A 144,179-nucleotide genomic window follows, 5' to 3' on the forward strand; every position below is an offset into this window, starting at 1 on the left:
TCTCTTCAATGCTGTGTCTGGAATATTTATAAAAATGAAAATTCATTAAAAAAATGTTACATTACTTTTCAGACTGATAATGCATTGGTTTGAAAAAAAAAAAAATCTCACACACACACACACACTCACACAGGTAGTGAAGACTGGTATCATTACAACTTGGTCTCGAACGCCAGAATATAGCATAAAAAAAAATGATAGTCTCAGAGGTAAAACAGATAAATTATCCCAGTTATGCATTTTTGTTTGAAACCATGTAAAGCAGGTGGAAAAGAAAAGTAAAAATCTAAAATCCTAATCCATACATACGGTTGCTATTTCTGAAAAATCCTGCTTTTTTGAGCTGTATCATCTGACCAAATTTATACACCGTAATCACTCACTTTATGTTCTTAATTTCTGTGGCGAACTCTAGTTATACACAATAAAATCCTCTGTCTGACTGATTTCTGACCTGCTGCTGAATCCCGCTGAAGCAGCGATGTCGTACACGTGCCTGCTTCTGAGACGTTTTTATTCTTAAGAAAAACAACAAAAAAAAAAAAAAGAACAGACGCCACAGGGTCCTGCCATCTAAGTTCCCTTTCAGATTTGTTTTCTGTCAATATGATTTAGGTGAAAAAGACACCTTACTTGTATTTCATGGAAAGTGAAGTGGCAACACCCTGCAGGCTGCGGAGACACTAAGTACACAGTGCTAATCCCTTGACCCTTCTTTCCCCAAGAGAGGACAGGATTTCATAACTATTTAATATCTGTAGGCACTGTTGGTTGTGCTCAGACAAGATTTCCGTGAAGGCATGTGAGGCACGTTTTTTTTTTTTTTCTTGAGCTTATAAAAAAAAAAATGTAGAAACATAATAATTCAATTTTGATTTGAAACTTGACTTTTGGCAAAATGATACCGAGTTAAATCTCTCAACAGATTCAATAAAAACAAATGTTTCCATCGTCTGCCAGCCCTTTGATTAGGGCTGTGGGTAAAGAGTCTGACAACTAATGCCATAAACAGCGACTGTTACCATGGTTTATACTGTTTCTAAAACTGATTTTAACAGTTGCACGGTAATTTACGACGTGTAAGCACTATCACTTAATACTGTTCTTTTTCTTTTTTGTGTTTTTTTTTTTTAACTCTCTCATATGCCGGATTGCTGATTTATGCTGAAAACCAGCTCATAAATTCCCCGCAGACAAAAGATTGCATTCAAAAGTGTGCGGCCCCTTCGATACTCACAGTGCGCTGCTTGAACATGCATACTAACTGTTACTAAATGTATCCCATTTGAACTAATAAAATCAGATGCGGAAATGCAATGAAATCCAAGTAAAATATAATTTGGGCAAACCATTCAGTGGGAGTGTGGTAATGAAGGTGATGAAAGTGTCTGAAAGAAACTATGCCAAAAGCAAATCCATTCACTCGGTCTTTAAAATTTCAACAGCTTCAATTTTCATTTCCAACATGAGCATACTTCTGAATAAAAAGAATGCGGGTGAACTTTTTTTTCTCCCTTTGTGAATGTGAGAGAGTCTTGTCTGCAGGTTTAAACAAAGGGGGAAATCTGTCTTCCACGATATTCATCATTGATTTTATTTTTTTTGGTCAAATAAGCAATTAAAGGGACTCCCTGTCTGGGAAAACTGATTCGCATAAATATGCTTTGGTGTTTGTCTCATACCTGAATGTGTTGTTAGAATAAGCAGGGGGGATTATTTCTTGAAAAAAGAAAAAAAAAAAAAAATGAATGAATAAAAATTAATAGATGTAAAAAAAAAAATCAAATCGTAAATAAAAATGTAATATAGAACATTTAACCAACCGCCACAGCCATTGTTTTGCTAGTGCAGTGTGTGCTGGGTTGATTATGTATTCAGTTGCTCGTGTTAATTTTCACTCCCACAGCACACAGAAAAACTTTCACTCTGTGCGTCACAGTATATACGGTATTAATGCCACATTAATATCCAGTCCAAGGGGAACAAAGAGACTGATGCTAGTCTACACAGCTTTCCAAGGGACAGAAAGGGAAGAAAGGAGTGGGAAATAACTTGTGAACGTACGAAACTTCCTAAGAACCCGTGGCTGCGTTCCGTCTGCTTCTTTCCGGATGCATTTGACATATTTAGCAGGGCTAAACTGCTGAAAGAGCTCACTGGTGCCTTCAGTTTCCTTTCACAAGCAAGCAAAGGGTCATCGGGAAATGAGCGAAGCCACCCCCTCGAAGAAATGCCACAGGGAGGAAATGCTGAATATTCTTCTGTGAGGTTGTCAACAATCAACTATCTGATGACAAAACACCAGCCACCAGAACGATCCGGCAAGAAGCTGGCAACAACCCACTAGGTCAGTCACCACAGTCAGTCATCTATTGTCATTTTGAAGCTTATTTTGGCTTCAACATGTTTTTTTCACCATAGGGAAAAAGAATGGAACCGAGCTCAGTGCAACCCCATTATGTCACTGCTCCAGACAGCATTGCGACATAAACAGAAACGGCAATGGTGGCCTACGAGTGAAACAGTTTGTATAAAATTGAAAAAAACATAGGATATGTTGAGAGATTTTATATTTTTTAATGGAGCTGGTAGAAATATTGATCAAATAGGAAAACAGAATCTTGGTAACTGCGGATCCCTTTAAAAATACCTCTGAGAAGTGTGTTCAATGAGTGAGAGGGTTTAATAATGCGGGTCTTTGTTGACATAACTTGATGTCCAATGATTATATTACACCTAATCACAAACTTTACTGCCCTGTTAGATCTAAGCTTCTTCAAATCCAGCATCTAAATTATAAATAAATGATGGAATCCCATCAGACCTCCATACCTAAAAAAAAAAAAAAAATTTTTTTTTAAATCTACTTATCTACTCTGCATGTACAATCAGCTTATTCTGTGATTACAAAATTTATTTTTTCTTCTTGTGCCTTCATCAGAAATCACCTGTGTAAAACAGTTTTAGAATTAGATAGGGAATCCCACTTAAGCATGCTCTGGGCGAAATGAGAAAGGGGGAGATGGTTAGAAAAACAATAAGGAGTTAAGAATTTGGATTGGAAAGCCTTTGGTATGTGGGTGAGTGAAGCTAAACTCATGGACAGAAAGTCTCAGGCCGAGAAAGAAAAACACTCGCAACAAGTGTCTCAGTGTGTAAAAGTACAAGATGACCCGGAGGGACCCCTGACATAATGTGAGCCGGCTGAGCAGCCGCTAACTCGCCGCCACCCTCATGACCGACATTGAACAAACTCTGAGATAATGTCAGTCTATCCGCATTTGACAGAACTTAACGGTGGATCAACTGACACCAAACGCCCAACAGCCATGTCATGTATTGACAACCGTTCCACCCAGGACGTGAAAAGCTGCAAAAACACAGATGCCAAATCTGAATCGGAATACTTCCCCAAGGGGGAAATTGTTCTGCCTCAAAGTCAGCTTTATTGTCAATTTCTCCGCGTGTACTGGACATACTGAGGAATCGTTTCTCACAGTCCCACCATGACATGAAATGAACAAAATAATAAGAGTGCAAATTAAACAGTAATGTGCACTATTACATTAGACAGTAAACAAACTAAGGCATAAGGTATAAAGTGCATGCAGATATACTGCTGGTAAGGTGAAAAGAAGATTTTTGTACAGTTTAATGCAAAAGGTCATTAAGTTATACCATCATGGTACAATAACAGCATGATGGTTTTCTCCAGGGCACCGATGATCCTTCCAACGGTGTTCACAATGCGCTCCAGAGCTTTTCTGTTTTAGTCCATGCAGCTCCCGCACCATACAGTGATACAGCCGATCTGGATGCTCTCGGTGCCCTGCTGGAAGGTGTACATGATGGGTGCGTGGGCTTTCACTTGCTTGGGTTTGAGAAGCCGAGTGCTGAAAGAAGTCCTGTATCCGATTAGCACATGGTGGAGTGGGTTGGACTCTGTGTCCCAGACGGCCTTCCCTTTGTGAACCGTTCCCGGCAGCGCACTGATCTTGCGGATCAGCCTGTTCAATCTGTTGGCATCCGCTCTCCACTGCCTGCTGGCCCATCACAACACAGAGGATAACACTGGTGATCACCGATCAAGAACAGTCTGAGCATCGTCCTAAAGATGTTAAAGGACTTCAGCCACCTCAGGAAGTAGAGGCATCTCTGGCCTTGCAGAGTGCTTCATTTTTCTTCACCCAGTCCAGTTTATTGTCGCAGACTTCCCCCAGATACTTGCAGTCATCCACAATATCCACACTGACCCACTAAATGAAAACAGGGGTCACAGGCACTTTGGGCCCCCATTAGGTTAACCACCAGTTCCTTTGTCTTTGCCACATTGAGCCATGAATGATTCAGCCCGCATCATGGGACAAAGTTATCCTCCGCAGCCCTGCACTCAACCTCTATCCAACCACTGCCAAGTCATCAGAAAACTTTGAGATATAACGGTCTTGGTGTAGTAGCTGAAGTTTGTGGTGTATTGGGTGAAGAGAAAGCGAGAAAGGATAGTCCCCTGCTGGACCCCAGTGTTGCTGACCAAGTGCCCATAATAATTTGTCCTTTTCATTCTCTCCAATTACCCCATCATGGATGAACCATGAGCAGTAGTCATGCCAGCACCAACACCAGGGGAGCAGTTAGGGGTTCAGTCTCTTGCTCAACAGCACTTCGACACACTAGGAGGAGCCGGAAATCGAACCAGGAATGTTCAGTTCCAAAGACAATTGGTCTACCTCCAGCGCCATGCTGCCCCCAAATGCCACGCCGCCCCCGGTGTGGTGCTTGTTGTGTAGTCTGTTGGTGAAGTAGACCATAATGTGGTCTGTTGGTCAAGTAGTCAACAATCCAGGACATCAGGGTGCACTGTGACATCTTCTCACCCATTAAAAGCCCATACCATTAATGCCTTTACAGCAAGAATTGAGACCAACTCATTTACAAAGTTGACTCCTCTTCACTTAATGTAAAAGGAAAAAAAGAGTCTGTCCACAGAGCAACTTGAGAACATGAAATTGACCAGCTTCAACAAACTTTTATTGAACAGTAGTAGCTCATCTTTGACCTTATCTTATCTGAGCGTTCCTGTATGAATGACAGTTACTGAAAACTCCACTTTAAGTAAATGGAGAACAGGTCTATTTACGCAATGCTGTAAGAAGACAGCAAACATGTAACCTGGAGCTTGGGAAGATACTTATCCATGGCGGCCAAAAAAAAAAAGAAAAAAAAAAAGATGTTGAGGAAAATGGAAAGAGCTACGATGACCATGTTCCAAGAAGCAGGACATGACATAAAAATGGCCACAGACCAAAAATAGGCCCATGAGGCAAAGGTAGAATGTCAGGCTCCACTATTTAATGTTTCACCTGCAGCCAAGAGGGATATTGAGCCAGAGACTGTCCGAATGACCACACAAGGCTTATCCAATGGACGAGGAGGATCCAGAACACAAATAATGAGACTACAGAGATTCTTACATAACTAAGAAAAAACAAAATAACTCATGCAGAATGAATATATAAGGATATGAAATGAAGAGCTACAAACTACATATATTAAATACATAAAAAGGCATTGAGTTTTATCATTTGGAGAATTATTTACATTAATTATAGAAAACAAGATGAACTCTAGAATCATCTGCTGTTAACACATTTATACACAAATTGCTTTCTGACTTCTGTGCTATCAATTTGCTCATGTGTAAAAATGTTTTATTGTGTCTTATTCTTATTCCATCTTGCCAATACAGCACTTTGATGGGAGACACCTTGTAAATAAATGTATGTGTTATTATGGGGATGTCATTAATTTAACAACCAAAGGAAATCAAATTTATTCGAGAATCCAATTTAACACCACCTGAAGGACACATTTGGTTGTTTGGTGGCATGTAGACCCAATCAGCTGTTTTATGCGTATCAGTTCATCAGCTGTGATTTGTAAAAGACACCATGCTAAATAAAGCACATCCATGCACCCATGTGCACGACACAAATTACATGTCAGTGTGAGATTTACATCGCACGATGCATGTTCTTCACGACCCCTGTATAGAATTTTAGCAGATGCGGGGGGGGGGGGGGGGGGGTTACCGGTTAACAGAAATACATAAATATGCTGTCACAGCTTCTCCCAGGTGAAATATCACCTTCAAGCCTTGTCATAAACTGTCAACTGTTGGATTGGAACATTGGATTTAAAGATCTTCCACCATGTGATTCTCTAAAATCCAAAAAGTGTATTTATGCACTGACTGAAGGTCTATGTCACTATCAAAGGATCCACAAGGGAAAGCAGTGAACCCTGATTACCTCTTTACAGCACCGGAATGCTGTGGTTTGTATTGGTTTTCCTTTTCTCCGTGTTTGTGGATGAGGAAAGTACCTCTTTCGTACTATGCATCTGAAATGAGGATGTGTGAGCTCTCCAAAAAAGCAGCGAACCGTGAATCATCCCACATATCTTTTACTATTGTGGTGCCACTTTGGTATAGAGTGTCACTGTGGACCAACCAGGTCTACAGTGATGTTGTTGAACAGCAGTGGGCATTGCCACAGCGACCTCCCGCCACTATCTCAGAGGTCTTCATGGACTTTCCAGCAAGGACAACCTGTAGGCCGATGGTCTCTTCTGAGCCCAGATCAGCTAAGTGCCCGTGCACGGCTGTGGACCAGCTCAAAGACAGAGATGTGCACGCACTGAGGATACCGAGTTGGATACCGGTGCACTTCAGCTCGCGGATACCGAACATGGAGTCACCCAGCCTTCCACATCCTTAAGGAGAACAGGCAACTTTAGCCCATTCTGTTGAATAAACTTCACAAAAAGAAGATGTAATGCTACAAAAAAAAAAAAAAAAAAATACAGCTTACTGTGTAACAGCCCGGAATTGATAATATCTTGCAGATGCTCCTAAGCAACATTGCTCGCATGTGAATTTGCCAGATGTTTTAACTCTGCTGTTCCTTGTGCCGGTGTCAGAAAACTACCTTTGTGTAGTTCTCTATCTGATGCTTGTTTTCTGCTAATATAGCCACTGTACCGGGTCCATTTTGCAGAAAGCAATAAATAAAGTTCTTGTCAATATCTTGTTGTGGCAACTGAATTTCTTCACAGGAGTTTTGGCATATAAACTGCCAGGGTTGTGGGGATGTTCTGCTGATGGGGGCGTCGATAGGTCCTAACAACACCCCCTTCGACCTAGTTTCTGCTGATCAACTCTTCCATTTGCAGAACAAATCATAACCTAGACCCGCCCACAATCCTGGCAGTTTTATTCGGAAACTCCCCACAGATCATTTGAGCTAAAGAAGCCTTTTGGAAGAGGGGTGAAACGTCCAAGTAAAGAAATTCAAGCCCAGTTGCCACAACTAAGATTGACAAGAATTCATCATGATCTGGAAGATCCAAGAACCTCCACAGACAATAAACAGGAGCCAAGTTGGTCAAATGATTTTGTATAAAAGCCAAATGTTATTACCTTGATTCTTCTATTGCATAATGTTGATACCCTTGGTTGATATTCACTATTGACATGGGCAACAAACATAATAGCTGCAAACTGCGTCACAATATGTCTGGTAGCTATTTTGATTCTAAGAATCTATGCAAGAGGTGTTTTCCAGAATTTTTCCCTGCGCTAGTTTTGTCTCCGCTCAATTCTTGGACCTTTTTTTTCTCTTTGCCCAATAGAATACAGGAACAGAACTAAACAACCACTCTTCATCTTTCGGACCAAATATAAAGGTATCCTTTCAAGTATCCGGTGTTGTGTTGAGTCTGCAAATATAATTCAGTGAGGTAGATCTGTATGTGCTCGTCTGCATGGAATTCATTGAGTTTGGTCAAACAGTGCAGGTTTTAATGAAGCATTTTGGGTTTTAATCACAAAAAAAAAAAGTGAAATTAAAAAAAAAAAAAAAGTTGGCCGAGAACTATTTAAACGTGTACATTAAGTACGTGTAAAGTGGTTGCAGATGTTGGCATTTGGAGTGACGAAGGCCAGAGGTGAGCAGAGCAAGAACTGGTTCTCTATCCAAGGTAAAGTGAGGAAGCAGTTCTCCCTGGGGAAACCGTTCATTTAACACATGCCAAGCTGCCGCTCAAAAGTTTGTATTTATTCTGGATAAGCATGTGGTCATTTGGCAATAATGCAATTGTCTCACTCCACCAGTGTTCTCACAACAGAACACACACACAATGCGGGATTTCCAGTTTGTCACCATCTCTTCACGTCTGCTTAATTGTAGCAGCGGGCGGTATCTGTTATTCCGTCGCGGTCTAATACTCGTGAAATGTGAAACTTGTAAAGCCTCCTTCTTAAAGCAGGGAGAACAGCACTTTGATGTGAGCACCGACTAAACCCCTGCAGCTGGAACTGGATTTGACAGCTTTACAGAGATATATTGGGACTGTTTGACCGAGGTTGGTCTACGGGCTTCTTTGTGAAAGATGCCAGCAGGGCGAGGTGAAAATCAGATATAAATCATAAGTTGCCACACAGAGTGACCTAACTGCTGCTGCCTTTTGATTGCTTCCCATATTGTTTAAATAAGGATGAATTCATATCTGTGCACTCAGTGGAAAAAAAAAAAAAAATGACAGCATTATCAAATACAGCTGAGGATGTGTGGGGGTCAAAAGTTCTTTGATGACATGTGGTACCAGGCCAAAATCAATATCAGAATATAAAATCTTTAAGTTACTGGCATCACAAGGTCATTAGAGTTCATGAGCCAAAGTACTTAATGTGAAACTTTTTCTTGGCATCAGACATTGTTTGAAGGAACAAGCACTGGGAGACTTAAGGTATTATTATGAACTGGAAGTCTGTGGTAAAACATTTAAGGGGAAAAAACTACCCTTTAAAAAAAAAAAAAAAAACGTATGTTATTTTTCTCACCAGCATGTGCACAAAATTATATTGTGTAATATGTAGCAGTCGTGCATGTAAGATTGATTTCACTCAAACAGGATTCAACATAAATCCCCAGCTATAATAAAAAGCACGCTTTTATTGTATTTCCGGATAAATGTCAAAGCCTTTTGTCCTTTTATATGTGAATATTGAGAAGTATATAGTAAGACAGCGGGTTGGCTTATGTGATTTAGTTAATTTATAAAACCTGTCTTGAATTTTATCAATCAAGCATAGGGCCAGAAGCCATGGCCCTTTATTTAATCGAATTTTTCAGATTTTTATGTAATTTCCTGCTGATTACCTGAAATTCCATGCCAATCTGAAGTACATTTGCTGCAAACGGGGATTTTGAAACAATGTTAAAAATGACAATAAAAATTATAAAGAAAAACAGGATGGATTTATTACTTACTATCCATCTTCCTCTTGAGTAAATTACCACCAGATGACTCAGCACCTGTGTGATAAACTATGTTTTAGCTGACACCTTTCCTAAATAGTACCGCATAGATTGTTTGCTAAATTCCATTATGCCAATCTGATAACAGCAATTGCACTTAACTTTTGTTTTTTTTAAATGGAATATACTAAAATAGTTTCCCTCTGAAGTATGTTCAGTTGCCATTGCGCCAACAGGGGGTTACTTTTCAGGCTGGAAAGAAAAATTTTTATGAAAAATTAAAGAAATTCGTCAAGTAAGTAAAAGAAGCAATCCGTTTGTTTATCAAAATTGAGCCAATAGACCAAGAGATGTTTTGCAGGGTTTGTCTCCTTCTAATTGACAAGCCACTCCAATATTTCAGCTGCATCATTTCATACAGATATGGTTCCCTCGGGTTGCCAAACGTCAAAATGGGATAGGAACTGCCAAAATAAAAAAATGCTTGTGTTTGTGCAGCTGCAATAACTCTTGTCTGCCAGAACAACCGAATCAACAGCACTCCTGACAGGAGCAGCGGGGCACTCGCCCTCCGCTTGGGTGTGTTTTGCGCAAGTGAAGGCACAGCACTTTGGTGTTTCACAGATCAACGCAACAATCTGGCCACAGTCTGGTATGAAACTTCATTTTTAACTATTCATTTATTTTCAGCCACAAATAATACTCAGTAGAAGCCTATTAGGCACTTAGCTTCTCTTACCCAGAACAATGAGATCTATATACCTCCCGCAATCAGTGGTAATTTGATATACTCCGAAAAAGGCTAATAGAAACTTTAGTGCACATTGAATCATTACACATGCCTTCAGTAGGCAATCAGTAATGTTTTTGTAAGCCTTCATGATGATAGAGCTGTCCCAGTTTTTCTGGTCTGCCTCTTTTTTCACCATGATTACTGTTCCTTTTCATGACTGCCGTTCAGACCACCCCCGCCTGAATCATTTGCATTTTGTTTTCTCATTTGGTTGGCATTCATTGAGTGTGTGTGTTTCGGACAAAACAATGTCTCAAGGCAATACATCTTCGAGAAGGCATGGTGGATGATGGTGAAGCATTGACCAAGAAAATTCTTGACAGTGAACAAATACTATTAACACAGATGCCGCTCTGTTTATGTATAAGCTTCTGGAGAATATTGCATACGGCATATAGACCAGAGGAATGCAATGAGCATAGCAATGGCAAGACCGCCTGAACCAAGTCAACAGTACATGAATGGGTCAACAGAATGAGATCTTTGGTCTCACTAGAGTAATTCTGTATCTGCATAGAGCCAAAAGACATGAGCAAAGCTATTAAAAGGGAACACAATCCACTGAAAGGAGTGGAAGTGGTTTCCCATATGCTAAATGCAGATTACTTTTTAGTGCTTGACACAAATCAAGATTTTGACAGAAAAGGCTAGATAATGAACACTCAATGCCGCATATCTTAATGCCCCCACAGGGGAGTATAGATTCCTCTGCTTACTATGTGGGATTTCATTGGCACCAGAAGTGTTCCAGTAGGCAATTGTATGGGTCTAGATGGAGTCTGGAATATCATAATTGGTTTTTCCCTTGTTTGAGGAAATCACTGTGAGAGGTTATTGGACAATACTTAAAGCCAAATGTAAAAAAACAACTTGATGTTTTATCAAGAGGAAAATAATACAGAATATGTTGGACTCGCACACGACCATTGAACTAAGACTGAAAGATGAAATAATGTGCACCAACACAGCTCTAATCACCAGAGAGCGAGCTGGAGCTGATGAGGTTCATGGGGACAATCCGATATCTTGCCAAGATTTCTCTCAGGCTGTTTTAAGGAAGACTCCGGAAAGTGAAAGAGTGGAAATGGGAGAACACAAGAGAAGAAGTTGTATGTTGTCCATTGACCAGTGCCTTCATCTTTGAATATCACCTAAGAAGGCATTGGATCCTGCAAGGTAGACTACCTGTCAGATATGGTTAGTTGCTCAAAAGGCGCTGTTTTTTATATTGAAAATGAATTTCACATATCGTTTATCATTCATTTTTCCCCTCAACAACTAATGCCATAGCTTGTTGGTGAGTCTTAAAAACCAGAGATGATCCTACAGCCAAAAAGCCTGCCCATCCCTTTTCTGCGTGACTGTATGCACAGGTAGAAAGGGAATCGATTGCTACCATCTATTGAGGTGACAAATATTATACTAGGTTTATGGGAAAGATACATGTTGAGGGTTACCTCAGGTCACTGTCAAGCATTTTTTGAAAATTATCTCCAAGAGAATGCTGCTTCATCCACTGAAGCAACATCATAACATACATACTGTAGATGCACTAAACTGAGCACACAGAATTAGAAGCAATGTTTCTCAACAAACCCCATTGTTAGACATAAAACTAGAACAGCAGAGGACCCAAAGTCGCTGCTGCTGAATGACATTTCGGTGAGAGGGCAGCCAAATAAGAGAAAAGTTGTACTGAATGAAATTCAACCAGATGTGGCATTTGCAGATGAAATCACATTGACTGATTCTTAATTAAAGTGGCAGAGTGACACGAAATGCTCGGAAAAATCCATGACATTCAATAAGGGATTGTCAAACAAAATCAAAGGAAAATTGAGGCTCACTTCCAATACTCTGATCCACATTACATTTGGTGGTACGTTCAACTCATCTGACCCCTTCCTCCCTAATAGACAACCAGTTCTATTCTTATTTTAACAAGAACAAGACAACCGTTAGACGGTCCAATACTATTTGCTTATGCTCATTTTAACAAGAACAAGACAACCTGTTAGACGGTCCAATACTATTTGCCGTTTGCACTTACCAGTCAAGCACAGAGGGGAGGGTGTAGAAAGGTAGGCATTGTAGAGTGGTTGCAGTGTTCCGGTTGTTCTTGCAGTCTTTGGTCCAGAAGTTGCTGGAGAAGAGTGTCGGCATATTGTTCCTTTGGTGCACGGAGATATGGGGATTAAACTTCACAGTGTCTGAACCAGAGGCCAACTTGGAGACTGCGGTTAGGTCCACTGAGATAGCTTGAAGGATTCACAGGTAAGAGTCTGCTTCTTGCACCAAACAGTTCCCAGAGGAGGGCTCTGCCTGTCAGGTTACAGATGAGACACTGTAGGCTACCTTAGCTTCCTCTGGAGCAAAAGTAGGGCTGCAGTCTTAAAAATGTGGAGCCGGATGTCTGGAGATGATTGCAGAGTTCAGATAGCCATCATAGCATTCTGGGGTTCCCACCTGGATCTCTGAGATCATCCCAGCAGTGATAGAGTAGGAGCCACAGGAGGAGAAGCAGCAACTTTTAGCTGCAACATCTGAAAGCTGCAATGGCCTGGATTTGTGTCTAGAAGTGGCAACCTCCAATCTCTGCTGCTTGCATTGTATGAAGACACTCTCAAGTTGATTTTGTGGAACGACGCTAGGCCTGTGACTGTCTGAATTGTACTCTGAAAAGGTTTGTGTTTTGGGCCACCTCATTTGACTCTGCAGCACATCCAGACAATGGATGGCAGAAACCAAAGGCACAATCAAAATAAGCAAGGAGTTTTTTTTCAGGTGAGCAAATCGCCCAGCCAATTACACTGGCAGGTAGACAAAGCAAGGGAACCAGGGGATTAGAAGGAAGAGACCACTGGATAGTTTCCAGGTTGTTTTTTTTTTTTTTTGTTTGTTTTTTTCGCAAAGTCTTGCATGACAAAGAACAAGCGAGCTGCTGTGTGGGGGGAGGTGTCTTTATGTTGGCCTTGATTGGTGGTGATCAGGTTCAGGTGAGTGAGAGAAGGTGCGCAGCGTGAGCAAGGGCACAAGAGCAGTGGAATAGTAAAGTCCAGGTTAGTGAATGCGTAGACTAGAACAACTTTTGCTCGTCATAAAAATAGTTAATCCCAATCAGCAAGATAGAATGTATGTAAATCTGTATAGAAAATCTATACTGCAAACAACATAATAAGTATTTTGTTTGTATTTATAACTTTTTAGGAATTTAAATCAAGAGCTATACATTGTCATTGAACAATTACAAATAGACATGGCCATCCCTGAGGTAATGGTAGATAAGTAGTTGTTGATGTCATAGTTTCTGTTGTACATTTTCAGTTATTTCTGTTTGTTTGCTTGTTTCAGAATCCTCCTGCACTTGCATGTTCTTCTCTTTTGCCTCCAAAGCCTTTCCAATTTATGCCAGTGGTTCTTAGCCCTGTTGGAGGTACTGAACCCCACCAATTTCATAAGCGCATTCACCGAACCCTTCTTTATTGGAAAAATAAAATTATAATGTTTTCAAATTCAAGACATAGGCATTAGTTTTACTGATGCAGAAAACAAATCATGCATCGACATCACTGTGTTCAAAGGACAAAACCAGCAAAACATGATTTTCACACAAAAACAAAAACATAATAATGAATACTTACTGCAAATCAGTGTGACTTCTGCTGTTGCCTTTGAGAGACCAGTTCAGAACTGCGCGACTTCACCAATGGAACATGATCACCTGCAGCCAGTCACAAATTTTATCATCGGGTGTGTGTCTCGACCTCCATCCAACCCCTGAGACTGACTCACCAAACCCCTGGGGTTCGATAGAATTGGGGTTAAGAACTACTGATAAATGCTAAATTATGGTGTCTTTTTGTGCCCAGTCAACAGGCGAGTTCGGCAAACAATAATGGACTGTTTAGAGCATGAACCCTATTCATGGGTGATATTGTGTACTTCCAGGAAGCAAACTGAAGCATGAGGAAATCTATTACTCTGGCACTGAGCCTCTGACTTAAGAGTATCCTCACAAATTGATTGACATTTTCAAGACTTAATTAAATCCACAGAGTCTGATTGCCTCAACACACACACTCTATATACAGGACTGTCTCAGAAAATTAGAATATTGTGATAAAGTTCTTTATCTTCTGTAATGCAATTAAAAAAACAAAAATTACTTTTCATGATATTCTAATATTTTGAGATAGGAGCTTTGAGTTTTCTTAAGATGTAAACCATAACAAACAATATTAAAATAATAAAAGGCTTGCAATATTTCAGTTGATTTGTAATGAACCCAGAATGTACATTTTGTTTTTGTAATTGCATCACAGAAGATAAAGAACTTTATCACATTATTCCAATTTTCGGAGACATTTCATTATTACATTACATTACATTTGGCAGATGCTTTTATCCAAAGCAACTTACAATAGAGGACATAGGGACTGCAAATAACACTTGCAAATACAAGATGCACAGGAAATATACAGAACAGTAAGCTTGGGTTAGTGAGGTTTTTTTTTTTGTTGTTGTTTTTTTGACAAAGACATACACAAACGTACACACACACAGTACTCACACACACAGTCTTGTACATATATGTGTATATATATATATATATACAGCATATAAATATACTGCTCAAAAAAATAAAGGGAACACTTGAACAACACAATGTAACTCCAAGGCAATCACACTTCTGTGAAATCATAGTGTCCACTCAGGAAGCAACACAGATTGATTTTGACTTGTTTTGAGGACATTACATCAAAGTTGGATCAGCCTGGAGTTTGTTTTTAAACTTTAATTTTGAGTGTGATTCTTATCCAGACCTCCATGGGTTGATACAATTGATTTCCATTGATCGTTTTTGTGTGATTTTGTTGTCAGCACATTCAACTGTGTAAAGAGCAAAGTATTTCATAAGAATATTTCATTCATTTAGATCTAGGATGTGTTTTTTAAGTGTTCCCTTTATTTTTTTGAGCAGTGTATATAGAGTAAACTCGACCTCTTGTCCAGTGACAGCCAAGATCATCTCCGGCCCTCATTTTCTTTTCATTGTACTGTGACATTTTCAGAATCACATGGTGGAAAATGAGTGGGCCCATACATTTGGAGAGCATGTGGAAACTTTGCATTCAGGAAAAACCATCATTTTGCTCAATATTTTCAAAGGGAAACCATGTAGAAATAGGAGGCAGCCAAAGACAAAACACGGCCAAATGCATGCAGATGGGGGATGTTTTTTTGTTTTTCTGATGTTAGTTGAGATAATACAAAAGGAGAATGCTTTGGGGAGCATATGTTTATCTGAGCTACCACTCAGATCTCATATTTTTCATGTAAAAATGTTGAATAATAGTGCCGTTGGGCTTCTTGCGGGTATAGATGTTCCCACTGAAATTCTCTATATCTATTATTACTATTTTCCACGATATGTTCCCAGTTTCTCATATTTGGCATAAATACAAATGCATTTCTGATGCTGTTATGCTGTGTTCCAGAGTGTGCGTGTGTGTTACAATGTTTGAAATTATGATCTATAGTACAATATAATCATTTATCATCTTACACTTCTACCTCCTAAATCTTGCCCCTCACTGTTCGTCAATCGCTCGCATATGTATACAAACACACACACACACACACACACTCACACTCACACATTTACCTATTTAACTGCTGAAACACTCACATGTACACAAGTGCATGATCGTATATGTGCCACATCTTTATCTTCATGCCAACCAAACTGTGTCAAATTAAATCTAGGGTTATAGTTCAATTTGAGTGTGTGTGTGTATGTGCAAGGTAGGTGTGTGTGTGTACTACGGAACCATATTTAATGGTTCATTCATATATCATGGATGTCTATTTGTTCTGTCATTTTAAGTAACACATGTTGTAATTGAGCAAAAAATGATCAATATCATGCATCAACAGATTTAAGGATCATATTAAAGCCTAATAAATTTTGAGTTTTCTGGAGAGAAAAAGAAAGTCAAGGAAAAAGTTGCAAGGAGGGTACTCCATAAGGAAACAGGATAAGAAGGACAACTTAAAATGCAACTATAGTCTTTCTAGTCAATTTTAAATTGGCAAATAACCATCATTCAGTCATTCAGATGTCATAAAGAGACATTCAACCACTCTCCACATTCGCGGACAGATTCATCTCAGCAGCAAGAACTCAATCAAGCTGCCAAAGAATCCAAGGCACCCATGGTGGACTGGTGAGCGCGCACACACACGCACGCACAGAGTCCCATAAACAAGAAGCTCTGCAATGTCGAGCTTCCCGTTAATTATAATTCTAACCGTGACATCCCATCCGTCTCTCCCATGTAGGTGAGCCAACTCATTCTGAACGTCAGCCATACCATGATGACTGTCGGCGAGTTAAGACAAACTTAAAACTGGACGGACGCTGCCTGTGACTTATGATATCGCATTAAGCCCAAATTGCACTGGTGTTTAAATAGTCACACTGTTGCAAAACACCCCCTCGAATAATTTCACCCGTAGGTTTGCATCAAGTCGCCCATCCTGGAATTTAATGATGATGTGAAATGTGAGGGCTTTCTTGAACAAACAACTCAATTAACTTTTTTAAGCTGGACTTTTCAACAGGAGTTAAAGTTGGAACTTGATACCTCCACTGCCATGTGTTAGGTGGGTGAGGGGTTCCCTCCCTACAGGGAGGCCCCGGGCGGTTTCATGAGAAGCTGAGTGAACTGGAGAAAAAAGGATAAATCGTGTCGGGGAGTCTGGGTGTTTGGTTAACGATACAGTTGAGAGATAGAGTCATTTGGGGGTTTTAGTAGTTTTTTTTCCTTCCTGCAGACTGTGAAACTCATAAAAACCACAGGAAAGGTCTATCTTTATTTGTCAAAGAATAATATTAAAGTACCATCGCTCAGTTTTAGTGTCTGTTAAATATTTAACAGTCCGTAAAATCTCATTTCGGATAAGATAATATGACCCTTTTTTTTTTTTTTAATCCCACAGCAGGAAACCTCTAGAAAAGAAGTCCACAATACAGACAACAATTTTTGTTGGAAGTAAATGATAAACAAATAAAAGTGACATTAAAAAGGACCCACCTGTAATTTGGATGTTTTTGTTTTTTTTTAAATCCCCAAAATGTGCTTGATAATAAAGATCAATTTAGAAGGAAGGAAAAATATGATGGCAAACCTAACAAACTTCTCCTTCAAGATAACTCCTTCCCCATTTCTCTTCTTGTCAGTACCATGATAGTACAACTTAAATCCTGCTCCCAAGCTTCGAGCCTTCCTACCTTTCCACCTGGTCTCCTGGACACACAATATATCCACTGTCCTTCTAAGCATCATATCGACCAACTCTACATTTTCCTGTCACAGTCTCGATATTTCAAGTCCTTACTCTCAGTCCCAGACTCTTGCCTTTCCCCTTCTCTCTCTGCTTCCAAACACGACTTCCTCCTGTCCTTCTTGGACCCACAGTAGCCCAATTTCCACTGGTACCCTGTAGGTCAGTGGTACCAATGACGGTCATTGTTATACCGGGCCTTATTCATTTTATTTGTTGTCCCATGTTTTATTACTGCACTGTTGAATATTGTGGACAACATTCATGCTGTGAATTGTATGCTTTATCTTGCGTTGTTTGATGGTGTTTTCTTTTTCTTATCGGTTGTTTTTTCATCTGACCTCCCATGGGACCACAGATGTCACATTTTACTTTTATGGTGCAAAATCACCATGCAGTTGTCCGACGATACGTTCCATGTCAAGGAGGTCTGGCCCAAACTCTCTAAAATGAGGAACAGAAACCCAACGCTCACTGCAATCAAGGGAAAACCACCTTTTACAGATCCCAGCTCAATGTGGGCGGCCTTCTGTCTCGACCGGTTACTGTTAATATGAGTAGCACGGACAGTTACGTCGAAATGGCTGAGATGATACATCTGGATACCTGGCGAGATATTTCAGTTGAGAGACCCCGAGGACTCAGGAGAGGACGTCAGGTAGCCTTTTGGCTAATTCAGGCATATTTGCATCAACGTGTTTATCGACATGCGCTGCCGCTTTTTAAAAAAAAATCACATTCAAATTGGAATTCAAAACAAAGAAGAAGAATTTCAATATAACCCTCACTGAGTAAGAGTTCTCAGAGGCCAATAGGATGGTACGTAGACCTTTTCGATAATTTAGACGATACATTTTGTGATTCTGTTTATTTAGGATTTCACAAGAAGCACCTTATGTGACATAACATTTTTTGTTAACTGTCTGCCTTGACAACTGCAAAAAGAGCAGTGTCCCATCTTTGGATAATGTTAACACAGACGGGAAAGCAAAAAATAACTGTGGACGACATCAATGAGCACTGACTTTTGTTGCTATGATACAGAATATTTGACACAAAGGTAACATTGACTTGAATGAAATTAAGTTAAATACACAGGGAGAGAAGTTATGTTTCTCATTCCGAATTCTGTAAACTTCACCAGACCACTGCTAGTTTTATGGGTAAAATGCAAACAATCAAATTTTTTCAAGCCGTAGTTTCAGCCCTCATGAAAAAATTTGCAGCTTTAAGTCAAAAACATGTTTCCAATCGACCGACGAAGATGGACATGACTCGGGTCGGCGCATCCCGGACTCAGCAGTGAAACTGGAACCCCGTAATTATACCCTCAGGATTTGACTCAAAGCCGTCCTTTCCAGCTCCGACGCAGTTCATATGCTCAGGTCACTACGCTTTCATAAGCATAGTTAATTTACTATGAACTGCATCTTCAGGATAGCTGGAAAGCGGAAGAGAATTTCCTCCGGTGAGTCGTTAATAAATAATGTAACCAGATTTCCATCTAAAGCAGCGCATGGATCAAGCCAGATTATGAATTATCACCCTAAAAAAGAAAACAAAAATTACACATTCCAACATTTACTGAGGAGTGACTAAAGTGGGCTTCACACACCGCACATTGGCAGATATTCAAACTGACTGAGCAAATTCATCACTGTCATTAAATATTCTGCATATTTTTAAAAGGTGTCACCCGGGAGGTGACCGCGAATTGACTTCTTAAATGCGCGTTGAAATGTGATGAAAATGCTCAAACACTACTGGGCCCACTTTGATTTTGATGAAAAACCTCTGGGCATCGTGAGAAAACATCGAACATACAGGTTCTGTTTCCGCCCATTGAGCCAAACATTAAAAGGCCCATCCCTTACATCTGGTTTAGTCCTCAGTCACTGGAGGAGGGGGGGGTAACATAATTTAATGCTGTATCTCTTCGAGGCTTTTAAAATGTTAACGGATCGAACAAATGAACTGAAGATTGTAAACGGATCATTTTTTGGGTCATTACTCTCAAAATATGTACCCATTTTATAGCCACCTCTTCCTCAAAGTAAGGTCTGAGGGGACACACCATTTTCAGCTCAGTGTTGGATGAAATTCTTGAAATTCCCTTGTTTATGCACTACAAATACCTGTTTATTTCTACACATAGTTTCTTAATATATGTATAGTTCATCGAGGTGAAAAGTGGCCCGCAGGCCTGTTCGCTCCTTTGGAGGCATTTCATTCTCCACATTCCTTTGCTGTTTCTTTCTAGGAAGCATCCAGGGTTTATCCTGCTCTCAGGGTCGCAGGGATGCTGGAGCCCATCCCAGCTATCATTAGGCGAGATTGGGTTCACCCTGGATCAGTTGATCACAGGGCCAGAAAGACAAACAACTGTTCACACATCTGGGCATATTTTTCAATTCACCTTTCGGCATGTTTTTCGGCTGTGGCAGGAAACCGGAGAACATGCAAACTCTGCACAGGCCACTTGTGGGAAATGGAACCAGGGGGCCTTCATGTAGTGTAACAGTAGCGCGAACAACTGCACCCCCGTGCCGCCTTCATCGACACAGTGAGAAAAAAAAACTCAGACAACATTAAAACCTTCTCGTCTTCGAGCGATTCAATCACCGTCATGCAATACATTAAACTCGCTCCTGAAATACCTTTGGTGGAAAGTAGTGTCTCGGGTGGGAGCAACGGCACATATGATGGAAAAACTTTAAACAGGTCTATCACCAAATATTGATTCTTTGAATAGCGTATAAATAAAGGCTGCAATTGTGTTTATGCATCGCGGTAACGCAGCTGTTACAGAAATCCCTGCAACATTTAAGGCATCCGGCTTTTAAACTATAATTAATGTGTCAATACCGTCTTATTTGGCACTATTGTCCAACATTCCCATGATTTGGCTCATAAAGTTATCATCATTGTGAGGCATGAGAGCAGTGGCACGCAACCAATGTCTGAGGAGACAGTGAATCAATACCGCGTGCACGCGCCCGTGCACATGCACACACGCTCACGCTCACCCCCACACACACAAACAGATATAAACATTCATACCTATTGGGTGACTCCTATTGTCCCTCCTTCCCTCCCTCTCATTTCTCATGTCTTTTCATGTTGTCTGCTGCTCCATGGCATGTCAGTGGAATTACACGCAGTACTCCCATTTAGTGTTTTTGCCCCGAGGATGACACACTAGTTATTTATCACTCCGACGGAGCCCGGGGCCGTATTTCGTCTGAAAGGAAGAAGTAAGGGGAGGTAATAAAAACAAAGTGGGTTCTAACCATGTGTGAAGAATGCATGTCACTCAGGGTCATGGAGATGTTTACTGAATTCATCTCAACATCCACTTTAAAATGTGACAAAAACACAACAGGGAACGGTGGCATAAAATAGGAAGATGTTTTTCTATATTTGCTTTTTTTTTTGTTGTTATGTAACACGTGTGTGTCTACCTGCTTATAAAAAAAAAAGTGTCAGTTTGCATTTCACAGATTATGTGAACGCACACACAAAATCCAGGAATTGGAAGAGACCTGCTCGCTGCTGCCATCTTTTGGTCATTAAACTCCTTTGTATCCAGTGGAATCCAAATTCCTTTGCTACTCCAAAGATGCCACTGTCAAAGCTGTTGGGCCCCTGGGGTCAACAAAAGATATCTTGAGGAAATACAACCGCATTTTAAAACTTGAACCTTTTTCCTGAGCCAAATGGTGGTGGGGGTGACAGATGACATTGTGGGTCTGACCTTCTGGAACAATCTAGCAAAATAAAACCATATTGATAACTTTTTTTGTTTAATTCAAATATATTCTATTGTATTCAAATTTGTTTCAAGCGATGTTTCGCTCATCTCATCAGGTAATTCTGTGGTTTCTTTTCTCTTTAAATAAAATAATGTCACCGAGGTCATTTTCATGTTGCACTTATTTCTAATGCACACGTTTTCACTTATCGCCCATTTAATACATAAGAGAATCTGTTTTTGCAGATTCAAGCCAGTTTCTTCTATTTTTTTTCCATAACAATCTGTTTTACTTGATTGCACTTGTGGACATCGATGGAAAATATCAATTTGACGGATTCACTGATTTTACAACCAAGCAGCTCCATGCTGACTGGCCAGACAAAGAGAGTATGCGGACTGATATATTCAACTCACGTGAAAATATGCTTTTTCATTTATTTACAACCTCGTTGTAAAGTCTTTTGAGCAGCACAGCAACGCAGCGATTGGCTTCCCCTTCACAGTGAGGAGGTCCCAAGGGGGCCATCTTATTAGGGGTTTGTGTTACCCAGAGTCTCCTGCAGGGTCTCTGGTTTCCTCCCATTGATGTCTGAATGAAAGAGTGCATGTTTGTATGTGTCTAAATGTGGCCCTGTGATGGACTGGCGACCCAGCCTGCAGTTTTCCCAAAACAAAGGTTAAGCGGTATGATTGACGAACGTACGTAAAGACTTTATGTAACCCCACTGTGCAAATTCACAGTGTGTAAATACACAGCGAGGTATTATGTGTTTTGTGCTTGTAAATTTCAGACGGTGGCCTCTCGGGTTTCCAAAACCAACTGCAGCTGCATGAGCCTAAATGTCAAATTAAGCCCTCAGCTCTCGTTGTAGAAATCAGCAGATTAACTGTTATGACCCGAGATGTCATATATGTCTGACAGGCGTTCAGGCATTGGGTTTCTTCTTAGCTTCTGAATTCATGAAAAAAACAATGCTGGAGTAAATGGTCACCATTGGTATGCACATTGGGCTACCCGAGAAATGTGTGGGGTGACTTTCTATAATGGGATTTTTTTTTAATCTTAGTTTTAATTGGTGAATTTAAGAGCTGATTCAGGAACACAAGCCTCTTTCTCCAGGGTTTTCGTCCTCCAAGGATGGTAAATGGTCTCTACTCACATAGCGCTTTAACACTTTAACACTATGTTCACCTGTTCACACACATGGCGCTAACCAGGACATCAAGAGCAACAGTGGCGTTGCATGTCTTGCTCAAGGGTTCTTTGACATGGAGACCGGAGGATACCTCGTGACTGGAGGGACACCTGCTCTACATTTCCTGTATATCTGAATGTCAAGACTAAATATGTCCTACAGAGGGCTTGTGTTTGTTGATAATGTGGAATTTGTAGAAACTGGATTTGTGAATCCAGTGACTGTTGCAGCATCAATTTGTGCCTTTATTTGGCGTCTAAAGGGCATCGGGCTCTATCTCATTTCATTTAATTGCAGATGAGACATATCGGCTTCAATCCATGATTATAAGACTATTCCCATTGTTTTACAATGCAATGCACTTTCAAAGACATCAGTAATTGGAAAGTTTCATATTGATTAAAATTTTCCCCCAATTTTTTGCCACAAATGTAAGTCTTTAGAAACAGATTATCATGAATCCATCATTGCACAAGAAATGGATAAATCCTATTTTTTAACCCTCCTCCTGTGTTAGTTTTAGAGATTCCTGTGTTAGACATTTCCAAACAGGTAAGTGGCGACTCTAGCACAAGACGAAGGTTAAAATGGTAACGCCACCTTACTCACTGTACCTTGCACATGTTGAAAATACGAACATGAATATATGAAGCCTGCGTACTATTTGAATAGCTTAGCACTGAATAGTGGGACTCGGCACAGAATTTTACTGGGTGCTTTGGCCAATATGATTTATTTTTTAACGTTATCCTCACTTACGTTCCTGAAATTCATTGCCAGCGTGTTTGCTCTTTCTTTATTACCTTCAGGTTTGACACCACTGAGGATAAGAATTTCAGCCATTCCATGAACTAAGTGTCAGATATTTTATGGGTGTCTGAGGTCCCGGTTTACCACAGCAATCTTCCCAGATGCTTGTCTGTTTTATATACGCTTGGCCCCAAAACTCATGTGATTCGATATGTGAGATCTCTCACTGTTATCTTTTTTTTAGCTTTTAATAAGATTTCCTGGTTTGGGTTTCAGTTTTTACTCCTCATTCATCTAATACGAATTGATTAGATTGAATTACGTCAACAACAGAAACATTGTCTTTGTACAAGGAGTAGAAATGTATGCAGGAATTTTTTTTTATATTGTATGATTGATACAGCAAACTTTTAAGCTACCAGTTGATGACACATACGGTAGGTGTGATGGTTTAGAGCAGAAGATTGTCCTCCCTCCTCTTGGCTATTAATGATTTTGTTTCCCCCCCCCCCAAAAAAAAGGGTCAAAAACAGTAGGGGATCCAAAGAGATGTAGATTTGGGGGATCGAAGTGTTTTTGTTTGTTCATTATTTTAACAGAATTTCTCATGAAGTGCAACCTTTTGATGGCATTGAACGCAATACAGTATGTAATATAGAAAATGTGCGAAAAGAGAAGTGAAGTGTGGAGTTCAGGGGGTTACAGGAGAAACCCGCAGAGAGTGAAAGAAGTAAGGGAAAGTCCTAACATGGAGGAGCTAAATGAATACAGAGCTGGGGTTCAATCTGACAATGATTCCGGGCCACCGCAGTAATGAGGTGCTTCCTGTGAAACCGATGACTGTTTACTTGACAGTCCAAGCAAAAGCACCAAGCACTGGGCCAAATGGGCCAGAACCCAGGGGTCTAAAATTCTAGGCCCTCAAGCATTCCTTCGACCATAGACTTACAGTTCTTTCAATAAATGTGAGCTTTTACTTTTGCCCAATAAGATATCTATTATTATTATTATTATTATTATTATTATTATCATTATTATTATTATTATTATTATTATTATTATTATTATTATTATTGTTATTATTGCCAACAGAGCTGCACGCCGGAAGAGGGGTTTATGCTGCTACCTCGCAACAAGAAGGTCTCTGGTCCAATTCCGACAAGTGCTGCCTCCTTTTTGCATGTTCCTGGTTTCACCGTATCCCCCCCCCCCACAGTCCAAAAACACAAAGTCGTTTCACTGGAGACTCTAAATCACCCGGAGCAAGTTAATGGTTGTATGTCTCAATACGAGGCCCTGCAATCGAGTGGCCCCAGTCCATGGTTAACCCTGTCTCTCGCCAAGTGACAACTGGGATAGGCTCCAACTACCATGTGAGTGCAGGATAAGTGCTATAGATAATGACTGAGTGTGTCCAACAAATGTTCTGTTTGTTTGTTGATAGTCCCACGCTGCTTCTGAACAAAAGCCTCCAAATCACATTATGATATTTGTGTAACTGAAATCCCCATTCTCATTTGTAGCCACAGGCACTGCGTGATTGGCGGTCCGCCTGAACCTCAACCTCTAAGGCTTAGAGGTTCTTAAACTTGTTGGAGGTACTGAACCCCACCAATTTCATACGCGCATTCATCAAACCTTTCTTTACTGAAAAAATAAAATATGATGATGTTTTCAAATTCAAGACATAGGTATATGTTTACTGGTGCAGAAAATGAACCATGCATCAACATCACTGTGTTCAAAGAACCAAACCAGTAAAACATGATTTTAACACAAAACAAAAACAAAATAATGAATACTCACTGCAAATCGTGGTGACTACTGCTGTCGCCTTTGAAAGACCAAGTCAGAAATGCGCAGCTTCACCTATGGAGCGTGATCACCTGCAGCCAGTGATGGTCAAGCAGGGCGTGTCATGACAAATTATATGAGTCTGGTGTGTGTTTTGACCTCCGCCGAACCCCTGAGACTGACTCACTGAACTCCTAGGGTTCGATCTTAGATTCTTAAGTTAGAGTCTAAGCCAGCGGTCTGGAATCTATGGCTTGCGAGACATATATGGCTCTTCCAGTAAGAGCCGTATAAGAGCCATATATGAATGTGAGTATATGGCTCCCAGACAATTTTGAGTTGGAAAAAAAACAGTTTGGAACTGATAGTAAAATACTCCTGATATTTCTTCACAATACTGTGTCATTTTAAAGTAAACAGAAATTAGTTTTGAAGATAAATTTCACGGGTAACCCGTCGGTCGGGTCGGGAACCAATGGCTTCCGAGCATGTCCGGGTTAATGTAAAGGTGAAGAAATCAATTTTCTCAGATAGCCAACTAGTTTATCCGCTTCAACCCTTGTAACGGAAAAGGTGGCAAAGAGAAAAAAAAGACGATGATTACCCCGCATTCCAGGCTGCGTGGACAGAGGAATTTACATTTGGATCTGCAGCATGACTAATATGCAATGACAAAATTGCATAGATGAAATGGTCAAATGTAAAGCGGCGCTTCGAACATAGATAATTTATTATATGTTAAAAATTCTATATGGCTCTCAATGAAATATATTTAGAATTATTAGGCTTTTATGGCTCTCCCAGTCAAAAAGGTCCAGCAAACCTCACAACAATGTGCATTAGATACGCTCGGTGGCGCTGTGGCCCACAGACTCATTCTCTGGGGAGCGAAGAAGAAGAAAAAACGTACGACGTCACAGACACCGCGCGTTTGGTTCACACAGTGTCGACTGGAACTTCGAAAAGGGCTAGATAATCTGTTTAGTCCAAATAAATCACATAGTCAGCTCATATTAAGTGGTATTAAGTGTTTCGGTCACAAAGCAAAGACCACCGCGTCATTTCCGAGGATTTCTCGTCCTGTATTTGTGCGCTAAACCGAGTTGAACTTAGCAACAAGCTAACCTTGTTGGTAGTTGTGCTTCTATTCATTTGTTTGTACCTTGATGTTTAACAGCAGAAGACCGGGTTTTGTATAAAAAATAGCATATTGACGGTTTGCCGTGTTTCCACATTAGTTAACATTGTCGCCTCTCGAAACAGACAACTTTAGAAGCGAACTCGGTGTTCTCGGAGGAGACTCAACTGCGGGCTTTTGTCGCAGTTAGCTAAGCTGCTGGCGTTGCCCCGGTCCCGAGTGACCCAACATGTTTCGCCCGAAACCAACTCTTAAGGACCGGCAGCATCTTTATAAGTTGATCATCAGCCAGCTGCTTTATGACGGGTACACGAACATCGCCAATAGCCTGATCAATGAAGTCAAACCGCAGAGTGTGGTATCTCCCTCTGAGCAGCTCATGCAGCTCGCCAAGATCGGTATGTATTCTTTTTCCATATCTTTTTTCATATTCTATCCACAGGTGGGAGGGCACTTAAACATACTTCTATCTATCCCGAGTCGTAAACATGCATCTTTCAGGTGTGTGTGTACTTGCATGCATGCAAGGTGAGAGTGATCTGTCACATTCAGTGGTCTAAAAAGTATGGAGTTCTTGTATTCTGGATAAGTGACCAATATTCGCTTTGATAGATCAGCTGCTCTTGAAAATATCAGGAATAAGCAGGGGAAAAAATATCATGACCTATATCATGAGACTTATGACCTAAATGTTTTTATGCAAACACATTTTGCATAATTTATTTTCTTATCTCTGTCAGTCATATATATATGTGTGTGTGTGTGTAATCAGTTTCAGAAATCACATCCACACCCATTCAACAGTTGAGACATAGTTATTTTTTATGCTGCTGTGACATCAATCTTTGTTGACAAATGGAAAACACAACACACCCACACCTCCCCAAACGCAGGCGATTGAACAACAGATCAGTCAAGCCAAACAGAAAAACCTACTGTGCCTGCTGGTGTTGGGGTAGTTGTTGACTTCCCTGTGATCTGTTGTAAAGAATGTCCTTAGTATTATAAATGCTGCTCCTCTCTCCCCCAAAACTGTCTAATTGTATGTCCTTCGTCAGGGATGGAGAATGATGACAGTGCCGTTCAGTATGCTATTGGACGCTCCGACACGGTGGCACCTGGTGTCGCTATAGACCTAGAGTTTGACGCTGATGTCCAGACCATGTCTCCCGAGGCGTCAGAGTACGAGACCTGCTACGTCACATCCCATAAAGGTCCCTGCCGCATTGCTACTTACAGCCGCGATGGCCAGCTGATTGCCACAGGCTCCGCGGACGCTTCTATTAAGATCCTGGACACTGAGCGGATGTTGGCCAAGAGTGCCATGCCCATAGAGGTGAGCACACTGCTCGTACAGGGGGATTGGTGTCCACAGTCCAGGGCTGGTGTTAATCATCTGTTTTTCACGGCCCAGGTGATGATGAATGAGACGGCGCAGCAGAACATGGAGAACCACCCAGTCATCCGAACACTGTATGATCATGTGGACGAGGTCACCTGTCTGGCATTTCATCCCACAGAACAGATTCTGGCCTCAGGCTCCAGGGACTACACCCTCAAACTGTTTGACTACTCCAAGCCCTCTGCCAAGAGAGCCTTCAAATACATACAGGTCAGGTTCTATGCAGAAGAACATCATCTTGCTCTTCAGTGTCAAATATAATCTCAGAAATGTAGTGCTGCTAAACTGTCATACACACTTTTTTTGTCTACCTCCAAGAGGAAAGGCAATGATGTTACTCAACAAAATGGGTTAAATTTATTAACTGTCAGTGGCTAATTATGTCACTCGGTGGTATCGTAATCCATATATCTCCTGGATCCTGGAGAGCCTAACACTGGGTCTTAAGACTTTGTTTTTATTTTGCAAAGACAGGTGTAAAACCATAGCTCACACCAGCTCACATCTAAACACTTGTTTGTAGGTCTTTTAAGTCTCAGTGTGGTCTGGATCTTACATCCGCCCATCATGCAATGTATTCCCAACATGCTGGTACCAGATTTCCTGTGTTCAGTTTTTTTGGAGCTCATCTATTGGTTGTCGATTCAGTCTTTACAGTGACATAATACAGGGACTTGGGGTAATATCAGACATGTTTGATATTGCCGTAAGCCCTGAGGCTAGGCAAAGACCAAGCTACGACTGTGCTAACACCGTAAGTAACCAGTTTACACTTAATGACCCAGATTACAGGAGCACGCTGCAACTCTAGTAAGACTCCCTGCAGCTTAAGATTTCCTCCCAAGTTCCAGATTTAAGTCTGTGACTGGAAGGAAAATAAAATAAATCACAGAGCTGTAATTCAGTCAGGAAAAAGAATAACATGAAAAGTATCAGAGAATATTCGATCATTTTAATAACAGTAGCAGAGTGGTTAATACTATCATCTCACAGCAAGAAAGAAAAAAAAATAAAGCTGGTATTTCTCCAGTTCATCCTTGACCCTGTGAACAGGAACATCATGATAGACAATGAATGAATGGAACAGTATGACAAAAATATTTTTTTTATTTTGTTAAGAGAAAAGTACAGAATCACATGGACTGCTGGTATAGTATTGTCCAGGCTACTATATGTGTATGTTGCAACACTGGAAATAAATGCAAAATGTATTTTCAGATGTTTAAAACTAGGCGAGTACGCCATTCAATATTTAGTCATTCAAATGTATCATCCAAGTAGGTCGGCGGATGGAGAAAACAAGGTCAGCTGTCACACAGACAAATGAAATAAATGGTATTGAGCTCAAAATTGCAAAAATTAAATAATGACTAGAAAGTAAATGCAATTAAAAATACCAATTTAAAAACAAACAAAAAATAATGAGGTAAGAATTTCAATGGGATCGTCACATGGGGCCAAATAAATACAACTGAATAACAAGAATGTCTGAACAGTAAGTAAAAGGATGAAAAGATGAGATGTAGCCAAACACTGGAAAAATGTTATCAATTGTGATAATAATGTAGCCTTCAATGAAAGTCGTCTGTTTGCGGACTTTGAGATGCTGTGCAAACAAGCCCTCAAAATTGTGTTTCTGAATGTCTGAGAAGAAGCGGAAAGGCACAAAATATATCTGACTTCCTTCGTTTTCCCCGCAGGAGGCAGAGATGCTTCGTTCCATCTCCTTCCACCCGTCAGGCGACTTCCTTCTTGTCGGCACACAGCATCCCACCCTGCGACTGTACGATGTCAACACTTTCCAGTGCTTTGTGTCCTGCAACCCCCTGGACCAGCACACTGACACCATCAGCGGCGTCAGCTACAACCCCACAGCCAACAGCTACGTGTCGTGCAGCAAAGACGGCAGCATCAAGCTGTGGGACGGCGTCTCCAACCGCTGCGTCGCCACCTTCGAGAAGGCCCACGATGGCGCCGAGGTCTGCTCCGCCATCTTCTCCAAGAACTCCAAGTACATCTTGTCCAGCGGCAAAGACTCGGTAGTCAAACTATGGGAGATCTCGACGGGCCGGACTCTGGTGAAATACACAGGCAAGCTTCAGACACACTGGAAAGCAAAATGGGCCGTCACCACACACTTGTGCATTTTTTTTTCTGTGCAGTGTATTGTGTTTTCTAGCTGCTTTTTTCAGCCAGGAAAGCAAATTTTTATAAGTAATAATTTATACATTTAATTTTTTTTTCCAGTTATCAGCTCATGGCAAGTTAATTCTGCTCATTTTTACCAAAAAAGCCAATCAAATCAAGCGAGAGGCTGACTTAAGATCCAAACCACTCCCTGATTTGTTGCCAGCTGGCTTGGGTCGATCACGAAACTCTAAGACAGTAGTTTAGCGTTCATGCAAAGGTCCTCATGTTAGCAGATGTCTACTTTAAGATGGTTTTAATGATGATAATCTAGGTTACCGAGATTTTACCATTTAATTCAGGATGTTAAGTACTAAAAACTGATGTTGCATTATACATTTTTTTTCATTCTCTGCTGAGTGCAATATTAACATGGAATTCAATAACAAATGTGATGAAACTTAAATCTGCCCCCCTCGTGGCGGCGTTGAAGCGGTCTGTCCAGCAGATGGCACTGCACTGTAGTGCACAGTCTGGCTTCACGCTCGAGCCGCAACATGCAAAACCACCGGGACTCAGTTTCTTTTTAAAAAAAGAAAAATCTTTCAGTTGATTTTAAAAGGGTCCTGGATATCATTTTCACAGCCCGCTTCACTCGAGTTCTAAAAAGGTAGCCTTGAAGTCGGCACCTCAGTGGACACTTTCAAGGGGCTCCAGTCACTCCTAACCTATATTGTTGTCTTCTCGTCCAAAATGCACCATTTGTCTGCCAGGGGAACTCTGACCCTGTCTGCTTTGGCAGTAAAGAAAGTTGGAATGTCAGTTGCGTGAAACCCCCTCGGAGACACAGGTCAGGATCTGAGGAGTTTGAGTTACCGAGGATGAGAGGGGTCACCCGGGGGTCGTGTCTCTGTTTGTCCATTGTGCTGAAAAGTGAAAATAACACACGTTAGGAAGGGGGTTGTCTCAGGATGTCAGGACCATGAAGGAGCCGTAATTCCTGAATAAACGGCAAAGATCGCCGGACTGGAACCAAGAAGCCAGTATGAGGGAGTTTTACACTTTATTCGACACAAAGAGGTCTCACACATCCACAATTTTTTTCTTATATATGGAAAATCTGCCTTTCCTCAGCCACAGATTGTTGTCTTAGTGTATAAATTTGACTGATTTTGGTTAGATATCACTCAGGCTGGGTTATTAAATTCTCTACGAGGAACTTGGAAAGAATCGCGAGACCACAAAAACAAAACAGCAAAAACCTTTTTTTAATGAATAATTAGAAAATAAGAGCCATTCGCAATTAAAAAAAAAAGAGGTGGGTATGACATGCATCATGGTCAGAGGCTGAACCCGGTCTAGCAGGTTTGGGTGACCAGTAATTTCACATTAGTTTGAAAGTATGACTGTCATTCTAAAAAAAAGTTTTTGCGTGTGTGTTGTAGGCGCGGGACTGAGCGGCCGTCAGATGCACCGCACGCAGGGTGTGTTCAACCACACAGAAGACTACGTGCTGCTGCCGGATGAACGCACCATAAGCCTGTGCTGCTGGGACTCTCGCACCGCCGAGAGGAAGAACCTGCTGTCTCTGGGTCACAACAACATTGTGCGCTGCATCGTCCACTCCCCCACCAACCCGGGCTTCATGACATGCAGCGACGACTTCCGCGCACGCTTTTGGTACCGTCGCACCACCACGGACTGATGCGTCTCTCCCACACACACACACACACACACACACACCCTCCCCCCCTTTGTGGCAATCACCCCAAGATCAGGTGTCTGTACCCTCCCTCGGACCACCTCGCAATTTCGATATCTGAAGCTGATGTTCATTTTCCAGAGTGATGTACTCAAATGTTGGTTGTAACTTATTTCCCCTCAGCTGCTTAGAACCAAACGGGGGTGGAGGGGGAAGTTCACCGTCGGCTCCATTTTTCTATCTTATCCACGTCCAATGATGTATTTCAGATTTTTATTAAACTGTGAAAATGACTGAAAGTCTTTTGTCTTGATGCTATTATGGGGTAAAAAAAAACAAAAAAAAAAAAACAAGGGAACATTTAGATTAAGCAGGAGGTATGGAACCACCTGAGGGGGAAGACACGTTAAACTGCCAGTGTAAAGAAAAGTATGGCTTTTGGTTTGAATAGGAAACAGTAAGATGTCTTTTTTTTCATCCATAAACAAGGAGATGTCTCCCCCATAAAAAAGAGGGGTGGTCCAAATTAGACAAAAGGAAAATGTATATAAAACTTAATTTGAAGCTACCTTTAAAAAAAGCTGGAGTACATAAAATGAGGGATTTTTCAAAACTAGAAAAAATGGGCATATCAGATGAAATGTCTGAGAGATTAAACAAAAAATGACCTAAAATTATTGAGTATTTTCTTAAAAGCTACTGAAAGGTATTCTTTAGAAAATGACATCATGGCCTTGTGCCAGAAAGCTTTGAATTTTTTACTCGTGAAGGAATGTTTGGGGATTTCATGAAGCCTCAGGGCTTCCTCTTTCTGTGAATGATTTTACAAAAACATCCCCAAAAAAACATCTTGTTTTCACCCATGACTGCGGCCCGAAATGTCACCCCCCCTCCACACACACACACACACACACACACACACACACACTCACACCCTACCTGCAGCCCACATCCTGTGTCATCTGCAATAGATCTTGAGAACCCTCCTGACCTCCATCCATCCATTCACTCATTCATTCATTCATTCATTCATTCATTCCTAAACCAGCTGAAAGAAGTGTGTCAGATTTCTAAGAAGAGGAAACAGACGAAACACACTGGTGAACCCATCCTCCACTGGAAATGTAATGTAATAATATGTACTTCTGCTTTGCTGCAGAGACCAAGGAGGGGGCAGAACTGTGTGTGTGTGTGTATGTGAGTGTATGTGTGTGTGGTTGGCTGCTACTTTTGCTGTTGGCCAATGGAGGTGCAGGAACGGGGGAGCAGGATCTCCCCGCCCTGCGTGTGTGAGCCGCCTGCTGACAGATCAGACGGTGTGTTAGAGGCTCAGACGAGGACAAGAGTCTCTCCCTGGCGGTGGGGATGGTCTGCTGAGGCACAGGAAAGTGACGACCTCCCACCGAAGACGACATGGTGAGTCCGAAGCGACGGCGGTGCTCATATATTCCCTCCATGTCAAGAGAACCCGAAGCCTGTATCTTCTGTCGGTCCGGGGGAATGTCTCTCTCTGGACCATCTGCTGATTCTGCTTAAACGCGCAGAGTCAGCGACCACCTCCTCGGACCGCCACTGTGAGGGGGACCTCCGAGGTCAGGGGAGTCTTTTCTAACTAATCCTCACCTCTGTGGAATCCACCGACTGAAATCCGTGACTTTTAAATCAAGTTTCTCTCTTTTTCATAGCTGCAGTCAGCTGTTTAGACTCATTGTCCAAACTCTCATCTGACTTTTCTGCTTGAAATGCAAAGCGGTGCCAGGAGCCTCTCTTAAAAGCTACGTGTTATGTTTGGGGTTTTTTTATGTGTTGCCTTTATGTACATTACATCTGTTCTAGTTTAGAGAAAGATGCAATCATTTCCATTTTGCCTAATTTCACTGAATTATTCTAGTTGTGGGGATGAACTCTTGCTGTTTCCTAAGAAATTCTTGGAGATTGTAATCATTTATTTATTTATTGTTATTTCCGGCCGATTCTTGTGTCATTATCATCCGTTATTGCCTGACGCCACGTCGTCTCTTGGGGTGATAACTGGCTACCTTTCTGTGCATTACTGTTATTATAGTTTTCTTTCTGATGACCGTCTTTATCTTAGGTGACCTGTTGCTGATTACGACGTGGTTTCTTTGTGTTTTTCAAGTAATTCCCAGATCAAATTTTGTTTCCTATTTGCTTTTTGGGCAAATTGTAGCTTAAAGAATAGACGTGTGTAAGCATCTTTTTATCATGGCTAAAATAATCTTCGACAATTGTCGTTTGACTTCAGTCCTTGATGACTCTCCAGGGGTTTTCTTCCGCTGTGGTGTCCAATTCTCACGGCAGGTGCACAAGTCTGCGATTTAACAATGGCCAAAAATGCAGATACTGCATGATACAGTTGTTATTATGCGTAATATAAGGTAGAGCCCTTCTTTTGAAATCATCTTACTGTAAGAAATACTTTTTTGTTCTAAAAGGGAAAAGAAAAGAACAAATATTTACTGGAGAAAAAAACTAGGTTTATTCTGTTTGTATGTGGAAATTTTCTGTTATTGTGTAAATGAGTTGAGAGTTCATTCTTCATGAGTAAAAATAAAAATAATATATTAATAGAAATCGGGGTGAGGATATGTGTCATCGTGACAATTGCGCATGTGGCCAGATGAGTTCCAAAGAAAAAAAAATTGGTTTGTGATTCACTGACATTTTGTGACTTTCTTTTCTACGATGACAATTCTCCCTGGAAATTGATCTTTTTTTAACCTATTTAGATGCGGGGGCTGTTTTTTTTTTTTTTGGAACCTATAAACCTTACAACACTCACCTGTGGCCCATTCAGAGGAATTTCTTTTTCAAATGGGAGGGAGGAGGCACATTTCAGCTCCGTGGGACAATTAATCTGAGAGGCCCTCATTCCAATGCCGTCAGACAAAATGTTTATACACACATAGAGTATAATTTAAGCGAGGCCTCTGGATGGAACCAAGAAGAGCGCTTGAGTTGAGGATAGAGCATGTGACCTTCAGTGAGAGACCGAAGAAACGGCCGATCCGTTGGTATTTGCATGTTTTAGGAGAATACTAGAACGTGACCCCTTAAAACTGTACGACCTGAAGGGAGGCTTTCAGCGGTGGTGGGAGCGCCGTGACGGGTTTCTAGGTAACTCCGCTTTGGAATGTCCTCAATGGCTGCGAGTTCACCGCGTGCGTTTTCCACGAGATGCACGGTTGTCAGGGGAACGTGCGAAAGACGGGTTCACAAAGTCGCAAACATTCTCCGGCCTCCAACGGAAAGGATGTCACCGGGCACAAAACAAAACGGACGTGTCTTTCGATACGTTTATTTCTTCGTTCTTGTTGGATTTTTACAGGGATAGGAGGATCACAACATTCGCCGCAAGGTCGCGACCTCGACAGCTCAGAATTTGTCTCAAAATCAAATAGCTTGGGGGGCATCTGAGCAGAAATTAAGATTTATAAGATAATCCAAAGATGGTGTTAATAAGCCCCTTACACCTGATTTATTTGGACTATTTCTGTATACGAAATAGACCCCGTTTGAATTCCCCAGTCCAGCTCGGGACCGACTCGAGATTTGCCCAAGAACCCCAGAAGGTTCTGAAAGGACCTCTGAGAGGTCCAACCCGGAATAAAAATGTGAGACTTTTTTCCCTGGTTGCCGTTTGTGCAACATCGATACTTCGGCGCGGATCCTTCCTGTTCTCAATGGAATCTTCACTTTTGCTCATACGAACCGTCTTCACTAGAAGTTGCTCTTTGATTTCATGTTTTTTGGCCGTCGTCCATGAACTCGGAGTTCATAGATTTGACTCTACGACACGCTGTCACCAGATGATGAGAGATCTCATGTGACCATGAGACAGGAAGGACCGCCTTGAGCATGTTGGGGTTCAAAATCACCCATTTCAGAAATAATAGCTTGGAGGTTTTCCTGCACGGCAGGCGGTCTGACTCGGCGAATCTTCTTCCGTCAGGTTTCCAAAGTATGTCGTGTCATGAAAAGACGTGCGAAAGATGACTTGGGTGATGTCTGTATTTTGTAGCACCTCATCCACTTGAGCCAAAACTAAAAGCTTAATGCTATAGTGGCGCTGGTTTGACGGTTAGCGTCATCACAATTTCATCCATGCAGCAGTAACATTGCGTGCACAAAGGCCAGACAGTGAATCCACCACTTGAGCACAAGGCAGAAGCTGAGGAAGTGTGTTTATAAATAAATTGATGTCAAAATTGAGATCATTTCCTGTGAGCATGATATCTGCTGCTGTTTTTGAAATTTTTGCTCTGGCAGCAGTAGCGGCAGCAACAACCCCCCCACACCCCCTAAATGCATCAAACATTCCAGCGGAGGTGAAATCAAACCCGAGCGTCCCAGCTGAAATGAAATATTCGGCTACTTTACTTGTGCAGGACAATCGAGTCATCATTCACTTCTAAAACTTTTTTTTTTTTCATGCTTCAACCAGTCATTCACAGTGGAAAAGAGAGGAAATGTTATGACAGGCACAGTCATTTGTGCCCATATGGTATCAAGTGTGACCGCTCACCCCCCGCCTAATTTCAGTGGCAAGTTGTGTTTACATTCCCAGAATGTTCCTTTTTTTAGACCGTCCAAGGGAATATAAGCCAGTGGGGGGGCAGGGAGGAAAAGGGGGGCATCCACTACGAGGGTCATCAGGTTGAGGGGAACGTCGGGGCTCGGGGAACACACACTCGGTGTGTTTTTTTTTTTTTTTTTTTTGAGTGACGGCTGTGGGAACATTTGTTAAAGTTATCATGCGAGCGCGAATAACATGATGTCCATTTCTAATTCTGCTCCTGTAAAGTTGTTTTGGGGCTGTGGTCGAGGCGTAGTTTGCAATTATTTTTTTTTCTCCTTACTTTATTATTATTATTCCAACATGATAAAAAAGAGAGAGAAAAAAAAGTTCAACCTTCAGAATATGTGTCTTGGCTTGAAATTATCCTATTTTTTCTCCTTTCTTTCTTTTTAATGATTCATACAGCAGCAAAGGTAAAACATGTCTTCAATTTCCAACGGACCAAACAACCAGCCTGATATAAAGTTGCGCTAGCGATAGCATCGTGGCTAAGTTATCACACGCGGGTCAAATCCAACAAGAAGGTCAAGGCACGCAAAATCAGTCATTTGTTTACAGGACTCGAGAATTATCGATCGCATCGGGGTCCGAATGATCGAAGAGATAATCTGATCACGTTCCATCTGGCACGGCGCGTAAGACGATCCGTCTTTGGGGAAGGGGGGGGTCGGCAGTTGTGTTTTTCGTGCGCAAGAGTTTAAACACAAAGTTCTCACCAGTTCCATGCAGGAAATACCAGGGCAGCTCTAGCAAATCAATGTCACTGCCTTCAGCCGCCAAAGCCAGCCTCCTCTCCGCTTTGTTTGGCTTGGAAGGAGGCTTGACTCAAATGATTTTCCATGGAGCACATATGAGGATCATTTAGGATGAGAAAAAAAATTGATTGAGCGGAGACACATTCCCGACATGTCGGAGATATATTGCCGGGGGTAGGAATCTGCCTCTGTCCATTCACCCCGGTGGATCTGTCCGCTCCCTCCCGCCCTGATCTGTCACACTGTGGGAAGAACTAAAAGGACTCATTTGCTCCCTGACTTCCTGTCCGATTTCAAGGAAGTCGAGCTCCATCTCGTCCTAGACGGCATCCGAGAAACCTCACGTTCATCGCTTTCGCAGAGATTTTTATCGCCACCGTAGAGAGGGCTGCGCCGAGTGTCTGAACGTATAATGGATGAGGTGTCGACCTGACCTCGCTGCGGTGACCCCGGGGCCGCCGAAGGGGAAAAGGTCAAATTGAACCAAGGGGGAAGGGGTGGCATTGTTTCCAGACCCAGAACCAATTCCCCAGCCAGTTGGGATTCTGGTAAACGCCACTATTCTCTTCCGATTTGAGTTGTGATAATTCAGCTCTTTTCAAAAAATGTCAACCCTGCCTCATTGATTTATTACCCTTTTATTATCTGTATTTGTATCATTTCTAACCCAACCCCCCTGCTTTGCACTTCATTTAACACAACATTACGCTCACCCTCTCACTGAGATAAATGAGGCCTGTTTTCAATCAATCAAATCTTAACAAGTATGTGTTTTCACAGATTTCTGATAATAATAATGATGATATTCAAATAATGATAATTGTAACTTAGTATTATTATTATTATTAGTAATAGTTGTAGTACTCTAATTATTACTATTTAATATATATATCAACATTTTATATAAAAAAAACTATAGTGTCATCTCTTATGAAATGTAATTAGATTACATCGCCTGAAAGAAATTATCTCTCTCTCTCTCTGTCTGTCAGGGATGCGGTCAGATACTAGAGTTTCTACATGGTCAGTCGGCCTGGTTTTCACATTCAGCTTCCATCGTGAGTCAGTCCAGTGACTCAGATGTGCAGTATCTCTCTGCTGCTAAACATCCTGCGTCTGTTGTGAGGCATCTCAGCCCCCCCACCCCCCCTCCCAAACCCTTGATGGCACGGCTGGTTTTTCCGAATAGGTCTTGGCATCACATCGGTCGTTCAGGAGGCTGCACCCCGGTGCATTTGTCCATATAATTCCGTATAATATTGCAAAACAATAATTGCAATAGGTGTGATTTTAATGTGTTTGGTCAGGATAGAAAAAAGGTAGAGGTTTTGCAGGGGATGGTTTTTTTGCGCAAATAATTAAAAATTTTGTGCATCTTTTGTACCTCCACCCTCCGGAAGTTTCATCACTCTGAGAGGTGTTTTTCTGGTTTTTGTTTTATTTTTTTAAAGTATCCCACTACCAGCCGGCCGATGCAAATTTATGAACAGACTGCAGAGGCGAGGCGAGGCGAGGCCGGGGCGGGCAGCTGTGCGGTTAAAGTGCTCAAGCCATCTGTCAGAAAGGCTGATCTGCGCAAGCAGGCGTGTGCAGGAATCCTGCCGTCACAGCTGAACGGGACTTAGTTGCTCGCCAGGCGCACAAACAAAGCAGCACACACACCCACACGTACACACACACACACATCCCGATATCGTTGTGGGTCAAAACTGTCGATATAAACATAAAACAATCACCTGAGAGGTTGAGTCGGGTTAATTTCACAGAGTTTACGGGGTTCCTTTCTCTGTTGTCATCATCAACAAATTCAGTCTTGGGTTGAATGGCGGCTGACTGTCATCTGACTCCATGTATTTCACTTGCATGTCTGTTGCATGACCCGGAGGATTAGACAAGAGGGGCTGCTGAGGTTGTGCGTGTGTGTGTGTGTGCGCACGTGTGTGTGTCTACTGACAGGCCTGCATCCTGACAGGTGCTGAGCGTGTCGGGCTCTGATGGTGAAAGGGCTCTTTGTTGCAGTGAATCCAGGCTTTCCAATCCAAACCCAAAACAATATGTTAGTATGATGCCTTGAAAACTGACTCTCATTGTTTTGATGTGGGTTCATCTTCACGGAGCTCCTTCGACATCTTCAAATGCATTCATTCGGACCCGTTTATGAACCGACAGCTTCAAGATTTGAAGAGTTCATCTGGTTTTAGCTGCGTCGCTCCATCCGGGTCAAATTTGCCCCCCCCCCCATAACCCTGTTTGTATAAAAACATACTGAAGGTCCCGGAAGAACATAAACAAACAAACATAAAAAGCAAACAGAATATACGTTCTGTACTTTTTCTACTGTGCATCCTTTTGAATAAAAAAAGACATTGTGCATGGTAAGAGACGTTTATTTCGCCTCTGTCTGGTCAGAGACCACAGGACTGAGCGGAAGAGAGAAAAAAAAAAAGACAGCAAAATTGGAAGCAATAATTCAACCAGTAAGGCCTGAGCTTAATTTTTGATGGATCAAGTTTTTTTGTGTGTGTTACGCTCAGGATTCACTTCATTCAAAGAAATATTTCAAAAGTCAAACAACGTGTTTCTTAGTTTCGCCGCTGCAACCAAACTGTGTTGAATAAGTCACGCGATTGCATTGTTGTGTGGCGTATCCGACGCAGAGAGCTAAGTCTTTTTGTTCTTTTTTTAAGACCGTGTTGCACAGAGCGTCATTAAACATGCCCTGCTGGTCTCATCTATCCAAATTAGACGTATTGTGTTTGGCGGCGCTGTCCTGGCAACCTTGTTGAAAAAGGGAAAAAGTTTTAGTGGCACAATTTGCAAAAGGTAAATAAAGACGATCAACCTTGGTCTTGTTCTGTTGCATTCGTAGCTTGTGGAAAACAAATGAAAACTCCCACAAGAAAAAGTTGGCCTCTGTCACGCATTTTGAATATTTCAACATCTCTCAGATTACACCACACACACAAACACACTCAGACACACACATTTGTGCACAAATTGTAGGTGGCAAAAAAAAAAAGAGCAGAAGGAAGAGGAATCTTATTTCCCCGTAAGTGCTTTTTTGAATGTTGAGGAGCTGTAGCATGTTTCCGTTAACATTTTACGTCTCACGCTGGACTTGGTCTCGACTCGGTCGCCCCCTGGATACTCTGCGGTCCGGATGGCAGCACCGGCACTGACAGGAAACGGCTATTTACTGTGTCGTTATTTGTAACAAGCGCTCCGGTTGAGAAGTCCAGATGCCGATGACAATCTAGTAACTCTGGTTTAATCGTTGGCATTTCCCTCACTCTTAAATTCTGTTGACAAGTATCTTTTCCCAAAGACTTTCTCAAAAATCCCACCAAGTATGTCTTTAACACAAAATAAAGCAAAATAAAATAAATTGAGATCAAATTAAATTGAATTATCTGCAAATTCGCTGAGTTTCACAAAAGTGGACATCGAGTATGTCTTCACCATAAAATTGAATTAAATTAAATTAAAAAGAATTGTGGTATTTCCAATTTATTTTTTTTTCCTCATAGATTTTCAACAACAGCAGACCGCCTCGGGGGCTTTCCCTTTTTTTGTGATGATTTAATCTTCTCTCATGCAATGGCTACGATAGAAATTGTGTGTATTTTCACTGAAAATGGGCAAAGGATTTTCTCCAGCTGTAGTTTGTTGAAGTAAATATCTTGTCCACTGCTGACCTGTCAGCGTACAGTTTGATAAAGCTTGTGTTTCTCTTGGCCTCCGTCAGTTTGCTAAGTGTTGCTACATAGTAGGTCAAACCACAAGGTTTTTTCACAGGGTAATTCAGGACTAGTTGGTTTTATGTGCATGTGCGCTAGTGTGCATGTGGGTATGTGTGTAATACCATTACACACAACGTGTCTCTCACGCTTGATAGCCACACTGGCAAAGACAACCACAGAAAAAAGAAAGAAAAAAAAAAGGTGGCATAAGTCTGTCTACCACTGATAGTTTCAAAGTGTTCTGACATGCCGGCCTGCAAAAGAGTAGAGGAAGTTTTCTTTATCGTTTTCTCCAGAAGCTGAAAAAAAAATAGGAAGTGGGAATACAGCTAGAAGAAGGCATCGTTTGGAAGATGAATTTTTGAAAATTGATGCAACGGTCATAGAAATGTCCACGGTGTCTGCGCCTGCTCTGCTGGGTGTTGTGACCGGCGTGGCGGTGAGTCCGATGTGCAACTGCAAGCAGCATTTTGCAAGAGGAAATGCTGTCATCATCTGAGATGTACCGTCATAATCCCATGAGTCTTGCGACCGTGTGTGTGTGTGTGTGTGTGTGTGAGAAATGTTGTCCATTCATTTCTTTGCTTTAAATAAAAACAGTATGATGCTGCCATTGGTTCATTTATCACCGTTCTACAACTGTTTCCACCATTTAAAGGTCGTCGTGTGTAGTGGATCAAGTCTGCCGGAAATGACCTTTACATAAAAAACATTAATTCTAATCATTGGGTTCCATTGATGTCATTTTTTTTTTTTTTTTGGCTCCAAAGTCCACATCACTTTGACACATTTGGTTACAGAATGCAAATTCAATACCGTATCCTTCATTCTTCATGCTTCATTTTAGAACAAGTTTGCCAAGGCCCTGTACGACAACACTGCAGAGTGTGCGGATGAGCTGGCGTTCAAGAAGGGCGACATCATCACGGTGATGGAGCAGAATGTGGCGGGTACCAGCGGCTGGTGGATGTGCTCCCTGTACGGCAGGAAGGGGCTTGCCCCCGCCAACAGATTGCAGCTCTTGGCGCGAACGTCCGACATCGCAGGCTCCGTCGCGGTGAAAAACAAATCGAGCGAGTCCAGAGCTGAGGACAGCGTGCAAAACATCTACCAGATCCCCAGCATCCCAAGGACTTACAGCAGCCAGCAGCTTCATTCTCCTGGCAGCGTGGACATGATCTATAAGGCGCCACTACCAGCCTGTGAAAGCCCCAACACCACCGGGTCTCAGCTCAGCTCAGACGGATCGGAGGTAAACAAGGTATAAATCAATTTTCACACACGGTTGACTTAAAAAAAACACGTATATATATCAGAATTAGACATATATAACAGTTTATTCAAACAAAACCTCAGTATATTCACTTCTATGAGGCAAGTATAATTGACTGAAAATCAAAATCAAACCATCACATCAAATAAACTTTTTTTTTTTTTTTATGTTATATTACATTTGTCGGATGAATCCTAAAATCGGGGACAGAAAATTTTTGAACTGTTCGCCCGCTCGCCAGTGCAACAGCATAAGCACGACCGCGGTGGGGAGTCAACACAGAGCTTTTGTCTGTCCGCTGTACCTGGTTTCAAAGTTGCTCCTCTTCCGAGGGGAAGCACTCTGATTAGAGGGTGCAGACATGCAATGCTGTGAACGCCCCCTTCCCCCTCCCCCCCGCTGGCAGAAAGAGCTTGCAGATGGGGACCCCGGGCCTCCACACGGGGACAAGCACGCAGCACCGGCTCTTTACGAGACCATAAAAGACGAACAGAACACAGACTTCAGACAATTTTTTAAACTGCAAACAGCAGCTCTTGCAGCCCAGGGACCCCGGAGAGACTACAGCTCGGGTACGGGAGCTTGTTGCGCACCGGCCCACATGTTCGGCATTTCCTCTCCTGCTTCAGGGGGGAGTCGTTCCCCCGCCCCGTTTTTTTTTTTTTCTTGCAGTAGCCACCTTGTATTCAATGAGCAGCATGGTTTCTGTTAATTGGCAAAGTGCATGCTTCCCTGGCACCGACAGCAGGCCCCGCAGCAAATGCTGTCCTCATAAATGTGCCTCGTAGAGGTCAGAGAGGTGGGACGCGGCGTCGATCAAAGCGGTAATGGTGTCGCCAGTCCAAAGAAATATTATAGCCTGTCTGTCCTTCACAGTCTTCCCATATCTGCACCACCTCTAGTCCAAAGGGGGATGTTTACGACGTCCCGAGCCAAATAAGACAAGCCTCTCTTTTTACCGTGAGCACCGCCGCATTTTTTTTTTTCTTTTTACGATATGATATTCTTCCTCTTTCAGGAGTGCTGACTGATTAATACTCACTATTTCTGAAATAATCTAATTTTAGGTGTCAACATCTCTGAGGCACACATCGAGAAAACACTCGCTGGTTCCAGTTTCGGAGCTGGAAAAGAGATTTGAGTCGGAGCGTTTAAGTCAGAGCAGTCCAGGAGACTCTTACGTAAGTTTCAGATTTTTGGAGGATTTGTGAAGCTGGAGACCGAGGTGTGCTCACTTGAAAAAGAAAAACAAAAAAAAAAAGCTGGCTTTAAGTCAACGTGTTTTAAATTTTACTCTTCGCCTCTGTCAAGAGAACGGCACGCTGGAGATGAAGTGTGGAACTCAAAAGCAGGGATGGAAACACATAAATCTTTTTTTTTTTTTTTTTTTCCTGAGAACGTTTTTTGTGGTCTGGATGATATGAAATAAAGTATGGAACTTTTAGTATGCAATAAGCGCAGATATACACGCTTTTAAAAACCCATGAAAAATGACATTTGTTCCTTTAATTGTCAAAACAGCTGCCTTTTATTTTTCATTCACTATCAATATTAATGTGTACATTATGGACCCACTCAGACTTCATATAAAGACGCCACCTGAGTGATTTAATCACCAGAGACGAGTTATATCTCATTATTACTGACATGCGCAATCTGAAAATAGCCTAAAAGTATCTTGAAATACCATATTAAGAGCGTGCTCCTCCTTCTCCTTCTTCAAACCATGTAGGAAAAAGAGCAGTGAACTCACAAATCCATAATAGCGCCCACTGTTGTCTCTTCTCTTAATCTATTATCACCATCTACATTACTGCTGATGGAATTAACGGTGACGTTTTTTTAAGACAACACAACTGTCTTTAGTTTCTCTGGGAAAACAGTAAAAAGTGTCCTTCTGATAAAGTGAGATGGACTGTGAATAATTTCCAAAACATGAATTAAAAAAAATTGATGAGAAAAAAAACAATAAAAAAGTTATATCGATCAATTCAGATCTCTTTAAAGTGTGAATTTTTTACTTAGCCAAAATGTCTACCGTAGTTCAGGTAAATAGGTAATGATTAAATTTCATTTTTGGGTGAATTAATCCTAAAAAATGTATCCACTGTCCAACATAAAGTACAAGAATGTACAAGCCTCTGCTTTTTTTGTTGTTATTTTTTTGCATCAGTTGAGCAATCTCTGTGTGTGTATCAGCTGCAATGATAGAAAATGCTGTTGATAAATACAGGGGTCAAGAACGATAACTATTCTAGTGGACGTTTATTCCTGTTTTTTGCATTTTTTAAACAATATAAAAGTTAAGGCAAATGTTCAAACCCTAGCTTGCTTTACTCCATAGGGGCTCTTTACCAGTCCAAGATTCATTCCAGCTCTGATTAGAAGGAATTTTCAAGAGACATAATGGTTAGGTTCATTCTTCTCTGTTGAAATTGAATTCCTTTTTCAGATGCCAGTCATTTTTTAAAGAGCCGCTTCACTGACATCTGTTTATCAATTAAGATAATAAGAAATCCCCACCTCTCGCTTTTTCTGCAAAGTAATTTGTGAAGTACGATGTCGCACCTGACAATACTAAACACCTCAACTAACACTCTGTTCCCGTGATTTGCAACAATATGAAAGTATATTATCATATTGCCGTATTCTGCTGTATCCATTTTTACCACACTGTGTCCTTGCACCTCATGCCATTTTTTAAAACAATATATATATATATCCTTGTGCACAGATGTATGCAGCTCCGCCATCTCTGTCTCAGGACCCCAACTATGATATCCCTGTTCCCTCAGTATCAGAAGCCCAACAGAAGATGACTGGTGAATACAAGACCCTTCCCAATCCCCGAAAGAATGAGTGGATCTATGACGTGCCGTCTAGTCCCGAGAAACAAAGTCCACCCCGGAGCACCTCTGAGACGATGCCCTCAAAAGTGACTGACAAGCAAATCTATGACAAGGTCCCATCACGTGCCTGGCCAGAGCAAAGAGGCAGTCTAACCCCCTTACTTTACGATATACCGAAACCCAATTCTCTTGACCTTCAGTGTCCGCCCAAAGTGCTGCCCAGGATGCCAATTTATGACAAACCCCAAACTCAGAAGCTAACAGAGGACTTGGTCTATGCTGTCCCACCGAAAGAGGAATCCAGCCGTGTTCCCAGTGGTGACCATATACCTCTGGAGTGCAGGGGCGACTCAAACATCTCTCACGACCACACAAGGGGGCATCGGCTTCGCATGACAAAGTTCCTGACTTGCGCATCCATCCGTAACGCCAAAGGGAACGGGAAGTCGACAACGCAAGAGGAGGACGACAAACGAACGGTGCATCTCTCCGCAGCAGACAGCCAGAGAATCAGCACAGCCTCCAACTCGTCCACCAGCTCCTGCGACTCCCTGGCTCTGAGCTCTTCTTCTCCAGAGCCTCTGCGGGAAGTGAATCTGTGCCAGGACGAGGTCTCCTGCAGACTCCTGGCTCTTCAGGAGTCCGTCTGCAAGGCTGTACCACAGCTAATGGACTTTGTTAGCAGTCGGTGGAGAAGCAAAGAACATCTGGAGAAACACCTGGAGGAGATTAAAGATGCCGCGGAGGGGATCGCATGTACTGTAACCTCATTTCTAAGCTTTGCCTTGGACATTAAGGGCAATGCCCAGCGTTTGACAGATGCCAATCTCCAGACAAGACTATATAAACAGTTATCAATTGTGGAGGACTCCAGTGTTATCCTGCAACAAACTGTAAGGGCTCTGAACATGGCAGGCTGGCCTCTCGAGACACTGTGTCAGGACCCCGGACAAGTCCAGACACCCGACCAGCTGGAGCGTTTCGTCATGGTGGCCCGCACAGTACCGGAGGACGTTAAGCGCCTGGTGTCAATCATCAACGCCAATGGAAAACTTCTTTTCAGACCTTCCCAGAAAGAAACTGACGGCCCTGCCAACACCACTCAGACAGACAAAAAGAAAAATCCAGACGTGAATCAGCTGCAAGCAGACATAGCTGAGGATGACAGTGACTATGTGGAACTACAGGTGGTCACTTGAGTCTTCTTCATAAACAGCGATGGCGAGCTATGTGCGGGTTGGTGGGCGGCTGGGTGGTTGGTTGGGCGGGTTTTGTTGGTTTCATAGTGATATCACAAAATTTAGGTCGAGTTTCATGGGTTACCATATTTACTTGGGTTTTTAAAAGTGGGATGTACAACTGTCAGATATAGCGGGGACCTCTTGGCCAGATCCGGTGACCTTTGGAACTTGTGGTTCTGATTCAGAACAGGAAAGAGCGGTTAGGCTAGAACTGGACAAGATGTGATGAGCTACATGTGATTTAGTTTTGACGTGTGTGACAAATGGCCAAAATAATAGTCTTTATTCGCTTTGTTTTAGTGCAGGCCACACAATGGCCACATGTTGGCTACACTTGACTTTGGTGGCATGCAATTAAAACTTGATATGTGGCTCAGTTTTGGAAGCAACGCTGTGCCGTCTTTATGGCCAAATTTAGAACAAGGGGGAAAAAAAAAAACTGAGAACAGAATCAAGCCGCATCTGGAAAAAACAGACATTACTATCTTACATAACTATTTCTTTTCTTATCAAAATAAGGAAATAGCATTGAGCTTGTGCTGAACCTGATCACAAAACCTGTGCTTTTCATAAAAAAATATTATGTAACACTTGGCAAAGGTAAATTTAATGAAAACTAAATATTTTGTAGTGCACGGCAAAGCAAAGGCAAATGTTTGGACGTAAATATTAGGATATGTTTGTTGGGTGAGTCTGCAGCATACGGAGCAGGGAAGATATAACCAATATAATTTGAATAAATAAATAATTTCTACGCAATTTTGCGGCATGAGATTAGGTGTCAAAAACAAAAGAAACAGATACTGATGACATTACTTTGCTCTGACATTTTTTTTTGTCCAGACAAACACCAGTTCTGAAGAGCCTGAAAAAGAAGTTCAAAAGGAAAAAAATGAAAATGCCACGCCAGTCGAAAACAAGGCACAGGTGAGTATCTTCATTTAAGATTTATTTATTTATGCACAGAAGATTTATTGCTGGAGCTTAGTTCACTCTGCTACCGCATTTCCCACATTTAGGCTGCAAACTATCACAAGGGGAATTACCCAAATTCATTATTTTTTTGGACTTTCAGCAAGCAGACCCATTGCTCTTCGCAATTTAAGATCCAAAGTTGTTTGTAGCAAGTGGACTGGTTGAGTTTTTTTCAGGCATTTCACCTCTCATCTGTGACACTTCTTCAGTTCTGAGTTCTTCGTCCGGTCGCAACAAAGAACCAAAAAATTTGGAGGCACTCAATGATCATATCTAAAACCCTGTGGCTCCTATGTAATGCAGTGAGGTTGGACTAATGGGATTATAACAACGAATTCCTCCTCATATGTTTTGTCCTGAATTAATTCCACAGGCTATTGACAAGCGTCAAACTTCTGAGTCTTGTGGAGGCCCAGATGACCATCGACCGACCAGCATGGAGCACTGCCGGCTGTACTTCGGGGCCCTCCAGAAGGCCATCGGGGTATTCGTATGCAGCCTGCAGGATGGCCAGCCACCAGAGCACTTCATCTCACAGAGTAAACTGGTGATCATGGTCGGCCAAAGACTGGTGGACACTCTGTGCAGGGAGGCGCAGCGCGGAGTATCTGGCCAGAGCCTCCTGTGCATGAGCAATCACCTGTGTGCGCTCCTAAAGCAGCTGGCTGTGGCCACTAAGAAGGCAGCACTGCACTTTCCAGACAAGCAAGCTCTGCATGAGGCTAAAGAATTCGCAAAGGAACTGGCCCAAAGAGCACAGCACTTTCGGATGTCACTGGACATTTAAGGCCCACATGAAGCACAGTGATTATCTTTATTCTTTTTATATATAAATTTACCCGATCGCGTGTTCGCCATTTTCTTTTCAGCAACTCTCAGTCTTGACTTGCTAGGATATTGCTAAATTAATGCTTGTGCTGGTTCTAAATGTTTGTAATGTTTGGGTTAGGGTTAAATAAGAGCCACTGGAACAAGTGCAGCAATTCAAGTATGAATGTCAAAAGATATTGAGGAATTCCGAAGCAGATGACACATGTGGAGTGGCTTCTCACCAATTCAATGTGAAAAGGCAGTGCAGGCAATGCCAAATATCTGTGTGAAAATTGGTGGTACAAAGAGCGCACGCACTGCAATAGGTGTACATTACCCGTGTTTTTGAGTTATTTTTTTCTTTGATCACTTTGAATAATATTCCTAACCAAGTTCCAATATTAAACAAACAAACAAATAGCAATAACAAGACTAAAGAGGAAAAACTGGTGTTGTGAAGGCAACATCAACTAAACTATACTTTGTCACAAAATCCATGCTAACTCTTGCAACAAGCCCTGTCCTGTGAATGTATGGTATGCCAAATGGTAAGCAATCACCATGGACACTCACACACATATATATATATATATATATATATATATGATTTTAAAGGGTTTTGAGTTTTTTTAATTTCTTACATGTAGAGATAGCAGTGGCTTTCAATCTCAGAAGTACAGCTGATCAGAAGCTGCCTCATGCAGTTTGGCATGTGGATAACATACTGTAAGCCTCACGGTCAGAATCAAAACATGAGCCGCAGACTGTAATGGCATAAAATGTGTTTTTCTCCATTGTTCGTTTTTCTCACGTGAGACCAACTGAAGCAGTTCTCGGTGCAGGAACACTCTACCGTGCAGATTTTATTTTATTTGTTTCTGAATCATGAAGGAACCAAAGCGCACACCTCCAACTGCAAAACATCTTTATGAGTTGGGGCTGCTTTCCCAAACATTGAACTTAGGAACTTAGGGCAGAGGGTCAACTTCACCCGCACATAAAACATTCTACAATTTTATCTCCGATCTTCACGCTGTGTGACCTTGAGGTACGACATCTATCATCTGACAGGTGGGCATTGAGATCCATCTCAAAGATTGTCCCCCCGCATCTAATTGCTGAAACAATTTTGCAAGCAACCAAGAGCAGACAAAATGAATTTCTACACACATATGAGCAAAACTATAAACTTTGGGGTGAGACTGCTTTTGGGATACCATATAGGGAAAGCAAAGTATGAATTTGTTTGATGTAACTTCCTACTATTCTCTGAGTATTGTGTTTTATGTGTTAAATCATATTATTTGCGTGAAAGAAACAGCCTCTGGGATTGCAGTTTGATACAGACTTTTTTTGTTCATATTTGTGTAAATAATCTAAAAAATGTGTTATGCATTCCCACTTTTTTCTAAGCAAAACATGGAAAACACCATGCTGGATTTTCATCATTAAAATATTGAAAAACTTTATATGAAACCGTTATATGTGTAATATGTTTGCGTGTATTGCAATGAATATGTGAGTGAGCACAACAGTGTGCGCTTGTTTGTTTATTCGTGTGTGTGTGTGTGTGTGTGTCCGTGTGTGTGTGTGTCAGTGTGTTAGTTGTGTGTCAACTCTAACTTTGCATGTCATTATTATTTACTTTTTATCTCTTCCTACTTTAAAACTGTATGATGATTTATAATCTTTGTATTCTCACAGTAAATGTAAACAGATGTATGCAAAAATCAAGCAGTAATATTTGTCCAAAAGTTTAAACCTTCAAAATGTCATTTAAAAGAACCAGCACAAAATAATATGTATAGTACTGTTATCTATCATAAGGTAAAAACAATTTGTAGGATCTCAGCACCCCCCTAGTGGATATTACAAGAAGTACTTATAGGGATTGTGAGTATTCGAGTAACACATTCCTTCATTCATCTTCTGCGCTGCTTTTCCTCAACTCAGGGCCACTTGAGCCAATCCCAGCTGGACTTGTTTTTATTCTTCACTAGCAGTTTTAGATAAGATAGTTGTTTTCTGCCAAGGTTTAAATTTGATTTATGCTTGGTGTCTCCTGACTCCAGACAGAGGAAGGTCCCACGGTTCCCACTTGATGAAACTACGAAGAAGACATAATGAAATGATCAACTGTTGAATATTTTCCTGATTGAGGAATTTTTATTTAAGCCCCTCTTAAAGATATTTTAAGAGGTCTAAAAGGTTTTTAAGAGGTTTCAAAAAGTAAGACAGTCTTAAGTCCCAGAATTGTCCAGATGTTTGATATCGAAATATAGTTCGAATGGTCGTATATCTCCAATGTGGCCCTGTGATCAACTGGCAACAACCCTGCAACCCTGACAAGTGCATGATAAGAGGCATAGAAAATGAATGAATGAATAAATGAATGAATGAATGGGTGGATGGGTGGATTCCTTGTATTTTTGAACATGCAGTACCTGTCCAATACAGCTGATTCTGATTTTAAGATATGAAGTTACTACATGTACTTCTTGCTATAACCACAAGAGGGCTTAACTAATTAACTATCTCTAAAAATCGTTTGTTGTAACACTTCCAAAAAATACATATAGAAATATTTAGGAAACTTCGATTTGAATAAACTTATTTTCAAATCAGTATATATCTCCTTCAAAAAAAAAGATAAAAAATAACACACGCACATTGTAGAGCGAAACGAGCGCTTGCGGCGGTGAACCATCTTGGTTCCTGTGCGTGTCTTTGGGCGTCGTGACGTCACACGCTACGGCTATACCGGCGCTTGGACTCACTGGTGGCGACCCGTCACACGAGTGGGCAAGCCACCACCATCCCATCAGGGAGTCCGCACACGGACCCAGCTGTTAGCCATGGGTCGAAATTTATTTAGAAGAATACCGGTCTTGTATAAGTGACCGTTTTATTTTTATTTTTTTTATTTACCCCCCCCCCCCCTCCACTGGTCGTGTTTGCTGAAGTTAATTCCCGTGGAAGCTAAACATGGGAGTCCAGGGGTTTCTGGAGTACATAGAGACGCATTGTCCCGGCGCTGTTGTGCCGGTGGAGCTCCAGAAACTGGCCCGGGGAAGTATGGTCGGAGCCGGCCGGCAGAGACCTCCTCGGAGTCCGATGCGGTTGCTGTTGGACGCCGAGAATTGCTTCCACCGGCTCTACGGAGGCTTCTATACCGATTGGGTCAGCGGGGGCCAGTGGAACCACATGCTAGGCTACCTGGCCGCCCTCTGCCGGGCCTGCTACGCCGGCAACATTCAGCTCCTGGTGTGCTTCAACGGTGCCCTGGAGAAAGGCCGACTCCACGAGTGGGTCAAGCGGCAGGTGAATGAGCGGCAGACGGCACAGCAGATCATGAGCCACATCCAGGACAAGGGTACCCCGCCCCCTAAAGTCTGGTTCCTGCCCCCCGTGTGTATGTCCCACTGCATCCGGCTGGCGCTCCTCCGACTCCGCGTGCAGGTGAGTGACACCGAGCTGTTAGCAGGTTACCTAGCTTGCTAGCTAGCTAACCAACCTATGAAGCTGGCGAGCTAGCTAACTAGTTGTCGCCTCCAACAACTCCTCCAGAACTCAAGTCGGGTTCTTGGGGATACTACCTCCAAGGACCGGGGGATAAACGTCGGTTAATCTCAGTCCCAACTTTTGGGGCGTCAAGTAACAGAGTATAAACATTAGTACCGGGTCGATGGGACCCCTGAGACGGGAGGAGAATCCCAGATCTTGTCCTGGATGCTGGAGGGACAGCTGGGCCAAAATATAGTAGTATGATGGCAAGATCTCTCCCCAAAATGGCTTGAATATTGGTGTAAAAAAAGTCGAATGAAAAATCTCGAGAATGTCAAGGAATTACTTGAAAATCGTCAAGAAATGACTCAAAAAAATGACCAGGGAAATTTATGACAGCAGCTGAAACCTGGCAAGGCATTGGTGCCAATTCAGCTAGAGGTTTATTGATTACGTCTCTCCAAAGGCTTAAATACCTGTCCGTGAGAGACAAGCAAGAAAGCTAATAACTGGCAAGTGAAAACACCTAGGAAACTATATTCTATTTTTTTTTTTTTTTTTTTACTTATAACAAATGTATTATCATAGTTGGCGCTTCCACTTCACAGCAATTTGGTCCCAGGTTCAATTCTGACAGGGGGCCTCACTGTATGGAGTTTGCACGTTCATCCCTTGTCTGAGGGTTTTTCCGTCAGTTTCCTCCCACAGCCTAAAAACATGCAGGGGATTCATTGGAGTTGCTAAATTGCCCTATGAAAGAGTGAAGGGTCATATGTTTCTATATGTGACCCTGTTGTGAACTGGCGGCCGGTCCAGGATGAACCCTGCCTCTCATTCAGTGACAGCAGGGAAATGCTCCTGAACCCTTGCAACCCTGGGTGCAGGATAAGTGGTGTAGATAATGTATGCATGATCACATTTTTATGTATTGCTGTGTTCAGAGACCATTCACCGATGTAGACATAAAGTCTGTCTCACCTCTCACCGTGTAAGAATGAAATAAAAATGATCCAGAACCATGGCAATCCTGTGTGCAGGATAAGTAGTAAAGATAATTTGTTAATATGGAATAATGTATATCGTTGATTACGTTTTATTTGGGTCAACAGCAATTATCTGTTCCAGGATTTGACAACATGGCAGAGCCTCATCTTTAAAACAAATATAAAACCGGCAATAAATTTACTTTTGCTGCTGTGAAGTGACTAAATGGACTTGTGAATAATTTAGCCTATTAGTGTGTGTATTTATTTCCAATCAGCTCTGCCAGGCTTTAGTCGGTGAGAGCTGCTTATAATCCTTCGCGGGAGTGTCTCAACACAGCAAGTCCCTTTAAGAGGTTTATTGAGAGGCTTTAGTGCCGAAACCCTAATTACCATCTCCGACACTCATCCTCAGGTGATGCAGAGCGTGGAGGACCACCACCTGGAGGTCATGGCCCTGTGCAAAGAAAGTAGCTTCCACGGCTTAGTGGCGTACAACTCAGACTACGCCCTGTGTAACGTCCCGCACTTCTTCAGTGCTCATGCTCTCAAGCTGAGCCGCAATGGAAAGAGACTCACCACCAGCCAGTACCTGATGCACCAGGTGGCCTGGCAGCTCGACCTCAACCCCAGCCGCTTTGTCATCTTTGCGTCGCTCCTAGGTTGGTAAGCTCTTCTGGAGAGATGGGGACATGACCAATATGAAGTCGTAGGCAACCTGACACTAAAACACAAATTGTGCATGGTGTGTCTGACAGGGAATCACATCCTGTCTGATGAAGACTTGGCCACATTTCACTGGAGTTTACTTGGCCCTGAACATCCATTAGCATCCTTAAAGGTAAAATCCAAACTTGTAACTTAACAAAGTGATGAATTAAGACCCGCAGTTGTACACAAGACTAGTAATGATATACTATACTTATACCACACTCTTCAAAAACAAAGCTGATGATTAATGTTATTCATTTGCAGATTTATGGTCATCATGTCCGATATGAGATTTTGATTTTGAGAGCGTTTTGAGAACATTCAATGGAATTAGCTGAGAACTGATTTTTATTTCATTAGAGGAGCCAAAAAATAACAATTGTACAATCAAGAGCAAAAATTATGCTTCTCCCCAGAAAATGGGCCAAATATCTATATTCACAGTCAATCATCATCATTTTTGCCGTTTTAATATTTCATGATTTCACATTGGATGATATCTGATATTTATTGCAGTCCTGCCTCGCTGTGTTGCCATTGTTCAGGTTCGCGCCCATCAGCTAGTGCTGCCACCCTGTGATGTTATTATCAAAGCTGTGGCGAACTACGTGCGCAACATCCCGGACATCTCTCACCTGGAAGCCATCGCGAGAGACATCTTCAAGCATTCACATGTACGGCAAGAGGGAACATATTCTGTAATACCTCTATCGTTTTTCAGCACTTGGTGGGGAGGTGGTCTATTTTTTCAGTACATTGACTTGTATTTGTATGTTGTGGCCTGCCATGTCAGAGCTGACAAAGAAATAATTTTGTACCTGTAATGTGGTAAAACAACCGGAATAAGGATGTTATTAGAAACAGGCAAGGTAAGTAGAGACTGCGATTATGATTTAGCTATAAAAGAATGCAAAAAATGATATGATTGTCTCGGGCGCGAGTGAGACACCTACATACGTTTATTTCAATCAAAAAAATAAAACAAATTAGAATTTGGGTATTTCCTCCTCAACCCTGTTTTTATAGGATTCAAGGAATCTGGAGAAATTTAAATGGCAAAAGTCCCAAGCTCATTAGCTGAACACCAATGACCTGTTAACACCTCAATGTCACTGCATCAAGGAGCTGCATTTGCATGCACCTGATAGGAGCATGTGAACACCAACAGTAGAAACCTGGCGCACAGACCTGTTTGTGCCAGGTCCGGGATTGACAATTGCCGAGTAGAAACCTGAACCATTGTCTGTTAGAAAAGGACATCATGCTCTCTGGACCAAAGTAGTGCAGTGTAGAGTTGGCCGTACCATGCTCAAATTCCAGGCTCAGTAACGTTGTTAGTGTCAAAGGTTAGACACACACATGAATGATAAATTAGTAATGGCTTAATATATACAATGCTTTTGAAGGAAAAGCAAGATGATATGATTATTTTTTTGTACAACTGAGGTCTTAATTTGAGATTGCTGAAAAGCCATGTCCCAAAGACCTTCTAAACTGGTATAGGAGGGTGTGAATATACCAAAATGTCGCACTGTTTTCTACCAAAGCCCTTTTTTACAGGAAGAATGTGTTTTACCCCATGCTCACAATATCCTTACTTTGAAACAAGGTCTTTTGCTAAGTTATTTTAGAAATATGGCTTTTGCATTTTTAATTCTATCTCAGCCGTTTCCCAAGTTGGGCTAGTTTCTACATTTGTCTAACAAATATTTGGATTCTTCAAGTAGGATGGGGCTCAGGGATATCTATTATATCTATATCTATTTTTGCCGACAAATACTCTTCACTCTAATGCGGATGATTATATTTCCATATTTTTCTTTTCCCATTTCTCAGTCCTGCACTGATGACAGAATCCTTCGCTTCAAGAAAGCTGTGGAATACTACTCACTTGCAAGTAATCGCCCACCTTTCTCTTCACACTCCTGTATGCCTTTTTGATAATAATGAGATTTACAAGTTCATTTCTGATAGTTTCAAAGGGAACCTGGATGGCTCCGAACAACCAGCACAATACTGAATTATTTATCAGTTTTCTTATGCTGTAAAGATATTTATATTACGACTTAATTCAGCACTTTAGAACAGAAGTTCTTGAACCTTTTGGCCGACACCCCCAATGTGTATCTTGTTGAAGACCCATTTTGTGAATCTAAGCAATTTATGGCGCTATGGTAGTTTTCAGTTAAATAATAATGAAAAGATGGAATTTAAAAAAAAGTACATTAAAAAAAAAGCAATAAAAGAATATGTATAATAATTATTATAATAAATTATCTATCAAGTGCTTTAAATCAAGGGGTGTACAAAAAAGAAGAAATAATAATAGGGCATAGTGAAATCAGAAACATTAATTGATCAACTGTCCTGGTTGTCCTGTCATCAAGGTCTACGATAATTACCAAAAGTCAGCAAAACAATTGCCCAATTCATATGTTCCCAAAATAGCATGCAAGACAGAAGTGTGTCCATTTTGATTAATTATGTAACAAAAACTGTGCAAAATATTCACATTTGACATAGTGATGATAATAGTTTTGAAAATGCAGTACAGTCTTCTTGCTGTACTTTTCAGCCCAGATCAATTGTCTCGAAAGGGTGCTTTTTTTCAGTGTAAATAAAAGTTTACATTTAATTAATAGAATTGCCTGGACTAATTTGCAATTAATATCAGCCAAATAAAAATTAACCGGAATATTGCCTTTTTATTTTTGTGTCGTCTGTTTGGCGCATGATATTGAAGCAGATGTCTTTTATCTACTTTTCGTTTTCCAGTCCGACCAAACCCTGCACACTTTGATGGTTGATGATGTATCCTCCAATTAAGTATCAATATTATTCAAGTACTGACTTTGGACAGAGCCAAGCCAACAATGAAAGTCAATAATGTATCCGAGCTTGTCTTGAGACTTTTCCTGCAAATTTAAACAGAGGTATCCAGGAGCAAGGCGGTGGTTCTATTTGCGTGTTAGTAAATAATTTTATGTGTTTCAAAGCGAGACCAAAGCACTTGCAAGCGCCTTCTACTGCAGAACCACCACATCCATCAGCCAACATGCACAACATTCCACATGTGCCACCATCCAGCCAACCTGGGGTAAGAATAACACCTCATCCACTCTAACACCATCAATAGCATGACAACATAACCTGCACTGCCCGATTTGTCATTTAGGTCCAGCAGGCCGAGTACAGCCAAGCTCCAGACTTGGAGCAGAACACGTCCAACGGCACTCTCCATGAGAGGAAGCACAAAACACTCCACAGCAGTGCCGTACCAACTAGGCAAGGCCAGACAAACTCTCCCAATCAGACGGAAACCAACCCTCTCGCCTCGACCACGTCCCCTTCAGAGAACGATGAGAGTTCAGCCAGAAATCCAAAGTGAGTTTCTTTCCCCTACTTCCTCTGCTCAACACATTGGTCTATCCAGGAGCATAATGGGCGTGTGTGTGTGTGTGTGTGTGTGTGTGTGTGTGTGTGTGTGTGTGTGTGTGTGTGTGTGTGTGTGTGTGTGTGTGTGTGTGTGTGTGTGTGTGTGTGTGTGTGTGTGTGTGTGTGTGTGTGTGTGTGTGTGTGTGTGTGTGTGTGTGTGTGTGTTCTAAAAACAACTTGTGTTCAATGCTAATAAACAACAACTATATAATTTAGAGTCTTAAGAAATTTTTCATTTTGAGACTTGTAGTTGTCATACCTTCAATTTAAAACATCGAAAAGTCAGACTTTTCCCATGAAGAAGTGCATGGTAATTTAATTTTGAAATTTTGTGCCAGAAAAGTGGTGCAGTAGCTTACTCTAATAAATTCTGAAAGCAGCTATTGCAGCATTAAATTCAGCAATTAATATGAATGCTGTTGAATAGCTGTGAATATTCATTCATTTCTGTATGAGCAGGATAAACTGTCTCCTGAATGGGTGTCTGCCATTGTTCCAGACATGTTGCTGAAGTAAAGGCAAGATGGAATAAAAATAGAACCCCCCAGGATGGAGACCTTGAGGATCAAGCAAAAGTGAGTAGCTGGATAGTTCTCATTAGACCCCATTTGGAAAGTTCATGACTCAAATGTGTCGTCGTTTCTCACAAATCTTGTGTGAAATGGCAGGCAGGCGTTCTCCACATCCCCTCCCTGCTATCCATGCCTACCAGGAACCACATGGACATCACCACCCCCCCTCTGCCAGCCGTGGCCCCTGAGGTGTTGCGGGTGGCGCAGCACCGACACAGACAGGGTCTCATGTATCCTCACATCTACCACATTCTTACCAAGGTCTGCAGGTGGTTTCCATGTTTCCTTAGCTATTCAAACCATACATACTGCACGAATCATTGTCACAATAGATGGAAAACAGTTTCTAAAAAGAATATTAAAATATTGTGAGGCCATATTTATGCTGTTCAGGCCCTGAAAAACTTCCTAATAGGTTCATTTCCACTATGTATTTCCTTTCCATCTTCTATACTAAATTAACTTTTACCTTAGTAATTTATTTTTCATTTAAAAACATTTTTGGACATTATAACTGTTACACTGCTGTGACAAAGGTACCCGACATAGGGATTTCCCCTATGGGGATCAATAAAGTTTATCTTATCTTACCGTGGCTAATTTTCCGCAAATTGCCTGCTCGTGTGATTGGAGTCAATGTTTTACTAATTTTGCAAGGCCACGTATTACATATAAAAAGAGGAAGAGAAGAATGCCCTTTATTGTCATCATACTGTATGAACAACAAGATTGAGAGATCGTCCTCGTATTGCAAACAGTTAGGTATGCTAGTATACTAATCTATACTAAATAAAATCCTGTAAGACAGTGCAAATTGACTTTAGAGAAGACAGTGCAAGATGACTCTGTCGACTGAGGATAAAAATTAAACTTATTTTTAAATTAATTAGGAATCGACTGTAAAAAGTGTTGCACAGGATATAAACAAGTATTGCACAGAATATTGGCATGATTATAGTGTAAAGGGTGAGATTTATTGCACATTGTAAGATATGTTGGTGGCTGAGTTATCCTGATTGCTTGTGCCGTGCATGTGAGAGGGCAAATTGACTCTGGAGTCAATGATGATGAAAAATTAAGAATATAGAAAAATATTGCACAGAATTTTAATGTGAAAAATCCACTGAAATTATTGAGGAGGATTGCAAAAACACATGAAGTTTGTCAGACAATAACAATTCCATGCATGCATGCATGTGTGTGTGTGTTTGTGTGTGCGTGCATATGAATTATTTTCATGCACAGGCATTAAAAAGGATGGCATAGTGCTGTGTTATCCCAAGAGTATAGTACTCCTGTTTATCCCTGAAGAAATGGTTTTGTTAAGTGGTCCCAGGACAGCATGAGAATTAAATCTGACGTGCCCTCAGCCTGGTGTTCTTTGTGCAGCACGCCAGTAACAGTAGGTTTTTTTTTGTTCTTGTTTTTTTTCCAGGGTGAAGTGAAACTGTCTGTCACGATTGAAGATGAAGCAAACAAAGACCTCCCCTCAGCCGTGCAGATTTTTCGACCGATACGCCAATACATCTACGGAGTTCTCTTCAGCTTGGCCGAGGCCGGGAAGAAGGCGGAGAGACTCGCCATTCGCAAGAACTGCCACCCTGAATGTGAGTCCTGTGTTTTGTCCTCCGAGACTGAAGTAAGGATTCAGGGGCTGTTATATTAAGCCAGCTGATACCTGGATCCTCCTGGAACTGTCCACTATTTGCATTTAGGATTCCAATACTTACGATTGTTTAAAGAATTCCAGTTGGCAAATCTAAAAGCAAATCTAGAAGTGTGTCGATTTCGTTGATTTCTGTTTAATCTGGGTTTTATGAACATTTTACCAGCATTTTCCATAATGATTTGCTTGGAGATCAACATTTCAGTGCTAAATTACACTTTTGACAAACTTGTTAACCTAAGTTGAAGTAAAATAGTAGAAGAAAACAGCGAATAGTATTAAGTTTAGAGGAATCCGATGCCACCCACGCTCCGATTTATGTATTTTCTCTAGTAATAAAATTTTTGCTCCTGGCCATTTTTACAATTAAATCCACCTTGAGCTCATTGACTTCTTTCCGACACGTCTTCTACTATTCTTTCATTTCTGACAGTAACCCACAAAAAATGTTCAAAGTTGTTCTAAAAATCAAAATTGCTCACCCTAAAAAACAAAAAAACCACAACTTTGCCATGGACAAACTGTTACATGGATAAGGTCAATCCAAACCGAGACCCTGCGTTTGGGTTAGCCCGAATGTTGGTCCTTTTCCCCAGATTTTGCCTCGGTGCGCTTTCCATGCCTAATATTGTGGTATAGATCAAAACAAGAGTTCCTAGGTCTAAACTGGTAGGTGTTCTCCTTGTTTTCAGGCAAAGAATGTTGTTCTGTCTGTGTGTGTATGGATTTTGCACAGAGATGGAAAGGTGGAGCAGATTTTTTTCACCTTACATCCAGCAGCAGAGGCTGTCACAACGTCATTTCGACAGATGAGTAAAAATTGAGAAACTGTAGCAGCTGAAATGCCAGTTTGACAAACCGACACCGTACCCATTACGTCTACATTTTGGAACGCTGAAAAAGCAGGTGCTATGCAGTTCTGAGTCTAACAATGTCTCCCTTTGAAACGAGCCATTCTTTTTCAATCTACAATGCGCTCTTAGTCCAAATATGACGCTGCCGGGAAATTTATCATCCAGTCATTGGATTATTATCTAACTTCACAACGATTTTATCCATATGAACTTTTCCTCCCCAGATGTGCGCGTCTTGGTCAAAGAGTGGGCCGTGTACAAAGGCAAGTCTCCGCACACACCAGAGCTGGTGGAAGCTCGGACGTTTCGGCAGTGGACCTGCCCCAGCCTGAAGAGACTGTGGCTCGGGAAGGCGACAGAGGACAAGAACCGTAGGATGAGGGCATTCCTGGCCTGCATGCGCTCCGACACACCCGCTATGCTGAACCCCGACAACATCCCCACGCACTTCCTCGTGCTGTGCTGTGTGTTGCGGTGCGTAAACTGAGTGTGAGTGAGTGAGTGAGTGATTGAGAGACACACTTCGTGGCTCACAGTCTAAAATTGTTGCAGCAAAAGAGCCCGTTGTCCTGTCTAGGCAAAACTGTTTTTTTTTTTTTTTTTTTTTTTTTGTTTTTTAACTGCCACCTTAGAAACGGGTCGAAACATAATGCTGGATACCTTCTAACTGAGCAAATATTTCACTCCCAGATATTTCAAACGCGAAACAACAAGCAGATGTATTTTGACTGGCAGCAGTGAAACTTTTCCTCAGTCGCATCTGTGAAAACTTGGGTCCAGATGGAAACTGCGCATAAATAAGAATAAGCAGGAGAGGTGACACCATCCCAATTCAACTGTTCCCTACCACATGGACCTAATCCTTGGCCTAAGGGCAATCGGCGTTTTAAAGGCATTAGAAAGCTCATTGAAGTCCGATCAAACTTCACATAGTCTATTATATTTTATTATTATTTATGGACGCATGCCTAAAGCTCTCACTTGTTTCTACTATTCTTACTGTCCTCGCTGCTGTTAACGGTGGGAATTTTCCCATTGGAGGACACATAAAGAACTTGATGTATCTTATCTTGAAACCACTTTGCAAGTCTTGCCGAAAGGTCGAGATGGATCTAAACGACGGGAACGCACAGCGACTCCAGTAACACTCCCAAAATTTCCATTTGACTTTCAGTTCTTAGTCTGTGACCGTGAAAATCTTTTGGTGTGAGCCCAGCATTAGATGGAAACATGGCTGCTGTCGCTCATTCCCTGCCATCTGTAATGCTGTCAAACTTCTGTGTTTTGCCTCAGGTTTATGTTACATTGGCCAGGAGTAAGAATTTTGCGTCGTAACGAACTTGATGCCTTCCTAGCCCAAGCGCTTTCTTCTAAACTTTATGAGCCCGACCAGCTGCAGGAACTGAAGGTGACTTTGTGGTGACGTCTTTGTATCTGGAGTGTCCAAAAAACACACGGGTCACATTCCGGCCTATCGTCGGCTCACCGGCTGTTTAATTGCGCATAATTAGAGCTTTGGCTGAGCCGCCATGCTCCAAACCATGTTTGCTTTCTCTGGACAGTCCCCACGTCCCAAAGACAAAGCAAATTCTTTGACATGCTTTGACAGGGCATGTTTTTCATGAAGCTGCAGCTTTGCTCTGATGTGATGGATTCTTCTCTATAGACCTTCAGCTGACTTGAAGAATTGTAGTGTTACATGTGGACGGTTCTGCGACTCCATTTGTCAAATTCAAGAAAGAAAGATCCACGACCATTTGTTCCCATTCGGTCCAGAATGTGAAGGGAGAAGGAAAGGAAACCATCCATATGAACTCTGCTTCTGTCCTTGTACAGTGTGTCTGTGATGCTACCTGCTGCTGGCCCTTTTTGTGTCGCTGGATCACGTTGTGCATCGTTGTTGTCTCTGATGGCCAAGATTTGACAGGGATGGGTATCGAGAAGTGGTGTTCGCAAGCTCCCGGCCAAATTGCACCTTTTATTATTTACGCAATTGATTCCGCACCGCTGCTGTCTGCTGTGTTTTCCTTCCTGGCTCACTTTGGAGGTGTTAGTAAAAGTTTTAACAAAGCGGAAAAAGAAGACCGTCATTTTATTGCATTATTGCAGAGCTATTACCAGTGACAGCAAGAGGAACTTACATTAAGATTAACTTCAAGATACTACTTAACCTCCTTCGGTAGAACTAGAAGTCCTGATAAAATTGGTAAAGACTTAATAAAGATGTTAGTAATGCACCTTAGATGAACGCTAGATTTTTTTTAATTTAGATTTAGCATTTAGGTTTTTCCAAGTATTATTATTCCGTTCCCTGAAGCCTAACTACAAAGTACAAGTAGCATATTGTTGGTAGAATGTAATAAATGCCTCTGCAGCACTTTTTATGTTTATATTTGGAAAGTCATACTGACAAAGTGTTGTTTTTCTGGATACCCATCTTTCTGAGTGAATGTGCTGCCTGTGCTTCCTCCGTGCTCTGCACCTCATTACCAAATGTTAGGCCGTTTGTTGCAACACAGTGCTTTTCCACCCCTTTTCATGAGACCCTGAATTTATTTTTGGGGTGTGTTTTTCGAGAGCAGGTCGACAGCCTCAACCCACGAGGGGTCCAGCTCGCCGCCTTGTTCATGAGTGGCGTAGACATGGCGCTTTTTGCCAATGACGCATGCGGCCAGCCAGTGCCTTGGGAGTACTGCTGTCCCTGGATGTACTTCGATGGCAAGCTACTTCAAAGTAAGCTGATCCAGTCCACCCGGGAGAAGGCCCAGCTCATTGACCTCTGTGATGGTCAGGTAGAGTCTCACCGCTCATTGCTTCACTTTAAGACTGCACCCAGATGTATATTTTGCAATCATCCTGGACCAATCAGAAATGAGAAAACTACACTTTAGGAAATGACTGTCCAACATTCCAAATCAAAATGATTGCCATTATCAAAATAATTTCCTATATTCAAGTAAAAGTAAATACGGGGTACATTTACCAATCTATCAATTAAGTAAAGAAAACTCTGCAAATCCAGTCCAACACAAGTAAGAATGTCATCACTGAAATTGATGCAACTTGAGAGACACTGGAATTGTGCTTTTGATCAGAGCAGCTTACACTGAATAATTTCTCAATGGAGAGCGGCCTTAAACCAGCCCCCATCTCCCCCTCTTAGCTTTTTCATCCTCACCAAGCATATTAAGATGCCTTCCTTGAAACTTGTAGTCATTTAAGGGAAAGGATTATCAGAATAAACTGCTCAATCTAGAATAGATTCAACTTTATTGTCATTATACTTGTACAGGTACAGGGAAACCAAATGCAGTGTATATTTTTGGATATTCGTATATACCTGCTCAGAAAAGAAAATTCTCATACAAAGCTAAATTAATATTTTTTCCCGTGTTATGAAAGCTTTATTTCTCACTTCTAATTGCTTCCCAAACATTTAAGTATTTGACCTATAAAACAGAACATTAAATGACTGAACATTTTGAGATGTGTTTTGCTTCCTTTATGATGCCTCCTTATCCCCTACTTTAACATTTGTGTGCGCGCATGCGTGTGGAGGCGTGTGTGCATGCATTGTGTATTGCGAGACATGCCTGGACAATGTGTGTATCCTGTAAAATGAGAAATATTTTAATTACATGCCCTTAAGACTATCCTTAACACACATGGTGCCGCATCTTCCTGTGCTGAACAGATATATATTAATTTATTAAATATTCAACTGTAATTACAAATTTCAAGAAAAAGAAAAGTTCACACTATGTAAGCTACATTCGTTGGAGGTGCTATTTCGTTCGTATTCTTTTTCTACTTCCCTCCATTTTTCTCTTCTAGGCTTTTTCTATGCAAAGAAAAAAGGATACAGTAGTCTGGAATGCAGGACCACATTTCTGTGCTCACAGTCCTGACATATTTGAACTTTAAGCAAGAGCAGATGTCGTCACGTGATTTGACCCATGTGGACAGCTCAGGTCCAAACACTCTTCAGAACGCACGAGATCTGATCACTGTTTCCACATTCGGAGGCAGTTTAGGCCACATTGAGGGAATGCGATCCCCTCATCAAGGAAAAGATCTACTTCAAGCACCAGTAGATGTAAATACTAATATTAAATGCAAAGATGAGTTTATTTCTCCTCTCTATTATCCACCCCCTGATACTCCAGCATGATCATCCAAATGCAAAGTTTGATATTACCTTATAAAGAATTAAACCGCAGTTGGTTGACACATTCCACTGCAATACATATATATAAAAAAAAAATGTATTTTTTAATCTTTGTTGTGTGCTGTTTAGCATGTTTGTTGTAATTCAAATGCAGCCTCTGCAAACAGAAGCATGTGGGCGTTTATTTGCATATGAAGCAGAGGATCTGATCAAAAGTGACACTGCTGACACACTTACACATTCTCAGACCGGATATAAACACATGCGCTCCAAGCGGCCTGCCCGGGACCAGATCTTAAGACGGGCCTTGGCAGTGACTCTGCATAGGAACGGCTCGAGCAAAGTTCAGAACCTCCGCTGATCCCCCGACCCCATCAATCAAGGGCAAGAGGCCGGACTGCTGTGTATATTTTCAGCATGAACACTTTTTACATCTCCTCAAGAAAATCATTTGCCATCATCAGCCATCGACTGACGATGTGTAGTAAAATTGACTAGTACATTTGGATGTGTAGTAAAATTGACTATTACATTTGGACCTTTTCTGGCATGACAGTGCAGTGGTTAGGAAGAAGGTCCGCGGTTCAATCCCGACAAGGAGCTTTTCTGAGTCCAGTCTGCTCGTTCTTTCCCATGTCTGCATAAATGCCCTTCATGTTGTCTGAATCCCTCCTACAAGCCAAAAACACGCAGTCGGTTCATAAGAGACTTAATTGCCCGGACGTGTGAATGAGAGAGTAGTTGTGCACTATATGCAGCCCTGTTCCAGGAAGAACCCCGCCCCTCGCCCAAGTGACAGCTGCGCTAGGCCAGATAGACAATGATCATGACAAAAATTTTAAACAAAAAACAGTGGTGTTCAGAACCTGCATATTGTGACATTTTGGAGGTTTCCTGATGTCTTTGTGTAGTAGGATTTTCTTTTTGTAATTCAGTATTTGATTACACTTCACATATTAGTCCATATCTCAAGAACCTGCTGAACAGCATTATTTTAATAAGATACGGTTTTCATGATGTGGGCGACACTTAGCACTGATAGTAATCATTATTTCTGTGGCTTCTTGCCCCCATTACTGTTTACTGGCGATGATGTCAGCTTTTCATCAGCTTTCTCCCCAGCCGTTGTGGAGCCTGATCAGAGGGGATGCGCACTGACATCAGTAGTTGCTGAGCATTTTCTCTTTCCAGGTGGAACTGGTTTCCCAAGTAGAAAAGATGCGTAAGAGTATCTTGGAAGGCCTCGGCTTCATTTGCCGACCCCGGACGCCTGTGTTCACCCTGCCGCCTCCGCCTCCTCACAGGGCACCCTTCTATCGGCCCATTCCCTCCTTTTACCCCCGACATCCTGCGCCGCCCTCAGGAACGCAGTGGTGGATACCTGGTTAGTAATGCTCTCTCCAGGGCTAGTAATGCTATCTATAGGGTTAAACAAGATTTTCTGACATAAAGAGAAAGCAATCTTGAAAATAATTTTATTTTGAAAATTTGTCTTGAATTAATTAGAATTGTTTTAGAGTATGAATTAAGACGGTCACACAAAAAGGGATGCTCTGGACTGCAGAACAGAAAGGAGAGCAATCTTAGCAACCTTTAGCTGCAGCTGAACTTTAAACACAACATTAACAAGCAGGCCGCTCACTGAGCTTGTCCTGGGAAACCTGAGAACCCCTCAGTTAACCTATATGTCAAGGAAAAATGAGAATATCATGGAAGATTGGTTGACATCCCATTAGAGCACCGTCAGCATTAAGTCCTCTACAAACTGCTTTATCATGAGCATTTTTAGTAGTTAATACAAATTGTTTTCTCCCCCAATCAAAATCCTTTTAGTTATTCGTTTTAATAACCATCTTACAGAATTATCCAACGGAATAATTGGTCATACTATTAACTACTAAAACAAATGATCTCTGTATTTTTAATGGAGACAATAATGTCTCTTCTTCCATAGAGACCAGGGGGTGTTTGCAGGAACACGCCTGCTGCCGAATGCTGTTTAGAATCACTTGGAAATTGAAAGTGGATTCTCTAGTGCATGTGTTCTTTAGGATCCGATTAGACTCGGATCTGAAAGGACATGGAAATGCCCATTTTTAGCTATAGTTCCGAAAGTAGATGATCAAGCAACCATATAATCACCATATAATCTGGATGTTATTAACTTTTGTCTAATCCTTGGGAGAAAAAATAATAAATTAGGTAAAAACTGATCTTATTTCTCGCTGCTTTTACACCAAAAGTTGGTTGTCAGTGTGGCTCAGGTACAAAGACCGGCCGTTCGATATCCAAACTCCTTTCGATGTGTTGTTAAACAAGACACCGAACCCCAAGTTGCTCCTCTGCCCACGGCTCATGATGGGTAAAATGAAGATAAAATTTCACTGACCTTGCATATGACCGAATGTGACAAAATAAAGGGAGTTTTTTTTTCATCCTCTTCTTGTTAAAATGCACAAGTTGGCAATAAAATCCCCACGGAAGCAGGCAATTGCGGAAACATTTGACATTAGCCCAATCGAAATATGCTCTATTCGGGGGGGGGGGGGATTATTCTTTCTGTATTTATTTAATATGCAGCGTTCCATCCATTCAGATGGTCATTTTTTGACGTCTGCATTTCCTCTTGTCACAAGGGATCCCGTCACAGGGGGGCAAACTGGAGATCGCCGGCACAATTGTGGGACATTGGGCCGGCACCCGTCGCAGCCGGGGAAGAGGAAGCGTTCCTGTCCAGGTGGTGGCTGTCGGTGGTCCAACTAGAGGGTAAGAGCGTGTTTCTCACATCTGTCGCTGAACTGACGCACATGTTGAGCTTTGTCCTGTTTCTGAAATCAGCAGCCGCCCCAGGGGGGTTATTTCTACACCTGTCATCAGGACGTGTGGTCGCGGAGGCCGATGCTATCCTCGAATCTTCAGGAGTCAGGGACTGAGCCAGGTACGTGACGGAGAGATCAGTTGCTTTACTTAACGGCACAGCTCCAATTATTATGTCATGAATTGGCACCCTACGTGCTCGAGCAAATAAATCAGTGTTCAAATCGCACTTTAAAAATGATAGTGATGGATTTAACAAAGAGCTGTGAGTCCCTTTGAGCTCACCTGGATGTTGTGCCAGCAGCAGCAAACCTTTTCCCCGCATGAACGTTTGTATGCAACTTGGGTTTTAAGCTTTTTCAGGCGTGATGTTGCAGTATCATGCACGTTTGTCAGTGAGCTGCGATGCTTTTGAGCCAGTCTGTCCCAAATGCTTCTTTGAGTCCAAAAACCACAGTACAACACAGACAATGTTCCTATCAAAGAATAATCTAATAACCGAACCGACGGATGACTGACAGGAAATTTAAAACTAGTGACAGAATATTGAGAGCTGGTTTGTATATTCCCACAAAATGAGTTTCCCTGACAAATAGTGTTGAAACACCCTCCCTCAGTACAAGAAACTCAGAAGAAATGTGATGTTTTACAGCCAGACTGTGCTGCAGGATACCACCCAGCTCCTTCTCATGAAAACCAACAACGATAGTAGTTTGGCTTAAGTGAAAATAATCATAATGATTTTACTGTACAGTTTTTGCTGATCCTTTACAGATCACACACCACATTTAAGATTATACATGATCAGTTGGGAAGGAAAAAAAAAAAACATTTTGGTGAAGTTGTAATCGTTGCAAAATATTTGCTCAATTGCAGTAGTGCCACAGAGTTAAATCAGAGTTGAAAAAATGCTAAACTATGAAAGCTATGAAATCACAGTGAAGGAGGAGCTGAAACATAAAAGCGCTATCGGCGAATCTTGCACGCATTACATTTTTTTCCCCTCCCCGTGTAGATTATGACTTTATTTGACCTTGAGAAAAATCAAGAGTCCAAGCTATACATTATTCTTACTGATATTGGCAAACTGAGGTCTTTCGCTTTCACTTTTTGAATCGCCTCGTGCCGCCCACTGGTACTGATAGTGTCTCCCACACCAGTGTAGAAAGTACTTTCTTTTCCTGCCATGGATGCTGCTGTCACAGGCAAACATGCAAACAAGCAGTCCGCTTTTAGAAATGGTTTGATGCAATTGCTATTTTGTCACAGAGAGCGCAAGTTGTCCTTGGAGGTGCTTTCAAAAATACTTGAGGTGATGTAATGAGTCACAGGACTGACTTTCACTTTAACCTTTCGAAACAACAGCGAGGCACCATGTTAAGTTGAAACACTTTTGGCATGAAAACACGAAACACTGGGCCTCCATCGGTACATTTTTTTTTTTTTTTGTCAGCTCGCTGTGTGTTTGTCTTCCCTGACATGACTCACCTCTAGCGGTAATTTGAAATAGCCCCGATTGAAACTCTCATAACATGAAATAGACCGAAATGGGACAGTTTTTTTCTCCTCCGAGAAGGGAAAACAGAAAAACTTCCTGATTGGCCAGGGTGAGGCTGCGTAAAAGAGAGTGTAATTTTCAGCGCTATGATTGTATGTGCCTTTTCGACATTTAAAGAAGCCGTTCTTTCGCTGTGCAATTGCAGTGCAACAGTGGCATCTTTGAACAGTGAGTGGAGGATGAAAGCCCACTGAACAGCCTCTCAGCAGGTCCGTGGGCTGTTTGAATCCCCCCGCCTTCCTTTCGGCTGCTAATTAACTGCTACATTGCTCCTCACCACTTCAGCGTTGTACTACAGCTCTTAGTCAACATCTGCCTTCTCTTAATGGAGGAACCCAGCGCTCACGTCGTCTGTGTTCCTCTTACGTTCAATAATTTGCGGCAGCTGGCCGCAGCAACGTTGACTGCGTTAGAGCTCAAAGGAAAATAATCCAAAAAAGAGGGAAGGGGTGTGGGTGGGGGGGGCAATCAAGTCTAATTTTTTTTATATTTGAAATTTAATTGCACCATTTGGTCACCCTCTCTAACTGTTTTTATTCAGTCTTTTCAAGGCAGCAAAGCCATATTGTGTCTGTATCAAAGGAAATAGCCGTGCAATCAAATCAATGGTTTGAATAGGTGGAACATTGGAAAAGCTGAATCCAGACACTGATGCTGTTTTTCTTTTAAATCATATTTATGTATTTATTCCATTTTGAAACCGCATTTCCATATCTCTGTGACTGCCGACCTGCTCATCCCGCTTGGACCTTTAGTTCACGCTAGCAGAATGAAGTCTGGTCTGTTTTGCCTTTGCTTGTTTCTTTGGAGATGGCTCGAACGCAGCCATCACTCTCGGACCAGGAACTCGTCGAAGAAGAGTTCCCCGCCCATCACAACGTCAACTCAGAGTCGCACCTTCTCTTAAGCGACCGAGGCAGCTCGTCTTCTTATCATAATAGGAAACAACACATTGTGTACAGCCACAGGGTTTGCTCAATGTCCAGTCTTGCATGAATATTTTGGCTTAATATTTGATTCAGAACCAACACCGTGAAGAGGTCCTTGTTCTGAGCCTTTCCTCTGATGTCATGCAGAGGAGATTTGATCGATGGAGTGGAAGATAGACTGAAATGTTGTGTTTGAAACCACTCTGAAGAAGCTGCAAGCCCAAGTCGAGGCCAAACTGTTATTATTGTGTAAACAAACAACTTTACCTCAACCTCGGTTTATCTCTGTCCCCAACCTGAGTGTCAGCCATCTCACAGTACCTTGATCGTTGGTATCGGGCCTTAAAAACCAAAACCTAATGTGTGATATGCGTCCAAGTGTCTGCCCAAGGACTCTGGGACTTCAGCCAAAACAAGAAATACATAAAACTGTTCTTTAAATGAACTGATTGTAATGGTTCACAATGGATGTGACCATTTTTAATGTCACATAAAAACAACAAAGCATATCAATGTGAGCTGTATGTGGGGGGGTTTGTACTTTTAAAAAAGATCGAAACAAAGCGACTGTTTCATTTTCTTATTCTTATTGAGATGTTTGTCTTTCTCTGTTCTAGATGAAGCCCGCTTGCACACACATGCCCGCAACCGGACGAGGTGTCGTGAAGGAGGGAATGAAGCCTCCCTTCGAGGACAAGAAATCCCCCGACATGCCGTACGACAGCGCCGCCACGGAAAACGGTCTGGAAGATGGAGACGCCCATCAGCCGACGGGAGATCAAGAGGAGCACCCAGATCTCGTCCAACTGGAAAGTGCCTTAAGCACTGACTTTAAGACGTGCAATACTAATCCTCTCTCACGTGTACAGCATATAGACGGCGGCAGCTACGAAAAAGTGGAGGCCGCCATCTCTGAGGAGTGAGCCTATTTTTCTAGAGAGGGTGATGGATGAACCATGGAACACGGGTAGGAATATCTAATTATTTAAAAAGAGTTTCTTTTTATTTCTCCCTCACTGACAATGAAACCAGAAGAACACCCTCTCAGTAACAGAAGAAGCAGCGCCGCTCGAAGCTCGAATCTGATTTTAAGAGATACTTGTTCTCCAGTAAGAATTTACTTGTAATTTTTTTTTCTAGTTCATGAATGTTGATGTTTCCTCTTGCACACTGGAGCCATGTAATACATCAGCTTTGTGTTGTCAAGGTAACCATATAATGAAAACCAGCTTAAAAGAGAGGTATGTTTCTCAGTCGCCACTGTCCGCCAGGTTACTTCTGCCAACTCTGTCCATTAGTTCTGCTGAGCGACGTAATGTTTCACATATTCAGGTGCAAGCTTCATCCCAAAATAAGTTTTCACACCTGGAATTCGTGGTACTTCAACAAAGCCCTCTGCATGGTGTGCTCACGCTAGTTATGCATGGTGTCACTTTCCATCCATCCATCCTTAGATATTCCACTCCAAACTTACTAGGCTATCACACATCCATCACTTTGCTTTCTCAAGCATGTCTGTTTGGACGTTTTCAGTCTTTGATGGTATTGACTTCTGTTGCCTTGCCTATAAGTTTAGATACTCTGAAGTTGTGTCTTAGAACGATTTGGTTGTTAAGTTAGATAACGTAAAAAATATTGATCTATCTCCTTACTTTCCATCTGAAACTATCATAATCGCAGAGATCATTCTGGAAATACCAATTTCCAAAGTTCTTCCTGCTCCTTAACCCCTGACAATAACCCCACCCTCGAGGATGAACTTCTTCTCAACTTCAAATGAAGGGTCGTTTTACTCAGTAGGGATGGATTTTGACATGGTGTACTTGCAATTGTACTTGCCTAATAAAACTATTCTTTTAGTACAATTACAGTTTTCCCGTCATTCTACATAGCATGCAAGGCTTTCCCAGAAGTCCCGGTGGGGACACTTAGGTAATCCAGACAAGCACTAAATCTTTTTTCAATATACGTTACATACGTCAATGATCGTACAATGATCCCTGTTCTGTATAGCTCACCCACAAGCCTGCCAGTAGTTGTAGTGTAATACAGCCGCATTAACATCTGGCGATATAAGGTATCAAGAGGTGTATGACGCGTTTAAAGGCAAGATCAGGAATGTAACTAAAAAGAAAAATGTACATAGCAAAATATTAACAGTCACATTTTTTTAACCTAATAATTCAATTCGGGGACCCCACTGAAACACCAGCCTTTCTCGTGACTAAACATAGCCCTGCAAATCACTTTATAGGCAGGAAATTGACTATATTTTGAAATCTTTTCAAAATGAATGACTACTCTTCACACACTCAAATGTTTTGCAATGAGTTGGAGGTATTTTTGAGTTTCCTGTGCTGGTCAATCATCTCCCGGCAACCTCCCTGCCTTTTGGACCTCCAGCCAGCAGATACAGTACATTGAGTCGATGTCTAATGATTTTCACGCTCACACATATAAATGCATGCAATGCGAGTCTTAAAACGGGAATAGTAATCAAACATAAATTGGAGGGGAAAGAATTTTCAAGTCAAAATGTCAAGAACTTTGAGTAAGTAGTGTGAGACAGTGATAAATGGCATTTCACTTAAAGAATTCATTTGACGTATCTGGTCCATTAAACCAGTTAACAAGAGAGCCACATGGCAGCCTGACTGCTCTTCACAAACAGGCGATTTGTATTAATTAAAGAGTTCACGAGCCACGTTTGCACATCGGGCGCTATGGGTTTTACCACAGAAATTACATTTAAAAATGCAGGCCATAACAAGGCCCTACACAAAGATGGTGGGAGCATTTCAAGGGTGATGGGAATGAATCCGCTGAATCCCAACTAGCAGGTTAAGTTGAAGCAGTAGCGATAAGGTGTCTTCATATCAATTGGACAAACTCATTTCTCATCTTGAAATGTAAAGTTGAATCTCAGCGCTTCAAAAAGTCCTGAACTTACCGACTACGCTCATTATCTTCTCAAAATGTAAGAAACAATAAATCCTCCCACGCTCCCTCCCTCCCCCTTTTTCAGCGCCTCATCCAGAATTACATCATAGCTGCGTACATGTGTGTGTAGATGGGTGTTTTCAAACACTCTTCACACAACAGATCAGACGCGGAAGAAAAAAAAAAAAGCCAACCCGAAACAGTTCCTGACGGGAACAACAGAAGCAGAAAAGGAAACTAGAGGTCAAATACGATGTGAAGAAAATCCTTCCTCATCTCTTGTTGTCCATGCATTGAAAAAGGAGGCTGAAAATTACACTTGTCAGGAACTGTTGACAAGATGTTTGATATTCATGAAGCTGAAAATTAATTAATAAATAAATAAACAGAGTTGTGGCTCTGTCTAAGGGTGACATTGAGTATAATAAGGGGTGAAAAGTACAGTGCTATGATTTAGGGTATTTTCTTTAATTTTTACTTTTGTCTTAGAATAAGGACTTTTTGTATGCGTATGCCCACATTCCCTACACTAGTCTTTAATATTGACAAACTTATTGAATTTACATCACGTAATCTCAGTTTACCACTGCAAAGATTTCTGTACGTTATCTGGGTGGTTTTAGGAGATAACAGCATGATTCCCCAGTATATGTTGACAATGTGTTTGGCTGACATAAATAATTCCCTTCTGTTAATTATAATACATAAGAGTGACAAACACCGATTATAGTCAGACCAAATGTTTATTTTAAGTCATTTGCAGTACTGTATTTATGAGGCATGAACATTGTGAATGTTTGTGTTTTTTATTGGTGATTAAATGATTTACTTGTTCTCCCAAACGTCTAAGAACACAGTGAGAACGGTTTCTCAGGGGGACAAGCAGCGACTTGGTGAAATAGGTGGATGCGACAAATTCCCTGTGTGTCAGCCCAGGTCTGGGAACACCTGTTCCACGGCATCCTCTGAAAAAGAAATGGTAACAAGAGGAATGATATAGCGGTATAGTGCATTCCTAAATTTTCTTACAAACATCTCTCCATATTTGATATATTTTTATAACATCAATGCAATATATCAATTAAATTAATTTTATTGTTTGTTCTACCCATTTTTGGCGCTATGACATTCGAAAATGCTCTATAAGGTAAGTAAGTATGAAGTGTAATTATGTATACTACACGCCCCAGGTCCCAAGGGGACTGACACATCCACTACCACTGATAGAAATGATCAAAAATGTAGCACTACTACTAATAATTAGGATTATTCATATAATATTAAATAATGTTGATAATGATAGACTAATGTTACAGTGACATTTTATAAGTACTGTATTTTCTATTAAAAATACATAACTATTACTACCACTACTACTACTACTACTTATAATTATAATAATGATTCATAATATAATGATAAACTACAATAATGTTAATAGGCTCTAATGCAGGGGTGTCAAACTATTTAAAAAATGGTAGGAGTCAAGAGCCAGACTAGTTCAATGTTTATCGAAAACTTACTGGAATAACATTGCACATATTGAACCTGGAACCAACAAAATGTTAAAACAAAATTAATCAGGCTTTTCAATAAACACAAAAATGTCATGACATTAGTCGAATCTTATAATGCCATTTTTGTAGTTGTATGTGTTGCGTTTTCTATTAAACAGCAGCTGTATTAATGTTCACCTACCACACACACAAATATAAATATATACATATATACTCATTAAATGTCGTTATTTATTTATTATTAATAAATATTTTTATCTTAAATATTTTTTTCCCTTTTGGCAAACTGTCTTCCTTGCACCAAAGCCTTTATTCCATAATTTGTTTGTTTTTTTTAAATAACGGGTCTTTGATTCCATTTTAAAATAAAATGCTTAATATTGAGCAGCAGCGATAAACACGGGCAACCGAGAACGCTGCGATGACATGTCGCGGAACTTGGCGGCAGGAAAAGTTTTCAATTGACGGCTAAAATCCTCTCTTGCCACCGCAAAGCGCTCGGAGTGGCAGAGGAGAAACACTTAGTGATTACACGTGTAATTACACAACGAATGTGTGTGTGTGTGTTTGTGTTTCGCAGTGTGCGACTCGTGTCACGCCACTGTACGACGCTGCGTGTGCACGCGAGCGCGTGCACGTGTGCAGCGCGGAGCACCGACCCTCCCGGCGGCTGCGGCTCATTCATCCGTCGGCTCGCTCCGCAAACGCCCCGTTCCCCCGACGCAACTCCCGCTCTTTGGCTTCATCTATCCGTTTCCCCGCGACACCGAGGCGGCTTGAGTTGCGTGTTCCGGCGGAGCGTCTCGGAGTCACCGGGGTGTGTGGTGGTGGTGGTGGTGATGGTGGCGGGGGTGGAGGGGGTTTGATCGGGGAAGGGGGGGGGGTTGGATGGATGGACGGGAGGGGGGCAACATAGTAATAATCATAATAATGCGTTTGAGGGAAAGCCTGCTTCGGCTCCGACGCTTCCCGCATTGTCCGCCCCTATCCGTATGAACGCAAACACGGCGGCGGCGGCGGCGGCGTGATGGAGACGTGCGTGTAGGTTGATGTGTCCGGCGGGACTGCCCCTGGCTTTTTTTTTCCGGGGAAGATCATATTGGATCATATTGTTAGCAGGACGTTGTTCCTCCTGCAGCCCCCCGCCGCCCCCCCACCCCCGGTCTATCCCGACGTAGTTGTGAATTGAACATGGCGACTGTACCAGTGTATTGCATCTGCAGATTACCGTACGACGTGACCCAGTTTATGATCGAGTGCGATGCCTGCAAGGACTGGTTCCACGGCAGGTAAGAGCCGCCGCGCCGCTCGCCGCCACGTCTTTCGGACGCTTTGCATTATTATTTTTTTTTTAGCCCGGGACCGAGAACGCAACCAAAAAATGGCGAGGTCTGAACAGTGTGTTTGACAGCTTTGTGGCTCTCGGTCGCCCGTCTGCATCTGAAGAGAGAGGCCGCTCGGAGAAGAAGGCGGAGTTTAAGCGCCGGGGGTTTTTGACATTTTTTCGCGAATAACTAAAAACAAGATTCCGCTTCTTGGGGGGGAAAAAAAATCTTCGTGTTTGTTTGTTTGTTGTTTTTTTTTTACCGGGCGATATTCGGTGCGGGCTCCGTCTAATACCTGGACTTGACGGTTCATTAACGTAGCCCGCAGAGCCTTAGCGTTACGGCGGCGGCGTTGAGCGAGCGGTCGGTCGGCAGCGGGGGAGCCCTCGGCGGGTTGTTTGTCTCCCGTCCCTCCGCTCTCCGCTCGCCTCCCGCCGCCTATCCAACCCCGTGTTGTCCTTAAATTTCGCCATATTGTCACCGTTCCCGTCTGTCGCGCTGGGTGTTTTTTGACCGACTCGGCTGAAAATCACGACCCGGGTCTGAGCCTCCCTGCCAGGCAGGCGGCAGCTATGGCTGACAAAAGCCCGTGTCGGATGTCCTTACGCTTCGGCAGGGGGTGGAAGGGGAAGAATATTACGGATAACAACCGATTTATGCCGCTTTCTTCGACTTTTCTGCGAATCTCGAAGCTGTAGACGATCATATGTGACCGTCTTGTCGCCCCACCGGCGCTCATCACTTTCCCCCGCCGTTCATAAACTGCGACGGTCTCCGCCGAATCCCGCTTATCGTCATGTCATAGTCCGACCCCCCGCCCGCTGCCAACACTTTGTGTTAACATAACACACTGTCCGTCCGCTAGACTCGGCTTTGTCGGCGAGCGGTTTCACGCTGTTCGCCGGCACTTCGGACGTCGCACCGGCGTCGAAAACGCCGTCTGATAACCCCCCCACCCATCCCCGGTTGTTCTGCGAGCCGGCGACGAACGGCGGCGTTTACGCGCCTGAACGTTAACCCTTTCCTGCTCCCGCCGCGGAGCCTCGTCACGCGGAGCGCGGGCTGACGGTCGACCCGCTGGCTTGACCTCCTCCAGCGAGAACCCGGATGTCAATTCAGAATCATAATAACACTGACCTCTATATTTTCCTTTATATCATAAGTGCCATAGGTTTCATTTATTATTTCTGTGATCGGATAGAGCTGATTTTACATGTATCTATCTTTACATGTGCATCTATCATGGGCCGGCATGGCACGGGGTTAGAGCAGTATTCCTTGGAACCAGACAGTCCTGGTTCGATCCCTGGTTCCTCCTAGCCTGGCGAAGTGTTGTTGAGCAAGACACTGAACCCCTGACTGCTCTCCTGACGCTGTTCCTTCTGCTCATTGTTCATCCATTTGCTCATGTTGTGCTCTATGTATAACTGCATGTGACAATAAAGTCATTTCTTCATCTAGCTAACTATCTTCTCATTCCTTTCGACTACTCCCTTCAGGAGTTGCCACAGCAAAACGACCTCCTCCATCTAACCGTCTAACCCTATTCTCTGTATCCTGTTCTCTCACACCGACTTACTTCATGTCCACTTTCATTACATCTGTCTCCGCTTCCAAACACGCCTTTCTCCTCTCCTTCTTCAACCCACATTAGCCCAACTACTTTCCACTGGCACCCCGTAGGTTATCACCACCAGTGCTGGTCTTTGTGAACCCGGGCCTTGACCGATCTGGTATTAGATTCGTAGGTTTGACTAGCATGTATGGTTTTGCCTCATGTTTTATGCCGGATTGCGTTCCTGACGTAACCCTCTGTGTTTATCTGGGAGACATTTGGTTGTGACCCCCACAGGTTGCATCTATCCATCTATCCATCTATCTATCTATAAATGAAGACTCAACTTATATAGCGCTTTCATATTGCGTTTCAAAGTGCTTTACACCAGATACTGTTGCGCATCCGCACACGCTCACCGATGGCAGCAGAGCCCTGCTGTGCAAGGTGATAACCAGGCTATTGGGCGCAACTTGGGGTTCTCCGTCTTGCCCGGTGACACGTCAGCATGCAGACAGGAGGAGCTGGGAATCTTACTGCCGAACCTTCCCATTGGAGAGACGCCTGCTCTACCAACTGAGCCTCAGCTGACTCCTGTCTCTATCTATCTGTCTATCTACCTATCTGGGGTGACAGTGGGTCTGTTGATGTCCCTCCAGTCGTGAGGTTAGCGGTTTGTTTGTCGACTCCTGTCTGCATGTCCAACGGATCCATCCATCCATCCATCCATCCATCCATCCATTTATCCGTTCATCCATCTATCTGGGGTGATCATGTTCCCCCAACCATGAGGTTAGCAGTTCCACTCCCTATTCCTGTCTGAAGGTGTAGACTTGTCCGTGGGCGAGATACTGACAACCCCTAAGTTGCTTCCAATGGGCTGGTTAGTGCTTTGCAAGCTAGCTCTGCTGTTGTTGGTGTGTGTGAGTATGTGTGAATAGGCAAATCAATGTAAAGCAATTTGAAAACCACGAGGTGTGTAAGGTTATTGTAATTTAATGAGTCATTGGTTTATGTGACATGGGATTTTCTGAGCCATGCAGATATTGTCATATAGATGCATGTACAAAGGGCAAGTGGATACTTTGATGCATTGTGTTCCCAGTTCAACAACTACATAGTAAGCTGAACATCATGGGTCAGCCTAGAAGATCATTGCTGATCGGTGATATTAAGTCATAATAACAGTCAGCTAAGATAAGACTACCTGCTAATGAACATGTTCATGGTAGTCAAAGCTCTAGATTGCCTTGTTGATTCATTTTGAAAGAAGGGGGCGTGGGGTCGCAACATGGTATATTTAGACACAGTTCAGTAATGAATATTGACTATAAAATAAAACTATACAAAGAATATATTTCGTCCATCGTTGTGACAAATCATTCAAGTCAAGATATACAATTTAAAGAATATTATAGTATTTTTGTTTTTTTTCCTTTGGCCTTTTTTTTTCAAGTCAAGGTGAAATGCAACTGGATATGGAAAAAGTTACATATTATAAAAAAAGCACAATGTAAAAAAAAACTTGGAAAAAGAGCAATGAATTATCTTACAATAACAACACACTAGCGTTGGAGTTAGAGAAACAAAACAAAACTATATACCAGGTGTAGAATATGTTTACCATAATTGATACAAAAGAATGAAACTCCTGTAAGATGAAGAGCTTTTGGTGGTGGCAATGTAAATGAAAATGAGATGCACAAAAACAATTAGAGATATTTGTGGCTGCAAGTGTTGAGATAAATACAAATAAAATGCAAATACGCAGACACTAAAAATATGAGAGCAATTTTACAATCATATCTGATTTTGGCCTATACAATGACCAGTCAATGGGATTCTCTTCCCTCAGGCTCATATTCATGTTGTTCACTTACAGGCAGGCAAATGTGATGTCTTTTTAAGCACTTCCACATACCACGTACATCTTGACATGTATCATATTATCATAATATTTTTACATTTTTCGCTTTTTGTAAATGCTCTTACTGATTTGCACATCACTTTGAAAATCGTCAGGAAAGATATTCAAAAAAGTGATTATAAAAATGTTTATCCTCTTAATTTTACATTTGGAAGTTGGCTCAGAGTTTTTGCATTCGATTTCTTCGATCGAAAGAAATTGCTTCTAATGGACTAAAAGAACGTAATAATTTTCAAATTACGGGTGAGATTCTGTGATTAAATTGATGAGCTTTTTAAGAGGCTAGCTATGTGTGTTATCCAAAATCAGTAGGATGTAACCCAGCAATTCAGCAGCACTTAGTAAGCAGTATTAGCTTTATTCGGCAAATTACCAGATATTTATCCGAAAATGTCATTTTTTTTATCTTGTTTCATTCAATATATTGAATGAAATATATATATCCAATATATTGAAATATTGGATCCCTGGTACAGATTTAGATTTTTTTTTTTTTTTTGTTAAAATGTTCACCATGATGTGTTCACAAACGAAAAGCATGAAAGTTGAGTTGCTTTTTGTCTTCACGTTGTTCTAATGTTGTATTTTCCATATATATGTCCATATAAGATTGTAATATACTGTTTTTTTACCCTGCATTACCTGCCCCCCATTTCATCATTCTCATATGACCTTGGATAAAACTTGTTTTTCCTGATGTTGCTGTGCTCCAACCCCTCAGCAGCTCCATGTACGGGACAAGCAGTATAGACAATGAATGAGTGATGCACCCCCCCTTCATATATCATGTGTACAAACACTTGTAAAACCCAGATAACAGTCTCTGTTGCTGCCAGACCAACAGGAGGCATTGCGTGAAGTAAATAATGTGTTATGGTATTGCATACAATTCTGGTGATTTCTCAGTAAATCCCTTTTTTTGGCATTTGCTTTTTTAAAGTATTCACTGCAAGACAGGGTCCTTCTGTGGCTTAGTTGTTGCGAGACAGCACTATTTCAATGACAGAATGTAATCAATTTCAATATCAGTGTTTTTTAAACAGTTTTCTCACAACAAACTTTTGCATCATTTGTACTTGAGATTTTGATCACTGTCTGGGGCTTTAGAACCAAAAACATATTCTCTGTGGAGGAATCAGGTGCATATAACAGACACATTGCAAACTAGTGATCTTCACGGCCAGCAATAATTTATATTTGGTAGGTTTGTTCAGTGATCCAGTCATTGCTTCTGGCGCTGTGATATAATTGAAATGTTATATCAAACAGAGATTGCATTGTGTTGCAAACAAGCATCAGTTTTAGTCCTAAAAAATGCAAAGAATTCTGTAAACAAGCTGTAGACTGTTTTTTCAAAACGCTTTTTGGTTAATGCTTCTACAAGCTATTTATATTTATTTGTTTGTTTGTTTATTTTCAATAATAATAATAATGCATACAGACATGTGCATACAAAGAGTACACTTTGGTAACTAGCGAGTAACCAGTGAGCAGCGACAGCATGTTGTGCTAGCTTAAGTGTCAAATTAAGCTGATGTAAAATTCACAGTAGGACAGGTTAAAACATCATACATGAATTTAACAAACACACATGAGCTAAAAACCTTCAAAACTGACCTGCTAGTAGTTGCTAACAATAAGTACCTGGTGGTAAATAGAACGACAATGAGCTAGCTCCTGGCGGCTCCTGGTAATATCAGCTTTGTGGCGCTGTATATTTTCAAGCTAGTCTCTCCCGTCTGCAGTGTATTTAGGCGTCACGCTGGCATGACTCAGCTAGAAAACCCATTAAACCAGGTTGCGAAGTAAAATCTTGTGTAACATACCAGCATTAGCCTTATGTCTCAGGTGAATGGTGGTGTGGCAGTTAGTTTTGCTGTTTATCTCTAGCGGGTCACTCACCGGATGACTCAGCACCACAGGGACTGTTAGCTTGTCAGAACTGATGTAAGAGATGCTAATCTACATTTGCAACCCCCATCCACTAACCACGCACTGAACAAAACCAAAGACCAGTCGTCATTTGAACAACCCTGACCTCGGAAAAGTGAAATATAGAGTTCAAAGCTTGTGCTTATAGGTTTGTGTGATAGGCTTCTATAAGTCATCTCCATTGACTTAGGAAGCGAAGCAGCCATAAAAATGTACCTTTTGGTCAAGCCTCGTTTCAGCTTTGCTCCAAAACACTGTTGTGTTCACGTGACCTTAAATGAAGTGCCTCAACAGAATTAGACTGTACGTCCTGAAGACAAATTCATTCATTCATTCATTCTCTATCCATCTTGCCCTGCAGTCAGCGTCGTGCACAGGCCGGATGCTGTGCCAGCTGTCATTGGGGGGAAAAGGGGGGTTCATCCTGACCAATCGCCAGTCAATCACAGGACTTCATCTAAAGACAAACAGCCTACTATTGTTAATAGAGTAATGCGTTTAAAGCATCTGATCACTAAGTCTGTGTTTGTTTGGTTTATTTTTTTCAAATTCGAGCACTTGAGTAGAAGTTGTATAAAAAATATCCTGATCTATGCAAGAGACATCGGTGTATTTCTGTTACTTTTTTGATATATTGAAAGCTAGTTTTCTGACCGATCTTATCATCTGCACATATACTCATCACCATTTTTCCTGAGCAAATATTAGAGATGTACAGTGAAGGGTTTTATATATATATATATATTTATGTGTGTGTGTGTGTGTGTATGTATGTGTAAATAAATAAATAAATTTATATATAAATATATATATACACACACACACACTTATATATATGTATATACACACACACATATATATATATATATATATATACACACATACACACAAATATATATATATATATATATATACATACATACACACTAATATACATACATACATATATATACACACACATAGATGTACAGAACTGTCTCAGAAAATTAGAATATTGTGATAAAGTTCTTTATCTTCTGTCGTGCAATTACAAAAACAAAAATGTCATACATTCTGGATTCATTTCAAATCAACTGAAATATTGCAAGCCTTTTATTATCTTAATATTGCTGATTATGGCTTACATCTTGAGAAAACTCAAAAATCCTATCTAAAAATATTAGAATATCATGAAAAAGTCATTTTTGTTTTTGTAATTGCATTACAGTGGATAAAGAACTTTATCACAATGTTCTAATTTTCTGAGACAGTCCTGTATTTATAGGTATGTAGGTAGAAGGATGCAGGAGGTCTAGAGGAAGGCTGAAGAGAGAAGATTTATGGATGGAGTGAAAGATGACATGAAGTGAGTTGTTGTGAGAGAAGAGGATACCGATAATAGGGTCAGATGGGGGAAGTTGATTTGCTGTGGCGACCCCTGTAGGGAACAGCCAAACAAAAAAGAAGAATAACCTTTTTTTCCCCCCATCCTTCAAAAATAAATAGAAAGACGGTCACTGGAGACTTGTCTCCTTTCAGGGTTCAGATGGCATAACAGGTAATTGGAGGGACAATGGTTTGATACCCGCATCGAAATATTGGAGACTTATTGTGACAGGATACCAATGCTGTGTTGCAATAGTTGATTGTTAATTATTGAATGGATCTAAATTTCATTGTGGGATGGTTTCATTGATGTGTTACATGCATAAGATTCACTCCCTCTTTTGATTTGTAACACTCATGGGAGGCTGTGGAACAACCTAACCTGATTGTTTTCTCGTCGCAATATTGCAGGATAAAGATTTGCTGAATCACTATACTTGGTATTGTAACTGGGAGGCAATCTTACCCAAACTTTTGACTCCAGTCTTCAGGGAACTACGAGGTTCCATTTGCATTGTTGCCTGTTGGTAACATAATGTGTTGATTTCGATTTTATTTTAATGCAATATATATTTTCTTCTTCTTTTTTGTTTCTTTCTTGTTCATTTTTCCATTACTTTTTTTTTATAAATTCCTGTTAATCAATTTTTACAATGGATTAACAGACTTCAGTTGGAACTCAGAGGAAGGAACAGCAATTGGGGAAAAAAAGGCTTTTAGTTGTAAACGCAGGAGCTCTGAAAAATGAGGTTTGCTTGGCAAAAATAAGTTATGCCTCATGATATTTTTAATACACTTCAGATTAAATAACTTGATGCTGAGACACAGGTGTTTGTTCGATTGAGATAGTGGCGTTGTGTTGGTGAGCGAGGCGGTTCGTCAAAGCGCGTCTTCAAAACAAACGGCAAAGAGCCGCTCGAGCTTGAGACGTCCGCTGTGCCACTTTTTGTGTGTATCCGTGCAATCGGGCTGCTTCATGGTGGAACCTGGAGTTGTCCAGCCGGTAGGATTACCATTAAGAAAAAAAAAAGATAACTGAAGCGCATCTCACAGTTCACACAGAGGGTGCACTCACAGTTGTACGCTCAATTTATGAATATCAGAGCTATTATTGTATCATTTCAGCTATTACCATGTAACAGTCAGTGCTACTGGTATTTGTAGGAAGAGATCATTTGTGGCCTCCAACCCCTCAAACCCCTATCTGTCTCCATCACAGCCTTGATTTTTTTTAAATTTCCTTCTCCCTCTCACTCTTCTCACTCTCTTCATATCCAGATCAGTCGCGGCGGAAGGCCGCCCACATGGAGCTTGAGTGTTTCTTTGCCGCTGTTCTCAAGTGCTTGCTCGTGGGAGCAATTTTGGGTAAATTATTTTGTGTGGTCCAAAATGACATGAGACAACCGTGTTATGATGTTTCGCTGTATGAATAAAATCTTAAGTTTGTTTGACTTGACCGACTGTGCTCGAAAACACAACAGCAGTATTTCTCTGACAATAGAATATATACGGCTTTTGTTTTAAAGCTATTTCTTTGACCAAATCGGACATCATGTCCACTTCACATTTTCATGTTGATAGGCATATTACTGTGCTAGTCTAACATTGTGACTGCAGGATTTGACACAGCTACAGCATATATCTGTAATTTATATCTGTTGTGCCCTGCAGGTTTGGCGGGAAGTGGTGGTTTTGGGGGGCGGGGGGGGTGTCATTCAAGGTGGCCTCACAGCAGCACTTTCACTTTAGTTGTTTCGTGAACTTTCTAAATTTAGTAGATTGTGCCGTTCCCGCTGAATACCCTTGGAGCGGCAGCTCATGGGGAACTGATACAAACTTGTTTTTGTTCTTATTGTCCTTCTCTTTTATCCCATGTGGAAAATATGATGCTCAAGATGTCACTTTTGGCAGCTATAAACTTCCCAGTCACCTATTTTAAGACCGTGCCCGTACTGAAAGAATGTGTGTGAGCCGCAAGTTGCGCAACTGCTCTCTAACCTGGAGTTTTCACTTTTTGTCCGCTCTGCTTCTCGTGGTTCTGTTTTTGTGCCCCCTCTCTCCCTCTTTTTTTTTTTTTTTTTTTGAAAGGCCTGTTTTTTGACTCTTTAAATGGACCTGAAGAGTAAAAGAGCATGACGGCTTGTTGCCGAACAAAAGACTCTAAATAATTTTCCCAGATTTAAAGGGACTTATCCAGAGGAGATGTTTATACTGGACGTTGTAATGATATCTGACCTGATGTTATAAGATGTGAAATGAAGACATTTGTGAGTCTTGAGAGAAAATATCAGTGTGAATCAGCAAAAATTGGATGTTCAAATCAAAAATATATATTTTTCTTATCAAATGATAGAATACTATGAGTATTTCTAATAATAATAATAAATATGTTCATAGAGAATTTTCCATCAAAATGTTATACAAGTGAGAACGGATAACAGTGTGACAAATATGAAATCATGATATTGGTTAAGTTCTTTTATTCATTCTTAACTTATCTTAGTTTTTTTATCTTATGGTCTTCTATCATTTCTTGTCATGTATTATAGCTTTTCATAAACACATTGTTGCCTGATATTCTGAATATTCAAATGCATCTCGCACAGAAAAAAAACAAAACAAATTCAGACACTTAAAATGTTGAAAAGAAAGTCTAACAGAGGGAATCACTTATTCATTTTTTTCTCCAATAAAATATCAATAGCCTTATGGACCGCTGAGACTCTTAATATTTAAACACATGACACATCAACATTGAATTAAAGATACACAATTGGAAAAATGCACAAAATAGAAATAGTCCTTGAAGAACTTAGGTCAGAAATGAAATGAAACATCATGACCTTTGATGATTCATTCTGTCATCTATTTTTTTTTTATCCTTGTTGTTGTCACTCCATTCTCACCCTGCTTATCCAATTTTTATCCTTGCTGTTGTTGTTGTTGTCACTTGTTTCTTCTATTTATATTTCTCTTCTATTTTATATTTATATTCATGTTTATTAATATGGTCTTTGTTGCGCTGCTGTGACAAGAAATCTCCCAAATGTGATCAATAAAGTACTATCTCATCTTATCAATTCCGAAGTAATCAAAGAAACGGTGTTAATTGTAAATGCATTTCCTTTGACGTAAGTTATTATATATATATGTTATGAGGTAATAGCCGATCTCATTACACTGAATTTTGCCTTTTACCTGATTTGTCCCCAAATAAATACTTAGATTTAAAAAAAAAAAAACGTTTTCGGCTAGAAATAGAACGTTACATTCATATAAAGCATTATGTCAGTGTTCACGTTGCACAATTTTAATGTTTGAACAGCATTATACTAAAACCACTACCAAAGAACCTCCCCGTGACCTCTGCTCCGAAGTAACCCTTACTGTGTGCGTGCGTGCGTGCGTGCGTGCGTGCGTGCGTGCATGTGAACCCCAGAACACCACTGACATTAAATTAAATGCAAGCTGTGTCTGACCTGAAATGACCTATTTCTCTCACACTTATCAGGATTCTCCATTCCTCCCCCCCAGGTTTCCCTGACATCAAAAACCTTTAAAAATTGTAAATGGATGAATATGATTTGAAGAAATTACCTAAAGTTTAATTAAAAAAAAAAAAAAGAAATAATAAACAAGTTAAAATAGAAACACACACAAGTTAAAGCACATCCTGCTTCCTGAGCCTTCGTACGACTCTGGACTTTTAACTAGAAATGACCTGGATAACAACATTGAAATTGAATTTTGAAAAAAAAAAATCAGAAATGGCAAAAATGGAATTATATATTGGAGGGAAGATTGTAGAAAGATGAGAAGTAAAATTGTTACTGGAATAAGTCCTGGAAAATATCTTGAATAGAGTGGAAAGCCCGATACTTTATTGCAAGTCATGTGTATAACTGGTTAAAGACGTGTGTGTGTTTGAGTGTGAGTGAGTGAGTGTTTATGTGTGATGTGGTGGCGGTTGTCGGGGACGATACATTCTGGGAAATCCCAGCGACTCCAAAAGGATGGAATGCGCGGTTACATGGACAAGACAGGCCATTAGGTCGCCTTCTGTTTGTAATCTTAATTTTTTTTCTAATAACTACCCACCCTTTCTGCAGCACTACATCCTTCAGCAACCAGGAGTCCTCATGTAAGAACATGTTTATTTTCTCCCGATACGCCATGAACTTTAAGTTTACTTGATATGCATGGAAGTTCAACAGAACTTAAGTACTCAATAGTCGCCGTAGGAAAGATCTGTGATGGTGTTCAATAGAAGGTATGTGTTTGAGGGCACTGGTACTTCATAACAGCGCTCTGCGCATCTACAGATCCTTTTTTTATTGGGGGGGGGGGTCTAAAAAATAGCCTTTTTTTTCTTAGGGTGCTTTCAACACAATCTGAATGAATTATTTAGACTAATCTTACACTTTAACTGAATTTCAATTGACTTTGTACATAGGCCAAGTGTTTAATCTCATAATAGCAATGTATGTCTCGTATGTAAAACTGAAGTCGTGCTTGCCACTTTGCAGGTTTTTTTTGTTTTTTTTAATCTATCAATGCATTAGTGATGAAGTGTGGACCCACTGCACTATGAAAATTAAATTAAAGAAATTCTGTACACATCAGGGAAAAAATATAAAATTGAATAGATATGAGTATGATAATAAATAGAAAGGCAGAAGATAGGAGATAGCAAGACAAGATATGTATATACGTATATACATATATATATATATATATATATATTCAACAAATGCATTGGTACTCAATGTATAAACTGTAATGCGCAATATAGTGTAAGGTAGACAGTAAGGTGGATGTATAGACTTGTTGTCATTATTCTGAATTAGATACTTCCTAACTGTAGTGCTGTCTTCGTATTTTAGAGTTGAATGTCGATCAAAAAAAATTTAAATTTTCTTTTGGTTCATCATAATTGATCATAACTGTAATGAAATATTTTTCCCCATCAACGGTTCGCCGCATTCATGGAAACTAGGCTCAAGGATGTAGACTAAATAATACAGGGCAAGGCAAAATAAACAACCAAACCAAAACGAAAAGCATAAAACCTTACAATGAACATGAAAAAAGTAACAGAGAATATGTTTGTTTTATTCTAATAACACAGAAAACAAATTTTAAAAGCCACACAAGAAAGAATCAAATAATTTATTCTGCATTAGCGATTGTTTTTACAGTTCAGCAGCATCAAAATGATTATTTTTGATTCTGGTTCTCTGCGGCTCATTCGATTACAATATTCTCTCCCGCAGTCCAAAACATGCAAACTTCTTGCCCCACTGTGTCTGTACAAGATTGGCCAAACAGATATTAAATGGATGAATGACTGTTACATTGTGTAATATATTATAAAAAAATAATAATTATGATAGATATATTTTTATCCAACGTTAAAGCAGCCCCAGTGCCAACATTCAACAGGTTATAGCAAATACTCAGTGTATTGTAAGATATAAGATATACAGAACGGGGGCATCATCTGTTTGTAGTGTGTGTGTGTGTGTGTTGAAATAAATTAGAAGAATTATCTTGAGGGGAAAAAGGTAGACATGTTTTTGTCTGAAGATAGGACTTTCATTCGTAATACTCGTGAGAGGGTGTGAAGATCAAACAAGACATCTCTAGATGGAAACCCCTTCTCACTGGGTTTCTTGACAAACCAAAGCCCCTGTATGTCTCTGTGGAATAGTCCTATCCATGTTCCTATCATCCGAACATTTGATATTTCTTTTTTTTTTTTCTTTTATATTAGCTTCACAGTTCTACTTCAGTGGCCCATCCGCCAGCAGTGATTTCCCCGCCCTTCAAGCTGCCCCTCCATCCCTCTCGGTTATTCCCCAACACCTTTTGCTCCTTTCTTCGATACGTCGGCGATGCCGAAGCTTCGCATTGACTCATTGATGTCACGTGACCGACAGCTCTGGCTAAAGATGCCCGATCGAGGCCTCAGCATGATCAGTCATTTCCAGTAGCGAGCATACAAGTGTGTATACCAGAGAAGGTATGTCACAACAATGGGGTCTCTTGTGTGATGTCCCAAAATCATATCAGACGGGGTTCTGACCCTCCCTGGTGGAGATCAGTTAACACTGTAAGCAGCATGCTAGACTTGCACAAGGAGCGTAGAGGTTACCTGTACACCGGTGGTCCCCAACATTTTTAGTACCACAGACAAAAAAAGGAGTCTTGGTATTTCTCATCGTTGGCTCTTTCTCCCTTTTTAAACGAGTTCTCCGTTGACATTTGTTTTGACGGACGTCTTAGTGAAGGTCAGCTCGCTGACTTATGCTACTCATTCATTAGAGGACTGTAAAAGGTTTGGAAAAGACTGAGGATAAGAAACTATCATCTCACACCTGTTCACATCTAAAGACAAGTTTTTAGAGTTTTAAGTCTCAGCCTAGTCTCAGACTGAGATTTCACAAAGACTAATGAATTTTAGGGGTCACTCTTCACAAGGCTACAACTAGATCATTCCAGCTATTTTTCCTACCATGCAATGTTTTCACCGGGTATTTGCGGAGCCTCCGCTATCTCGCTCCATCGCTTTTCCTTCTCCACTCGGTCATGATACGTTGAAGAGTTGACATCGTACATCTGAGGTGTTCTGTTTACAGTTCCACCATCCGCTCCTCTTTCTGGACATCCTTCGCCGTTCCTGTTCATCCATAAAACCAACAAATGCTATCTCTACTGCCAATACCATGCTGGTGACTGTTTGTCTCCTACAGGTTAAAAAACAAGTTTTGTTAGAGCTTATCTATCAGTTGATTGTGTTACATCACCTTAAAGACTGAGAGTCTTGCGATGATATCAAACATGTTTAATATTGTCGCAAGGCCAAGAACAGGAAAAGACTAATCTAAAACATTCTTTTGCGGCACAATACTAAATGGTCCACGGCCTGTTGGCCGAAGGTGTAAACCAGGGGTGCTCACACTTTTTCCGCATGCGAGCTACTTATAAAATGACCAAGTCAAAATGATCTACCCACAACAAAAATGCAAAACACTCTATACACGTACAATGTATGTTGATGTACATTGCATAACTGCAAGAGCCAATATTGCACAACACAAAATAATGATGTACATTTTTTGTCATGACAAACGTTCACTCTGATGACTTGCACTGAATTGAATCATAGTCCGGACAGTAGCTGCTGACGGGCAGCCTTATTAATGATGATGTGACTCCCTCTGGAACGAGGCTTCGGTCGCGGCTTCCGCTTTTGAAGTTTGTTGTGTGAAAAGTAACTGCCGTCCGGACAACTGGGATTTTATTTCCTTCACCTTTCTCTTTCTCAGCTCGCTTTTCGGCGGGTCGTCCGTGTTGTATTTTCCACATTACCCGTCTTTGGTGTTGCGATGGTTGACCGGCAGATGAGGCGAACACACTTCGAAAATGTCATCGTAAAAAAAAAAAAAAATCCTCCTCCCATTCCGTATGAAAGTGATACATTTTTGTCTTCTTACTTGGTCCAGCTCCCCCACTCATTTTATACCCTTTCTTAAGTTTAAGAGAAAAAAACCGAGGCCTAAAAATCGGAGGTAACTTGCTTACCAGCTTGTTAATTTTGCTGCACTTTGCACCGTTGTTTGTGCACGTGCAGTGACTTCAGTGTCAGAAAAAGTCAGATGTCATGTGACTGGCTGTCCTGTATATCAATCAAGTGACGGGATGGCTGATAGACTGATGTCTGTTTTTTTAATGTCATGAGATCTACCAGTATTACTTCTGCAATCGACGTATCGAGCACCCCTGGTTTAAGCCTATAAGGTGTGTCAGAGTTATATTTATTCATTCAATTTTGCTTCTTTGTTTTTTTTTTTTTAAGTATCAATGGACACAAATGGTCTAACAATTAGGCGTACAATTTTTTTTCCTTTTTCCTGAGAGGATCCAGCTGCTCTCTCTGCATTTGCCGTCCGTCAATTTTCCTCTCTTGTGTTTGTCCTTCACTCTTGAAATGAACAGACACTTTCTCTCTTTTTTTTTTTTTTACAAGTCAGTAAAAAACCTTCAAGGAGATCGCCGACATGACTTCACTGATCGCAAAAAAAAAAAATTGTCTTTTCATAATGAAGAAGAAGCCCCCTTCTCCTCTGTAACATAATGTGTCTGTTGTTTTGCAGCTGTGTCGGGGTGGACGAGGACGACGCTCCGGACATCGACATATATCACTGCCCCAACTGCGAGAAGACACATGGCAAATCCACATGTGTGTAGCAACACTTATCAGTAGGAAAAACCCCCCTGGTGCTTTACGTCTGCAAGGTGACGGAAAAATGTTCTGATTGTCCCTCCCCACCACCTTCCCCCCCCAACCCCGTTCTTTCTTTCTCTCAGTGAAAAAGAAAAAGAACTGGAGCAAACATGACACGGGCCAGAGCACAGACATCAAGGCCGTGCAGAACGGCAGTCAGGTTTTCATCAAGGAGCTGCGCAGTCGAACGTTTCCCAGGTACGATCGCCTCTCCGCACATCACACACACACACACACACACACACACACACACACACACACACACACACACACACAAGATGCCCGGACTCCGACCACCACTAGGTGTCAATGTCTGCTAAAGTTTTTAAGCTTCCAGCTGAATGTTCTCTCGTAACTATTTTCAAGCGGGCCACATGCTTCTTCTTATGTTGTCATTCCTAGAAATTTAAAATTAATTACCTAGAAATGATAAAAAAAATGGTCTCAACAGGAACTTAAAATCAATATCAGTGTCCTTAGAATGGGTTCCAAGTTTAAAAAAAAAAAAAAGAAGCACTGGAAAAGCAATTCAATACCAACATGAATATTTGCTTCAGATGTCTTGAAATTGAGTGAATTAATGGAAAAAATATCGGTGTCCAGCGCGGACGACATCGTGGTGAAACTCAGCGGCAGCCAGCTGACCCTGGACTACCTGGAGGAGAACAGCTTTGATGAACCCATCCTTGTCCAGAAGAAGGAGGGCCTGGGGATGTCCATGCCAGCACCCACCTTTTACATCAGCGACGTGGAGAACTACGTCGGTACGAGCCGTCGCTCGCGTTTCCGGGTGTCACGACCGAATGCTCTGTTGCTCCTGCTCACTTGGATGTCAAGTGTTCCGGAGATAAAGTCAGCCTGAGATGGTTTGAATGTACACAGAGGGGGGATAGTGAAGATCTGGGTTAATGGGGGAGGTTGGACCCGCCAGGCCCGGAGGTCTGGAGGAAGACCGGAGAAGAAATTTACGGAAGGACAAAAGAGGACATGAAGTTACCGTAATTTCCGGACGATAAGCCGCGACTTTTTTCACGTAAACAACGATGCGGCTAATATATGGACTTTTTGGGTAGGGTGGGCTAACGAGCTTCACGCCGCTAAAACATTTCTCCTCGTCACATCGGACTGATGAAATGACCGGGAAATTCTGAGTCCGTTCAACTCCGACACTGAAGAAGACGACATTGACGGTTTTAGTGTCCAGGAGGAAGCCCGAGATAGCGATCGGCTCGCCCAGGGGTCGGCAACCCGTAACACCCAAAGAGCCATTTGGACCCGGTTTCCTCGGAAAAGAAAACACTGGGAGCCGCAATCACGTTTTGACATATAAAATTAAAAAAAGGTACCGCTTTATATATTGCTTTTTATTGCCCTTACACTTTGTATAAATAAGTGTGTAGTGTGTTGCCTCTGAAAGTCACAAAGTATTACAGAGAAAATTTAATTTTATTTATGTAATGAACTCATTTTGAGCTTTGGCCTATCAGAGCGCTTAGCGGAGCCTTGATCTGAATTTTAGAAATAAATAGGGAAAAAAAATCACTGTGTCAGTAAACAATAAAAAAATAAACATGTGCAAAATATCTTCATAAATATCTATTTTACCTGGTTTATGGGACTTCTGCTCCTGAACTTTCGCGCACAGCATCTGCATATAGGGACTATACCAGCTTCCGCAAGTGTGACATTATTTTGAGCGGCGAAAAATAATGAATATAAATGTATTTAATATTTCAAGATCACAATAATCTTCCAACTTAGAACTAAAAGTTAAAAAAATGAATCAACACAAATGAAATATACTTCAATTAAATATTCATAATTTATTTTCCCAAGCCACTCAGAGCCACAGTGTAAAGATGAGCCGCGGGTTGCCGACCCCTGGGCGAGCCGGTGCGGCTTATATTGACGTGCACTCAATAGTCCGGAAATTACGGTAGTTGATGTGAGAGAAGAGGGTTCGATGGAGGCAGATGATTGGCTGTGGGGGACGCCTGAGGGGAGCATCCCAAAGGTAAAGAAGAAGTCATATTTACATTAATGTAGATTGAAATTTGTTAAAGCCCTCAGGCGATAATCTGCCAGGGGGAAAAGCAACATTTCATTTACTTTTACAACATATTTGAACTTTATGCGGAGCATCACTCACCTTCAGCAAACGGGGAGGGTGTGTGCCTGGAAAAGAGGTGGAGAAACCAGTGCAGGCACGGCGGAGCGGGCGGGAGAGAGAATCAGGGGTTTATCTGACAGAAGAAACAACGTTCTCTGGATTAGAGACAGCAAGATTCAGTTTAGAGACCTGGAAATGACCCTTTTTGTTTCTTTGAAATGAAAGGGACGCATCTAACGGTGCGATCCAGCATTTTTTCGGGGGGGCGTTACATTTGGAGTTATATCGAAGAATGAGCGCGAGGAGACTGTGAGAACCAAAAAGTTGGACCGAGGAGGATGTGTGGAGGCTTATGGTGGCCAGTAGGGGGAGGTCTTGCTCCGCGTCCACACGATTACAAGGATCTGTTGTTGCCTCAAGGGAAAAGGTCTTGCAGAAACAGGAACTTAAACAGGATGGGATTTTTTTTTTCCCCCCTTTTATTTCTTAACATTTCATTTTTAAATCGGTCGTTGAGGTCAACTCGGCCACAATCTGGAGTAGAAAATATGGACAAATGCCTTATTTTAATACCCTGTCTGATTTGACGGCTTACTTGGTCAGACACCCGGAGGGTGGGTCACCAGATGTTTCTTTTTCTTCTGAAATGAGATAAAATGTTAAACTGATTTTTAAACATCTTGTTACCAGAGATGTGAGCCATGAATACAGCTGTTTCTGCTTAATGTCTGCTAAAAAAAAAAAAAATCATATAATTCTGTGATTCAGTATGATTGATAATATGCTAACTCCCCTCTTTTCGCCACATTTTCACTCATTCAATTTTGAAAGCAGATGTCAAAATATGATCAACTAATGTCATCAAAATTTAAAAAAAGCTGACATTTTCCTAAAAATAAAATAATGAAAATTTGGAGCAAATAATTCCCCGCAAAAGGCAGCAAGTGAACGAGAACCTCCGCAGGAAATAATGCCGGGATGTTTTTTTTTTTTTTTCGTTTTTCACGACAGGTCCAGACGTGGGAGTGGATGTCGTGGATGTCACCAAACAAACAGACAGTAAGATGAAGCTGAAGGAGTTTGTGGATTATTACTACAGCACCAACCGCAAGAAGGTGTTGAATGTCATCAACCTGGAGTTCTCTGACTCACGGTACTCTCCCTCACACACTTCTTAACGTTTTCTTTTTTTTTTTAAATAAGCCTGATCATACTATGGGCCAGATGTGTACTCCATGATGTGTTCCACCTGAAGTAAAACAATTTGAAATAAATATCTTTTCAGTAAGAAGTTTGCAATTTGCTTTTCAAAGTCTTTTTTTGGGCTGAGGGTTTTTTTATTTTTCCCTGCAACAGTTTTAAATGGTAGTTTTCTTTTTAGGAAATTTGTGGTAAATTACTATTGATTTCCATAAGTTTCCCCTTTATGTTCAGTAGTAATTAAGAATAATAATTTAATTAAAAAAAAATTGCAGGTTTTTTTTTCTCCTTTTTTTTTAAATAAGTTCTTGCTTTTAAATTTTGTTTTTTTATTTTCTGGTTTTTGCTTTTTAATTTCTGTTTGGCATAATTAGCCGGTGGTCGTCTGGTTGTAATTGTGCAGCCTCCCCAGAAAGGAGACTCACCCTGGAGGCTGAAAATTCATTCGGCATTGGCGTTTAATTTTATTTTTTATCTTTTCTCCTGGCACAGGATGAACAACATCGTGGAAAGCCCACAGATTGTGCGGCGGCTGTCATGGGTGGAAAACTACTGGCCCGACGACGCTCTGCTGGGAAAGCCAAAAGTCACCAAGTACTGTCTGATCTGCGTGAAGGACAGCTACACCGACTTCCATATCGAATGCGCCGGCGCCTCTGTCTGGTACCACGTGCTGAGGGTCCGTAGATCGTCGATGCGATGAGTAATATCCTGCTGACGCCGCTTGCGCCGTGTCAATAACACAAATGCAAATGCTTTCAGGGGGAGAAGATATTCTTCCTCATCAAGCCCACCTCGGCCAACCTGTCTCTGTATGAGCGCTGGAGGTCGTCCTCCAACCACAGCGAGATGTTCTTCGCCGACCAGGTGGACAAGTGTTACAAGTGTCCTCTGAAGCAGGGCCAGACCCTCTTCATCCCATCAGGTGAGAGGTCAAACTATTGCCAGACACACAGATATCAACACTATGTTGCTACCACCCAGTTAAAAGGCCATTTAAGGTAAAGAAAATAAATGAATCAATTAAAATAAAACACGGTTAACATGTTTGACAAAATCCCCGGTGCTTTTTCAAGGTTTTGTTTTATTATTTATAAAATAATAATCATTATATCTTAAATATAACGATTTTTATTTAAATTGTATATAATAATCATAATTTTATCATTATAATTATTTTTAATTGTATTATTATTAATATTATTTTATTCCTCATTTTCAGAGGAATGTAACGGAGAAATAAACCGTTATAAAGTTTTTGTTTTTACTTTAAGTTGCATGTTTATAATGGCCAGTCCTGATCTAATAAGGGATTTGCAAATCAAATTTTGAGGGCTGGCAAAACCTCAACACTAAGTGTTAACATTGTTTTTTAACTTGTTCCAAAAAAAAAACAAGAACTGAGGAAATACAGAATAGTATCGTAATTACAAGACATACATTGAAAGATTGAAGTAATTCAATCAAGTAATTCAGTCAAGAATGAAAAAAAAAAAAAAAGAGATAAATAATCTTCATTTGGAGTTTCGGGTGCTGCCTCCAAGCTGCAAAAAGGCTGGCTTCTGTCTTCCGGGGGTTTTCTCCAAGTTATCAATAATTGGCAACTTTACTCCTTAAAACCAAGAACATGCATCGGGACAAGTTTAAACGAGAGTGAACTGTTGTGTGTGTCTGGACGTGGCCCCTGTGATCTACAGCGTGAAAAGGCAGCATCTCTGTGTTTTGCCAATTGCTAAAACACAATTTTGCAAACTTGGCCACACATCCAAACTGCAAAACACCTCGTCTATCCTGCAAAACAAAGCCCTGCGACCAAAATTAGATTCAGCATTAGACACACATTTCATTCTGATTCATCTTTCCAGATTTTTGTCTCAACAACTTCACCCTGTTCAGCGTAATAAAAAGCACTGTCACCTTTGGTATGCTTTGCTATAATACTAAAATATGTCAAATTGTAGAGAATTTTTTAGAGATCACACGCACAGAATATATTTGCAGATACACATGCTGTTGAAACATTATTCGTTGTTAAAAAAAAGATGGTCACCTATGGACTTTTGGTGCTTACTTTCTGACTGAAAAGATAACAATTAACCATAATTAACCATTGAGCCGTATATATGTGTGTGTGTGTGTGTGTGTGTGTGTGTGTGTGTGTGTGTGTGTGTGTGTGTATATGTATATATTAGTCAATTTGCTGATGTATTGTGTCATTTTGAGTGCCAGTGTTTTGAACTTGCAACCATGTGACTTTATATTGACAGATTTTTATATCTTATACAGTGAAGAACTGCATTCAGTACATTTACAAAGTTCCATTTTGACTCACAAAATGAGAGAAAAGCAGATTTTTTTTTTAAGTTTAAAAAGTTTTGGAGAATTGACAAGCGGTTTTTGCTCTCTGTGAGTCAATTCAAATTTTTGTACTACGCATGTCATTCAGAGCACAGGAAATTCATCGCTGACTCACCCACATTCACAGGAACTGTTGATTTGGAACGATCCAAACCTCACGTTCAATTGATTTTCTCTTCTTTGGCTCTGTTCTGCTTCCGTACAAAAAAAAATGCTTGCTCTGAATTCACAATCCCTCCATCTGCATGAACCTGCCCTGCCGGCAGCAGACAGCCACTGCAGTTTGCCTCAGTGAACACTTCCTGCCGTGACCAGCTGCCACGCTGGAAGTCCTGTTTCACAGGCCTTCTTAGCTTGGTGACACACCAGTTTTCTTTCTTTCATTTTTTTTCCACCGCAGCTGGTCATGACACCATTTTACACTCTCATCTCACTGGGATGGTACATTTTATTTTAATTATTCATTTAATTATTTAATTATTTATAATTATTATTTATTATATTATTATGTATTATTATTTTCCGTCTCGAGTGTGGGCCCCACAAGTTGTAAAATGACCACTCGTAATTCTTTATTGTATATATATGTTAATTTCAGTAACCATTAGTGCATGATACAAATCATTAGAAGGAAAAAATAATTTCCAATGGGTATCTAGATACTTTATTATTGACACTTAATTATATATCTCTCAAAACAATAATAATCAATAATAATACATCCCCAGTAATTTGTAAAATGATGAATTCAGAAGTCACCTCATGTACAGGATGAAAAACTAATAAGCACGTAATAGGAATAGCTTATTAATCTAGAGCAGTTCTGAGCTCACGCCTTAATGAATGCTTCATAATGTGAGGTTATTATAAAGTAATTATTAATTAAAAAGTGTGGCACTCAATTTTAATGTTATTCATGATTTAAATTGTTATTACATTTGTAGACCTTTAACTTTTGGCAGCGATGGCTTTGTCTTTTTTTTTTTTCCTGACATTTGAAAATTACGTGTTTTTGAAACTTCCCCAATTTCACCTGCGGTTTTTCAGTTGGAAATTTCTTTTTTGTTTTGTTTTCTTTTTGTACGGCAGTTAATTCGGTAAACGCTGTCAGCAGCTGCAGTCAGGTTGAGGTTCATCAGCTGAGCTACGACTCGCAACCGCGGATTCACAAGCCACCGCCACCGGAGCTGACTAAACATGGAAAGCGTCGGTGGATAGTGAATAATTTGTGAATGAATTAATGAAATCGGCGTCTAAGTCAGCTCACATTTGGCAGGAACGAACTTGTATGAAAGCGGACACTGTGAGAACACGTTAAACATTGTTTTGCAGGCACGTATTGTGTTTTTAAAACGTCAATTATTGCCCCCGTTATCCAAGTGATGAGTTATGCGTGAAAGACATGCAGCGATGGTGAAACGCCCAACATCCAAACATCCCATAATCGTTTACGAAAGGTCGGTTCTTGTGGAAGAAACAGATATGGTTTGAACTGCTGCCATCAGGTAGACAAAGCGGTTGGCGACCAGGAGAACAGATCATAGCCTGGATGACACTCAATTTCTGCAAATGCACAATTGCACAGCACTCAAAAATTTGCTTTCTCTCAGTCTAAACGTCAATTGTTTTTTCTATTCAAATGAATTGATTATATATCACAACACTTTGCACACAATCTGTACATCTGTGTATTCTTTTCATTTTTCTTCTCAATGTACCCGAGCCATCTCCCTCCCAAAGTTAAACTTATGATTCTATATTCTATTCTATATGTATAGATGTATAATCTTTTGGTTTCAAAATGTTTTGCTCAACAAGTGTCACATACTGTTTTCTACAGAATATTACAACATCTAAATAAATGGAAAAAAAATGCATGTTGTTTAGAAATGTTGTACGGTAGTTGAAGTGTTGCTCAGAAATCCTGTTTACCACGTATGAATCATCCCTCCCCCCAGCTGGGATGTAGCCGTTTCCTAGGCGATAAAGGGAGTGACATCGACAGGAACAGCGTGAAGTGCTGAGGCTGAAATCATAAGTAATATGCATCCTTTTTTTTATTTTTTTTATTTTATGTGTTTTTCTACTCAGGCTGGATCAACGCCATCCTGACACCAGTGGACTGCCTTGCCTTCTCCGGACACTTTGTCCACAGCCTTAGCGTTGAGATGCAGATGAGGTTGTCTCTCTTTCCTACTAAAGTCCCTGAATATACCCCCTTATTGTTTCAGCGTATTGCCATTTGTATACATACATGTGAATATCTATAAAGGAGGGAGAAGTATATAAGACTAAGTATATACGTATATATGTATACTTTTCCTTTATTTTCTACTAATTTTCTTATAATTGCTTGCTGTTTTCTCTCTGTTTTCAGGATGATTTATTTTTCCTTTCTCCATTTTCCAATGTTTTTCTTTAATTTGGCTGTGATTTGGCTTTAATTTGGCTTTAAATACTGACTAATTACGTATTTTCAAGGATGTTAGTTGGACGGATTTTTTCAGCAATTTGAACTTTTTGGTTTATGGCAGCATCAATGTTACCTTCCTTTTTTGATACTTTTTATATTTTATATTACTTGTTTTTGTGTGATTAATTACATCATTTATTGTTTAGTTTTTGTATTTTTCTTTTCACAAGATAGGTTTTCACCCATTATTTACATTTTTTAAAAATTGTATTTGGATTGGGTTTTTTTTTCATCATTTTTAGAATACTTGTTATCTGTAAAGTATTTTTCAGCTGATTTTTGGTCATTATCAGTATCATTCTTCTCAAATCTTAGTAACAATGTTGCTCATTTTTTGATAACGTCTTGCAGACATTTCTTGGTTTTTGTTTTTCCAACTTCTCATTTCACAGTGTGAACATCCTGGAAAAAAAAACAAAAAACAAACGTAAACATTTGTAATATAACTAATTTCTGTCACGTTTGGTCTTTGCAATTCATCTGACGTTCGTCCTCCGTCCTCAGAGCGTACGAGATTGAGAAGCGACTAAAGGTCAAAACCCTCACACCCTTTCTGAATTTTGAGACGGCGTGCTGGTACGTGGGACGCCACCTCCTTGAGAGATTCAAAGGTGAGCAATAGAACCTACTTCCTCTTCTTGACATGTTGTTTGTACATCTTCATTTTAGCGTGTGTGTGTGTGTGTCTGTGTGTGTGTGTGTGTGTCTGCTGCACAGATGACGAACAGGATGCCCTGATATTATTTCAGTCATTGAATCAGTGAATCACGGAGTTCACAGATGATTAGCTTCAGAAGTTTTGGCTGAACTAGAATCATTTGCTCCATTACGAGGCCGTTTTTAAACTCCCTCAGCTGGCCGGCTGCTTGTTTATCTTTCCACCAGTTTCCCTAAGTGTGTGTGTGTGTGTGTGTGTGTGTGTGTGTGTGTGTGTGTGTGTGTGTGTGTGTGTGTGTGTGTGTGTGTGTGTATCTGTTAAAGGCAAATTGCCTTTGCGTGTTGTGCTTCCAGCCCACCACAAGCCCTTGTCATTAATACAGCATTATTTTTTATTTTAAGTGCGGAGAACAGCCGGCGTCCCCCTCCGTCGTATAAATGATTTCCTGTTCTTGGTGTGCTTCCACTGGACTCTAATCAGTATTGAAGCAAAACACTCTTAAGGACCCGTAGCTTAAACAAAGCCTTTAGATGTTCTGGGGATTTTGGCACATTTCGTACCCCTATTTCCGGAAAGAGATTAAAGAGGACAATCGCGACTGGGGACCGTGTGGTCAAATTCTCGTTTCCAAGTCGAATCCCGGCCCCTCGGCGTTGGACTCATTTTTTTAAAATGCAATTGTGTTTGTTTTTTTTTTTTCTGGTACTTTCTTTGTTGACTTTATAAGAAAAATCATGTCACTTCCTGTATCCTGTTGTGATATTGGAAGTATATCTCACACTTTGGGGGCCATATTATGAGCTGGGGCCTTTTGGGGCCAATGAAACATTTTCCATTATTCAGATTTCAGAATTATATTTATCTTCTTTTTCTTCTCCTTTTGGCTTTTCTCTTTAGGGATCACCACAGCAAATTAACCTTCTCCATCTAACCCTATTCTCTGTATCCTCCTCTCTCACACTACCTTCATATCCTCTATTACGACATCCATAAATCTTCTCCTTGGTCTCCCTCTCGACCAGGAGTCCCCAAACTTTTTCCTGCGAGGGCCAAATAACTTTTCCTTTCTCTGACGGGTGTAACAAAGATTGAGACGATCACAGAGGTGTCTAAACGAAAAACATTTGTTGTTTTCCAGAAAGCCACATAATCAAAAATGAACTCTTTCTGGGATCTTGACAGGAAAAAAAATCAGAAAATAAATAATTACATTACTAATGAATAATGTCATTGTCTCATCTCTTGACAGATGAGACAAACAGCCTTTTCTTTGAATTGAACAAAAAAACAATCATTTATCCACCACAGGTTAAATACCTTGCATTCTGAATATATTTTTCTCTTACCTAATCTTTTTGTCATAAAACCTTGTTATTGGACAGGGGTGTGTCCAGGATTTTTTAATTTTTTGAGGGAGGGGTTTCAGATAAGGCACATATAGCAGAAGGTTGGAATAGAATGTTAAGTTCTATGCATGTACAATTCACGATTACGCGGCCAGAAAAAAAAAAAAAAATCATAATGCATCTCTGGTATTGTTCAGGGGTCGGGCAAAATGTGGAGGCGGGCCGTATCCGCCCCCCGCGCCGTAGTTTGGGGACCACTGCTCTAGACCGTCAATTCCAGCATCCATCAAAAACCAAAAAGCGCCTCATCAGTCTCAGGACTATGGGAGGGACCTGTCTTGACCTACTGTTCTGTTTGCATCCAAGTAAACCGAATCTCCACTTGATCCCTGTGAACCTTCTCTCTGCCGAACCTCCCCACGCCTGTTTCTCCTCTCAATCCGTTACAGTAGAACCTCGGTGCACGAACACCCCTAATCACGAACGAATCGGCCCACGAACGGACTTTTCGATTAAATTTTGAATCGACCTGAAACGACCTCGGTTCACGAACACACAAACAATCCTGTTCTTCCGTGTTGTTGGGTTGTAGCATAGCGGCATGGAGTGTGGTACTCCATGTTGTCCTCATCATTCATCGTTGAGTTCTCTTATTATACAGCTTTTTTTGTTTTTATTTTTTCTATAAGTCAGTCCGCATTATGGCTACGAAAAAAAGCTAAAAGCGGTGTTGAGACGAAGTTAAGAATGACAGTTGATCTGAAGAAGAAGATAATCGCTAAACCTGAGAGTGGTGTTAGAGATCTCTCCAGGCACTACGACATGCTCAACCATCTGTACAATCCTGAAGAGCAAAGATGTGCTAAAGACAGTTGATGTGGGCTCAAGTCTCAAGAAGTAGAGATATTATTGTGAGTTTGGAGGCTTATTGTGAGGCTGGAGATAGCGTTAGTGTAAGTGAGAAGGCTTTACTTTTGCACGCTGATTTACTGGAGGAAACACCAAAATACAGGTGCTGGAAGGAACAGAAAGACCACCACATACATCGATTTCAATGGGAAAAATTAAAAGTAGGAATTGAATTCGTAAGTCGAAGCGCTACTGTATTTGCCGTTTGAAATCCGCTGCTCCGCTTTGAGTTTCCCACCTGCCGCCGAGTCACAATTCACAATTGGTTGCAGCACTTTGGATCAAAATGGACTAACTTTGACACCTAACTTTGAATGGCAATGTTGTTTTTTTCTTCAACACAGGACCAATGTAAAAATGGAGGTGAATAATCATAGTATAAAACATAACCTACCCAATCCGAAAATAAGTTAAATTGTGTGAAGAACATGAAATGTATGACAAGCCTCCGGTCAAGGAGGAACAGGATACGCCAGTGTATTAATGTTAAATTATCTGAAAGTCCTTGCTATAGCAGTGATGCTGTTTCCCCCTGTTGCAGGTTTACATAAAGCAAACAAGCAGCCAGCTCCGTACCTGATCCACGGTGCCAAAATCATCAATGGAGCCTTCAGAGTGTGGACGAAGAAGCAGGTTCAGACACACCGGGACGTTAAGAGTCGCTGTCCTTCACCAAGTGTGTGGTGATGACTGTGTGTTTTTTCTCCGACAGGCTCTTTTGGAACACGAGGACGAACTTCCAGAAAACATGAAGCCTTCGCAGCTCATCAAGGACCTCGCCAGAGAGATTAGATTGTCTGAGGTACCTGTACTTCTCTACAATACAATGCAATATAATATGATATAATATAATACAATACAATACAATATAATACAATATAATATTATATAATATAATAGCATCGCAATGCATAGCATAGAACAGCATAGCATAACATAGCATAACATAATATAATATGTTAAAATATAACATATATATATTATAACATTAAAACTGATTAATATAATGGGAAATCTTGTATTATCTTATATTATATTAAGTTATATTTTTTTATGCAGAAAACCTTAAAAAACTACCTGAATAACATTTCATTTAGAAACTAATAAAACCTCCAAGAAACAAATAATTATAGAAAAAACACTGATGAGAAATAACTTCAAATTCAAGGAAAATATCCCTTAAAATGCAAGCTAATGGGGGTCCAAGGCTTATTATTCATCTTTGTAGCATGGAGAAAATGGGCAGCCTCTGACGTGACAGTTTTGTACATGTTAATTTTAATTCATATTTAATAATCCAGCCATAGGACCGATGTGTTCTTTCCTTCCGATTCGCTGTCAACATACCCGGATTTAAAGATCCGCTTCATCATACCAGCAGATTGTTTGACATCTAACCTTTCCTGTTTGGTTTGGTTTTCCTGTAGAATTGAAAATCACCAGTTTGTCCCCCCTCTCATCTCCAGAACGCGACTAAAGCCATCAAGAGTGAGCCGAGTATTAAGATTCCCGCCGAGGGGCCGCCATCTTCCCACTCCGAACCGGAGGACCCCGTCTCCCCGGCCCACGTCCCCTCTCCCAGCAGTGACAAAGCCAGGAAGAAAACCTCCAAACCCTCCAAGCCGCCCAAACCTCCAAAGATGCCCAAGGCCCCGAAGCCCCCGAAGGTGGCCAAGGCAAAAGAAGGCGGGAAAAAGAAGGTGAAGAAAGTGAAGGAGTCGCCACCGCCTTCCAAACCCTCGAGTTTATCTGCTCTGGAATCTCACGCCAAGGACATCCTGAGCAGGATGGACCAGCCAAAGAAGGCCAAGGTGATATTTTATCAATGACTTAACCCTTACTGCAGGATAAACAGTACAGCTAGTGATTTATCTTTTACCCTGCATTTTTCAGTATATCTTCACTATAGCATTTTTCATTTACATCTTCATTTTCATTTTCATTTCAGATCATCAATTTTTATTTTTTGTAACCATAGACTTGTATTTAAAATCAATACTGTGTGTTGTTAAGTATCAACAATTGGGGTTTTTTTCATAGTCATTTTAGTCCTATCATTTTTTGGGGGGAGAAGAATCCATAAAAAACTTTACACAGGGGACGTATTTAGACGTTGCACACATTCTAGTGCCTGCTAATCCATAAGTATCCTGGCAGAAGCGCCAAAACAGGCAACACACATCCATCACCACTATCACACACACTTGTAAAGTGCTCTTGTCATTCTCTTCATGGGTAAAAAGCTGCAATTTTTTTTTTTTTTTTTTTTAGGTATATGGTACATATTTGCATTAGAAAAAGGCTTCAGGGACATCCATGTGACCTGGGGTTCAGTTCTTTGTGTCCCTGAGCGATTCAGTGTCAGGAGGCTGTGGAGCAGCTGATCACGATCACAACTTCCAATCAACACAAAAATCTAATCGGCGAATGTTACGTCAACAGTAAAAAAGACAGTTTTAGTATCAATTGCCTTTAAATGGTTCCAATGCTCACGTCCCAAACACACACAGGAAGAGTGTGTTTGATTTATTGTTCTGCCCTTTGGATTTCCACCAAAGCAGACTTTTAATTGAAGTCATTTGCATGCAGTGAGAACGAAAGATAAATGATTCCACCAGCGTTTGGATTATTTCTGTGGCACCGACAATTAACTTGAATTCCGTTGATTGGTTTTATCCAAACGCTGCTTCTGAAAGTTGGAAAAAGTTAAAGAAATAGTTTGGAGAGCATTTTTTACGTTGTGAACGTAGACGCGCTCTTTTGCACTAGCATTTATCTCTTCTAATTTCAAGGAATGTAAATTATGATAATTTTTTTCTACTTTCTGGAATTATGCAAGGCCGACCTGACGGGATGTTTTTTGAAGTGGTGGTTCAGTCAGTAGATGCGGCTCCACCCAATTTTCTCCTCATTTTACCCAAGAAACGCAATTTCTTAAAAAAAAAAAAAGGAAAACACCGTGAATAAATAAATCAGAAAATTTCTAATCCTGATCACTTGATCGTTTTTTCTCCGGTAAATTACCTCGCACTAATTCTTTAGCACTGCCCAGGTAATTTGCCCCCCTGGTTTATTAATGGACTTTTCCTGCTTTTTGAGTCAAGCCAAATTTTTGGCTAATTTGCCAAATTAAATCAAATTAAATTGGAAAGGGTTCCCATTAAGGCTCCCCATTATTATAATAAAAATATTTTTTTCTTTGTGCATGCAATAATTTCATCATCAATCAATTTAATGTGTTCAGAAAAAAAAGCAAATTACCAAAAATGTACTTTTTTTTCATACCACAATTCAATTGCATTTGGAGTGTATCAGTTTGTTGAAAAGATGAAAGAGTGTATAGGTTTAGGCCTAACTTTCACTTTTAATAAATAGAATTCAGTTCCCAGGCGGTGGCTGCGATGGCTTATAGTATTGTAGATGGCTTATTATGTGTCTTTTCTCCAGGGTGTAAAAAATTTCCTGGGGATGTCGGAGAAGGAGCCATCCAAGCAGAACAATGTGGAGAAGTTTGAGATCAGAGAGCAGAACAAAAACAAGACAGAGGCAAAGTGGAAGTATAAGGTGAGATCATTTCTCCTGTCAAGCATTCAAAAGTGAAAAGCTGGTTTTTGCAACAGGCCAAAGAAAATAGCAACTCTGTTCTCAAATAAACCCGGGACTCGCTGCGCTCTAGAGAAAGAGCCCTCGCGAAGGTTACGAGACGACCAGCTGCTCCGAAAACGTCCGTATCATCCGAAAGTTATTTGCACACTTCACTTCGAAGCAATCAGCAGAAATAATCGCACATCTGAGGCCTGCAGCTCATCAGAGCCGTAAAACGACGTTTAATGGAATCACACTCGTCTTTTCTCGGCGAAAAAAAACCCGGTTGTATTGTTCTCGCCGAAACACTGGGGAAGCTTCTTTTTTTTTTCTTTTTTTTTTTTTTTCAGAGCAAAATGTAATTGTGTTGAACGGAAGACATTAGAGGGCTTAGGTTTCATGGAAAACTCAATGCCAAACTGCTGAGGAATGCTCAGCGTCCCTCTGAGGATCCTCCACATCAGGCCAAACACTTGCAGATGGAGTCGAGACCCCGTCATGTGTTCGCCAAGGTCACCGGAGACCACACCTTCACTTGTGATTACACTTGATTCACGTAAAAGCTCACAGCCCCGTCTTGAGCGCAGTGGTCAGGAGACTGGATGGAAGTGTCGGGGAACGGGACGCGCCAGATGACATGAAGGCCTCAGTGTCAGGTTTCACCATGTGGTCACATGGCTTTCATTTAGAAGAGGGAACAGTCGAGATGTGCGTTCTCGGGTTGCGGTCGATGACACGGCCTGCTTGTTGCTTGATTTTGATGGCATCCTCTCCGCTCGCTCAGCTCCGCTCTGTGAATTTGGCTGGTTTATTCTCTCTCGACATATGAAAATAATTCATTAAAAGAACTGTAAATGGTTTAACTGCCGCTGCTCGTTCGGGTTACCATGAAAATGGATGTAGAGAACCTGCAATACAGTATCTGTTGAAGCAAAACAAGGAAATTTGATTTAATATCCTCTCTGGTGGCGTCTTTGGAAAAAAACATTTTAATTTCCATTTAGCCTTTTCCTCTGCGGAGGGTCCCAAACGTCACCGTATCGTTATTGCAATTCATTTTAAGTGCACCCGTAATTGGTTCACTTTATCGAGCTCATTATTGCAGAAACAAACAGACAAATAAACTCTGCTCTTCAAAACAGAATCACAGACTTCAAATGTTACCAATGTAAAATCATACGGAGAAAGGGTTGTTAGAAAACTGCGCGAGACATCGGCCAAAATGAAAATAAAATTCCCAACGTGGGAAAATGAAGCAGGAAACAGGTTCGGTTAGTTCAGTTGATATCAGTGATCGTCCATCAGGAGGGACGGAGACGTCGAGTAGCCATCGACAAGCTGTCAGAACCGGAGGCGCTTGAAATTTGACTGAAATTCGGTTATTTTCTGAGGTTTCCTCAAGTCAGGGAGGAACCATGAATGTTTTGTCTGCCCCACACTGTCCACATCACCGTTTCAAATCTAGTCAGTGTTGCTACAAAGCAACACTCTGCAACCCCCGCCCCCTCCTTAAATTCACTAGTACAATCAATCAACTTGTTATTTACTTAATAGTTTTGGTCTTGTCAAGTTGTTTTGTCTCCACCATCAGAGTAACTGCAAGTTTACAGTAGTTGCTGTCGGGGAGGAGCTTACAGCTCATCAATCAAAGTGAAAACTGGGTTATCGCTTTGATTGATGATTGACTTGCCCTGGGAGATTTCTTTTCCTTTTCCACACTTTGATAATTTGTCAGGGCATGCCAGCATCTGGCCCTCTAGACCACAAACCGTATTTGGGCTCCGAGTGACCCCGAAAGCTAAAAAAAGGACAGGGTGAAGGACTCCACAACGAAACCAGATTATTTCATGGCAGAGAAGGCACACACAGTAGAGCAGGGGTGGGCAAACCACGGCCCGCGGGCCACATCCTGCCCATTGGTCTTTTTTATCCGGCCCGCCAAAGATCAGTACAGAATTCATACTTGATGTGAATGATTGAATGATTGGATCAATGAATGTGGCAGGTCAAACAGGAGATTATTTCTTTTCTGGAGCTACTTGGGAACACTTGGGAATTTTCCTGAGCCAAATGACATAGATTGGCTTTGTGATTTGGCCTTTACTGTGGACCTACTGTGGGGTCTGGAGAAGCTGAAAGCCCATCTTCATCAAGCTGGGCTTACAACAAAAATTTTTCATGGTTTTGGACTAAGAACTGAAAGTCAGACGAACATTTTTGGAGTTTTACTGTAGTTGCGGCACATTCCCATCATCTCCATTATTAAGTATAAGGTGGTAATCTGAGCTGTGCTCACAACAATATCAAACATGTTTGATATTATAATAGAGTCTTTCAGTCTTTACGGTTGCTTAACACAATCAACAACTAATAGACGAGCTCTAACAAAACAGGAAACCTAGTAATCAATAATCACCAGCGCAGTATTGGCGGCAGAGACGGTATTTTTTTGTGGTATGGATGAGCAGGAACGACAATGGACATCCCGATCAGCACGAACCATTCAGAAAGAGGAGCTGTTGGTGGAGCTGTGGACAGAACAGCTCAGCTTGTACGATGTCAACTTTCCAAAATATCACGACCGAGTGGCGACAGAAAGGAATGGACTGAAAGAGCAGAGGCTCTGCAAATACCCGGTGAAAACATTGCATGGCGGAAAAAAAGATTGACATAATAATTTAGTTTTAGTTTTGAAAATAGGGACCCTGTATGCCACACTTTGTAAAATCTCAGTCTGAGACTAGGCTGAGACTAAAACCTCAAATGTGTCTTTAGACGTGAGCGAGTGTGAGATGATTGTTTTCCTCGACTCTTTTGCAAACATTTTCAAAGTCCTCGAATGAATGGCTGAAATCGGCCAGCTGACCTTCGCTAAAACGGCCCACGTACCAAATGTCACCAGAGAACTTATTTGAAAAGAACCATTGATGAGACACCAGAAGGGTCCCAGAGTGCATTTAAAACACCAAAGTACTTACTTTTTAGTCCGTGGCTCTAAAAAGGTCTACATGAAACCTCTCTACAATCCCTGTGATGTTGGGACATCACGCAAGAGACCCCATGGTTGTATCATACCTGCTCTGGTATACACACTTGTATATTCTATACTGGTAATGACCGACGACCACTTCGATCAGGCGTCTTAAGCCACGGCCATCAGTCTTGTGATGTCATCGAGTTAAACATGGAGCGTCTGCGTTTCTGACATTTGGAAGAGCAGGTGTGAGATGATACTTTTCCACAATTCTTTTCCAAGTCTTCTGATGTGTGTGTCGCTGAAGGGATCAGTTACAGATGAGCTGATAAATACGCTCCAGTAATGATGGTAGACTGTAACTGAATGTGTTACCGTAGTGCATCAATACAAATGCAAAGTGCAGAAAAAGAATGTTTGGAGATTTTGTTTTTTGGTTTGTTTGTTTTTAAATCTGGTTTCCAAGTGTATCAATAAGTGCTGTGTTTTTCTCTGGAGACAGAAACTCAACCGCCGCAAACGACATTTGAAATGGTGACATTTGTTTTTTTTAATATCGCTCTACAGAACAGTAAGCCGGATTCCCTGCTGAAAATGGAAGAGGAATGCAAATTTGACAGAACGCTGTTGTCCAGCGGCAAAGACAAAGTCAGCTTTACGATGTCTCACAAGAAGCTGCTCAGGTACGTGCGCCAACGTGCGCAAAGCAGTGTCTATTACCTTCTTGTGGAGTGTTTTTCCGCGGCGGCGGTCGTTAGAGTTAATTCAAGGACTCCTCACAGCGAGAGCCTGTCTTGTGGTTTCCTTCTCCAGCTCGAAGATGCTGAAACCTCAGACCAACTCGGGGGTTTTCGGATCATTACAAAACCTTAAAGAGGACAAAAGCAAGCTGGTGAGAGACGAGTACGAGTACGTCTCTGATGAGGGTGAGCTGAAGATTGACGAATTCCCCATCAGGAGGAAAAAGAACACCGTAAAGAGGGACTTTTCCTGTGAGTGCTTTGTTATACTTATTTATCGTATTTAATTTAACGCATCCATAACACTTAGCACTGAAGAGGACCAGTGACCAAAATCGCGACGATATGATTAGAATGGATTCCTTGATGAGATGTTTCTCAATTTAACCCAGGAAACGTTTAAAAGTGTTAAGATCCTAAGATCTGCAAGGACGGCGCCTGGAAGGTCTCACGCTGATCAAACTGCATTGTTGAATTTATTGATGTTTTCACAATATTGCCCTGAGTGCAGGGGTGCTCGATACTGGCATTTTTTGTGCCTGTAAAATGGTATCGGATGGCACATTGTCGGTTGGTCTAACTTTGGACCAGTGTTAACCGATTTATGCATTGTTTCAATGTCAAATATCAGTAAATATCATCCAAACTATTGATTCATGACAGTTTTCTTTCTGTGCAGTTCTGTCAGACATCAGAGAACCCATCCAGCCAACCAAAAAACCAAAGTTTCAACCCTTGGCGACAAAGGTAGGAACCGTGACTACTCAATGATCATATTGATAGTCAAGTCCTGCCCTGCTTAGAGCTAGTACGAACAAAGTGAGGGCGAGACTCAGACGACACGACTCCATGCGACTGAAAATGAAAGTAAAAACCCAAATCTGCTATTTGAATGGACTTTCCCCATTTCCCAGGATTCTTGACATGCTGATGGTATATGATGTAAATCTAAGAGAGCATTTTCAACAAATCACATCGGGTATCCTGCAACCATGCAAGGCATATTGCAAAAATACAAAACAATATACATATATGTTGTTGTAAGTTGTGCATTTACCAGGTCTATGCGGTACTGATGTGGACATAACCTGGCAGATCTAAATGTGGACAACATTGAAAATGTGATTTCTGGCATCCCGCACCAAAAAACAACAATTTGGGGAAATAAAGTCTGATAAGTAATACTACATCATGACCACAAATAATGAAAAATAACTGAATGTCCAAAAAAATGAATAAAATAAATACAAATTTCTCATTAGGGAGGGATAATAAAGAGATACCTTGACCCTTGAAAAGAATAAAATTATTTTGCCAATGGCCCAGCCACCATACGCATCAGGCCCGGCCAGAATAAGCATTTAAAATTCCATGATTAATTCTGTTGGGAATCATCAGTAAAAAAGGGTAAACGTGTGTTTCTCCTCCCCGTTTTTTTTCTTCTTCCCCCTCTCCGCCGGCAGAGTGCGGACTCATCGGATGAGGAGACTCTTCACATCGACACAGAGGCCAAGCCCGAGGCCAAGTGTCGCAACTCCAAGGTCAAGAAAAAGGGCGGCAGCGCAGCCGGGATCCTGGACCTGCTGCAGGCCAGCAAGCAAGTGGGTGGGATCGACTACAGCACGAACAGGTAGACTGGCTCCCTCCTCACACACACACACACACACACACACACACACCGCCACGTCACACATCCTGCTTCCTCACTTTTAACACGAACAAACCTTTCCAGATCTAAAAAAAAAATGCCAGGTTTCAAGTCATGCATAGTGATCCCGCTTAAATTGTTCCCAGTGGACCTTTGTTTTTCCTTTTTCCCTAAGTGAATTTTTGCTCCTTAATGGGCCTCCCTGCTGACAAACTAATGGCCCACTAATTGACTGATACAAATGGAATTTCTGCTTCTAACTGAAAAATTTTCTCGTGACTGAAACAACAATCTACGCAGGTTATGTCGGTGGGGTCGCGCTAAGTCACCGCTTGCGTTAATTCATCAAACACGGAATAGCTGCAGGCTCCGGTTGATTTCAGCTCTTGATGGTCTACTTCCAACGCAGTGAAAGCCCAAATTGAGCAATGAAAGGAAACGAGAAAAGCTGGAGTAAAATATGTTATTCTCTGAGATAGCTTTTAAAAGAGTAAAGGAAGTCACTGGAGTTAAATGAACAAGGGTCATTGTAGCAACATTTGATAGTGACGCTTTGAATGAATCGCTTAATAGGTGACACTTTGAATTCTCGGTCGCTGCTTATCGGAAACTTTGTGGCAAGTAATTTTCTTTGCTATAATAGCAAGATGCAAAAAGTCTTGTGTCTTGTGTACTTTAACCCCACGTGATGCAAAATACAAAAAAAAAAAATCAAAGGAAAAGCATTTCAAAACCGCTCATCGACTTGAGCTGGGAGTGTATCGGAGCCAGAACTCCTATTTTGTAAGAAAAAGTGATTAAAAATCGTGATTTCGTAACAGTATCACTTCAGCCAATTTGTAAAATAAAAACAAATGTGAAAAGCCAGAGGTGATATTTTTCTCTGGTCCTCCCAGTGGGAAAGTAGTTCCTGCTGAGAATATTACGCCTCTTTATTTCAGATAATTGTTTCATAATGCAGTAACTGAGACCTACAGGTACATGTGAGGTTTATTTATTCCACTTTCTTACTTTTGATGGAGGTATGAATCAGCTGATCTTTAGTTGGAAGTATTCCTTCTCCCTTCTTCTAGTGCATTTTATACTTGTACAACTTTTTGATCATACGCTACACTGATTTTTTTTTTTCTTTTCCTGAAAAATATATATTTCGTTCAGCTGCTCTTTGCCCTATGCAGCCCTGTGTAATGGCTGTTTTCTATTTCTTGTTGGCTTACTTACAGTCAGCCACCTGCATCTCCCAGCACACAGGAGGCCATTCAGGGCATGCTGTCCATGGCCAATCTGTCGTCCTCAGACAGCTTGCAGCAGCCTTGGAGCAACAGCCAGTCAAAGAGCAATAGCCAGTCCAAGAGCGTCTCCCACGGCGCCCAGTCTGGGGGGCAAGCGAGTAAGAAGTCAGGTGGAGGCGGCGGTGGCGGGGGAGATGGCAGGAACAGCAAGCGGCCCACCAAACGCCTCCTGAAGAAACCCAGGAAAAGCAGCAGCGTCGAGAGTCTGGATTACGACGACGAGCAGGATCACATGGACGCCTGCTTCAAGGATTCCGATTACGGTTTGGTCATTTCCGTTTCCTTTTTCATTTCCTGGGAGACGTTACGGGCGAAAGCACATCGACATTGGAGCATTTTTCGAGCAAACAAAATTAGACAGGAATTATTGGCCCCCGCTTGATTTTTCGGTGCGGCTAAGTGGCCCTTGATGGGTCCACGTGTAGCTCCTTCATCCAGAACCAGCCCTGGAATGTTTCATTAGGAAAGTTTATGTTTGTTTTCTGTGTGTCCTTTCCAAGTCCACACTTTTCCTGTTGCGCCAATTTGGAGTCTTTTTTTTTTCTTACGAAACCTTTTCCTCTCGGTCCAAACACAGCTGCCGGACCCACCCAGCTTGTTAATAAGCCATTAACGCAAGTTCCAAATTGTTATTATAAACTTCTAATTAGTGTCACATTAGTTACTCCGGATGCAGACATGGGCCGACCCGAGACCGTGGCCTTCTCTCAAACCGGCGTTCTCGAACTTTTTCTGTAAACAAGCCCTTTCTTTTTATCTCCACCGCTGGAACGCTGCTTTTGCTTTTCGCATTTGATTTTCGTTTTAGAAAGAAAAAAAAAAAAAAAAAAAAAAAAGGTGTCGTTTTTATTTCTTTATTTATTTTTTTGTATTTATTCATTGCGCTTTTCAGTTTATCCCTCCTTGGAATCGGAAGAGGATAATCCCGTTTTCAAGTCCAGGTCAAAAAAACGGAAAAGCAGCGACGACACTCCGTACAGTCCAACAGGTATGCACCATCACCATATCACCAAGCCTGTGATTTCCGCTTTCAGTTACACAAGACAGAACATTTTATGAATATACTATATCTATGTTTATGGGATAGATATCAGAATAGAGTTCGTTCTTTCCGATTTTTGCCATAAGTCGAAACTCACCCACACTAACGCACTGGTGTCTGCAGCGGCATATGAGGATCTGTTAAAGGCCTTTACTTTAATTTATGCGCTTTTTCTTATTGGTGATCATCCAGACAGTCATGCAACTTATCCCACCCAAACAGCCAAGGACTGGAAGGATTTTGGAAAAGACTCATGTAAAACTATTATCTCAGACCAGCTTACATCTAAAGACTAGTTCTTAGAGATTTACAAAGACTGCGGCTGTCAGTGACGTGCAAGCAGTAGAGGCAGGGGAGGCCGGGCCTCATCTTTCATCACGGAAAGAAAAAAATGCAAAATGAGAAATTAAATAAAATGGTTATATTTATTCAGTGATTTGTACTTTAGAGTTATTTTCTTTCTAAATCGCTAAAAAAATTCACATTTACCGTTCAAATATGAAAAAGAGACGTGCGGTGACGACGTCAGTGCCTCACCAGCCATGAACCTCACCGCACGTCACTGGTGGCTATCACATTTAATGACTTTCAAAAGATTTGGAAAAGACTCATGGAAATCTCAGTGGAATCTCAATGTTTTCACTCGGTATTTGCAGAGCCTCTGCTATTTAAGTCCATCGCTATTCCTTCTCCACTCGGTTGTGATATGTTGGAGAGTTGGCATCGTACAAGCTGGGCTGTTCTGCCCACAGCTCCGCCATCCACTGCTTTTTTCTGGATGCTCCATATTGATCGGGACTTCCTTCGTTGTTCACATTCATCCATCCCACAAATACCGACTCTGCCTCCAATACAGTTCTGGTGACTGTATGTCTACCAGGTTTCCTGTTTTGGGTTTTGTTGGTGCTTATCTATTGGTTGTTGATTGATTAGTACCAAATTGTAAGGTGTAAGTCAAGAATTAGGCTAAGCGACTGGCCCATGTTCTTCTGTGTTTTGCCCATCACCAAGCGTTTTTTTTTTTATATCTAATTTCATTTTCATAGAGATGGCTTCCCAGTTCTTCAGATCACTATCATTGTATGGTCTGACTTATACTGGGGCGTCATATTGGCGGGCAAAACGGTTCAAGAAAAATAAAAGGTGAACACGAAAGCACAACCAGTAAATGTAAACAAATCAGTTTTCTTCGCATAGCACCGCAAGACAACGAACTGCACTGGTCCGCTCCAATCGCCAGCTAGTTCCTTTCTTGATAATTTGATGGGATGTCACACATTTACCTCGAAAACGTCATAGTTTGTCAACCAATCATTTCCCGTATATATTTGATGTTTAAATTTATTGCAATTTGGAGGTGCCGGGCCTTCTGTTGAAGACACGGTAGTTTTAGCTAGATAAGTTAGTGTTTCTTAAAATATTACATGTTTAAAGTTGCTTGGTTTTACAAATGTTGTCCTGTGAATTTGTTGGTGCCCCCCCCCCCCCCCCCATGCCAAAAAAAAGTGTGGATTTGAATGTACAACATTACTAGAACAAGCCCGACCCACTGATGCCCTGTGCAGAAGCTGAGTCTAAAACCTCTGCTTTTGTCGAAGCTCGAGTTGGACCCTCGGTTCCCCGACAAGAAAGACCTTCGAGAGACGGCGCTCGAGTGGCCTCCATAGAAACGGGACTGGCGGCGGCCGCGGCAAAACTTTCACATCAGGTATGGAACGTTCGAAATATTTCTCCATCTCGATAATATCGGCTCTAACAAACAAACTATATTGTGACCCAATAGGAGGAGCAGCAAAAAACCAAGAAGAAAAAGAAAAGCACCAAAAAAAAGACCCCAGTGATCGAGGAGCCCCTGAAAATCTCTCAGGACAGTAGCTCGCCGGAGCCCCATCTGGACCCCCAAGATGGCAGCCTTACAGACCATGACTTCAACACTGGAACAGTCAAATCGCCAGGGGGGGCTCAGCCCATGGCGCCCGGGGTTTTCCTCAGCCACCGGCGACCGTCCATGTCCTCGCCCAACAACAGCACCAACTCCACAAGCACCAACAGCAGCAGCATGGCGAAGGGGGATCGTGGGGTTTCAGCAGACGCCAAAGGTGAGAACAGAGATTTTTAAGTTATCCAGTCAAACTTTTTCCCCCGACAAGAAAAAAAAACAAGTACAGTGGAACCTTGACATAAGAGTTTATTTGGTTCAAGCTCATAACTCCGTATGCCCGTATATCAAATTAAATTTCCCCATTAAAATGAGGTGAAATGCTATTAATGCGTTCCAGACCCTCAGTTTGATTACATTTTTCAAATAAGAAAAATGTACTTTGTAAACAACAAATAATGTATAAAAAAATAAGTACACATAATGAAAGAGAATGTAACGAAATAAACAGGTTTTATTCGTGTATTTACCTTGAAGATCGGATGAAGACGCCATGGCGGCAGAGGACGTCGGGAAAAGTTTTCTATTCGTTCTCTATCGCTTAAGTCACCACCACAATGCTACAATGTATTGCCGCATGTAGCTTGCACACTTTGCTACACTTGATCGTGAATTTAGCGACAGGGTGAATGCCAATAGTCTTTAAATTACCAAACCAACCAGCTTTGGATGACTCTCCCAATCCCTCGTTTGTTGACGTCCCTGCCGTCTGCTGCACCAAATCCCCATAAATGTGTCGTACCTTCTCACAGATGATGCTCTCGGTCACAGAATCTCACTAACAATAACCATCTCCTCACGGACAAGTCCACAACACACACTTCGCTCATGTTTTTCCATGATTTCCGCCAGACTACCTAGTGGTGGGCGGCACGTCTGACTGTTTTTGTACACCACTTCAAGGACAGAATGGTCCTAAAAACTATCCACGACGTCTTCAGTTCCTCCCACAAGCAGTGGAATCACCATGCTAGGACCGGAATGACACAAACATCTTTGACTTGCACCTTAAAGAGTCAAGCTCAAAAACATTTTTTTTTTTTAATTTTTTGATTTTTTTTTTTTATATTATACTTTATACACTTATTATTTTTTACTTGTAGTTTTAGCTTGTCACTGTCTTATCCGTGTATGTCTCGCTGCTGCTGCTGCTAAACAATTTCCCAAGCATGGGATCATTAAAGTACATCTCATCTCATCAAACCAGCAGAGAAGAAGAGAAAGTTTGAGTGAAGTTGCCACAGCATTCACGGCATGCAGCGTCTGGATGCCGGGAATAACCTTGATCTGTCAAATGGGTTTAGGTCAGGAGTGTCAAACTCAAATGCACAGTGGGGCAAAATTCAAAACTGGGACAAAGTCGCGGGCCAAAACTTTATATTTATTGAAAAAAATCTTCTTCCAGATAAAACAATGAACCTTTCCATACGGGCCCAAACAAGTTTTGCTTTAAAACTAAATATGGAACAAGCATAGCTTAATATTATACAATATATAACTTAATATTGCAAAATCCTGTTTTCTGCTAAAGTAGCAGGGTGCCAGTATTAGCATAAGGCCGCTATGACTACTGTACACAGAGGAGAGGGCGTTTATGGGTCCTGTTGTGATTTTCATGCCAAAACACCAGCTGAAAATTCTGGGATTTGTAGAATTAGCGGTACATGCACTGTAGACTATCCGGGCGAGCCAGCTCTAATAGTCATTTGGTATGGCTTTGCGGACCGAATATAATTACTGTGCAGGCCAAACTTGGCCCGCAGGCCAGAGGTTGACACGATGCTTAAGGTGTTTTCATTTCCTCCTTGAACCGCTAAGCCGTGTGAAGAACCCCTATGCTTACCTTTTTGGCAAAAATGTTGACATCCTTCCAGAAGTCCAGGACACCCTAGAAAGAGCTTAGCCCTCTGTTTCTTGCCGGTTCCATCCATTTGTTTTTGCAAGAAAACAGCTGACCTGTGAACACGATAGCTTTTTAGAAACGGCCCTCTGCTGATCCACAAGAAGTATCCGGTCACGGGTGTTGCCTATGAATTCCACCGATCACCAAACACCTATGGGGAAAAAGACCCTGTCTTGGATAAGGAGCTAAAAGGGGTTCTAGGAACCGAGGTCTTGGTTCCTTCGCTGTCCGATCACACAAAAGGCAGCCTAGTTCCGAAAAAGGTTCAAGAAACCGAGAAAAAGCTCCTACTGTTCTGTTGCAAGACATTAGCGTTTTCTTTGTATTTCAGCTGCAATGATGTTCCGATGACACCGTTTCCTTGTGTTCTCTTCGCAGCAAAGCGGTTAAAGAAAGGCATGGCGACGGCCAAACAGAGACTGGGAAAGATCTTAAAGATCCATCGAAACGGAAAGCTTCTCCTGTAGCTCGCAGCGGGACTGTCGCGGGGACTGAGAAATCATGAACTGGGTCCGATCCAGACTCACCCTCTGTTCACTGGTCACAACCTATGGCGGGAGACGAGAGAGAGAGAGAGAGAGAGTAACAGAAAGCGAATGCAAGAGAGAAAGAGCGAGGAGAAAATCATGCATTTTTCAATTTCTAAGAAGAACATCACGCAAATAGGTTTTTGCCTCTCCTTATACTTTATAACTTTCAGATATTAAAGTGTACAGAACCTACTATAAATATTTTTAAGAGGACATGTGTCATTTTACTACAGCTATCAGTTTATCAGGGGTTGCTAGAACATGAAGTTAGAAGTACATTGCAGTCATTCCAAGAGTTACAAAAGTATCCCTTGCATGTATTCGGTGTGCATGTGTGCTTGGGTCGGGAGGGTTTGGGGGTAGAAACTTAATTCCTAAGGATGCAGCTTATCATTGCCACCAGGTAAAACCCAGTCATTCAACGTCTTCATTGGAATAAAAAGTCACCTCAGCATCTAGAACGCTTATTCTGTAGGGGTTTGGGGGGGCGGGGGTAAAGCTAATATAATGTAATAAAAAATATAATAAAGGAAATATCAAATGCTGTGGTAAAAAGGAACATGGGCTCTTCCCAGAGCAGGGATGCTTCCGTTTGTTGTGAACCCCCCCTCCGAGCTTTTTTAAATAACCAAGACTAACACTCGCTGATCTGACCCTCAAAAGTCAGTTTTCGATACAAGACGGTTTTGTTTCAAGATTTTTTTTTTTCATGGTTCTATTTTTTATTTTATTTTATATATTTGTTTTCATTTTAATTTTTCTGTGTTGCTCATCAAATATTCCTCTCCAGGAAATTCATCTTGTTTCTCTCACAGATGAAGCAACAAAAAAGAAAGCAAACCTCTAGGCGTACATGAACTAACGACTGAGCATATTATTCTTGTCTAGTTATTTTTAAAACGACAAGATGATTGCTAAAATCAATAAGAAGTGATAAATGTCCATTTAATGCCAATAGTTACGTTCATCTCATCTTCCTAAAATACTGAAATAATAATTCGGTAAAAACATATCTGAAAAGGAATCATTTTAACATTTTTTTGTGCATTAGGGTATGTAACAAGTTCATCCTTTATTTATTTATAATCGTGTGTGAAACTAATATAATGAAAAGTGAAGATGTGGTGGGGGGCAAAGCTGGCTGGTTACAAGGCAGCTGAAGGAGTAGAAGAGGAGCGGCGAGGGTTTTGGCTGCACGTAGCGCTTAAGTTTGCAGAGCACTATCACCAGGGGTATTTATTTATAAACGGGAAGCGAGATGTCACAACTGTAAAGCACAACACGAGTCGCCAATATCTGTGTGTTTGGACTTGGAACCGATGATAAGCCTCATCCGGATCGATCTGCAGTCACATGGGGATACTTTTCCCTTCTCTTGCTTTCTCAGGCAGCACCAGCATCCTCCCTCACCTGCATCTCTGCCACATCACACACATTACAGTATATAGAATGTAGCTTGTATATAGCCTTTTCAATTAATACTTTTTGTAATTCCCCCCAACTTAATTCTACATTTTTACCAGTTTTGCTAATTATGAATAAATGCATAAACAAATATAAGTGTGGCTATTCAGCATAGTCCTCATTTTTTTTAAAACTTTTACGTATTTTTGTTTTTAAAGCAGGAGCTTTTTTTTTTTGTTTTGTTGTTGTTTCACATTTTCTTATCATCCATTTGGATTTTTAAGGTGTTGCCTGGAAAACAACTGAAGAAATAATACATTTTATCATAAGGCCTTACATGCACAAAAAGCTAAATGTATCGTGATTCTGTTCGAACAAGAGACGAAGCTTTGAGGAAAAATTCTAGAGAAGAGGAAGAAAAAATGAAATAAGATGACTTAAAGTTTCTCTGACCAGCCTCTTGTTTGAGTTCTAGTATCCTGAAGGGTTTCAGAATTATTTTACTAGCACCTTGTGAAGTGTTTCCGTGTCAGTGATGTAATTTATTAATGTTTGTAGCTTTTTTATACTTGTAAAACTTAAAAAGAGATTTTTGTTTTGGAATATTTCATCGACTCGTGAATTTTTTTTTTTGGTTTTTCCCCCTTAGCAGAGTTTTTCTTTCAATTTTTTTTAGGGAGGGGAGTCACAAAATGTACACACTAGAATTCATGTTAGCAAACTCTATTATAACGTGTTTTTTTGTTTTGTTTTTAATCTCATCACGTCTCCACTCATAGTCGATATTACCAATATAACTATTGTTAATATTCCGCAACGCTCTATTTTAGTTTTTCCGGTGGTGCTGCATCCAGCGGCACAGATGTTCACCACACGTCCACGTCTCCCATCACGACTGTCAGTGGGACATATTTTCAGGTTTTATTTGTACAACATGTGTGTTGCTTTGTTGTGGATTATTTTTGTATGTCTGACTTATTAAATGCATCCACTGTGCAGGACAGTTAAGAGTCTCTGTTGTAGCTGTCTTCCCTCACTGTTATTGACAGTACTAGTAAGTATTTGCAATCCTTTTTGATCTGAATCTATATTTTTCTGTATTTAGACAATTTTTTTTTTTTGTTTTGTTTTGTTTTGAGATCCTGTCTCAATTTTTTTAAAGTGGAGAAATGGCAAATTCCGAGGAACAAGCATATTGTTGTTGAATGATATGATTGTCCACCTTGTTTACATTTGCAATACAGTTACTGTGGAAAACCTGCTTTGTAATGTGTTCATCTCAAAACAACTCATCTCCAACCCCCAACCTCAGGCTAAAACAATCTTGTTCAAGGTTTCTGAAATTCACCGTGCTGAACAGGCCGGTCCAACACAATAGAAATCCATCCATTACCAATGCTTATTGATTCTAATCCCCAACCCAGTGAAGTCAAAAAAGCGCCCATTGGGACGCATTTGAGCAACTGCAATGTTTGGCCACTAGATGGCAGTATACATGAAGACTCAACCTGAAGCATGTGTTTGAATTTTAACTGGAAGACCCAGGATTAGTGATGATGATGATGACTGTTCATACAGAAAATTGGCAAAATTAGAATAAAATATGGAACAGAACTATTTGATATTTTCTAGTAAAACTGTACAGATAAGGAATTAACAGTTAAAATTTCAAGTAAAAATGAAAAGAATAAGGGCAAGAATAAGGAAAATATTCCCAAAAAATATTCTAAAAGTATTCCAAAATTAAATATAACTATTTTTAACACTACAACAAAAATATCAGTTGTTATAATTACTGTTATTATTATTGTCATCATTATTGTATTATTCATCATTATTATATTACACCTTACACAGATCCCAGTTACAGAACGAGCTGTTTAAAACAAAAAGGCTATAGACATAGTAAAGTCACAAGGAATGAGTAAAATAAAATAAAACTAATAATGTAACTGACGTTTTTTAAACAATTGTAAAAAATGGAACATAGGAAGATAAAATGAGTCTACAGTCTAAGACACTTGAATTTTAATAAAAATGCAATTCAAGAGAATGTCACCGAAAAGAATTCCATTCAATGCAATGAGATAAGGGAGGGATGAACACTAATCAGGAAAAACAAACAACAATTTGAATTATTTGTCAAGCAGTGAAGGTTTCAGAGCTAAACATATTTTGAAAGCTGCATGGACATTTTCAGCTCGATCAGGAATTAATGCGAAGGAACAAGAAATAAGGAATACCATACACGCATTGTTTTTTCATCATGTCGACATAATATCCTGCAATATCCTCATAATATCCTCTTGTTTTAAGTTGAAAGCTATTATGTGTAAAAGAAACAAATATTGCAAAGATTCAACAGAATTGTACTGTTTAAGTGACTTTGACAAGGCATTTCAATGTTGTGACACATTTCGTGTTACACTATAAAAAAAAATCATTTTTCATGAGAATGATGGGGGAAATATTTGGATTTTCAGAATTTGAGAAAAAGGATATTTATATCCCAACACAGCAAATGAAGGACACTTGAAATATTATGTTGTTTTTCATACGATAGTATCAATGAAAGCCTCTATCAGTCGTCTTAAACACAGAAATCTCCTGTTTAGGACCGACAGGGAGTGACACAACTTGTTTAAAGCATGCCTGCATGCATGTGTGTGTGTGTGTGTGAGTGTGTGTGTGTGTGTGTATGTGGGGGTGGAGTGAAACCACACGGCTGTTAAAGGTCACGACCTTGTTTCCAGCCCGGCTGGAAACAAAGTGACTTGTTATTGTTAGCTAATTGTTAACACAAGAAGCCCAAGTGTTCTGACATCGGCAAGAGCAACAATCACATAATTTGTCCTCACGGGATCATTTTCTCGCACGTTGCTTCACGGGGAGAAAAAAAAAAAACGGATGCTGCATTTGGGGCCAAATGGTCACTTTAGTGAGGCTTCAGAAACACAATAGACACAAATGTATAAAGAAGCTTAGAAACATCTTATTGTAAATGCAGTACCTTTAAACCCTTAATGAATGTAATTTTTTACTAATATGAATACAAAGTTTAACTGAGATAAATTGTGTGTAAGGCTGTAAGGCAGGTTTCATTGATTACATATATATATATACACATACACATATATATGTGTGTATTTGACATATATATGTATATATACATGTATCTTTATGTGTGTGTATATATATATATATATATATATATATATATATATATATACATATATATGTAATCAATGAAACCTGCCATATATATATGTGTGTGTGTGTTTGTGTGTATGTATGTATGTATGGATGTATGTATGTGTATATGTATGTATATGTTTTGGGCTGTTTTTTCGGTTTTTTTTACGTTAATCGTTTAAGCAAGCTTTCTCTCTTCTTAAATGACAAAGAAAAGCGACAAAAATGACCTAAAAACACTGAATCAGAAAGTTGTGGATTGAAACTTTTGATAAATTCCATTATCACAGCAGATAATCAGGTTTCCATTGTGCCAGTGATTTCCCCTGGTTCTACTAAAGGAGGAATTTTGTGAAAATACAATATAATTAAACAAAATTAAATTTCATTAACATTCATTTAATTTTTAAAAATGACCGAGTGAAAAAATAATTTTCAAGTACTTTGAGTTATTAATGGATATTTTGAACAAATGAAGTTGAGTAGTTTCTTCTTTCTGACACCAAAATTGTATCCAAAATTTCAAGTTTGAAGCAAAATATCTGTTTCTAGTCTGTAAAAAAGTGAGGGGGCGATGAAGGATTTTTGAAATTGATTAATGTGCATCATTAGCAGTGGCATGTATGCATATAACTCATTAATAAATCCTTAAACCCCTTGCAAACAACTGATGGAAAGAGGGAAGTCATTGGATATGACTGTGCTTTTCAGTGGCCTAATTAGAATCACCCAAAAAAAAAAACTTTCAACAATAAATTTTGAACATTTGGAATTCATAAACTTTTAAAAGCAAGGCTGCAACCGTTTTCATATCTAAATCCAGACAGTTCTGCTTCATAGCTTGGTGATTTTATGTGATTTACATTTTTTTTCAGCCTTTACATCAACTTTTACGTTTTTGGGGGGTCGTGTGTGTGTGTGAAGGACCCATGTGTGTGTGTGTGTGTGTGTGTGTGTTATAAATAAGCACATTCATTACATGTCGCAGGAGGATATTGAACGGAGAACTGTTGTGTGAATAAAACCTCTATTTTCATGTAGAGCAGGATAACACTTTGTGGTTTATAATGTTCTCACTTAGCGCGCACAGGCTGCTAAATTGCATTGTAATAACCGCTCTCCAGTGGATGCGTATCTACACAGTAATAACACGTTTATTACAGTGAACATCTTGTTGGTCCTGCACACACACCCCTCCCCGAGGAGAGGTCCTGTTGCCTCTGACTGAGCGGCCCCCACCCAAAAAGGGGGCAAGTGGGATCACAGTTGAGGTGTCGGAGCGGAGAGAGAATGTGTGTGTATGTGTGTGTGTGTGTGTGTTTGTGTGTGTGTAACGGCCCCGAGTGCACGCGTGACCGTGCCGTGCAGCCGCCGCCACGATCAGCGATCCCAGATGTGAGGCTACAGCCTTGGCCCCCCCCAACACACACACACACACACACACACACACACACACACACACACACACACACAGTCGCGAAAGATGTCTTAATTACAAAGGAATGTCAGGTTCAATCCCTCCTATCCCTCTACACACACACACACACACACACACACACACACACACACACATAGGTCGTAGTGTGTGTCCCTCCCCTCCCGCAGGTTCACGGCCGCCGTGCGTTCACGACGCGTGTGGACTCGCCCGCGATCGGGCCGAACGGGGCCACCGGCGCGGCGGGAGGAAGAGCCCCGCCGGTGGCCCCGGGCAGCGATGAAAGGCAAGTGGATTATCCGGGACAGGAACCCCCACCTCCGCGGTGAGGACGTGCAGAGAGACGCTTCGACTCCTGCCAAAAAAACAAACAAATATAAACACGCTTTCTGAAGAGGGTCGGTGTAATTACTGCGTCATAAAGAGCCCGTAATGCGTCTTGACAGGCGATTATCGGCAGGGATTATTCGCATTCTGTCGTGATTCAGACGACCTGCGACTATCGTGACATGGACTCATCCTGGCTCAGCAGGTGTCCCACCAAACAACTTTAATTAAAAAAAAAATTACAAACAGATAAATATTCCAACACTACCTCCGACAGAAGTGCAACAGAACAGAAACCCATCAATTTTAGTCTAACCTTATAATTACCATGTTACGACCCAATATGTGGAATACATTTAATAAATAAATACATCGTTAAAAAAAAAAAAACAACATAATAAAGTAAATAATACAAAAATTACGTTGCCACTAATTGATGATTTATGACCGATTTTTCATACTATAAGTCTCACTTTTTTTCCTTATGAGTAACAAACAGGTTTAATTAAGTTCCTAATGAAATGCAGTGAAAACATGCAGTAACCTCCCTGGCAGGGGTAACGGCTGTCCGACAGTCTGGGCGAATACCGCCCGGCTCCATGACAAACACAGAGGCTCTGTTTCATGCTGGTATGTTTCCCTAACCTTTGGCAGGCCCGGAGGTTTCGGAGCTGGAAAACAACACTCCCGTCGTTAACGTTTGACGCCCGTCAAGGAAACGACTGTCACGGGTGAAGCGCGAGCCCACCCATTGGAGAGTATCATTAATGGGAGCGTGATCGAGGCCTACGGGGAAAGCTTGGTTTATTCATCGAGGACGGCTGCGGTCGCGGTCGTCACAACAGCATTCGACCGACTTTTCATTTCGTTTTCGCTTATCAGAGGCAGGAGAAATTGTCGAACTGTATCTGCCGTTCGCCATCATTCATAAGAAAAAAAAAACAAGACTTTGTATGTGTTTGTTCCAAGACAAGCCAGGATTCTTTCTGACAAAACAGAACAATAAATCTCATGAAAAAAAAAAATGTCCATCATCATCGGGATGAGGAGCTCAGAGAGAGGAGTCTGGGCCTTGGCCTTCTGGCGTGACAAAACCTCCTGCCAGCGTTGGCTGAGCAGCGATGCCTCCAGTCACTCCCACCCTGGTGGCCTAGAACTGCAGAAAAATGTTAACAAGTGAAACCAGATACAAATAAACAGACTTAAACGCCTTTTGAATCATCTGAAGCGTTTGAATTACTCCAATGGTTCATGTCGGATTCTTGATTGTCAATTCTCGATATTTCTGACTTTGGAGGCTGATGGGAAATTTGGCTTTTTTTTTTTCCACTTGGCTGCTTTTTATTATTATGATCAACGGACATAAACGCTGACAACAGAAGCAAACTTAGGAGATACTTCTGAGCGAAACCCGTACAGGTTTTTCCTGCCTGTTTATTGAACGGGTTTATTGAAACAGCACAAATCTGCTTCACATAACTAAAACTGAAAACACATGATTTACAATAATTCCAGTGAAGCTTTAAGGACATGTTTTATGACCTGAATCCTTATCACTGGCCCACCTCAGCAAGAAAAGGTCAGGTCATAGAGTAAATTGCTCAACTTAACTTAAGGTGGCTGAACGATGATTCTTTCCTCTATTTGTCGGCCAAAACTTTTTCTGACAGAAAGTACAATACAATAATAAAACACAACTTCTACTCTTATTCACTGTTAGGCAGAGTTGGCACAGACATGATGTACTTTATGTCAGGATGAATGGGTGGTTATATTGTCTTTGTATCTTGACGAGTTTGATGATTATGTAAAAATATGGAGGACTGATGTATTTTCTGGATATGGATGTTGCATCGGTCTGCACACTGGTGTGTGTGGTGAACGTGTTAAACGCTGTCAACAATATGTGGAAGTAGGATGTGGGCATTGGATGGACCGCACTTCAGATACCTCTGTGTGTGCTTTAGACCAGAGGTCTCCAACCGCCGGCCGCAGACCATTTGTTATGGGACCACATAGAATGAATAAAGTTGCTTAAAATCGCATGTATTTCATTTTCACTATTCTTACGGGTATTTAAAAAAAAAAAAACACTTCCACTTGTCTTTGGGGTATTAAAGAAAAAAAAACACTTCCACTGGTCTTCCGGGTAATGCAGCAACTCTTTTATTAGAAAATGTTTTACAGAAAATTTATTCCCTGGACATCAAAACAAAAATAATGTTTTAAATAAATTTGATAAGGAATTGATTGCAACTCTGCGGACTATGTATCTGAGTCTACCAATACCCCCCAAGGCAGAAGAGACGCACTTCAAAATTATGAATGACAACTACCCATCTAAGGAATTATTTAGGTTACACTTTCATATTTAGATGAAATTTGCACATTTTGTGAAGACAATATTGAAACCATATATTTTTCATGTGGAAAAAAGTACAAGGCTTCTGAGCTAAAACTCAAAAATCGATTCAAGACAAATTTCCATCATCACCAATTTCTTTCACAAGAGATTATGTAACATTTGGTTTACTTTTAAGCAACAAAAGAAATGAACTCTGTGTCACTGTTATTTTTGGTCTGGCCAAGTTCTTCATACACAAAAACCAGAATACAAAAATGTTCCCCCAATTTTAAGTACTTGTAAATGATTTTGAATTATATAAGAAATCCTTAAAACTTGTTGGAAAATCCAAAAACCAAAAAAATATACAGTTTTATGACTGATATTCCTTTAGATCCATCGAGTTAAATACATATTGTATTCCCCTTGCCATTTTTTTATTGTTATTATTATTCATTTTATCATGTTAATTTATTAATTTTACAGTTAATTAATTGCTTACAGTTAACTTATTGCATACAAAATGAATATCCTTCCGTTTCCTCATACCTGTTTGTATCATTGACATTGGATTCTATTCAATCATGTTGAATAGAAAAATTGTTAAAAAAAACACTTCCGGTAGTTTTCCGCGTATTTTATTTTGAAAAAAACCCACTTCCGCTATTGATTCGCTCACGTTAAGTTAACCGTCGCTCAAGTGGCCAACAAACAATTGTCTTTGAGCTTTATCGAAAAGGGAGAAATTCGAGAAGGAACACCAGAAGGCTGCCAGAGTGCCAGAAAAAAAGAAGTTACATTTGGTATTTGTATTTGAACGAAAACACCAAAAGTTCATCTAAAACTGCGGGTTCAGCGCAACAGGTGATTCCCACGATACACACCTGCTCTGCGTAATTGGCGGTGAACGGCTAATAGCTGGCCAATGAAGCCGTGAAATCCTCAAAAATACCCCGTTCAAATAGAGACCAAACATCCCTAAACGTCATATCTTTGTATGACAACTTGACTTTGACAACAACAAAAACAAGGTTACGGAGTCTTAGAACCAAGAAACACACTTCGAAGGTCACCGCATACCATCAACCCCATGAAGACCGTCTATTTGCAGGGGAAAAAAAGCTCAGGGCTCCCGCTGATTCCACATTATGGTGAGTAAATTTTGGTGTGATATCAAAAGTGCGTAGAGTAAGGTTTAGAAGAACGTAAATGTACTTTATTAAAAAAAAAACAAAACAACAAAAAAGCCCCCTAAAGCTGTCTGGCATGACAGTGGTCGTGGCAAAAAAAGATGGGGGGCCAGTTTTCAACTCTAAATGGATCAAATGTTTTAATCATATGTATGAATATGATGGTTGAGTCAATGAATTGATGAATTTATGTTTTAATCAGTGTATTAATGAATCCAATGTTTTAGTCAGTAATTGGATGCACTTCAGGTTTTAATCACTATATGGATATATTCAATGATTCAGTCAATTAATGGATGAATTAAATGTTTTAGTCAATTATAGATGAATCCAATGTTTTTTTCAAAGCACCGATGAATCCAATGTTTGAGTCAGTGAATGTTTGAATGTATGTTTTAGTTGACATGTTTTCGACAATTAATGGGTGAATTGATGTTTTAGTCAAAGAATGTGTTTAATGTCTTAACCAATATTTAAATGAACCTTGTGTTTTTGTCAATGCATGGATGACTCCAGCACTTTGTCAATGTATAGATAAATCAGGTGTTTTAATCAATGCAAGGATAAATCCAATGCCTTTGTCTATGAATGCATTTAATGTCTTAGCCAGCATATGGATGAATCCAATAGTTTTGTCAATGCATATATAAATCCAATGTTTTAGTCAATGAATGAATGAAAGAATTTATGTTTTCGACACTATATGGATAAATCCATGTTTATGTCACTATATGGATGGATTTGATGTTTGTTGTCTTGGTGTGTGGATGAACAAGGATGGGACAACTGTGATGATATGCACCACTAGCTTTTCAGTATGTGTGGGCTGAAATGTTCTTTTTATTCCTTGCCATTTTTTTCCATGGGACTACAGATGGAAATTAGCTCTCTAGTTAGAATCTGGTAAAACCATCTTGGCTCTATTTGAACCCTAATGTTTTTGTATGCACCCCCCTAATAATGAAATAAATTAAATGAAAATGAGATTGACAGCAGGTTAAATTATGGCTACAGGAGTAGCAGATGAAGTATTTACATAGTTCTCTCAGATAATTAGATATCGTATAAAATACCCTGTAAGTTTCACTCTCCGAGTGTTTATGTGTATAGATGGTTCATCTATGATGTCAAAAAATGCCTGAGGGTTAATTTAGAACTCTAAATTGTCACAGGGTTTTATTAATTTTTCATTTATTTTTAGTTCTGGAGTTTTTCTAGACAAGATTTTGACCAGAATTCTCATTATCCTCCTGTCATATTTCTACAAAATATTTTTTTCTTTATCAACATTATCAACTTAGCTTCATGTATATTGAAAAGTTAAATGGACCCCCCCAAAATCCCAAACTTTGGACACACTGGTTCACATTGCCACTGATTCTATAATGATTTCTTAGAACCATGTTCCTGTTTTTACAAAGCTCTGTGTAGCTGCTGTCACTTAGGTGATCAACAACAACCACAACAAAGACCTCTGTGGTCAGTAAAGCGGCTTTAGTTGATTACAATGAAGGCAATCTGCCATGACCCCCTCATCCACAGGTCCTCTGACTGCTGACAAAATTGGTCTAGAGAGGTGAGGGTAAAGCCAAACTAGCCAATTCATGGGTGCCTTTGTGGGGCATGATGAATGTAAACACGATTCAGGAGCTCTGCTTCCTAAAACGGATTGCGTTGAGAAAACCTTTGGCCAAATCTTGTACCGTATGCCTTGTTGTTTAGATCATCAAGTTCAAAGAGCCCCAGGAGGATGCTTGGGGGGGGGGGGCAAGAGGCATAGATATGCCGAGATTGCAGCCAACACACACCAATGTGAATGGAATTTGAATGTTCAGCTGGTTGAAGTAATCTGCAAAGGGGTTTATAGACATCAATATAAAGGCTACTTTGGGAGATGGGTGCATGAGGGAGATGGGGGTGGGGGCAGTCAAAGACCTCACCAGAACTGATGAGAATCAAGAGAAAGGAAACCATCTGGGATCCCAGGTGCATTAATGGTGTCTTTGAGCAGGACACTGATCTGGTCAGGCTGCAAGGGGGCAGTGAAGTCATACAATTCCCTTCCTTGATGAGACTGTGAGGCCCCGCTTTGCTTGACAGGTGATTCCGTGGCACATTTGCATTGGAAGGAGCAGACAGATCACCGCGTGAGGTCGACTCAAAGTGGTACAGTGACATCATTTCGTAGACTGGTGATGCTTCAGGGTTCTGGCGCCTCAAGACAAATGCACGACAGTTGAGTCCGTCAAGCACAGTTTGCTGATTCTGCCATGTGTTTGTAACAGCTGATTTTGTGCTCTAGCCATATTAATAAAAAGTTTTCACAGTTGTGATGCGCTGAGGATTTTGGTGAGGTCTACACACTGATGACATGCCAGCTTTGTAAATGTGTGGAGAGCTCTCTGCTGGATTGGGAAATGCACCAGATCTGATGGGCTGAGGGTGGGAAACCCAAAACAGTCAAAGGCAGATGCACCTGTTGAAGCATATAACTAATAATTTATTTCAAATTATAGATGACAGATGAAGGGGGAAATCCCAAGGATGAAAGGACAACAGGAGGCCAATCACTTACAGATTCCATGCATCCAGTCTCAGTCTTTCATAACACCCTTGGCTTGTTGTGTTTCAGTCCTCAGCCCAGTGCATTCTTGCCCAAGCTGTGTATAGTCAATCATCAATTTCAACCCGGAGTATTTTTGATATATTTCAGTAACTCCGGATCTTCTCTCCCAGCAGATATTATCCATTCAACTACCCGCCCGACATATTTCAACGCAAATTTGATCAGTGCATTTCAGCCTGGTGGTTTTTTTTTTGCCCCAAGTGTTGATGTGTCTCAGTCCAATGTTTTCCAAATTAAACGTATTTCATGTGTCAGCCCCTTGAAATCCAGCCCAGTGTATTACAGCACAGACCACTGTTGTTCTATTGCATGGTTCTCTGTGTTTAAACACTACTTTTCTACCAGTGTGTTTAAGCTGGGCTTATTTATGGTTGACTCGGTTCACCCCAGTTTATTAGGTACAAAATCTATCTCTTTCTTCCTGTCTTATCTGTCAGATTTTTTTTTTCCTGGTGTTTTTCAGTCCCATTAATTTAATCTTTGTCCACTGTCATATATGTCAACCCAATATACTCTAGCCTGGTGTATATTAGTCTTGTATATTCCATTCTAGAGTATTTCAGGTCATTTCACCCAGTTTATTCGAGGCTGGTGTTTTTCATCACCCCGTATATCTAATGTAGTTCAATTTGGTGTGTTTCCACATAGTTAGCTTTGGTCTGGTAGGTTCATTTCCGCCCAATATACTGTGGCCCTGTGATTGTCTGGCTGCTGAATTTAAGCCCTGTTTATTTCAGCCAGTGTCTTTCAGCACAGCCTATTTTAGGTGTCTTTCAGTCTGGTGTACAGCAATGTTTTTTTCAGGCTCTCGTGTTTCAGCGTGGTTGATTTCATCTGCACAACCATCCTTTTTCTAAATTGAGCCCATGATCTTGTCAAACATTTGACCAGGCTTTTTTACAGAGGGTATCCTCAAAGAAAGTCAGGGATTGCCACCAAATTATCCACTGGCCAATTCAATAGGGGTGTGAGTTGACAGGCTACAGGAGCAGTAAACAAAACATGATTTGAATTCATGTGTAAACACGTTGAGTAGAGCACTACAAAAACGTTCAAATGACATCAATTAACAGTGGAAAAAAAATTCATAAAAAAAATTCTCATTGAGCACTAAGGAGAAATATGTGATGTTCTGTAGATGGTTATACAGTGACAGTAATGTTCTTGTCCTGTTTGGAGTCATTCAAGCTCCTCTTGTGTGGAACCATCCAATCTGTACCTGGGGGGGAACAACACCCTCTCTGTGTTATGAATCTGCTAAATTCATTTATTTTTGAGAATGCTGATGATGCACCTCTCTCAATCCTCCCACTCTTCTTATCCTTTCTTCTTTCTTATGACCCTTTGTAAGAGCATGATAGTAACCTTAAATCTTCTCCAGATTCCCTTGGCTCTCTCATTTGCATGTTCCAAGGGGATGTGGCTTGATCGATTGTGGTGGTTCTGCCAGGTGCCCCTTATTAATTCTGTTCTGAATATTAAATCTAACTCTCGGCCCTTCTCTTTCTTTCCATCTCAACTGGTCATGACAGAAGGCCGCCCACATTGAGCTAGGATAATTCCAAGGTTTCTGCAGATTTTCTTTGATGCTGTTGCCATGTGCTTCCTCATAAGGGGATGTTGGATTTGGCACCATATAAATACAATCTGACTTTTAAAAAATGGTTCCCTAAAGAATAAATGGCCATCGATTAAGATGTAATTGTCATTAATGTCTGGCTACTTAATCATTAAAAACATAATGTTCCCATAATGCCTCCCCTCTGGGTTCTCACTGAACAGTTGCCAAAGTATACAATACCAAATTTACGGTTATTGCCGCGGGTATTAAGGAATTCCATAAACAATTTAGTCAGGACCGCTTTTAGGTGCAGCAATAAATGTTTCAGTCATCCGTAAATGTTTAATTGAATGCCACTATAAAGTTTTGAAAATGAGTTTGAATTTAAGTTGGAATTTTTAATAGACTGTCATTCTCATTTTACCACATCATAGAGACTCATTTGTGCTGTGTGTAAAGTAAAGTAGGTGGTGTCAAGACAATGATATGAAAGATGTGATAACTGCCCATTAAATTGCTATATATCTTCGTTTTACACAATAATAATAGTAGTATGCACAGAATTAAAACACCGCCTTCCTCTAAGTGTTCTAGAATTTGGAATAATCTGGGAACACTTTTCATGATTTATAGCTATTATCCACACAATATACAACCCTACAAACAACAGGTAGAATTTCTTATAACAGAGGCACAGTTCTGCTTATCTTTTCCACCACTGACTGTGAAGACTTCATGTTTTGCGGATAAAATACAAATTAGCAGCATCTGAGCAGCTATTCATCATCAGATAAGAGAAGTCTGGTATACCAAACTCAAACAAACAAATAAAACAGGCATTTTTGACAAATCCACATTATCAATCCATCATCTTATCAAAACAGCACTGCCATGCTTTCTGAAGTTACAATTTATTGTGAAAATTAAAGGTCATGACAAATGTCAACATACAGGTAGTTATTATGTCATTACTTCAACTTGATTTTTAACCGATTCTTTTAACTATCATAGATTATTAGCTTATAAATAAGGTAATCAGAGGTAAAAACAGTTCTTCATTTTAAAACGCTCATCAATTAATTTCCATTAACATGGCATATGTTATGCATTTTATTCTTTTTTAATATTACTTATGTCATAAGAACTAAATAAACTCAACTCTCTTGCACATGTACTTGTCATACACAATATCCGTCTAAACACATGCCTACGTGTACTGATGGTTAAAATAATAGATTAAAATAAAAGGGCTAATAAAAAGAATGCTAAAAATAGGTAATACAAGTAACCAGTAACTTGCTTTGCTTTCACTGTGTATGATTTGGAAATAAAGTGCACTTCTCTGGCAGACTCCACAGGACAATTACTCTGTTTACAGGCAGTAGTAGGGGTGGGACAAATCTTTCCAAAACACTATATAAGGTCATGGTTTTGTTGCTGTGCATAAGCCCAGTGTTTACCGGGGTATTTTGAGGAAATTCAAAGCAATGCCACGCATCAACAAGTGCCTTAAACAGCTGCACAATGAGCTAGTTTGTATCCCAAATCAAGCGAATGCTCACCTAATCCTCCGGAGAGGCTTCTTTGGCAGGCTACGCAGTCAAACTTTTCATGAGGCCTCTTTAACAAGGTGCTGAAGTCACTTAAGCACAGAGCAAACAAACAAACAATCCAAGTCATTCAATGCATTTCCTGGACTTGCTTCCCTAAACAACCGCACGCACTGTTCAAGCAGCTGCCTTGCATCCTGCGCTGCTATGCGGTCATCTGGGGGTGATTATTCATCATTTGAGATGGGGATCCCAATGATGAAACGGCGTTAGCCCCTAAGAAACGAGAGGGGTTTATTTTCGAACCGCTGCTTTTTCTCAGCAGCCAGATTGCCCGGAGAGATTGGCTTTCTCTGTGCTGTGTAATAGATACCATCTAAATCATTAGGGCTCATTCATTGCCATGTGCCACTCTGCAGCTCAGGTTCCTGCGACCCCGTGGTCAAGCGGCTGAGAGCTCCCTGACCTCCAGCACTTCCTCCAAATATTAACAGGGTAGTTATGTCGTCAAAAGCCCTGATATAGAACATTGGTTCATTTAGATAATAGCCAATCAGGCGGAGCCGCGAGGAGTCCAATGATCTCCACAGGATGGCTGCGCCTTAATGTGGCTTACTTAGGGCATAATGACAGCAAACAGAGGAAGCAAAGGGCTTTCTGGCTGAAATTATGCGGTCACATGCCTGCTGGCTGTAATGGTTTCCTTTAACCCGGCTCAGTTAGGCTCCTTATGAGGGGCAAATCCAGCCAGGCTTTATTATGAAGATGAATGTGCTGCAGTTATCTTTGATAAAACACAGAGGGCAGTTTAAGGGCCGTCATCATAAGAGGCATTTAGCATGGAACCTTCGGAATGATAACATTCTCAAATGATTTTTAAAGAAAGTTTGATCCATTTTATTTGAGTGTGAAACAGCCTGTGGCACTGATGACATTTAGAACCAGGCAGCTTAGTTGTTTTTCAGTCATTCGTTCATTCATTCATTATTTGTAACATTCATCTTGCATGGGGGATTGTATGGCTACTGGAGTGACTCACAACTGTCTCCGGGTAGGAGGCATTGTACAAACTGAACTGTTCACCTGTCAATCAAAGGGCCACATACAGGGATGTGCAACCATTCACTTTTTTCATTCACAGCTATGGACAATATCCCAACATATATGTGTGAATGTGCATATATTTGTATATGTGTGCATTTATGTGCATGAACGTCTAGTGGCTGTAGTGGCTTGATTAGCAGCGTGGCCAAGCTGCTTGAGCAGTTGTCTTGGGACTCAAAAGTTCCTGGTTCACTTCCCGAGCTCCTCCTAGTTTGCCAAAGTGTTGTTGAGCATGACACTGAATCCATAACAGCTAACTGGATGCTGCACTGTGACCGCAGAGCAGTCATGGTTCATACATGATAAATGCAGGATTAATTTTATTGTGTTGTGTTTATCTGAGGGCATCAGTTTAATTTGAATAAACCTAAAGTTCTCTTTCTCTTGAATGAAATGTAAAATTAAATGTAAAATAATAAGATCAATATAAAATATGCCGAGGGCCATTTGTAGGTGTTAATAACAATGAGTGAACAATATAAGTACACACACACAAACAGAATCCGTCACAAATATTTCATCCCTTTAGCAGTAGTAGAAAAAGCTGCTTTCATTTTTGGGTGCCATTAGTTTTTGCCCAGTCATGTTTAACAATGTTACTGTCACTTAGTGTCTTGGTGAAGCCAAGATTTATGTTTAAAAAAATGCAGTGTACAACAGATATGGTATTAATCCAACCAAGCTCTGTAGAAACATCGAAACTCAGATGACATTTAATGATTTTCTCTTTCACCGAGGTAGCTAGTATATGTGTCCATGTGAATGTGTAGGATGATGGATATAAGTTGTCTCTTCATTTATTTATTTTATGTGAAACCAGATTTGCTTTTCTTATAGCAAATAATGTGTGAGAGTTAGACTGACTTTGTCATTCAGATTTCACCATAACATTTTTCAAAACATTTTGAATGTGTCACACCCTAAAATTAGTGTCAAAAATAACTAAAATTGCTGAAATTGGTTGCCCGTCTTTATTCTGACTTATTCGAAAGTTCTTTGCATGAATTCCAAGAACAAAAAAACAACAATCTACCCAGCTATTCAAATAATAACATTACCACTACTGCCATCGCTGAAAGGAAATCAACAGGAGCGACTCAGCTTGATTCTGATATAACTGTGTATGCTAAAACATTCCATAACAGAGTGCTGAAAATAGTGTGCAAATATTAACACTTTTTACGCATCACACTAATTTTCTTTTTTTTTTTTATTTTTTTTTATTTCCAAAGTAAAACTGGAGACATGTGGGACACTGGAGACATTGTTTAATTTATAAAATGCAAATGAAAGTGCCTCCTGGAGTGGAACCAGCGACTTGCTGCACCCAACATTTGGCCCGTGTAGCTCCATGTCCGCTCATTTTCAGCTGCATCGTGTTTATGTTCCCAGAGCGGTCTTATTTTAGAGCAAGGAAGCCTGTTTCAAAAATGTTATACTAATGTTTATGACAGTGTTATATTAAAGACATTTAGACATTAGTTGAACATGATACACAGTGATCCCTGATATTTTGTGTCAGTTACTTTTACACATGTAACATTTTTGGTGTATATGTTGTACTGAAAGAGTTCTTATAATGCTGGATTATATTACACACAACTTTTAATGATGTCTTGAAAAAGCATATTGAAATCTAAACAATCTAATTACAGAAAGGCAGTTAATCAATTCCAATCACAATCATAAACTTTGATCAGTAAAACATGTGGTCAACCAAAAGGTTTTAACTATAAAATTCTGAATTACTGAAAAAAAAGGCACAAACTTTTCAAATGAAATTACTTCTGTGCCATTTGATTGTTGTGTATACATTCCTCCATTCACTTCATTGCCCGTGCCCTTTGCTGCAGCCAGTCCCGGCTGACTGTCGGCCAGGGTTTAACCTCAACCGGCTACCTGTCAATCAAATGGCCCCTTACAGAGACACAACAATTCACTGTCTCATTCACGCCTACAGACAATTTAGAATCTTCAAGAAACCAACTGTATGTTTTTGCACTATGGGAGGAAGAACCTGCAGAGACCAGGTGGGGTATTCTCTGAGCACACTCCATGTACAGTAGGTTCTCTCGGGGCTTTTCCTATGTGCCCTCTTCCCATAGGAGGTCATAGGTGGTTAAATTCATCATTAAATGTTAATTTTAGGGTGGATGTTTATATGTGGCCCTTTGATTGGTTCAGTATGCATGAGCAATTGGAAAAAAATGCTAAATGCTCTTTCTTTTAATTGTTGTACACATCTGTTAGTTTAGTTACAAAAACAATCACTTAGGAGGTGATATCTTTTAAAACACATCAGCTTTGCTTGCAACATTCTGAGGATGTTTAGGGGTTATTGTTGAGATTGTGACTGGAATATTTGTTCAGCCGTGTAGGGCAACATTAGATAATGTTGAGGGGACATTGTAAGCATTATAAAAAGTACTTTGTACTGAAACAAGAGATGCAAATCTCATAATTCTAATTGCTACAATCCGCCTGCAGCAGCTTGTGCATGCTATGACTCGCTCGCCATCATCCTCATTACTGGCGCCGTTTACACAGTTTGTTTGTGAATTCAAAATCTAGCATGGAGTTAGATGGACAGTAGCCACCCCAGCCTGCTTTTGTGTGCAATTGTGCATGAAGACGACATGATGGGTGACAGTGTGCTGCGTGTCACGTGACAGGGAAGTCAGTGTGTCCCTGTAAGTGTTTGGGATTCAGCGCTTATGTACCAGTCACTCTGAGCTGAAAGTGAAAAGTAGTATTAGTATTTCTCAGTGCCCTTATTCTGCACTCGGCTCAATTTTGACTTTGTCCCCCTGTAGAGATCATTTTTTTTGTCATTACCAGTGGCAGCAAATGACAGCGGCTAGTGTGAAAACTTTCATTTCTGTGTAACAAAATCTCTTAATGCATAACATGTGACGCTCGCTATGGAGGTCTGCACAGGGGGTGGTCGGGGGAGAAAATAAACATTTGAATTTTTCATTGTAACTATTAGTTACAATTAGTTAGCAACTTAATTTTCAAAGTCAGTGAATATTATTTTTGACCTTTTTTGTGTCCTACTGACTCCAAATAGGAGACTTTAAACTCGTATGCCAAAAGCTCAGGTCTCAGAGGGTTTGATCAAATTTGCTATGAAAGCTTCACAATGTTTGTAATTTTTTGTGGCATTCGAACCAAACTTTGTGTGTGTGTGTGTGTGTTTGTGAGTGTGTGTGTATGTGTGTGTGTGTGTGTGTGTGTGTGTAAGCAGGATGTGAATACAGAAACATGATTTTGTTTTTATACTATTTGTTACTTTTCTTGTTTTAATCTTTAACCTTCATTTGATTTGAAAATTGCTGTCAATTGGCAGATTTGGATAAATTATACAAACCCAATGTCAAACAGCATTTTGAGTCTTTCACTTTAGAAAAAGTTAAATCTTGACGCTGGATATTTAGGGAGTAATATATCGTTATTTTCCCATGTCTTCAAACCATTTTTAAGGGAACCATAATTGTTTGGTGTTTGCTCTCTTGCTTCCATTAGAAACTCTCACTAACCAAGAAGACACTTCCCTTTAGATGTTGAGTAAGGTTCGTGAATGACAGCAAGTGACTGAGGGCATGTTCGTGATTCTCGTCAGCCCTTACAAGTAAATAAACACCCCGAAACCAGTGGATAATGATCATAGCTCCTTTTGTCTTGTGGCACAATCTGGATGACACATGGGTCTGCCCTCCACTGTAAACAGTTGTAGGCAATCAAACGAAACAGATTAACAGTCAGAGCAGGAGTATTTACAAGCGCAATAAAATTTCAAACAATTATGTCTACATTGTTTTGCATTTCAGAGGAAGTGGTAGCAGGACCGGCTTTGGGGAGGGAGCCAGTGGTGTGTGTCAGTCGGGTGGAAACCCTCAGTCTTAGAGATTGAAAAAAAAAAACAAAAAACCCAAAACAAAAGTCCGTGCCATATCCCACGACGACCGCATCTCTGCGCAAAAGAAATCTCCAAGGTCACTACACTCGCTTAGCTGCACATCAAGGAGCACTTAGACTGAATGACTGTTTGTTTGTCTCTTTATTACACCCCCCAAAACAGACTTAAGAATGACTTCAGATGTTGTTTTTCCCCTTTAAAAAAAAAAAAAAAATGCAGAATGGAAAACTGACAAATCTTGATGAATCCGCCACAAAGCCATATATATTTCAGCTACGTGACATGATGTACAGACAGTTTACATCTCAACGGCTCCTTTCATGTGGCTCAGTTAGGAGGATTTTACAGAAGCCTCTCGCTTGATTATAGAGCTGCGAAAACAATGTGTGCCGCATCACCGTCGGTCTTTGTGATCTTGAGCAATTTTGGGCTGTTTCGCCTCTTTCATCTGCAATGAATATGGCTTGTGTTCCAAATGTGTTTTGAAATTGAGACCAAGCGAGGCACCACATGCCAGATACCTGTTCGACTGAAAAGGTGGTACTTTTTTCCGCCAAACAGGACAGCGAACAAATGACAGATAAGAAATGATCTGCAAAGAGCCAAACCTTAAAAATATACAAACCATTACAGCGTGCCACTGGAGAGCCGGGTTAGCGCTTCTAATTCAGGTGAATTGCAGACAAATTTCCTATGGCTGGCACTTACAGCTGTAATAACAAAGATTGGGCCACGCTGCAAGGTGAACTGCAATGTCCCACACACGGCTTGAGAAAATAGTGCACTCATTTACCTCTGTTTTACAAGATTGAAACATGTTAATTAATACGTGCGAGGTGAAAAAAAAGCAAGCTACTAAAATTGAGAGTTTTTGTCTACGTTTACCTTTGATTTTATTTTCCTCTCTATTTTTTTTTCCTCTCAGCAAAAACATTTCAAAGGACTTAGCTTGGATGTGACAAAAACACCAAAACATACATGCTCTAATAAACACAGTAAGTAAGACAGACTTTGGGCCATCTCCATCCTCCACCAACATAACTGAGGGCATTAATACATATCAACATAATATGAAATAGAAAACAGGATATCGGGCTCCTTAATTCCCAAGAGGGGTATGTCACTCTGAAGTAGGGTTGGTCAAAGCAGGGGCGCGGGCACAAGGGGCACTGATGATAGCCCTGTGAAATAATTGATATATTGATTTTTACTTTGTTTGTGTATATACACACGCACATACACACATGTGTTTGTGTGTGTGTAAAATGTTTGCAATTTTTTTTTTTCAGAAAAAACATCACCTGTAATTCAGTGATTAAATGAATGAATAGTCATTGGCTTGCTCTAAAACAAATGAAAAGAAAAAGGAAAAGGAAAACTGGTGTGTGTGATTCTTGTCCTTAGTTTCGTCATCAAGTGTTTGGGTGTTTTAGTAATTAATCATATAAAGTATATGTATTAAAAAGAAAATATTGAACTAAATCTCAAAGAAAAATTGACTCTTGTTTTCTATTATGTATGATCATTATTTTCACTACAAATTTTACAGCATATTCTTGGCAGTGGTTTATTTTTGGCACTGTAGTAACATTTATACCTTGTTAGTGTACAATTGCAAATGTGAGTTTCACTCTGGAGCACATTTGGAGTACTCCTGTTAAATTCCTGTTTGTGTGCATGTGTGCTTAACATTTGACTGTAAGGTGGGATCTTGGGTGGGAGTGGGTGGTGTATGAGGCTGGGCACCCAGGCAGAAAGACAAAGCAGGGTACATTTGTCCATGTTTTCTTTACCAGAATTGCCCTGTTTATTTTTTGTTTCTTGGGTTTCAAAGCACGAGCACCAAACTGCAACAGAGAAGAAAAAAATGACTAAAATAAAATGCCATGATTGAACACTGTTTTTCCGTCCTGTGGCACAAACATTTGCAGTTTTGTCCTTTTATAGTGAGCTTAATGACCTGTTGGGAACACTTAGCTCTGGATGATGTGTTGCAGGAAATAAACCTTGGGGGGATATACGCCACAGCCTCGTGTTGAGTTGGATTGCAGATTTAATGGGTTTGATGTTTACAACAGCCAGCATTGGTTTTTGAACGCCAGTGTCCGGCAGCGCTCACTAATAATAAATCTAAATGTGAAAAGTATGCAAAGTGGGAGGTCACTAAGCATCCAAGAAGTAGAATGAGGACATTTTCACTTTGAATCCCAATCAGAGGCCACACACTGGCATGTGTATCTAGAGTGGAGGGAAAACTCCAGCAAGCACAAAGGCCAGAGCAATGACACGGTCCTGAGCGCCTGATTGCAGGCATCTTGAAAAGATCTGGCTGGCTCGGCCTCACCACAGGTCTCCTTTCAGTGGGATGTCATTACCACTGAGGTGAGCTCTCACATGCTGACCCACACATACACTGACACACTCACAGACACACACTCACACACACACACATGCAACAGAGGGGGAGGTTGGATGAATGAGACCACTCAGGGCCTGGACCTGATCAAGTGAGTGGCGGCCTGAAGCTGGTGTAAGGAAATCCTCTGGTGGGACTATCAGAGCGCATTAGACTGAGCAGGCCTCGGTCGCAGCTGCAGGCAAATACAGTGGGTTAGTATTTCAAGCCCACGCTTTAATCCCATCATGAATTTGTTGGCCAAATTGGAAAAAAAGAAGCGTCAGTTAGCTATTTCATAAATATTCCATGTAACATGGATTAATTACTTATGCAGGTGCTGGTTTATCAAATTGCGATGTTAGCGAGGTGTTGAAAAGACATACAGCTTCAGTGTGCAGGAGCTGATGGAGTGAAAGGACGACGTCTACTGTGCTCAAGACGAGTCTGAATTAGATTGTGCAGGATTTTTACCCGGAGTGAAGGGAATTGATTTCTGACAAGTACCAAATCAACTGTTAATTTTTTTTGGTAGCCAGGAAAAGGATTCAATCTTTAATGTTAAAGAGTTGTGGGCAACAGAAGAGGACTGAGTGGTAAATTATTGACTAAAATCTAAATTTGTTTACATTTGTCTCTTGGTTTCAGATGGCTTAAGTACCTGTACTTGAATTTGTATAAGACACAACCTGAATTATTTTTGTAGAGACAACTAACCTAGTTGCTTACTTTCAAATAAGAAGAGTACCTGGCTAATTATCAGTTTGCAAATGTTTTAACAGAATTTTGTGTGGCACAACTACTTGTTCATCACATTAATTTTAGGATTATAAAATATTTAACACATACATGGCAAAAAGAAAATGGGGAAAAAAGTGAAGAAAAAAACAAAATACATCATGTTCATTTGAAGCAAAACAAAGCTATAAGTTAAACTTGGTTAATTTATTGGGAAAAAATGGTGTGATACAATAAACTTACAGATTGTTGTTGATAAATGTGATCATCTGGGTTAAAATGAGACCTGGTTACAGTTTGTGAATGCTGCTGAGGAGGCTTTCTCAGTAAGAGATGTGGATACGATAATAAATACAAAAAGGGATTCTCTGCTAGTTTAAAAAGTCCTCAGCAGCTGCTTTTGCTTCATAGTTTTCTCAGATAAAGAATTTGTCGGCAGCTGAAGGTTTGAAGGTCCTCCATGTATGTCTTTGCATGCGTGCGTGCGTGTTTGTGTGTGTGTGTGTGTGTGTGCATGTGTGTGTGACAGGTGTGCTGCTCCTCTCCCTCGCACACTAACACATGCAATCAGAGACTGTTTGTAAACAGTCTGTCCTTTCTCAAAAGTGCCGAGGAGATTTGCTCAAGGAAGTGAAATTGCTGCAAAACGACCTCATTTGGCACTGGACTTCGACTATTACGCTTGAGTGAGCATAATTGCCGGGGGGGTCGGCAGCAGGGGGAGGGGGGGCGCTGACCCAGCTTTAGGTTTGCTATCTCTCGGCATACCTCCCTCTAATAACAAGTGTGACTGAAATCAAGCCCCCTCCTGTGTTTGCTCCGAGAGGTGATTAGCCGGAGAAGTTAGGATTTCAAATAGCCTTAATTGGCCCGCTCTGTTTATGTTTGCCCCAGATTTATCATCGAATTTTGTAATTTATTTGAAATGGATTAACCCCACGCATTCTGTTTCAGGGTAATTGTGCTGAAGTGAAGCATGTACAGAGGGAGATTGCTCTGGAAAATTGGTTTCATTATTAGAACGATTTGCTTTTTTTTTTTCATCAGAAGAGAATATGTGGACGTATTTAATACAGGCCACTTTTGGACCGACGGGCTGCGAGGTCCCCGTCCACTGTCTCTCTCACACACAATGTTGAGGCTCAGAATACATTGTCAACATATGGGGATAGAATAAGAACTGTAGAAATACATTCAGGAGAGAGGGAGTCTCAAAAGGGGGTCCTTAGCAGTTTCTAAATTGCTTTTTTAAAGTCCTAGATAAAAATGTTTATTCTATTTAATAAAAAAATTCCAGTATTTTCCTTTGTGTTATGATACTTTCCTTGCCAATGAACTTGTAATTCCCCCAAATCTTCAATTGTCTTAGCATAATCATTATTTTTATTGACATGTACTTTATTTGTTTGTTTATTCATTATTATTCATATATGTATCGATTATTTATTAATCTATCAAATGATCTATGAGGAGATTTATGGATTTATAGATTGTGTGAAAGAGGACATGAAGTTAGTTGGAGTGAGAGAAGTGGATGCAGAGGAGAGGAGGCAGATTATTGGCTGTGGTGACCCCTGAAGGGCGCAGAAAAGGAACAACATTGGGAATTAAATTTTTTTGTTGAATTATGTTGTAAATATATTTTCATGTCAATATTGCAGGGTTCTTCCACTTACATGCTTTGCAGTTATGATGATGTGGAACAGAGTGGCATGTTGTGAGTCAGAGCCTTCACTGTCATCAGCAGTGTTATGTGGGAGTGCTTCCTCACCTGCTTTGACATGTTCTTTCATCTCTGTGTGGGAGAGGCGAACATCTGCCTGCTAATAGCACGGCTGTCATCACGTGCACGCATGGGCGCGTGCACACACGCACACACACAAAGGCACATTGACAATGTTCCTTCTTTCTGTGCAAGGGTTAATGTATAGAGAAAAAGAGGATAAACTGTGTTACTTGTACTGTTTGAAAAGTATTATCACCCAAATAAAATCCTCAGTAGAATTACAAATACGTTTTTATTTAGTACTCTAAGGCATACTTAGTTGGCCTTTTTCTTTCTGTCAATCTATTACTAAATCCCTCCTTTGTCTAAGGACTTGTACCAGCCGATACTTGGATTGCGCTTTAAAGATGATGACTAATGTTTTAAACTGAGTCATTAAATATGTACTTTAAATATCTATATCTACACATTAGGGAGGAGAACATTTTGAAAGTTTTGGATAAGTGAAAAGCCTTCAATTTATCATCACCTTCTTGAGATAATTGCCTGTATGTTTTGTAATCAACTCGACAAAAATCAACTCCTTACTCAACCTATAGCTCCATTTTTTTTTTTCTGAAATAGTTGAAAAAAGGACAGTTGTTTTAAGAAGGTAATGTTTTTTATATGCATGAACGATCGCAAGCGCAAACAAATTAATTAATGTTTTTTTTGTCTATGTCAATAATTATTTACCTTAAGACCACAGCATAGGAGTACCGTTGTAGGAAGTCAAAGGTCATTAACAATTTATTCTTTCTAATCCATGTCCTGTATCTCAGTCTGACATCTTGTAAATGTTTGGTTATACAGATAAAAACAAAAAAACAAAATAGAACAGCACGCTGTTTGTATGACTCGTCTATTTACAAACAGACCATGATCAAGTGGACCTAGCGGGGTTCACCTCCCTATGTGAGATTAATGTTGCTCACTAAATCAGAAATGAACCAGAAGAAAAAATACCCAGAATGCCTTTTAAGTGGTTTTGCACATTGTAATTATTATATTGAATTAGCTTTTTAGAAGTTATCCAATTTCATTTAATTTTTTTATTTCCAATCCGCATACTTTAAAGTTCAAACAGTACTTACGATCATCGGCATGTTTTGAACCAAACAGAGCAAGGGTGATTCATGCCGGGGCTCCAGACAGCAAGACCACCCGTTGGGAGCAGCAGAGCTCCATGATGAATTGGCCGCATGTTTGAACCTAAAGGTTGGCAAATTAACTGTTAATTAGAGCTTGATAGATGGCAGATCGGCACAGAGCGGCGGCCCTCGGCTGCTATCTGACTGAGGCAAGTGTTTATGTGCTGGTAACAAGTGTCGGCGTAGACTGTTATGTCTGCATTTTGTCACCGGCAGTGATTGGTCTCAGATGTTTCCAGCCTGGCCTCGTCTCTCTGCACCCCCCCTCTCCCCCTTAAGCTTCTCACTCACAAACTGAAAAATATCGGGGGGAAAAAATACACAACAAATCCATTAAGGTGAATACCCTTTCAACAAGTTGCAAAAGCCCCAACATGGCTGACATTCTCCCCTCTCCAGCACTCACCGCAGCCATGACAATTGGATTTTTTTCACCGCCTGATCCTGCGGTGCGCTCACATTGAGAGGCGAGCGCTCAGGCTTGATGATGTCAATAGTACCGCGTGACATGTAAGCGACCCAGCGGAAGGCAAACTTAATCTGACAGTGCCGTCTCTCTCGGGCCTCGCAAGGAAAAAGACACATTGATGGGTGCAGTCCAAGAATCCATCCTCCTCTAAACCTCCCTGTGTGTATTTTTCCTTTCACATAGAATTTATATGAACAAGAAGCCTTTTCTTACTTGACCCCAGAAAAAAAGGAAAATGAAATAATGGATATTTTGTGCAAATTAGTGTCAGTCCTACAGTATGAAATGACAGTTTTGAGGTAGTTTTCCAAATAAAAGTGAGTGAAATTGCACAATAACACCACATGTTACCCTTCTGGGCATGTGATTGAGTGGCTCCGAGGGAGAAGAGAGTTTTGCAAAATGTGTCCTGTGCAGCATTGGAGCTGCTCGAGGAGGAAGCCTCGTACGTACATTAGTGCTGACTGGGCATGGGAGGAGTGGGGACCTGAGCGAGATGCGTTTTACTTTGTGCAGGATTCAACTTGGACGACGCCATCACCGATTGGTCACATTGAGTTGTACACACAACAGCACAACTTCAGCGAAATTCGCCCTCTAATTGAGCAGCCTCTAGGCAAAGCCCGGGGAACAGTTAGGGGTTCAGTGTCTTACTCAACCACACTTACCCCTGATTGTATATTTTTATACTGTT

At 40.8% G+C, this 144,179-nt stretch overlaps 4 protein-coding genes across 7 annotated transcripts; all 4 read left to right on the forward strand.

Moving 5' to 3' along the window:
* Nucleotides 1-25,854: 25,854 nt before the first annotated feature.
* Nucleotides 25,855-31,613, forward strand: cstf1 (cleavage stimulation factor, 3' pre-RNA, subunit 1). The gene is made up of 5 exons (XM_086168147.1): nucleotides 25,855-26,487; nucleotides 27,148-27,425; nucleotides 27,504-27,701; nucleotides 29,192-29,582; nucleotides 31,064-31,613. The coding sequence occupies exons 1-5, from the start codon at nucleotides 26,319-26,321 to the stop codon at nucleotides 31,321-31,323; spliced, it is 1,296 nt and encodes a 431-aa protein (XP_086024273.1). The 5' UTR covers nucleotides 25,855-26,318; the 3' UTR covers nucleotides 31,324-31,613.
* A 1,027-nt stretch (nucleotides 31,614-32,640) lies between these two features.
* On the forward strand, nucleotides 32,641-49,029 carry cass4 (Cas scaffold protein family member 4). 2 transcript variants are annotated; one of them, XM_086168984.1, is made up of 7 exons: nucleotides 32,641-32,736; nucleotides 41,263-41,676; nucleotides 42,565-42,648; nucleotides 42,756-42,869; nucleotides 44,423-45,724; nucleotides 46,622-46,705; nucleotides 47,127-49,029. In XM_086168984.1, the coding sequence occupies exons 1-7, from the start codon at nucleotides 32,734-32,736 to the stop codon at nucleotides 47,538-47,540; spliced, it is 2,415 nt and encodes an 804-aa protein (XP_086025110.1). In that variant the 5' UTR covers nucleotides 32,641-32,733; the 3' UTR covers nucleotides 47,541-49,029. The 2 variants fall into 2 exon arrangements, with proteins under 2 accessions (XP_086025110.1, XP_086025111.1); XM_086168985.1 differs by having other exon boundaries at nucleotides 41,263-41,667.
* A 1,333-nt stretch (nucleotides 49,030-50,362) lies between these two features.
* Nucleotides 50,363-70,625, forward strand: LOC147222284 (constitutive coactivator of PPAR-gamma-like protein 1 homolog). 2 transcript variants are annotated; one of them, XR_015107796.1, is made up of 17 exons: nucleotides 50,363-51,022; nucleotides 52,466-52,712; nucleotides 52,809-52,891; nucleotides 53,307-53,435; nucleotides 54,598-54,658; nucleotides 55,758-55,858; nucleotides 55,937-56,145; nucleotides 56,696-56,771; nucleotides 56,865-57,029; nucleotides 58,204-58,375; nucleotides 59,513-59,762; nucleotides 60,582-60,696; nucleotides 61,871-62,080; nucleotides 64,761-64,840; nucleotides 66,093-66,222; nucleotides 66,295-66,394; nucleotides 69,378-69,414. XR_015107796.1 is itself a non-coding variant. In XM_086168697.1 (17 exons), the coding sequence occupies exons 1-17, from the start codon at nucleotides 50,549-50,551 to the stop codon at nucleotides 69,681-69,683; spliced, it is 3,021 nt and encodes a 1,006-aa protein (XP_086024823.1). In that variant the 5' UTR covers nucleotides 50,363-50,548; the 3' UTR covers nucleotides 69,684-70,625. The 2 variants fall into 2 exon arrangements, 1 of the variants encoding a protein (XP_086024823.1); XM_086168697.1 differs by having other exon boundaries at nucleotides 64,648-64,840; nucleotides 69,378-70,625.
* Nucleotides 70,626-74,244: 3,619 nt separating this feature from the next.
* phf2 (PHD finger protein 2) lies at nucleotides 74,245-118,980 on the forward strand. Of its 2 annotated transcripts, XM_086167782.1 has the most exons (22): nucleotides 74,245-74,506; nucleotides 89,478-89,563; nucleotides 89,692-89,806; nucleotides 90,212-90,372; nucleotides 92,730-92,871; nucleotides 93,411-93,597; nucleotides 93,681-93,843; nucleotides 97,368-97,455; nucleotides 98,254-98,360; nucleotides 101,204-101,295; nucleotides 101,375-101,464; nucleotides 102,129-102,473; nucleotides 104,110-104,226; nucleotides 107,789-107,904; nucleotides 108,035-108,213; nucleotides 108,641-108,708; nucleotides 109,425-109,591; nucleotides 110,833-111,164; nucleotides 111,794-111,889; nucleotides 113,542-113,651; nucleotides 113,727-114,042; nucleotides 116,164-118,980. In XM_086167782.1, the coding sequence occupies exons 1-22, from the start codon at nucleotides 74,409-74,411 to the stop codon at nucleotides 116,250-116,252; spliced, it is 3,264 nt and encodes a 1,087-aa protein (XP_086023908.1). In that variant the 5' UTR covers nucleotides 74,245-74,408; the 3' UTR covers nucleotides 116,253-118,980. The 2 variants fall into 2 exon arrangements, with proteins under 2 accessions (XP_086023908.1, XP_086023909.1); XM_086167783.1 differs by lacking the exon at nucleotides 74,245-74,506 and having other exon boundaries at nucleotides 89,497-89,583.
* Nucleotides 118,981-144,179: the final 25,199 nt, after the last annotated feature.

This window comes from Fistularia commersonii, chromosome 21, assembly GCF_037954325.1.
Source record: "Fistularia commersonii isolate RoL2024-O1a breed Wild chromosome 21, RoL_Fcom_v1.0, whole genome shotgun sequence".
In the NCBI taxonomy this organism is placed as follows: domain Eukaryota; kingdom Metazoa; phylum Chordata; class Actinopteri; order Syngnathiformes; family Fistulariidae; genus Fistularia; species Fistularia commersonii.

What these genes read in the sequence shown, in the direction of transcription:
- cstf1 (XM_086168147.1), top strand. Translation starts at nt 26,319, where the DNA reads ATGTTTCGCCCGAAACCAACTCTTAAGGACCGGCAGCATCTTTATAAG. An exon ending in CATGCAGCTCGCCAAGATCG is followed by an intron (nt 26,488 to 27,147) that starts GTATGTATTCTT and finishes GTCCTTCGTCAG; the next exon opens with GGATGGAGAATGATGACAGT. An exon ending in AGAGTGCCATGCCCATAGAG is followed by an intron (nt 27,426 to 27,503) that starts GTGAGCACACTG and finishes TTCACGGCCCAG; the next exon opens with GTGATGATGAATGAGACGGC.
- cass4 (XM_086168984.1), top strand. An exon ending in ACGGATCGGAGGTAAACAAG is followed by an intron (nt 41,677 to 42,564) that starts GTATAAATCAAT and finishes TGTCCTTCACAG; the next exon opens with TCTTCCCATATCTGCACCAC. An exon ending in GCAGTCCAGGAGACTCTTAC is followed by an intron (nt 42,870 to 44,422) that starts GTAAGTTTCAGA and finishes CCTTGTGCACAG; the next exon opens with ATGTATGCAGCTCCGCCATC.
- LOC147222284 (XM_086168697.1), top strand. Translation starts at nt 50,549, where the DNA reads ATGGGAGTCCAGGGGTTTCTGGAGTACATAGAGACGCATTGTCCCGGC. An exon ending in ATCCATTAGCATCCTTAAAG is followed by an intron (nt 52,892 to 53,306) that starts GTAAAATCCAAA and finishes GCCATTGTTCAG; the next exon opens with GTTCGCGCCCATCAGCTAGT. An exon ending in ACCTTGAGGATCAAGCAAAA is followed by an intron (nt 56,772 to 56,864) that starts GTGAGTAGCTGG and finishes GTGAAATGGCAG; the next exon opens with GCAGGCGTTCTCCACATCCC.
- phf2 (XM_086167782.1), top strand. Translation starts at nt 74,409, where the DNA reads ATGGCGACTGTACCAGTGTATTGCATCTGCAGATTACCGTACGACGTG. An exon ending in TCTCACAAGAAGCTGCTCAG is followed by an intron (nt 107,905 to 108,034) that starts GTACGTGCGCCA and finishes TTCCTTCTCCAG; the next exon opens with CTCGAAGATGCTGAAACCTC. An exon ending in CGGCAAAACTTTCACATCAG is followed by an intron (nt 113,652 to 113,726) that starts GTATGGAACGTT and finishes GTGACCCAATAG; the next exon opens with GAGGAGCAGCAAAAAACCAA.